The following is a 113,156-nucleotide window of genomic DNA, read 5'->3' on the forward strand; positions in this document are numbered from 1 at the left end:
GAGATTACAGGCGTGAGCCACTGTGCCGGGCCTGTAGGATTTTATGATTGAAATCAAGAGGGAGAAAGAAGGAACATCAATTGAGCTCCTACCACATGCATGGCACTGAATTATGGTGTTTTTTTCTTTCTATTTTTTTTTTTTTTGAGACAGAGCCTCACTTTGTTGTCTGGGCTGGAGTGCAGTGGCATGATCTCGGCTCACTGCAACCTCTGCCTCCTGGGTTCAAACGGTTCTCCTGCCTCAGCCTCCCAAGTAGCTGGGATTACAGGCACCCGCCACTATGCCCAGCTAATTTTTTTGTATTTTTAGTAGAGATGGGGTTTCATCATGTCGGCCAGGCTGGTCTCGAACTCCTGACCTCAGAATTCGCCCACCTCGGCCTCCCAAAGTGCTGGGATTACAGGCGTGAGCCACCGCACCCAGCCATGGCACTGAATTAAATGGTCAGCTTTTTTTTTATTGTTTGTTTTTGAGACAAGGTTGGTCTTGTTCTGTTGCTCAGACTAGAGTACAGTAGAACAATCATAGCTCACTGTAACTTCGAACTTCTTTCTAAGTTCAAGTGATCCTCCTGCCTCAGCCTCCAGAATAGCTGGGACTACAGGCATGCCACTACCACGCCTGGCTAATTTTTTGTAAAGTTGGTGTTTTGCCATGTTGCCCAGGCTGATCTTGAACTCCCGGCCTCAAATGATCCTCCTGCCTCAGTCTCCCAAAGCTTTAGGATTACAGGCATGAGCCACTGTGCCTGGCCAGCATTTTTAAAATTTAACTTGAATTGGCCGGACACGGTGGCTCCCAGCACTTTGGGAGGCTGAGGTGGGTGGATCACTTGAGGTCAGGAGTTCAAGACCAGCCTGGCCAACATAATAAAACCCCGTCTCTACTAAAAATGCAAAAATTAGCTGGGCATGGTGGTGGGCACCTGTAGTCCCAGCTACTTGGGAAGCTGAGGCAGGAGAATTGCTTGAACCTGGGAGGCAGAGGTTGCAGTGACCCGAGATCATACCATTGTATTCCAGCCTAGGTGACAAGAGGAAACTCTGTCTCAAAAAAAAAAAAAAAATTAACTTGGATTTTATCTTGCCAGTAATAGGGAACCATAGAGATTTTTAAGCCAACTGTGACATGATTGAATTTTCTTTTTTTTTTTCTTGAGCCAGAGTCTTGCTCTATCGCCTAGGCTGGAGTGCAGTGGAGGGATCTGGGCTCACTGCAACCTCCACCTCCTGGGTTCAAGCAATTCTCCTGCCTTAGCCTCCTGAGTATCTGGGACTACAGGCGCGTGCCACCATGGCTGGCTAATTTTTACTTTTGTTTTGAGGTGGAGTTTCACTCTTGTTGTCCAGGCTAGAATGCAATGGCGCGATCTTGGCTCACTGTAACCTTCACCTCCCGGGTTCAAGCGATTCTCTTGCCTCAGCCTCCCGAGTAGCAGGGATTACAGGTGCAAGCCACCACGACTGGCTGATTTTTGTACTTTTAGTAGAGACAGGGTTTCATCATATTGGTCAGGCTGGTCTTGAATTCCTGACCTCAGGTGATCTGCCCACCTCAGCCTCCTAAAGTGCTGGGATTACAGGTGTGAGCCACAGTGCCCAGCCTGATTTTTGTATTTTTAGTAGAGACGGAGTTTCACTGTGTTGGCCAGGCTGGTCTTGAACTCCTGACCTTGTGATCCACCCACCTTGGCCTGAATGTTTATTTATGTAATTTTTAGGATGATGTCCCTGGCAGCCAGTGGAAGAATAGGATAGAATAAGGAGAGAATAATCAGGTGGTTAAGGCAGTGGCCCAAGGGACAGAAACTGCAGCATTTAGCCAAGAGGAATTTGGCGAGGACGTGGAGTGGAGAAAGGCCAGTGTCTGGGCTGAAGAGAATTTTTGCAGGTCAAACCGATAGTCTCAGAGGTAGATTTTATGTGCTACTGGTGGGGAGGCCAATAAGAGAAACAGAGGCCAGCTCTGGAGAAGTCAGAAGCAGGGCAGGGTTTGAATGAATGGAACAAAGCTATGGGTCGTAAAGCCCCAAAACCTGACTCTGAACCTGGTATATTTCTGAGTATCTCTGTGATCTTGAAAATGTCATATTATGTTGTCTTTAGTTTTCTATCAGCGGATAATATGGCCTCTCCTATCTGCTACTCATGATTGTGAGAAAGAAATGAGGCAGGGAGTGTATAAGGTGTGTAAGTGCTTTGTAAGCAGTAAATCACTAAACAAATCCTAGACCCTATGTTATCAGGGAGGCAGGTCGCTGCATGGGATAGCACAGTTACAAGAGACTACAGGCGGAGATGGAGGATATCTGTCCTGCGGTGTAGATAAACAGTCTAATCAATACACACATACTCTACAGGTAAATACAGCAATTTCCACACTGAGCTGTGTCTACCAGAGGGCAATAGGAGGTTCTCAATTCCCACCACCAGTGACCCTATGAATTGCCCTGTAGATGCCTCTGTCCCTCATTGGATATGAGGTGGTACGAGCGGTCTGAATCTGTAGACTTTAGACAGGCTTCAGGTATCTGGAGAACCATGTGAGTAAAAGCTTGTATTGTTTCTGGGGCTAGAATCTAGTCTCCTTCAAACACTCAGAAGGATCTGTGGCTCCCTTCAAAGGTTAAGAGTCATTGATTTTTCTCACTAGAAATTAATAAGAACAGCTATCCTTGGGGAGAAGGAATGATGGGGGTAGGGAAAGATTTTCATTTAATATTTTTGACCTTTCTGTAAGGTCTGCATTTTCTAAACAGGAACATGTATTAGTTTCATTGAAAAAAAATATGTCAGGGGTTATCTGAGCAGTGAGATAATGGGTCCTTTTTAGATTTTTGTCTTTATAGCGGTTCGTATTAAACAAACACAAATATTAATAACATATTTTTAAAGACCCCCCCAAAAAATTAAAAACCCTGATAGTATCAGCACATACACAGAAATCACTCCAGTATGCAAAGTTCATCCATCCTCTATCATGAAAGGCAAAATGTCTACATTTCCTAGGAACCACTGGCTTCAATTCAGTAAAACTTGCATACCGAGTAGGCAAGGTGGAAAAGAAAAAGGCAGAACAGTTCATGTATTTCAGTTCAGACGCATAAAAATGTCAAGCCCTACACGTATCAGCTTTCGTATACACCGTCTTCTGCATTCGCCTGTACCGGCCAATGGGTAGCTGGTCGGCGTTTGATGCTTGAAGTGATGGAACGGAGTACGGGGTTAAATCCACTACCCTCTCCCCACGCACTCTAGTAATTACTCTATTTCCACGTCATGTTTCCGGGTGTGTGTGTCCCTGCTCACGCAGAAACTGAAGTTCAAAGCAGGCGGAGTCACCCATGTTCTTTTTGTTGTCCCCAGAACCCAATTCAGGAGTTGGGTCCCCAGAGGATCTGGAGATACCTGGGGACTGTCTAACTAGCTGATTCCCACGTGGTAAGAGGCTCTCGACCTCTTCACCACGTGGGGCCAAGGGCCGGGAAAAGGGAGAGCGGGCAGGAGGGAGCTCTATCAGGGGCATTTAAAGTGCCTTGACGTCACGCACTGCCAGGAACTCAGCTGAGTTTTCAGCAGGACATTCCGGTCATCTTCCCTCCCTCCCCCCGGGCTTCTGTGCCCAAGTCCTCGGCTCTTCCCTCGCTGTGGCGGAGGGAGGAGCACCGAACTGTCGGAACAGCCAGCACAGGGGCGTATCAGTCTCCTCTTGGCTCCGCCCTTTCTCCTAGCTGCTCTCCTCATTGGTCAGTGGGCGGGGCTTCGGCTGTACCGCACACGCACTGGGACCTCTGGGTGGCCGAGTGAGTGGGCCTTTCATGAATTATGCATGACGGCGTGCCTCGGCCAGGCTGGGGCTGGGCGAGGATTGGCTGAAGGGTCTGTAATTCAGCGGTTTCCGGAGCTGCGGCGGCGTAGACTGGGAGGGGGAGCCGGGGGTTCCGACGTCGCAGCCGAGGGAACAAGCCCCAACCGGATCCTGGGCAGGCACCCCGGCTCGGCGCTGTCTCTCCCCCTCGGCTCGGAGAGGCCCTTCGGCCTGAGGGAGCCCCGCCGCCCGTCCCCGGCGCACGCGCAGCCCCGGCCTCTCGGCCTCTGCCGGAGAAACAGGTGAAGGGGGTGCAGGGTGGGGCCGTCGGGGAGGCCTGGGAACCCGGGGGCTCCGCAGCGGCAGGGGGCCTCTGGAACCTTGGGGATGTTGTGATGGACGCTGCGGTGGGGCGGGGAGAGATGAAGAGACGCGGAGGGTCGCCCTGAGGGAAGACTCTTCGGGATGACAGGAGCGGGCCTCGGAAGGGACTTGGGGCACCGGAGGGAAGTTTCGTTATTCGGAGAAACAGTGAGAACGCGCTCGAGGGGGCACCATGGGGCGAGGGCGCACTCGGTTGCGGCGGCAGGAGTGAGGGACAGTCCCCCGATTTCCTGCTCCCTGGGGCCCTGGGGACGTTCCGGCCACCGGAGCGACTGTCACGCCGACGGGGATCACCGGCGCGAGTGGGGGGTCGGAAAGCGCCTCCTCCCCGCCCGGCCGGCGGCTCCCGCTGAGCCACTTCCTCCGCTTGCCCTGTTCCCGCTCCTTCAGGAGCCAGCTGTGCCCTTCTGGAGGCAGGAATAGGTGTGTCTGTCCCCTGCAGCCTTACGGGCTGGCTGGTCGTGGGTAGGCTTTATTGCATAAGAATCAAGTTTCCTGTAGGGAAATTGATAGACCGGTACTCTTTCTAAATTCCCTCCCATCTTTTTCTAGGTTAAACTCCCCCCACGTCCCCGCCTTGTAAAAAAGAGAGAGAAAAAAAGACAAAATAAAATCCCCATCAACCCGTCAAGCCAGCTCTAGAGAGAGAAATAAACCTCTTGACATTGTCCTTTTCCAAATACCTGGTAAAGTCGGCCAGAAGATAAATAATTGAGCCATTGCGTTTACTGGATTGTGGTGTTGCTTAATTGCATAGGACAGAATGAACCAATCGAGAGTGGGAGTTTTCTGTCTCAGAGCCAAGATCTTGGGTAAATGCAGAGGAGAGGGAAACAAAGGCTGGCCTTGAAAAAACCATGTGCAAACTTTACCTGCATTTGGGGGGTGTGGTTGCACTGAAGTTAACAAGATTCAAACCGTCGCCCAAGTTGGTATTTCCATGTTTGGTACACATCACTCTGTGCCATATCAGGTCATTGTTAAGTGTGGTGACAAAATCACTGGTTAGTCATTTTTTTTAATTAAAAATGTGTATAGTGTGTACCTGCTGGTCTTACTGTATGTGCAACTAAAGGTTTACGTAGTCTGTGTATGGGTTGTAAATTTTTGGCTGGCTGTGCTGATAAAGCATTGGGCTTGAATAAAGCAAAGCAGAAAATCATCTCAATCTTTTATATGTGGATTTATTTAGACTGCGTTATGACTTGGTTCAGCCAGTTTTCTATTTTATTTTATATTAAATATGTCTGTGTTCTCTGAGTCAGCACATTTATTTCCTTATTACATGTTCCAGACAGGAGTGCTAGCCCAGTTTTTGTTCAGTTTGCACAGCGGGATGGGGAAACAAGTCTGGAATTTAAAAAAAAAATGTTTTAGAGGTTGGAGCCTTGATTTTAGTCTCTATATTAGCACATCCATCACAAAGAACCATTAGTAAATTCATGAATCTTTTGTTTTTTATGTAGTTCATTTGGGAAGAATAATCACTTAGAAATATCCACAGCGCCAGGCATGGTGGTGCACACCTCTCATCCCAGCTACTTGAAGGCTGAGGCGGGAGGATTCCTTGAGTCCAGGAGTTGAGTCTGGTCTGGGCAACATGGTGAGAGGCCAGGAATTGGGTCTAGAGTCTAGTCTAAGCACCATAATGAGAACCCATCTTTAAGAAAGAAAGAAAGGAAAGGAGGAAGAAAGAAAAAAAAAGAAATACCCACAGCACAGTTATGAATTGACCCACAAAGGACTTGTGAGGTCGATAGTTCACGTAACAATTACCCTAATATCGTAGATAAGAAAATTGAAGCCAAAGGATCAAGACACTTGGCCAAGGCAGCAGAGTGCCATAGTGGTGGAATTTGTGCCTCCTTCTGTATATTTTGTGAAAAGTATCAGTAAAATTCTTTTTTTTTTTTTTTTTGAGTCGGAGTCTTGCTCTGTTGCCCAAGCTAGATAGAGTGCAGTGGCGCGAGCTTGGCTCACTGCAACCTCTGCCTCCTGGGTTCAAGCAATTCTTCTGCCTCAGCCTCCCAAGTAGCTGGGACTACAGGCACATGCCACCACGCCTGGCTAATTTTTGTATTTTTAGTAGAGACTGGGGTTTTACCATATTGGCCAGGCTGGTCTTGAACTCCTGACCTCATGATCTGCCCACCTCTATCTCCCAAAGTACTGGGATTACAGGTGTGAGCCACTGCGCCCAGTATCAGTGAAATTCTAACATATATCTGAACAGTAAAATACCACCAATAGGCTGAAAGACTTCATGGGAGGTAAATATTCAATAAACAGGTGAAAAAAGAAATACAAATGGAGCTTGCTTAGATTATTTTTCTATTTAATTGCTATGTCTAACTTGGGAAGTGAGGAACTGTTTTTGGTCAGCATAATTTACCATCAGAATTTAGCTATTTACTAATGAAATACTAATCTAGGTTTGTTTTAGATTAAGGACAGTCATGACCTAAATGTCATTTAAACTGGAGTGCATTGTGGCTTGATCAGTGGTCATTTCTGTCTCTAGAAAGTTGCTTTAACTTCCCTGCCTCTACGTGTCTCTTGACATTCAGATGTGAAATGGGGTAGAGGTGGTGACCAACTTTCCAGACACCTGAGTCCACACCTTTTTAGCTTATGGTTATCTTATGTGATGTGCAAATCAACAAATACATACTTTTTTCTTTTTGAGTTGGAGTTGCATTTTGTCACCCAGGCTGGAGTGCAGTGGCGCGATCTTGGCTCACTGCAACCTCCTCCTCCTGGGTTCAAGTGATTCTCGCACCGCAGCCTCATGAGTAGCTGGGATTACAGGTGCCCGCCACTACGCCCGGCTAATTTTTGTATTTTTAGTAGAGATGGGGTTTCTATGTTGACCAGGCTGGTCTCATTTCCTGACCTCAAGAGATCTGCCCACCTCAGCCTCCCAAAGTGCTGGGATTACAGGCGTGAGCCACCTTGCCTGGCCAACAAATATATACCTTTTGCAACTTTGTCAGAGTTGCTATGAAGAGTAAGTTGTATCTTGTTCACAGAAATTGCAGTCTACTGGGGAGGCTGATAAATGTTTTAACCATCCAGTGCAACATGCTGTCATCAAAGAGATGGTGAGACTTTACACTTGTGCTAACAAGGTAGCCGTTCTACATAAAAGAACATACAGTTCAGATGTAGAACATTTCTGTTATCATAGAACGTTCTATTGGACAGTGCTACGCTGAATGCTGCAGATCTTCAGAGAAAGGAGAGGTTATGAGGCCTGGAGTTGTCTAGAAAGTCTTTTTGCCAAAGAGGGATTTCACGATTTCACCTGTGTCCCAAATAATGGGTGGAATTTGATAGTGTAAAGAATTTGCGGTGGCTTATGCCTGTAATCCCAGCACTTTGGGAGGCTGAGGCAGGAGGATTGCTTGAGCCCAGGAATTTGCGACCAGCTTGGGCAACATGGTGAAACCCCCTCTCCCCTAAAAATAAAAAAAAAAATTAGCCAGGCCTGGTGGCATGGGCCTGTAGTTCCAGCTACCGGTGAGACTAAGGTGGGAGGATCACCCGAGCCCAGGGGGTTGAGGCTGCAGTGAGCCGTGATCCCACCACCGCACTCCAGCGTGGGTGAGAGAGTGAGAACTTGTCTCCCAAAAAAAAAAAATTCCTGGTAGCCCGGCAGACTAGGAGAGTAAGTAGGGGAGAAGTGATTACTTACACAAGACATTGAATACAAGACCAAGGAATTTCAGTTCTGTTATTTTGTAGGGGAAGCTTTTAAAACTTTGGGGGCGGCCGGGCACGGTGGCTCACGCCTGTAATCCCAGCACTTTGGGAGGCCCAGGCGGGCGGATCACGAGGTCAGGAGATCGAGACCATCCTGGCTAACACGGTGAAACCCCGTCTCTACTAAAAATACAAAAAAATTAGCCGGGCATTGTGGCGGGCGCCTGTAGTCCCAGCTACTCGGGAGGCTGAGGCAGGATAATAGCGGGAACCCCAGGAGGCGGAGCTTGCAGTGAGCCGAGATTGCACCACTGCACTCCAGCCTGGGCGACAGAGTGAGACTCTGTCTCAAAAAATAAATAAATAAATAAATAAATAAATAAAACTTGGGAGGCGAAGCACTTGTTTAATCATAGAGTGCCTACTGTGTGTTAGGCACACGCCTGATTGCCTGATGCTGGTTAATTTGTACAAAGTAAATCAGTGCATATGCCCTCTGCCCTAGTGGAGTTACTAACTGGAGTCTGACATTGTACAAAGGTAGGTATCCTGACTAATTTGATTTGGTACTTTGGGTGAAAAAAGCATAGTGTGCTTAAATGCAGAAGTGTTTTTTGAGGATTTTTGATTGAATACAAACCACCACTCATATTTTATGTCTTTCGCACTTAAAAATTTCACCATAACTTTTGAGTCATTTATAAAAACCACTGAAAGAGTACTTGAGGGACATCCCCGAATCCTGAAGAACTTCCGGTGTTCTGGAGCAGCCTCAGTGAGATCCAGGAGGATGACATTGCTGGGCTGGCCCAGTCCTTATTGATTATGGTGTAAAGAATTAATATGGTGGTTATATACTCTTTGTTAGACACCTTGGCTTACAAGATGTAAGCGTAAAGTGTAGTGCACTTTAGTCAGTATGGCCACATGGTCCTTTGGTGGTAAATTGTTTGAGATGCCTCCAGTTTTTAAAAGGAATGGCATATCGGGCCAGGAGCAGTGGCTCATGCCTATAATCCCAGCACTTTGGAAGGCCGAGGCAAGAGGATTGCTTGAGCCCAGGAGTTCAAGACCAGCCTGGGCAACATAGTGAGACCACTTTGTTTCTTAAAAAAAAAAAAAAAAGGCAAAAACAGGCTGGGCATGGTGGCTGATGCCTGTAATCCCAGCGCTTTGTGAGGCAGAGGTGAGCGGATGACTTGAGGTCAGGAGTTTGAGACCAGCCTGGCCAACATGGTGAAACCCCGTCTCTACTAAAAATACAAAAATTAGCCAGGTGTGGTGGCATACACCTGTAGTTCCAGCTACTCTGGAGGCTGAGCCAGGAGAATTGCTTGAACCTGGGAGGTGGAGGCTGCAGTGAGTCGAGATCCTGCCACTGCACTCCAGCCTGGGGGACAGAGTGAGACATTCTGACAGTGCTACCCTGAATGCTACATGTCTTCAGAGGAAGGAGAGGTTATGAGGCCTGGGAATAACATATGGAAGAATGAATTTCTATTATGGTCAGTTCTCATTTGTCATGTTAGGATTACTGCAACTCTTCCCCGGCTGGGTGCGGTGGCTCATGCCTGTAATTCCAGCACTTTGGGAGGCTGAGGTGGGCGGATCATGAGGTCAGGAGATCGAGACCATCCTGGCTAACACAGTGAAACCCCGCCTCTACTAAAAATACAAAAAATTAGCTGGGCGTGGTGGCAGGCGCCTGTAGTCCCAGCTACTCAGGAGGCTGAGGCAGGAGAATGGCATGAATCCGAGAGGCGGAGCTTGCAGTGAGCCAAGATCGCGCCACTGCACTCCAGCCTGGGCAACAGAGCGAGACTCCATCTCAAAAAAAAAAGAAAAAAAAAAAAGGATTACCGCAACTCTTTAATTCAAATCAGCAAACATATTGAGAGCCAGGTATTGCGTCAGGCAGGATCCAAGGATAATGAAATATTGTCCGTTTTCATGAAACTGGAGATGTTGTAGGGACCAAGGTGTGTGCCATGCCAGTATGGAAGTAGGACAGGGGAGACGACAGGGCAGTGAGTGATTCAAGACTCAGGCTCTGAAGTCAAACAGATCTGGGACTGAATCCTGAATCTGCCACTTCCTAGTCAGAATCTGAGCCTCTGTTTTCTTATCTGTAAAAGAAGATGATAACAGTACTTATCTTGTAGGTACCGTTGACAATTCAATAAGATAATGTGGATAAAATGCTTAGCATAGTGCCTGGCACATAGTAAGAGCTCTGTAAATCTAAGTTCTTATTAAATATCCAAGAAAAGAGAATAATTCTCTATAGGAGTGAGAGAAAGTCATCATTATTGAGGGGCTTTATCAGATGGGAACACCTGAATAGGGTTTTGTAGGATGAATAGGAATTCTTTCCACAAAGTTGCGTTATAAACAGTTGCATTCGAGGCTTAAGGAACATGAGTGTGCAAAGGCTTAAAACAGCCTTGTGTGTTCAGGGAGCTATAAGTAGAAGTTCTTAATTTAGGAGAACTAAACCAAGGGGAAAGGAGGCCAAGGAACCACAGTTCTTATCCTTTTCTGTTAATAATTGGGTTTAAATGTCATTAAAATAAGTTATTTTGTCCTTTTTAGAAGAGTAGTAACATGCTATTATAAAAAAATAAAGACTTGTAGAAATATAAAATGTGTGTTTTACATGTATCCTGTTAATTGACTTGGTTTTATTCTCCAGATTTTTTGCAGCCCTTTCTGTTTACCAGGTTATCTTGGACATATTTATTCCAATTCCTTTTTTTTTTTTGAGACGGAGTCTCGCTCTGTCACCCATGCTAGAGTGCAGTGGCGCGATCTCAGATCATTGCAAGCTCCGCCTCCCGGGTTCACGCCATTCTCCTGCCTCAGCCTCCCTAGTAGCTGGGACTACAGGCGCCTGCCACCACGCCCGGCTAATTTTTTTTTTTTTATATATTTTTAGTAGAGACAGGGTTTCACCGTGTTAGCCAGGACAGTCTCAATCTCTTGACTTTGTGATCTGCCTGCCTCAGCCTCCCAAAATGCTGGGATTGCAGGCGTGAGCCACCGCGCCCGGCCTTCCAAATTCCTTCTAACAGCCTAGCAAAAGAATAATAAGGAAGGTAAATCTGCTCCTACAAGAAAATAATGTTTGGACGATCCGGCTTTCCTTCCTGCTACCCCCAGCCATAAGAATAAATGACCTTGCTCATCACTGAAATTTTACCTGACCTTTGAATTTTTAACTGTGTCAGCCAAAGAACTTATATTTTGAGTCTTCCTAAGGTGATTGCTACTGTAGTTTTGAAACACTTGGTTGGTATGTTTGAGGGTTTCATGGTCCAAAGTTACTACAGCAGTTAAAAGAGTGGACTATCAGGTCAGACCTCTTGGGCTTTAATCCCACCCAGTTCTGCCTTCTCTTAGACCTTGGGCCTGTTGCTTTCACTTCTCTGGGTTTCAGTTTCTCTGTCCACAATTGTGGAAACGAGGTCCACTTATAGGTAGTTTAGAGGATGAAGCAAGATGATGCATATCAAGTACTTTGCATAGTGCTGGGCAGACAGGTAACATTCAAGTTCTAATAATTATTATTATTAGGGCAGGCGCGGTGGCTCACGCCTGTAATCCCAGCACTTTGGGAGGCCGAGGGCAGATCACGAGGTCAGGAGATCGAGACCATCCTGGCTAACATGGTGAAACCCCATCTCTACTAAAAATACAAAAATATTAGCCGGGCGTGGTGGCGGAGCTTGCAGTGAGCCGAGATCGCACCACTGCACTCCAGCCTGGGCGACAGAGCGAGACTCTGTCTCAAAAAAAAAAAAAAAAAAATTACTATTATTACTATTTATTTTTTGAGACAGGTTCTCACTCTGTCACCTTGGCTGGAGTGCAGCGGCGAGATCACAGCTCATGGCAGCCTTGACCTCCCAGGCTCAAGTGATCCTCCTTCCTCAGCCTTTGGGGTAGCTGGGGCTACAGGTGTGTGCTACCACCCTCAGCTAATTTTTTAATTTTTTTGAGTCAGGATCTCGTCATGTTGCCCAGGCTGAATTACTCTTATTAAAAACTGTAATATCAGGCCGGGTGCGGTGGCTCACGCCTGTAATCCCAGCACTTTGGGAGGCCTAGGTGGGTGGATCACCTGAGGTCAGGAGTTCAAGACCAGCCTGCCCAACAGAGTGAGACCCCCGTCTCTACTAAAAATATAAAAATTAGCCAGTTGTGGTGGTGGGCACGTGTAATCCCAGCTACTCGGGAGGCTGAGGCAGGATAATTGCTTGAACCTGGGAGGCAGAGGTTGCAGTGAGCCGAGATCGTGCCACTGCACTCCAGCCTGGGTGACAGGGTGAGACTCTGTCTCAAAAAAAATGAAAAACAAAAAGCATAATTAGGGTGGTAACGCTTATACATAGGGGCAGGTGGAATAAAACATAATTAGGAGGTCGGGCACGGTGGCTCACGCCTGTAATTTCAGCACTTTGGGAGGCCGAGGAGGGTGGATCACCTGAGGTCAGGAGTTCAAGACTAGCCTGCCCAACATAGTGAGACCCCGTCTCTACTAAAAATATAAAATTTAGCCGGTTGTGGTGGCGGGTGCCTGTAGTCCCAGCTACCAGGGAGGCTGAGGCAGGAGAATCGCTTTTGAACCCAGGAGGTGGGGGTTGCAGTGAGCTGAGATCGCGCCGCTGCACTCCAGCCTGGGAGACAGAGCAAGACTCCGTCTCAAAAACAAAAAACAAAAACCAAAAAACTGTCATATCAAAAACTAAACTAAAATGGTAATATCTGTTAGATTTTACAAAGTCAGGCAAATTATGATTCATGGCAGCCACTAATGACCCAAAGGAGAGAAAGAATAATTAGCAGATTCTAACCTAATGGGAAAAAAACTAAATGAATAGGGATGGGGGATTTACATTCTGTTAGAGGAAATTAAGGCTGTCATATAAAAGGAATAGGTAAGGCAAGCTGTAAATTCCTGTTTATACAAATGCCCTTCTGATAAATCTCTGCATTGCCCACAGTCCATGATTACCTCTCACTTATTTTAAGTAATATTTAACACATTAAAATTGGATTACCACCCAAGGAATTGCTTCTGACCCAGAAAGTGCAGGTAGTGTTGAAGGTTTGAGGGGAAGAGGAATGATTAGAGTTGGTTGTGTCTCAGGAAGAAGCCAACAGGAGGAATCTTATTTTGAGTCAGGTAAAGAAGGTGGGAGTGAGGAGGCATCCCAGTGGCCAGGTATGAAGCTGGGAGCTGATTGCTGCACATTACTCAGCTGAATTAAATGTGCCCTCACATCACTCAGCTGAATTAAATGTGCCCTCACATCTGTGTGTGTGCGTACATGCAAATGTACATGTGTATGAATTAGTTGGAGGGGTAGACCTTTATTTTCCTGTCCTGTAACTTTCCTTTGCAAAATAATCTGTATTCAGAATAGTGTTGCAGTTAAGAACCACCCAGCTTGTCCATGAAACAGGTTCTCTCACCCCATCTCCCCAGTTTTAGAGAAGGCAGGAAAGAAAAGGCAGTGCTTTTCTTTTTTCCTGGCCGTATGCAGGGCAGGAAGAAGCCAGCAGAGCTTGAAAGAGAAAGTAAACCTTCTGGGAAATAAACGGCTTGGCTTCCCTATTGTGGAGGAGGAGTGCAAATTATTAGGGGGATGTTTGGGTAGTTTTTGTAGAAGCCATTTCTGAAAACTGATTTGGATTAGTGAAGGTAAGCCCAATTTAGGAAAACCCTGCCCAGTCTGGTGTCAGCCACCTGTTTCCCGCTTTCTTTGATTGATTTGATTAGTTTGTGGTATTCTGACCTCTCATTCTTATTACGAGAGTTGGAAGATTTGAGTCTGAACTTGAGCACCTGCTACAGTGAAAGCTTCCTAAAATGCAAGTTTTTTTCACATTTTTTCTCATGTTCATTTTGTTTTGATTTTTAGCAAACACTTTTTCTGACAGAATCTAAAAGCATTAGACTTTTCTTGTTTTCCCCTTCTCTCCCCACAATGTAATCTTGAAAACCCAGATGTTAGCCGTGTAATTATCTCTCCCATAAACCAAACAAAGTGCAATATTGCATTGAGTTAGCATTAAAATAGTCGGCCTTTGGGTTTTTTTCTACTTGTGGTTTAGACATAATAAATATTTCATCTCAGACTGACTTTCTCTGACAAATCAGTTTTGCATTTGGGCCTCTTTTCATCAGTATGTTTAGGGAAAGCACATTTATTGAAACATTAACCAAAATGAAACATAATTAGGAGGCCGGGAGCGATGGCTCATGCCTGTAATCCCAGCACTTTGGGAGACCAAGGCATGTGGATCGCTTGAGGTCAGGAGTTCAAGACCAGCCCTGCCAACATGGCGAAATCCTGTCTCTACTGAAAATACAAAAAACTAGCTGGGCGTGGTAACGTGTGCCTGTAATCCCAGCTACTCTGGAGGCTAAAGCACAAGAATCGCTTGAACCTGGGAGGCAGAGGTTGCAGTGAGTCGAGATTGTGCCACTGTACTCCAGCCTGGGCAACAGAGACTCTGTCTCAAACAACCAAAAAACAAAAACAAGCATAATTAGGGTGGTAACGCTTATACATAGGGGCAGGTGGAATAATTGAAGCATTCTGGAGCCAGAAATAATCAATTGATTAAGAATAATCTGGCCGGGTGCGGTGGCTCATGCCTGTAATCCCAGTACTTTGGGAGGCCAAGGCGGGTCGATCACCTGGTCAGGAGTTCAAGACCAGCCTGACCAACCTAGTGAAACCCCATTTCTACTAAAAATACAAAAATTAGCCAGGTGTGGTGGCAGGTGCCTGTAATCCCAGCTACTTGGGAGGCCGAGGCAGGAGAATCACTTGAACCCGGGAGGCGGAGGTTGCAGTAAGCAGAGATCTTGTCATTGCACTCCGGCCTGGGAAATGAGTGAAACTCCATCTCAAAAAAAAAAAAAAAAAAGGAATAATTAATACTCATTCTTAATCCCATGTGTTATTTTCCATTTCTATTCCAATGAATAAATGAGTAGACTGCGTATAACTAAAAGCATATGAGACTCTTGAGAGTCCTAATTACTGTATTGAAGAGTCCTAGGTTTATAGAACCATCTAAAATTTCTGTTTCTCAAATGTGGTGCAGGATTTTGATAGTGGGGGAGGTTGTGTGTGTGATGGCTACAGGAGGTGTATGGGAATCTCTGTACTTTCTACTCAATTTTGCTGTGGACCTAAAACTGCTCTAAGAAGGAAAGTTTATTGTCCGGGCGTGGTGGCTCATGCCTGTAATCCCAGCACTTTGGGAGGCCAAGGCAGGCGGATCACGAGGTCAGGAGATGGAGGCCATCCAGCTAACACGGTGAAACCCCGTCTCTACTAAAAATATAAAAAATTAGCTGGGCGTTGTGGTGGGTACCTGTAGTCCCAGCTACTCGGGAGGCTGAGGCAGGAGAATGGTGTGAACCCGGGTGGCAGAGCTTGGCAGTGAACTGAGATCGTGCCACTGCACTCCAGCTTGGGAGACAGAGCGAGACTCCATCTCAGAAAAAAAAAAAGAAACTTTATTAATAAAAAAAAAACACATTTCTGGCTGGGCATGGTGGCTCACGCCTGTAATCCCAGCACTTTGGGAGGCCCGAGGCGGGCAGATCACCTGAGTGAGGTCAGGAGTTCGAAACCAGCCTGGCCGACATGGTGAAAACCCATCTCTACTAAAAATACAAAAATTAGCCGGGTGTGGTGGCACACGCCTGTAATCCCAGCTACTCGGGAGGCTGAGGCAGCAGAATTGCTTGAACCTGGGAGGTGGAGGTTGCAGTGAGCCGAGATCGCGCCACTGCACTCCAGCCTGGGCTATAGAGCAAGACTCCATCTCAAAAAAAAAAAAAAAATCCTGTTTCTGCAGAAATATCCCAGGTGTCCTGGGTCAGCAGTGCCCCATAGATTCCATGGACGTTTACCCTAAGTTTTCCAATGGGAGTACATACCTCTATACCCAGTGAGTATATTTTTTTTTTTTTTTTTTTGAACTGGTAATAGAATTTATTCAAATGTGCCTTAATATAGGCGCTGGGGCTTGCCCATGGTGCTCTTGATATATAAGGCCCGGACATTCTGCCAGTTTTTCTTGAGCAATGACACCAAGAAGTTGGCAGCCAGGTGAATGTTATACACAAGCTCATCGTCTGTCATCTTCACGTGACCAACAGCTACAGCCAGACATAACAGCTTCTTCATTTGGAACTTGATTGTGGACTTCACCTCATTCACTTTGGCCACCATGTTTTCGTTGTGTGTGAGCAGGGAAGGGAACTTTCCTGCCTTATTTAGACCTGGGCCGAGGATTTGTGGAATCTGCTTGATCAGAGACTCTGAGGCCAAAAACGCATCATACTTCTTGGCCAGCTTCTTGACCAGTTTTTCATTCTTGTTGAGTTTTTTCAGCGCCTCGATGTCCATGTGGGGGATATCCACGGCCTTAGCCTCGTCACAGTGCTGCTGGTCCCCCAGGACACACACAGAGAACTTGGGGCAGGGAGTGGACTTAAGCCTGACGGTGCCTGAGAAGCGCTTGTCCTTCTGGGGGTCATAGTTCTTCAAGCTGATCTGCAACTCCACCGTCTCCAGGAACTTGCGGCGCTTGCGCTGGTTCCCGTGCAGGACTTCCCGCACCGCCTCGTACGGGGTGTCGCGAGAGACTTTGCTGCTCATGGCTTCTCCCGCCGCACTAACCGCAAAAGAGCGAGAATATTTTCTGAGTAATGGGAATGAGACTGGAGACGGAGGGTAGAGAAGATCCATACAGTCTTTGGGTTAAACTTTTTCCCCTTTGCCTAGGAAAGATTAATGTTAATCTTAACCACAGATTTGTAGTAAGAATGTTATCAGTTTTGTCATTCAGTTCTAGACTCCAGTTTTCTTTATTGTAATACCAATATTTTAGAGTAAATTTTGAAATGAATCAGTACAAAAGATATGTAGTAAGTGGAAAGTTAGTCTGCCCCTTATCCTTGGGACTCTTTCCCAGGGACAGCTAGTTACCTACTATTTATCTCTCCTGAGTTACTTCATGTGTATGCATGCAAACATGTTATTCTCTGGGTGTTTTTCCTTCTATAGATCGCAGCAAATACACCAAACTCTGTATTTTGCTTTTTGTCACTTTATCTTAGAGAACACTTAATGCAAATACATGTGTATATGCCTCATGTTTAAAAAATCTACATAGTAAAATTAGCCAGGCATGGTAGTGTGTGCCTGTAATCCCAGCTACTCGAGAGGCTGTGGTGGGAGAATCACTTGAACCCTGAGATCACACCACTGCACTCCAGCCTGGGTGACAGAGCAAGATTCTGTCTCAAAAAAACAAAAAAACTACATAGTAGTATTGTAGGCTATGCATATCATAAATTTGATTTCCTAATGATAGGCATAGATGATTTGCCTGGGCAGCAAATTAGCATTGGCTGTGTCTCAGGAAGAAGCCAACAGGAGGAACCTTGAGTCAAGTTCCAAAGACAGAAACATTGCTGCAATGAATATTCTGACATTTGTTTTTGGGCTTCTGTGAATAAATCTGTACACGTATATTTTTAATGTTTTAATCATAATATGTATACTATTTGGAAATGTGGCTTTTTAGTTAACAGAGTGCATGTTAAACATTAACTTGGGGATAATTAAATGGGTCTGTCACTTGGACAGGCAGGAATTGTACCCCCTACAAATCCACAAACCCCCGATTTTTTTTTTTGAGATGGAGTCTCACTCTGTCGCCCAGGCTGGAGTGCAGTGGTGCGATCTGGGCTCACTGTAAGCTCAGCCTCCCAGGTTCACGCCATTCCCCTGCCTCAGCCTCCCAAGTAGCTGGGACTACAGGCACCCGTCACAACGCCCGGCTAATTTTTTGTATTTTTAGTAGAGGCAGGGCTTTACTGTGTTAGCCAGGATGGTTTCGATCTCCTGACCTTGTGATCCGCCCGACTTGGCCTCCCAAAGTGCTGGAATTATAGGTGTGAGCCACCACGCCCGGCCTGTTTTTTTTTTGTTTGTTTGTTTTTTTGTTTTTTGAGATGGAGTCTTGCTCTGTCGCCAGGCTGGAGTGCAATGGTGCGATCTCTGCTCACTGCAACCTCCGCCTCCCGGGTTCAAGTGATTCTCCTGCCTCAGCCTCCCGAGTAGCTGGGATGGCTACAGGTGTGCGCCACCATGCACAGCTAATTTTTGTAATTTTAGTAGAGATGGGGTTTCATTAATATTCATTAATATTAGAAAACTGTCAGACTCACAATGGTGGATACAAACTTTCTCAAATTCTGATTTATACTCTAAAGCTCAAATTTTATCATTGGCAACAAATATTGTCAGTTGCTTTCCCTGAACAGACAGCTTCCCTTCTTTCATTTTTGAGAAAATATCTGCCAATATCTCAGTTGGTTTTTCAGTCATTCTTTCTTTTTTTTTTTTTTTTGAGACAGAGTCTCACTCTGTCACCCAGGCTGGAGTGCAGTGGCATGATCTCGGCTCACTGTAACCTCCACCTCCCAGGTTCCAGCAATTCTCCTGCCTCAGCCTCCTGAGTAGCTGGGATTACAGGGGCTAGCCGCCACACCTGGCTAATTTTTGCATTTTTAGTAGAGACAGGGTTTTACCATGTTGGCCAGGCTGATCTTGAACTCCTGACCTCGTGATCTGCCAACCTCGGCCTCCCAAAGTGCTGGGATTACAGGTGTGAGCCATTGCACCCGGCTCTATTATTTCTTTTCTTTTCTTTTTGTTTGTTTGTTTCTTTCTTTCTTTCTTTTTGAGATGGAGTTTCGCTCTTGTTGCCCGGGCTGGAGTGCAATGGTGTGATCTCGGCTTGCCACAACCCCCGCCTCCCGAGTTCAAGTGATTCTCTTGCCTCAGCCTCCCGAGTAGCTAGGATTACAGGCATGTGCCACCACACCCATCTATTTTTGTATTTTTAGTAGAGACAGGGGTTTCTCCATGTTGGTCAGGCTGGTCTCGAACTCCCAACCTCAGGTGATCTGCCTGCCTCGGCCTCCCAAAGTGCTGGGATTACAGGTGTGAGCCACCTGACCCGGCTTGCTTATTATTTCTTCTAAACTTAAAAAAATAATAAATAAAGGGGCCATGAGAGCAAAGAGTTTGAGAAAGGTTGGTCCAAAGATTTTAACATAGGAATCCCTGGGTTATTTGCTTAAAAAGGAGAAAGAATCTATGGATCTGCCCAAGAGAGTCTGATTTAGTTTATCTGGGGTCATCCTCACAGGCATAGCAGATATTCTGATTCAGATGGTCCTTGGTCCTTAGTTTGAGAAACGTGGCTTTACAAGGACCATAGAATATAAAGTCTTCTTTGGATTAGTGAAGTCATATCCACAGGGTTTAGAAAATGTTTTTGTTTTAGAGATAAAGGTAAGTGGAAGAGTAGACATGTAGTGAATGAAAAATGCTTTAGAGTTTTTTTATTCTGTTTACTCTTCTTGGTATGCATGTACCTGAATATTAAGGATATTTTATGAAGTCATGACATTACCAGATTAATGTTGGTTTTGTTTTAAGGTACTTTCCGACTGCTTGTGTTAATTTCTACAGACGATTCTGGTAAAGAATAGCCTTTAAGTTTTATAAGTGTTGATTTATTTCAGATGTCTTAGTAAAGTTAACTTCCAGTTATTACATGTAATGTATATAAAGCTCTCATTTTCCTTTATTCTCGTAATTGTTTGCATAACAAATTCAAAGGGAAATTTGCTTGGCAGAGATCAGATAGCAGAGATGAGATTTAAAAACAGGTAATTTGGCTACTAGCCTGGGAGTTTGAAGACTCCAAGTTTGCATCCATGTGTAGTCACTTAACATTTCTGTCCTTATCTGTAAATGGGAATAACATCTACTTGATAGGGTTGTTAAATTATCTTGGCCACCTCAGGGTTCTCTTTGGCTGAGTGATTGACTGGAAAACATAATGTGAATTCATGCTTCAGACTGGGTTCTTTTTTTTTTTTTTTTTTTTTTGAGATGCAGTTTCACTCTTATTGCCCAGGCTGGAGTGCAATGGCACGATCTCAGCTCACTGCAACCTCTGCCTCCCAGGTTCAAGCAATTCTCCTGCCTCAGGCTCCCGAGTAGCTGGGATTACAGGCATGCACCGCCACGCCTGGCTAATTTTTTTGTATTTTTAGTAGAGACGGGGGTTTCACTATGTTGGTCAGGCTGGTTTCGAACTCCTGACCTCAGGTGATCCACCCGCCTCAGCCTCCCAAAGTGCTGGGATTACAGGCATGAGCCACCGTGCCCAGCCCAGACTAGTTTCTATATGGGTTTGCTTTTTAGAATTTAGATCATGAGCTATCCCCAACAAACTGGATATTGTTTCTTTCTAGATTCTCTCTAAGCGTGTTTTCTCTTTCTTTCCCAGGCATGGCCACCACTTCACTTACATTGTGGGACTATAGTTTCATGCCTAGTGGAATTTCCTTAACCTTCTCTTGTGTGGGAGCTAATGGACAAAATGAGATATTCTCTGAAGAGTGGTTACATCATGCAAAACTATGATGCGTAATGAGGTCACTTAGTTTTCTAAGTGCATTGTACATTTTGATAAGATTTTCATAGAAAAGCTTGTCTCCTTGGGGAGATCACTCATCTTCTATCTTGACTATTATTTAAACTTTATGGGTCAGATTTATCTTTTTAAAAACTTAACCATAAAGCTCAATTAATGTATTTTAAAAATTAATAGACTTTATTATTTTTATTTTATTTTACTTTTGAGGCAGAGTCTCGCTGTCACTCAGGCTGAGTGCAGTGGAGTGATCTTGGCTCACTGCAAACTCCACCTCCCGGGTTCAAGTGATTCTCCTGCCTCAGCCTCCCAAGTAGCTGGGATTACAGGCACCTGCCACCATACCCGGCTAGTTTTTGTGTTTTTAGTAGAGATGGGGTTTCTTTTCTTTTCCTTTTTTTTTTTTTGAGATGGAGTTTCACTCTTTTTGCCCAGGCTGGAGTGCAATGGCAGGATCTCGGCTCACTGCAACCTCTGCCTCCTGGGTTCAATGATTCTGCTGCCTCAGCCTCCCAAGTAGCTGAGATTACAGTTGCCTGCCACCAGGCCTGGCTAATTTTTTGTATTTTTAATAGAGACAGGGTTTCACTCTGTTAGCCAGGATGGTCTTGATCGCTTGACCTTGTGATCCGCCTCCCTCGGCCTCCCAAAGTGCTGGGATTACAGGCGTGAGCCACTACGCCCAGTCTAGACTTCATTTTTTAGGGCAGTGTTAGTTTTACAGAAAAATTATGTGGAAAGTACAGAGAGTTTCCATATATACCTTACTTTCTCTCAAAACTTCTATTATTAACATCTTGCATTAGTATAGTACGTCCCTTACAACTGATGAACCAACTTGATACATTATTACTAACCAAATTCCTGAGTTTATTTTATTTCTATTTTTATTTTATTATTATTATTTTTTAGAGGTAGGGTCTCACTGTGTTGCCCAGGCCGGGATGCAGTGGCATCATCGTAGCTTGCTATAGCCTGAAACTCCTGGGCTCAAGCAATCCTCCTGCCTCAGTCTCCCAAAGTGTTGCAATTACAGGTGTGAGCCACTCTGTCCGGCCTAAAGTCCGTAGTTTACATTACATTTCACTCTGTTGAGCATTCTATGGCTTTTGAAAAATGTGTGATGATGTATATTTGCCAGTATACAATTATATAAAATAGTTTCACTGCCCTAGAAACCCCCTGTGCTCCACCTGTTCATTCCTCTGCTGAACCACTGGCAACCACTGATCTTTTATACTATCTCCATAGTTTTGTCTTTTCCAGAATGTCATATAGTTGGATGTACAGTATGTAGCCTTTTCAGATTGGCTTCTTTCACTAAATGATATGCATTTCAGGTTTCTTCATGTCTTTTTGTGGCTTGATAGGTTGTTTCTTTTCATTAGTAATACTCTATTGTATGGATATACCACATGTTGTTTATCAAACATTCACCTGAAGGATAGACATCTTGGTTGCTTCCAAGTTTGAGCAGTTATGAATAAAGCTGCTATAAACATTCCAGTGCAGGACTTTTCACCTCCTCTGGATAAATATCAAGGAGTGCAATTGCTAGATCATATGGTAAGAGTATGTTTAGTTTTGTAAGAAACTATCAAACTATATTCAAAACAACTGTACCATTTTACATTCCCATCAGCAGTGAGTGAGAGTTCCTGTTACTCCACATCTTCACCAGCATTTAGTGGTGTCAGTGTTTTGGATTTTAGCCATCTTAATGGGTGTATAGTGGTATACCTATTAAAATTGTTTTTTTTTTTTGGAGACAGAGTTTCGCAGTTTCACTCTTGTTGCCCTGGCTGGAGTGCAATGGTGCGATCTCAGCTCACTGCAGCCTCCGCCTCCCAGGTTCAAGTGATTCTCCTGTCTCAGCCTCCCAAGTAGTTGGGATTACAGGCGCACGCTGCCATGTTCTGCTAATTTTTTTGTATTTTAGTAGAGATGGGGTTTCACCGTGTCACCCAGGCTGGTCTTGAACTCCTGAGCTCAGGCAATCCACCTGCCTCAGCCTCCCAAAGTGTTAGGATTACAGGCGTGAGCCACCATGCCTGGCCTCAATTTTTTTTTTTTTTTTTTTGAGACAGAGTTTTGCTCCTGTTGACCAGTCTGGAGTGCAGTGGCACGATCTCAGCTCACTGCAACCTCCACCTCCCGAGTTCAAGAGATTCTCCTGCCACAGCCTCCCAAGTAGCTGGGATTATAGCCACCACGCCCGGCTAATTTTTTTTTTTTTTTTTTTTTTTTTTTAATTAGAGACGGGGTTTCTCCATGTTGGTCAGGCTGGTCTCGAACTCCCTGTCCTCAGGTGATCCACCCGCCTCAGCCTCCCAGAGTGCTGGGATTGCAGGCGTGAGCCACCGTGCCTGGCCCAGCCTCAATTTAAAAAAAAAAATTTTTTTTTTCACATCAGATAGTAACGTTCCAATGTCATAACAAGGTTTGAAGGGGGGAGATCTCACATGTGAGTGTGGACGCTTATGAACTAGGTGTTTATGAACTACAAAAGGATCCTTGCCCAGTTTTTAAATTGGGTTGTTCTCTAATTGTTGAGAGTTTTAAGAGTTCTTTGTATATTTTGGATATATTTAATTTCTCCCCTTTAAAGCTTTTTAGCTAGCATAAAATTTTTCTTGTAGAATTCAAGCCCATGTGTAATGGAGACAAGGATATGAAGTACTTGCATTCCTCCTCCCAGTCCCCTCCTCTGTAATTTTAACCTTCGGATTCCCTAGTGTCTACATAAGACTGGCCATTGGGCCACAGTGTGGAAGACAGATACTGATCTTTCTTTTCTTTTTGGACAGGGTCTTGCTCTGTTGTCTAGGCTGGAGTGCAGTGATACGATCATGGCTCACTGCAGCCTTGATGTCCCAGGCTCAAGCAGTCCTCCTGCCCTCAGCCTCCTGAGTAGCTGGGACTACAAGCACGTGCCACCACGCTTGGCTAATTATTTCTGTTTTTTGTAGAGATGGGGTCTCACTATGTTGCCCAGGCTGGTTTCCAACTCTTGGGCTCACGGATACTGATACTGATCTTTATGTTTAGAGTAATCTCCCTGCCCTTATACATTATATTCTGGAGAGAGTAATATATACATTATGTTCTGATTCCTCCTTAAGATCTGAACATTTCTGAACCTAGGTGGAATTAAAACAGTGGAGAAATAATATTTTGAGGGAGGAGAATCACTGTTTGTAGAGGTCATTCTTCTTGGACTCTTTTCAATTACTTTTTTTGCGGCAGGGGAGGGGATCAGATTAAAGGACAAAATTGAGAAGATAATCTCCCAAGGGGGTACTGGGAGACATTAAGGCAGTCAGTCCTAAGAATAAAAGTAATGAGAGTGGCTTGAGTGCCATCCTGCACTTCTTGGTGGATTTGTCTTGGAGTTCAGAAGCATTAACCTAATTGAAGGAAGGGGTGGGATGTGTCAAGGGTGAACTCTGTATTACCAAATTGAATGGACACTGCTCTGTCGCTATGCTGCTCCGCCTTTCAGTGGTATTAGACATAGTTGAACTGTTTTTTTTTTCTCGAAACACAGTCCTTGGCTTCTGTGACAACAAATTCCCCAGGTTTTCCATCAGTCTTACTGGTCCTTCCAAGTTAACTTTCCTGGTCAAACTTCTCTACTTGAACTTGAACGTTGATGTGCTCTAGGCCTCTGTCTGGGGCTCTCTTTTCTTTCTGTATTCTCTCTATGGGTTATCTAATCCATTATTTTGGCTTTTTTTTTTTTTTTTTTTTTTTGAGACGGAATTTCACTCTTGTTGCCCAGAGTGGAGTGCAATGGCACAATCTCGGCTCACCACAACCTCCACCTCCCAGGTTCAAGTGATTCTCCTGCCTCAGCCTCCCGAGTAGCTGGGATTACAAGCATGCGCCACCATGCTTGGCTAATTGTGTGTTTTTAATAGAGAAGGGGTTTCTCCATGTTGGTCAGGTTGGTCTCGAACTCTCAGCCTCAGATGATCCGCCCGCCTCAGCCACCCAAAGTGCTGGGATTACAGGCGTGAGCCACTGGGCCCTGCCTATTTTGGCTTTTACTGTGAAGATGCATTAGCCACTGTGATGACTACCAAGTGTGGCCCTCCACCCAGTCACTGGGCTCCCAGCTCCTGCATCCTGCTGCAGACTTGACATCTTCCCTCAGGTAACTTGTAGTTGTCTCCTGTCTATCTTGCCCGAAATATAACTCTTAAACTTTTCTCTTCACAAGTTTGTGCCTCTCTCCCTGTCTGACTTCCCATCTAAATAAATGGTAGACCACCATCTACTCCTTTGTGCAAGCCAGAAATCTAGGAATCATTCTTAAATTCCCTGTTCTGTCTTATCTCTGCTTTCCTTCAAAGCATTAGCAAATCTTGTTGGTTCTACCTCTAAAGTTTTCTCAAATACTGTTACTTGACTCATCCTGACTTCTGTTTCTGCTCTATGTTAGGCTAGATGCCCTGAAAACTCTTTTGTGCAAAACACCTAGAAATACTGGATAAACTGGGCTTAACAGGGAGGCCTGGTGCGGTGGCTCACGCCTGTAATCCCAGGACTTTGGGAGGCTGAGGTGGGCAGATCACCTGAGGTCAAGAGTTCGAGACCAGCCTGGCCAATACACAGTGAAACCCTGCCTCTACTAAAAAATAAAAAATAAAAAAAATTAGCTGGGTGTGGTGGTGCACACCTGTAGGTGGTGCATGCTTGAACTTGGGAGGCGGAGGTTGCAGTAAGCTGAGATTGCGCCACTGCACTCCAGCCTGGGCGACAGAGCAAGATTCTGTCTCTCAAAAAAAACCAAAAAAAAGAAAAACAGGGAAATCTTCAGAAGCAAAAACCAAACATAATCTCACCAAAGAAATGAGAAGATGGCCGGGTGGGGTGGCTCACGCCTGTAATCCCAGCACTTTGGGAGGCCGAGGCGGGCAGGTCACCCGAGGTCAGGAATTCGAGACCAGCCTGGCCAATATGGTAAAACCCCGTCTCTGCTAGAAATACAAAAATTAGCTAGGTGTGGTGGCAGGCGCCTGTAATCCCAGCTACTCGGGAGGCTGAGGCAAGAGAATCGCTTGAACCTGGGAGGCGGAGGTTGCAGTGAGCCGAGATCATGCCACTGTACTCTAGCCTGGGCGACAGCAAGACTCCGTCTCAAAAAAAAAAAAAAAGGCCGGGTGTGGTGGCTCATGCCTGTAATCCCAGCACTTTGGGAGGCCAAGGTGGGCGGATCACTTGAGGCCAGGTGAACATGGCAAAACCCCATCTCTACTAAAAATACTAAAGTTAGCTGGGCATGGTGGTGGGCGCCTATAATCCCAGCTACTCAGGAGGCTGAGGCAGGAGAATCACTTGAACCAGGAGGTGGAGGTTACAGTGAGCTGAGATTGCACCACCGCACTCTAGTCTGGGAGACAGAGCAAGACTCGTTCTCAAAAAAAAGAAAAAAAACAACAACAACAAGTCAGTACATGGCCAAGGTGCAGTGACTTACATCTGTATAATCCCAGTGTTTTGGGAGGCTGAGGCAGGAGGATCGCTTGAGTCCAGGAATTTGAGACCAGCCTGGGCAACATAGACCTCATCACTAAAAAAAAGTTTTTTTTTAATTAGCTGGGTTTGGCGGCATGTACCTGTAGTCCTAGCTACTCAGGAGGCTGAGGTGGGAGGATCACTTAGGCCCAGGAGTTTGATCGTTCGAGGTTATAGTGAGCTATGATCCTGCCACTGCACTCCAGCCTGGGCCACAGAGTGAGACCTTGTCTCTTAGAAACAAAACAAAACAAAACTGAATTAAAAACAATAACAACAAAAATGCTGCTTTTTGTTATTGAGTTGTAGCCCAAGTTTCTTGAGGGTAAAGCATTGAAAAGCAGGCAGTAGATTTGCTAAAGAGATTTACTTGCAGCACTATTCACAATAGCAAAGACATGGAATCAACCTAAATTCCCATCAGTGACAAATTGGATAAAGAAAATGTGGTACATACACTGTGGAATATTATGCAGCTATAAAAAACAATGAGATCATGTTTTTGTTTGTTTGTTTTTGAGACAGAGTCTTGCTCTATTGCCCAGGCTGGAATGCAGGTGGCACGATTTCGGCTCACTGCAACCTCCGCCTCCCGGGTTCAAGCAGTTCTCTGCCTCCGCCTCCCAAGTAGCTGGGATTACAGGTGCCCTCCACCATGCCTGGCTAATTTTTGTATTTTTAGTAGAGACGGGGTTTCACCGTGTTGGGCAGGCTGTTCTTGAACTCCTGACCTTGTGATCCTCCCACCTCGGCCTCCCAAAGTGCTGGGATTACTGGTGTGAGCCACCACGCCCGGCTGAGATCATGTTTTTGCAGGAACATGGATAGAGCTGGAGGCTATTATCCTTAGCAAAGTAATGCAGGAACAGAAAACCGAAGACCACATGTTCTCACTTATAAGTGGGAGCTAAATGATAAGGACTTATGAACACAAAGAAGGAAACCACAGATACCGGGCTTTACTTGAGGGTGGAGAGTGGGAGGAGGGAGAGGAACAGAAAAGATAACTATTGGGTATTGGGCTTAATACTTAATATTTTATGAAAATAAGCTGTACAACAAACCCCTCTGACACGAGTTTACCTATATAACAAACCTGCACGTGTAACCCCAAACCTAAAATAAAAGTTTAAAAAAAAAAAAAAAAAGGCTGGTTGCAATGGGAGCCTGAGGCAGGCAGAGCACTTGAGGCCAGGAATTCGAGACAAGCTTGGCTAACGTGGAGAAACCCCGTCTCTACTAAAATTTCAAAAATTAGCCAGGTGTGGTGGTGCATGCCTGCAGTCCCAGCTACCAGGGAGGCTGAGGCAGGAGAATTGCTTGAACTCAGGAGGCAGAGGTTGCAGTGAGCTGAGATTGCACCACTGCATTCCAGCCTGGGTGATAGGGCGAGACCTTGTCTCAAAAAACAAAACAAAACAAAACAAAAACCTGTCACTTTGGGAATATCTCAAATCTAGTCATCCAAGTGGTTGTATGATTTTAGTGTCTGCATATCAATATTTAGTGTGATCTACTTTCTTAGATTCTCAAATACTACCAATGGGCACATGTCATGAAATAATGTCTTTTAGAGGACAAGAGAGTGCTAAAGTCTCATTATTGCAGTTTAAGAAAAACAATTCTGTAACAGTTTAACTTTATAGGAAATGCCTTTTGTTTATTTTTTTTTCTTTTGAGGCTTAGATTTTTATTTTTATGTTTTTAGATATAGGGTCTTCCTATGTCACCCAGGCTGGCCTCGAATTCCTGGGCTCAAGTGATCTTCCTGCTTCAGCCTCCTGAGTAGCTGGGACTACAGACGTCCACTACTGCTCCTGGCTGGAAGTTTAGATTTTAATTTAAACTCTTCTATTGGGAAACTTTGTATGTTTGCTTTACCACTTACATTTGCATGCATTATTGTACCTATTGTCTCCTACTTAAGGAAGGGCAGTTTATGCTGCTATATGAAGTGAATTAGCCTCCTATGGTACTTCAGTTTTCTCTATGCTAAAAGTGTGTTCCAGATTTTTGAAAAACTTATTTAATTTTCATTCATTTATTCAAATATTTGAGCATTCTGTAGTTGCTGGGGAAATAGCAGTGAACTGAAGAATGTCTTTGTTCTTATGGGGCTTAAGTTCCTAGTTGATCATATTGGAAGGAGATATATGAAAAAAATATATATGAACAATGGAGGGTGAAGAGTACTGTAAAGGAGAATTCAGCAGGGGAGATGTTGCTGTTTTAGATAGAGGGGTGTCAAGGGACATTGTGCAGAGACCTGAACGAAGTGAGGGAGCAAGCCATGGAGATATCTAGGGAAAGAGCCTATCAGGTGGAGAGAAGAGTCCTAGGGCAGAAATGGGCAAGGTGTGTTCCAGGAGCAGAGAGGGGACAGCTGTGAGCAAGGGGAGAGCTGTAGGGTAGGAGGCAAAGAGGGACATCTGGGCAAAATGGATTGACCCATGGGCCGTGGTAGGACTTTGGATTTTTTCCTGAGTGGGTTTTGAGCAGGGGAATGAAATGATCTGACTCTGGTTTTTTGTTTTTTTTTTGAGACAAAATCTTGCTCTGTCGCCGAGGCTGAAGTGCAGTGGTGCAATCTCGGCTCATTGCAACATCTACTTCCTGAGTTCAAGCTATGCTCCTGCTTCAGCCTCCCTAGTAGCTGGGATTACAGGCTTGGGCCACCGTGCCGGCGAATTTTTGTTTTTATTTTTATTTTATTTTTTATTTATTTTTATTTTTATGTTTTTTGAGACGGAGTCTCGCTGTGTCACCCAGGCTGGAGTGCAGTGGCGCGATCTCAGCTCACTGCAACCTCCACCTCCTCAGTTCAAGCGACTTCTCCTGCCTCAGCCTCCCGAGTAGCTGAGATTACAGGTGCCCGCCACTACGCCTGGCTAATTTTTATATTTTTAGTAGAAACGGGATTTCATCTTGTTGGCCAGGCTGGTCTCGAACCCCGACCTCAATTTATCTGCCCGCCTCAGCCTCCCAAAGTGCTGGGATGACAGGTTTGAGCCACCGTGCCAGCCAGGACTCTTATTTTGAAAGGATCTGTAATGTGGAGAATAGAAGGTAGAGGGACAAGGATGAAAGCATCCAGGCCAGTTAGCCTAGTCCAGCTGTCTAGGTAAGAGATGCTGGTGGCCTGGATTAAGGCTGCGTCAGTGGGAGGTTGTGAGAAGGGCTCACCTTCCTTTTTTTTTTTTTTTGAGACAGGATCTCACTCTGTCGCCCAGGCTGGAGTGCAGTGGTGCAATCTCAGCTTACTGCAAACTCCGCCTCCTGGGCTCAAGCAATACCCCCACCTCAGCCTCCCAAGTAGCTGGGATCACAGGCTTGCGCCACTATACACAGCTAATTTTTGTATATTTCGTAGAGACAGGGTTTTGCCATGTTGCCTAGGCTGGTCTCAAACTCCTGAGCTCAAGTGATCCACCCGCCTCAGCCTCCTAAAGTGCTGGGATTATAGGCCTGAGCCATTGTGCCTGGTCACCTCCAGATATATTTTGAAGATAGAGCCAACAGGATTTGTTAATGGAATAGGTGTGGCAGAAGGAAGGGAAGGAGGAGGGGGAGGAAGAGAGAGAGAGACTGGAGTTGAAGTTAAGGCTCATTTCAAGGTTTTTAGCCTAAGCATGTGCAGGAATGGAGATGTCACTTGCTAGAATGGGGGAGACTGGAGGAGAAGCCGGCTGCAAGAAGTTTTTAATGAAGGGGTTGGCTTTGGATACATTAAGTTTGACATGCATTTTAGACATCCAGGTGGAGATATTGAAGAAGCAGTTGGCTATAGGTGTCTGATGTTCATATTAGCGGATGGGGCTAGAGACATAAATTTGAGAATTGTCAGTGTATAAACGTTGTTTTGAAAGAAAGTGGGGCTGAATAATTTAGAAAGGAGTGCATGGAGAAAATAAATTTACTATTAAAATAGCTTTAACAGGCCGGGCGCAGTGGCTCATGCCTGTAATCCCAGCACTTTGGGAGGCTGAGGTGGGCAGATAAAAAGGTCAGGAGTTCGAGACCAGCCTGGCCAATATGGTGAAACCCTGTCTCTACTAAAAATACAAAAATTAGCCAGGTGTTGTAGCGGGTGCCTGTAGTCCCAGCTACTTGGGAGGTTGAGGCAGGAGAAACACTTCAACCCAGGAGGTGGAGTTTGCAGTGAGCCAAGATCATGCCACTGCACTCCAGCCTGGGCGACAGAGCAAGACTCCGTCTCAAAAAAAAAAAAAAAAAAAAAACTTTAACAGCAAAGCCTTTTCCTTTAAAATTATGAATTTTTTTCTTATGGAAGTTGGACTCTTTCATTATTAAGTCTACATTCAATCACTATGTTAGTAAAAATGTTGTTCTAGTCACCGAATGCAATAAACCAGCTCAGACTTAGTGGCCTAAAGCAGCAATCATTTGACTATGTTCAAAGATGGAATTTAGATAACAGCAGGGATGGCTTGTCTTTGCTCTGCGATGTCTGAGGTCTCCCTGAGAAGACTCAAGCGGCTGGGGGCAATAATCATCTGGAATTTTCGTTACTCCTGTATCTGATGTCTGGGCTGCGATGATTCAAAGGCTGATTTCAGCTGAGACTGTAGACCACGTGCCTACTTGTGGCCTCCCCTTCTGCGTTGGGTTTCTCACAGAATGTGGCTGGTTCTGGAGAACGAGCCTTCCAATGAAATCAGGTGGAAATGACATCTCGCCACTTTCAGCATACTCTGTTGGTTGGAGCAGTTATGGACTTAGCTAGATTCAAAGGAAGGGAACAAAGACCCCCTCCTCTCAGAGAGTGGAGCATAATGAGAGAATTTAGGGCCATGTTATCCAACCACCACAAATGCCTTCCGAATTTGAGGTTCTGCCTCAAAAGTTCATACTTTCTTTTACTGAAGGACTTCTATATATCCAAGCATCGTCAGCCCCAGGTATATTGTTCCATGTAAGTGACCAGGACTACCTTAGTATCTCTTATAGGGAAAGTGACCTGAATAAATTTGAGAAAAGAATCTTCCTTCTCTCCAGTAAGCACTGCGGTAAGCATTGAGCCATATTATAGGTTTATGACTTTGAGACTCAGAAATTTAAATTCTTGGCCAGGCACAGTGGCTCACGCCTTTAATCCCAACACTTTGGGAGGCCAAGGCAGGCAGATCACTTGAGGTCAGGAGTTTGAGACCAACCTGGCCAAAATGGTGAAACCCTATCTCTGCAAAAAATACAAAAATTAGCCAGGTGTGGTGGCGGGCATCTGTAATCCCAGCTACTTGGGAGGCTGAGGTAGGAGAATGGCTTAAGTTCTCTTTATCTGCTTTATTTCAGTTGCCTCTCTTAGATGAATATTAATGACTTACATAGCATTTTAGATCAGTGGATGTTTTTGTGATTCTTTTAGTTGAGCTTTGGCCAAAGATAACAGTACCCACAGGTTTTTTCCAGCTACTTGCCCTTCTGCCTTCAGTGGCCCTTGAGCCTGGAAAATCTGACATGACAATGTGCTTGCTCAACCTACCGTTTTTCTTTTGAAAAGTTTGGCAGCCTGTTTCTGACTCCTATGAAGGTGAATTCCTCAGCATTCACAGTTTATTAGAAAAATACTTTGCTTCTCTCCAAACTCGAAATTCAAGATAACCAAACCTATAGGCTAGAGCTGATCTTTCAGGATGCAGTTGTCATGTTGATGCCATGCTTTTCAGTATCGTGGCCATCATCTGTTCAGTAGGGGAGGTGTACTTCTGTAATGGGAGGTGGTGTTTACATGTGTGTGCAAGTGTTTATTTGGTGTCTTAAGTTAGCCTGTGGGAAGTTCTAAATCAGGATGGTACGTGGTTGCCAGCAGAGAGCTGCTCGTCAAGTGAAGGAGGTAGAATCAAAGCCAATAGGAAAGGGCCTCAGATGCTTATATATATACTGTGGGGATTCAGAGTGAAAGCAGTCATTGGACTAGGGGTGAGGTTAGGGAGAACCTGTCTGACAGACACACGAAAGGGACGGATAATGCCACCCAGAGAAAAAAGCATTTTAGGCAAGAACAAATGTGAAAAAGGAACAAAGTCTGTGGGTGGGGGGCAAGGAGGAGATAAGTTGACTTGAAGGAAGACAACACTTATGAAAGTCAACTGGAGGCTGGGTGCCATGGCTCATGCCTATAATCTCAGCACTTTGGGAGGCCGAGGTAGGAGGACAACTTGAACCCAGGAGTTTGAGACCATCCTGGGCAACATGGTGAGACTGAGTCTCTACCAAGAAAAAAAGAAAATTATCCAGACATGGTGGCATGTGCCTGTAATCCCAGTTACTCAGGAGGCTGAGGTGGGAGGATTGCTTGAGCCCAGGAGGTTGAGGCTGCAGTGAGCTGTGATGGTACTATTGCACTCCAGCCTGGGTAACAGAGCAAGACCCTGTCTCAAAAAAAGGAAGTCATCTGTAGGCCGGAGAGAGGAACTGGAAGGGGCTAAAGTTGGCTGAGTAGTTAGAGAGCCTAAGATAAGGGTAAAGATTTTGCACTGGACAATGAGATGTTAGTGTGTGTTTTTGAGCTGGGGAGTGCTGTGATTTTACTCTTATTGAAGAGTCACTGAAGGATTATTCTTGAATCAGTAATTCTTGATCATTCTTGAATTTTTCGAACAGCAAAACTGGAAGAGTTGGCCTATTCCTCAGAATATTTTCTAATTGGGCGCATTGTCCTCACTTGGGAGAACCTGGCTACACAGTTTAGTTGTAATTCACTCCAGTGGTTCATTCATTCAATACCTATTTTTTCAGCACCTATTATGAGCCAGACACTATGCTGGATGCCAGGGTTCAGGGTAGGACATGATAGTGAGCAAAAGCCAAGACTCTTCTTGTCTTCATGGGGCTTTCAGTCCGGCATAGTGGTTATGAGTCCAAGTTATGGAGTCACAGTACTTGGGTGCAAGTCATGGTGATGGTGATAGAAGGAAGGCATGTGTGAGGGCCAGTGGCAGGCAGGAGCCTGGTGTTTTTGAGGACCTGAAGAAGGAGCAGAGTGAGGGCCAGGAACTTAGCCACCAGCTGGTACCAGCCATATGAGAGGGGCAGAGCCAGCCAGGATGTCGGTCATGCTAGTAATGAGTACAAACACTTACATGCTGTACGCTATTGGGCTCCTGAGTGCTACGTGTTCATTAGCTCGATGAATTTGTACAGCAACCCTGTGAGGTAAGCACTGTTTTCTCCCCTTTCTATAGATGAGGAAATTAAGGCACAAAGAGGATAAATAACTGGCACTAGCTACACGCTAAGTGATCTAAGTGGTGGAACCAGGATTCAAATCCATGCTATTCTGCCTTAAGATAACAAATCTTGTTTTTTAGCCTAAGAACAGAGCAGTCATCAGGAGGGTTTTAAGTAGGGGAGTGGCAAGATCAAGTTTGTGTCTTGAAAAGGTCTCTCTACCCACAGTGTGGAAAATGGCCTGGAGGCGAGCACACAGATTTTGGGACAGTTAACAGCTCTTGCCATGGCCCCCTAGGCATTTTGGCTCTGATGTTTCTGCCTGATTTTTCTCTTGCCTCTCCCTCTTTTCCTGAGGGGATGGCAGGTTTTACCAGTCAGGAGTACAAACCCTGAACCCTTTTTGGTTAAATATCTGCTTTCTTTTCCTACAGCATTATTTTGAGTTGCTGCGGCTGTAATGTCTTGAGGGAATCAAGCCTGACAGTAATTTATAGAACAAACAGTGTTTAGAGACCGTGTGGCCCAATTGCCCTCTCAATGTTGGCACTCCTGCCATGACATTTACCATGCTGAGCATGTGACCTCCATCTGAACACCAAATGCCACGGGAACCTGGGAGGTTGTCACTTACTCCTCCCTTTCTCTGAGTCACCTTTGCCCTTCAATCAGCCACCAAGTCCCATCACATGTAGCTCTTTAATGTCACAGAAGATGGATGTCCGCCTCAAAACACTTATAATGCTGCTACCTAAATTGAGCCACCACCGCCTCCCACCAGGATTATTGCAGCCTGAGGGATCTTTTTGAAATGTAAATCAAACTATCACTTGTCTGTTTAAAGCTTTTCAAAGACTTACCCCATTGCCCTTGGAAGAAAGTTCAGATATCTTGACAGGAGAGCCTTCTCCAGCCTCCTCTTCTGCCGTGGTGTCCTTGTACAGACTACAGTGTACCGCTTCATTAGAACCCTGGAGATTACTATTTGCTAGTTCTGGGCTAAGAACTGGCATCTGGCTTTGTAGAGCTCCTCAGGTGATTCTGAGGCGTATTCAGAGTTGAGCCCAGATCTCTGCTCTGATTTCGAGGTTCTTGTTATATTTATTTATGATCATGAATAAATTTATTATTATTCTTTGGCCTCATATTAGCATCATCTGAGGAGTGTTTTTTTTTTTTTTTTTTGACAGAGTTTTGCTCTTGTTGCCCAGGCTGGAGTGCAATGGCGTGATCTCAGCTCACTGCAACCTCTGCTTCCCGGGTTCAAGAGATTCTCCTGCCTCAGCCTCCAAAGTAGCTGGAATTACAGGCATCCACCATCATGCCTGGCTAATTTTTTTTTTTTTTTTTTTTTTTTTTTTTTGAGAGTTGTTGTGCCAGGTGGAGTGGGGGCGATCTTGGCTCACCCGCTCGGTTCACGCCCCTGCCTCAGCCTCTCGAGTAGCTGGATACAGGCGCCCCCACCCCGGCTATTTTTTTTTTTTTAGTAGAGACAGGTTCACTGGTCTGATCTCCTGACCGTGATCCGCCGCCTCCAAGGCTGGATTCAGCTGACCACCCCGGCTTATTTTTTTTTTTTTTAGTGTTTCACGTTGGCCAGGGTCGACTCTGACGTCACTACCCCGCCTAGGCCTCCCAGAGTGCTGGGCGTGAGCCACAGTGCCCAGCCGTAGCTTTTGAAATTTGAAACCTGGTCCCAGTCTCAGAGGTTCCAATTTGGCACTGGTTTCGTTCCCAAGCATCTTTCTTGCTGTATATATTTTTTAGTATCAGCCAGGGTGGAGACCTCTGTATTACTTCATGGGGAAGAATTTGGGAGAAGATGTTATGAGGAGACAGGTTCTAGTCCTGGAGTGATTTATCCTTTCTTGTACAGATTTCCAGGTATTTGAGGGGCCACTCTTCTGTAATTCACGTTTTTCTCTCCTAACCTCACTCCTGTTGCCTGCATCTTCTTGCTGGGCAAAATGTTCAAGGTCTTCGACTCCTCACACCCTGGTTGTCCCTCCCTGGATGTGTTTGGTTTTTTTAGTGTTCCATTTCAATTTTGATACACAGAATTAGAATAGCATCCAGATGTGGGTCTGTTACAGCTAGACTACTAGATCCTTCAAAATCCAAGTACTAGTATGTCTATTAAAATACCGTAAGATCACATTGGCTAGTTACAATGGTTGGTTTGTGGGTTACTTAAAAATCAACTAAAATTCCTTTTTTTTTTTTTTTTGAGATGGAGTTTTGCTCTTGTTGCCTAGGCTGGAATGCAATGATGCAGTCTCGGCTCACTGCAACCTCTGCCTCCCAGGTTCAAGTGATTCTCCCGCCATAGCTTCCTGAGTAGCTGGGATTGCATGCATGTGCCACCATGGCTGGCTAATAATTTTGTATTTTTAGTAGAGATGGGGTTTTTCCATGTTGGTCAGGCTGGTCTCGAACCCCCGACCTCAGATGATCCGCCTGCCTCAGCCTCCCAAAGTGCTGGGATTACAGGCGTGAGCCACTGAGCCTGGCCAAAATTCCCACTTTCTAATACTCTTGTAGTAGCTGGGTATGGTGGCTCACATCCGTAATCCCAGCACTTTCGGAGGCTGAGGCTGGAGGATCGCTTGAGCCTCGGAGTTTGAGACCAGCCTGGGCAAGATGGCCAGACGCCATCTCTAGTTTAAAAAAAAGAAAAAACAAGACTACTATAGTGTGAAGAACAGACATTCTGAAAACAGACTGTGCATTATGATTCCAGTTCCATGCCTTTACTACCTGTGTTGTGACTGTGACTTTGGATAAATCACTTAAAAATCTTTTTTTTTTTTTTGAGACGGAGTCTTGTTTTGCCACCCAGGCTGGAGTGCAGTGGCGTGATCTTGGCTCACTGCAAGCTCTGCCTCCTGAGTTCACACCATTCTCCTGCCTCAGCCTCCCGAGTAGCTGGGACTACAGGCGCCCGCCACCATGCCCGGCTAATTTTTTGTATTTTTAGTAGAGACGGGGTTTCACCATGTTAGCTAGGATGGTCTGGATCTCCTGTCCTCGTGATCCACCCGCCTTGGCCTCTCAAAGTGTTGGGATTACAGGCATGAGCCACCGCGTCTGGCCAAATCACTTAAAATTCTGTGCCTCAGTTTCTCCTCTGTAAAGTGGGATAAAAATAGTACCTATCTGATAGGCTTGTTACAATTATGAAGTGAGCAAATAAATATATCAAGTGTTTAAAACAGCATCTGGCCTCTCATAAAAAGTGCTATATAAATTTTAGCTGTAATCATTACTTATTTCGACTGCTCTTTAACCAAGGTTCTTATTTTTCATCTTTTTCTTTTGTTTTGAATATCACCTAGTGTTTTCACCTTTTACTCCTTTTAGGACCTAGAGCCATCCTAGGTGAAATATGTATGGAGATATTTGATCAGGTCACCACCCAGCTCTCCTGACCTCCCTTCTCTCCTTAAATTAACATGCCAAATCACAGCATCACTAACTCTTTCCCTCCAGATATGATAAGAGTGTGCATTGAAATGCATGTATTTTACTTAGCAGGGAAAGCTGATTGGTGATTATCACACTTAACCCCTAGTGAATCTGACGGATTAACCTGCTTTCCAGGGCACTAAGGAAATGGGTTTAAGATAAGAAATGTCTGGCTGGGCGCGGTGGCTCACGCCTGTAATCCCAGCACGTTGGGAGGCTGAGGCGGGCAGATCACGAGGTCAGGTGATTGAGACCATCCTGGCTAACACGGTGAAACCCTGTCTCTACTAAAAATACAAAAAATTAGCCGGGCGTGGTGGCGGGCGCCTAGAGTCCCAGCTACTCGGGAGGCTGAGGCAGGAGAATGGCGTGAACCCGGAAGGCAGAGGGCAGAGCTTGCAGTGAGCTGAGATTGCGCCACTGCATTCCAGCCTGGGCAACAGAGCGAGACTCCATCTCAAAAAAAAAAAAAAAAAAAAAAAAAAAAGGTAAGAAATGTCCATGAAAGGGAGACCCTGGGGGAAAGGAACAATAACTGCAGCTCTGAGGATCTGGCACTAGCAGCACCAGCACGGAGCGATACTGTACAACCACTATTGATTTTAACTTTACAACAGTTCTTCAAAGGAGAGAGAGTTCCCTGTTTTACTAAAGAGAAAGCCCATTCGGTAGTCAAATACCATTCCCAAAGACAAATAGCTAATAAATGTCAGGCAGGGTTTTGCACCCAGGCCCATCCAGCTCCCGTCTCTACTGTCCTTTCCCTTACACCACACTGATACAGAGGAATGTGTCTGGTTGGGGAAGTGGAAGTGTTCCCAAGTGGGGAAGTCATCTGATGCACAAATTTGGTCTGTTTTGTGGGTTTTCTTGTTTTAGTTTTTGTAGGGCTCAGACCTGTTCTTAGGCAGCTTTAACAATCAACTGTGCACTCAGTAATTGACAAATCATGTTTGTTACTTTGAATTTAGAGGGAATTAGGTTTGTTAAGCTCTTGCTCCTTCTTTAGAGATGGGGTCTAGCTCTGTCACCCAGGCTGGAGTACAGTGGTATGATCACAGCTGACTGCAGCCTCAATCTGCTCAAGTGATCCTCCCGCCTCAGCATCCATGAAACTGCTGGGACTGCAAGCATGCGCCACCATGCCAGGCTAATTTTTAAAAAAATTTTTTGTAGAGGCAAGGTCTTACTGTGTTATCCAAGCCAGTCTTGAACTCCTGAGCTCAAGCGATCCCTCTTCCACCTTAGCCTCTCAAAGTGCTAGGATTATAGGCATGAGCCACCATGCCTGGCCTTTACTTCTTTCATATATTCAAATTTTGTTGTATTAGCAGGGAACTATAATTCAAGTTTTCTTATAGCTTGATGTTCATTTTTACAAGCTTGATCATTGGTTTTTAACTTTAAAGCAAATCCTGTTATATGTAATTGAACATTACAGTAATTATAGTAATTTGTTTCAGATTGGGCACGGAAGTGTTTTGTCTGTTTAGGAAATCAAAACTAGATTTATATATAGACTTCTTATTGCAAGTATCTAGTCTTAAATCTTATAAAGGTACTATTTGGACTTAAAACTATGAAATTGTGTGCTTACTATATAAGTGTACTTATTTTGAGTTATCTTTTAAACTTGAAATTACATTCTTAATGTCTAGAGTAATTATGAATGGTTAAATTATGAATGACTCTAATAGTTTAAAGCTACAGTATTTATTAATTTATTTAATTAATTTATTTTTTGAGATGGAGTTTCGCTCTTGTTGCCCAGGCTGGAGTGTAGTGGCACCATCTCGGTTCACCGCAACCTCTGCCTTGCGGGTTCAAGTGATTCTCCTGCCTCAGCCTCCCAAGTAGCTGGGATTACAGGTGTATTTCACCATGCCTGGCTAATTTTTGTATTTTTAGTAGAGACAGGCTTTCGCCATGTTGGCCTGGCTGGTCTCGAACTCCTGACCTACCCTCCTCAGCCTCCCAAGGATTACAATCGTGAGCCACCACACCTGGCCTACGGTATTTTAATGTGGACTCTCTGTCATCCATTATGCTGTTTATCCTATGGTGAAAATTTTATGAAGATTGAATGTTTTTCTCTAGCATGAATTGCTTTCTCTTACTTTTCTCATTTTTTTTCCTTCCTAATCTACTTGCAGATACTTCAGATTATTTTTAGAACGTGGTATGGTGAGAACAAATAAATTGGGGTTTGCAAATCTAAATAAATGATGTGGCCCTCAGTGGGATTAGCAGGGTTGTATTGAAAACACTAATAGAAACAAAATAGTTCTTTTGTGTGCTTTAAATAAAAGTTTCTTTTCAGGCCAGGTGCAGTGGCTCAAACCTGTAATCCCAGCACTTTGGGAGGCTGAGGCAGGCAGATCACCTGAGGTCAGGAGTTTGAGAGAAGCCTGGCCAACATGGTGAAGCGCCGTCTCTACTAAAAATACAAAAATTAGCCAGATATGGTGGTGCACGCCTCTAATCCCAGCTACTCCAGAGGCTGAGGCATGAGAATCACTTGAACTCAGGAGATGGAGGTTGCAGTGAGCTGAGATGGTGCCACTGCACTCTAGCCTGGGCAACAGAGTGAGATTCTGTCTCAAACAATGACAACAGCAACAACAAAATATCTCCTTTCAGGCTAGGTACTGTGGCTCACGCCTGTAATCCCAGCACTTTGGGAGGCCAAAACAGGAGGGTTGCTTGAGACCAGGAGTTTGAGACCAGCTTGGGCAGCATAACGAGACCTCCGCTCTATTTACAAACAAACAAACACACACAATACTCTTTTCATAGAAAAATGTTTACTACACAGTAAACTGTAAAAGAATATGCAGCTGTATTAATGCTATGACTCCAATGTAAAAAAAAAATATATATATATATATATATATATACACACACACACACACATTCTGAAATAGATTTAAAGGAATTACATCAACATGTCAATTTTTTTTTTTCAGAGACAGGATCTCGCTGTGTCACCCAAGCTGGAGTACAGTGGTGCAATCACAGCTCACTGCAGCCTTGACTTCCTGGCCTCAAGTAATCCTCCCCCCTCAGCCTCCCAAAGTGCTGGGGTCACAGGCCACTACACCTGGCAACATGTCAGTTTTTGTTCTGGATAGTGGGACGGTGGGATATGGATGTTTTTATCTTTTATTTTCTTTTTTATATTTTTCTAAATTTTCCACAGTGAACGTTATTTTATAATCTTTCAAACATCTCTCTTAAAAGGACTGGTTCCTATAGAATTCAGTGCAAGAAATCTTCTGTGTTACTTTGTACTTTGGTTGCCTTTATCACTGGGCCTTTCCTGACGGCAAAGAAGAGGTTAGTGTAGGCAGCAGATAAAACACAGGTATGCTCTATTTAAAATGCATGTATTTATAATAAAAGTATAGGTGGTACCCAAAGGAAAATGTCATGACACATTGCAAAGTGGAACAGAAATTATCTGTAGATCACTTTCTGTTCTGGATTATTGTATGAGCCAGATTTTCATCTCTCTTTCCACCTTCCCTCACCCTCGTTGTAAATCCGCTAGTGCATGGATGTGAAGTACAAGTCTTAATTTTAAAAAGTTTTATGAAGCTGTGTAGTAAATCCCTTTTGTAAGTGGTCTTGACTGCATTATCTTTTGGTTTCATTAGATTCAAGTATATAAATGAGAACCGTAACTTTGGACAGACTTTTTCAGTCATCTTTACAGTAATAAGTTCCCCATTAGACAATAGTTGTTTGTTTTATGACTTGCTGTTGGTAGGTTATCCCCAAGGGGCTGAGAAATTCCTGTTTTGAAAAGTCCAAAAAGTCTTTGATGACTTGCTGTTTCATTTTTTTCTTTTCTCTTCAGTTATAGAAAACAGGATTACACCCACCTTGCCTTTGTACAGTAGCATCTACTATCTGCTGACTTAACCCGAGTAAATCCTTTGAATTGAGCCCTATATAATGTCCTAAGGCAGCCTATATGGAGTAATGAATTGTCTTCTCTCTTGTGCACCCAGAATGGTACTTGGCACTCAAGTTGTTCCTCAGATAACTTTGTGTGTTCTGGGGCTCAGTGAAGTAGTTATTAAATCACAGGCTTGGGGGAGAACATTCACTCTATGGCATTGAATGAAGTGTTGCCCAATTCTAGAACATCTAATAAAATTTTTTTAAAAACCCACAGGCTTAGAATTATTCCGTAGATATGAAGTAATGTAGTTAGAACTTAGTGGAGTTCTTTAGATTAACTTGTAATTTGAAAAACCAAAATTGAAATTGTGAAATAACATGGGCTCTTTGAGGTCTTTTCCAGTAAAACAGTTACAGTAAAGCTGCTTGGCAGTGCTTTTCCTAGACACTTTGGCTAGTCATCTCCTGTGACTGCTGTTAATTAAATATGGTTTGTAGCTAAGCAGCCTATAAGGATAAGACTATGGAAGTATTTGCATATTATCTCCTTGAAAATACTACCTGGTCTTTGGCTTTAAGTTATACTTTTTTTTTCCCATGTAGAATAGCTATTAAAGTATTACCTATGGTGATTAGACTAAGAAGTAAAACATAAAATCAGTCATTCTTGGTGCCCTGGTGCCTTTTCTTTTTTTTTTTTTTGAGACAGAGTCTCACTCTGTTGCCCAGGCTGGAGTGCAATGGCACGATCTCGGTCCACTGCAACCTCTGCCTCCCGGGTTCAAGCAATTCTCCTGCCTCAGCCTCCTGAGTAGCTGGGACTACAGGCATGTGCCACCACACCCAGCTAATTTTTGTATTTTTAGTAGAGATGCAGCTTTGCCACGTTGGCCAGTCTGGTCTCAAACTCCTGACCTCGGGTGATCCACATGCCTCGGCCTCCCTAAGTGCTGGGATTATAGGCATGAGCCACCATGCCCTACCAGTGTTAAGTTTTCTAGTAGCCATATTAAAAGAAGTGAAAAGAAATGGGTGAAGTTAATTTTAATAATATATTTTATTTAACCCAATATATCTAAAATATTATCATTTCAACATGAACAAGATACTTTACATTCTTTTGTTTTTCACTAAGTCCTCAAAATCCAGTGTGTATTTTATATTGATAGCATATTTCAGTTTGTTTTTTTTTTTGTTTTTTTTTGAGACGGAGTCTTGCTCTGTCACCCAGGCTGGAGTGCAGTGGCGCGATCTCGGCTCACTGCAAGCTCCGCCTCCCGGGTTCACGCCATTCTCCTGCCTCAGCCTCCCGAGTAGCTGGGACTACAGGCGCCCGCCACCACGCCCGGCTAATTTTTTTTTGTATTTTTAGTAGAGACGGGGTTTCACCGTGGTCTCGATCTCCTGACCTCGTGATCCGCCCGCCTCGGCCTCCCAAAGTGCTGGGATTACAAGCGTGAGCCACCGCGCCCGGCCAGCATATTTCAGTTTGAAGCAGCCACATTTCAAGTGCTCAGTAGCCACATGTGGCTAGTGACTCCATAGTGGACTGTGTAGGTTTAGAGTTTCAGTAAATTTGTATGCAATAGAATCTACATAAATTGGCACATTATGCAGATTTCTTTGTATGCACGTCAGTTCTTGCAAAGCATAAGTCAAGTCATGATGCTTTTAGTCTATGAGGTAGATTTTTTTTTTTTTTTTTTGAGACGGAGTCTCACTCTGTCACCCAGGCTGGAGTGCAGAGGCACAATATTGGCTCACTGCAACCTCCATGTGAGGCAGATTTTAACTTGGCCCTAATGCAAATATTGTAAGAGAGATCTAATGGCCTTTGACTTCTTATGGAGGGCAATCAGTACATGCCATGGTTGCAATGCTTCAGCATATAGCATGCACGTCAGCCACGGCTTTTACTCCGGCTAGTTCTTAGTGTACCTGTACCACTGCCCAGGCAGCATCTGTCCTGTGGCAGGTGAATCTTAGGGTGGAAGGTGGCAAGTAATATTGCTTTTTTTTTTTTTTTTTGAGACGGAGTCTTGCTCTGTTGCCCAGGCTGGAGTGCAGTGGTGCGATCTCAGCCCACTACAACCTCTGCCTCCCAGGTTCAAGTAATTCTCCTGCCTCAGCCTCCCGAGTAGCTGGGATTACAGGTGGCCACCACCATGCCCGGCTAATTTTTGTATTTTTAGTAGAGACGTGGTTTCGCTATGTTGGCCAGGCTGGTCTTGAACTCCTGACCTCGTGATCCACCTGCCTCGGCTTCCCAAAGTTCTGGGATTACAGGTGTGCACCACCGTGTCCAGCCTACATTTTTAAATTAATTAATTATAAGCAGGATCTCACTGTGTTGGCCAGACTGGTCTTGAACTGATAAGAGTTCGAGACCAGCCTAGGCAACATGGTGAAACCCTGTCTCTACTAAAAATACAAAAAAAAAAATTAGCTGGGTGTGGTGGTGCATGCCTATAATCCCAGCTACTTGGGAGGCTGAGGCAGGAAAATCACTTGAACCCGGGAGACGGAGGTTGCAGTGAGTTGAGATTGCACCACTGCACTCCAGCCTAGGCAACTCCATCTCAAAAACAACAACAAAAAAGTAACATTGTTGGAATATTTAGTTAATTTATAGAAGCATATTGGCCTAATTGGGGCAAATACCTTATTCTGACATTCTCTCTATTTGCTTTACTGAGCTTTTTCACCAGTGGAATTTAAGCCCTTGATACATGAGGAGGGAAAATACCTTGGAGCTGTGCTGCATGTGTAAAGTACACAGGAGATTAGAAAACTTCGTAGCAAAAAAAACAGTGTAAAGTATCTCATTAATAATTTTTGTGGGCTGGACATGGTGGCTCAAGCCTATACTCTCAGCACATTGGGAGGCTGAGATGCATGAGTCTAGGAGTTCGAGACCAGCCTGGGCAACATAGTGGGACCCCGTCTCTACAAAAATAAGTAGCCAAATGTGGCGTGCATCTATAGATATGAAATAATGTAGTTAGAACTTAGTGGAGGCTGAGGTGAGAGGATCGTTTGAGCCGGGAAGTTGAGGCTACAGTGAGCTGTGATTGAGCCACTGCACTCCAGCCTGGGTGACAGAGTGCCTGTCTCCAAAAAATAAATAAATAAATAAATAATAATATGTTTTGTATGATCATATGTTGAAATAACGTTTTGGATATATTAAATAAAATACATTAAAATTAATTTCACCTGTTTCTTTTATTTTTTTTTTGAGACGGAATCTCGCTATGTCATCAGGCTGGAGTGCAGTGGCACGATCTTGGCTCATCGCAACCTCCACCTCCCGGGTTCAAGCGATTCTCCTGCCTCAGCCTCCCTAGTAGCTGGGATTAAAGGCATGCGCCACCACACCCGTCTGATTTTTGTATTTTTATTAGAGACGGGATTTCACCATATTGGCCAGGATGGTCTCGGTCTCCTGACCTCATGATCCGCCCGCCTTGGCCTCCCAAAGTGCTGGGATTACAGGCATGAACCACTACACCCAGCCTCTTTCAACTTTTTAAGTATGGCTACCAGAAAATTTAAAATGCATATGTGGCTTGTATTCTATTTCTGTTGGATGCTGCTACCTTAGATTATTAATTATTCAATGTAAAGACTGCTGGGAGGTACTACCTGCACTTCCCTGAATATATGCTTGAGAGCTCCACCAGCCGTCTTCACAGTAGCAAGAGGGGTATTCTGAGTCTGTCTCCCGAAGAGGAAGGGAGAAGTGCAGCCCTCTCAGGTTCTGTCAGAAAACCTGATCCCAGGCCAGGCGTGGTGGCTCACGCCTGTAATCCCAGCACTTTGGGAGGTTGAGGCAGGGGGATTGCTTAAGCCCAGGAGTTCGAGACCAGCCTGGGCAACACAGTGAGACCCTGTCTCTACAAAAAATTTTAAAAAAAAATTAGCCAGGTGCAGCAATGCTGCCTGTACTCCCAGCTGCTTGGGAGGCTGAGGTAGGAGGATTGCCTGAGCCCAGCAGTTAGAGGTTGCAGGAGTTAGAGGTTCCATGATCACACCTTTCATTCCATTACATTTGCTGCCTTGAGAACAGAAGACCTGCTGGTTTTATTGCCAGTTTGCTCAGTCATTTTTATGAAAGAGCCAGTGCTAACTAGGTGCTTCTTCGTGCCTTCTCTGAAAATCAAGAACTCTAGTATATTTGCGTGTTTTCAGTCTCTCATTAAATGTTCTCACTATCCCAGAGAACCATCTCATTAGACCTTGGTCTGTACATACCTTCATCTTTGGCTCTGACTTGTAATTATTTTTTAGAACTTCTCCTTATTATTATTATTTTTTTTTAATTTTTTGAGACAGAGTTTTGCTCTTGTTGCCCAGACTGGAATGCAGTGGCGCGATCTCAGCTCACCTCAACCTCCGCCTTCCGGGTTCAAGCAATTCTCCTGCCTCAACCTCTTGAGTATCTGTAATTACAGGCATGCGCCACCACGCCTGGCTAATTTTGTGTTTTTAGTAGAGACAGGGTTTCTCCAAGTTGGTCAGGCTGGTCTCGAACTCCCAACCTCAGGTGATCTGCCCGCCTTGGCCTCCCAAAGTGCTGGGATTACAGGCGTAAGCCACTGCACCCGGCCTAATTTTAGAACTTCTTAAAACGACTTGGCCTCTATTGGTATTTCCATGACCCATACTATTCAGAAAGAGGATTACAGGTAATTAGCTGGCTCGGTTTCTCATACCAGAGCATTTCACTGGGATATCCCTGAACCTGGGACAACTTTTATGCCTGGCATTTTTCTTTCCTTCTCTGTTGTCCCACACTAAGCAATTTTAAAAATAGTTACTATTTGTTGAGTAGGAGAATCTCAGGCAGATCTTCCTGGATCCTCATTTATAATTTTAAACCTGTAGTCTTGGAATTAGCTCTCTGTTCCCCCACCCCAAACATCCAATTTCTACATTTTGGTCACAGTACAGGTTTACTGTGTATAACTAAAAGGGCTGTGGAGTAGAAAGAAAGGAACTGACATTTGTTGGGCATCTGTCATGTGCCATGCACTGAGCTGGATGCTATAGGAATATCTCAATACCCCTGAGGAGTGGGAATTATTATCTCTATTTTATAGATAAGGGAATAGAAATCTGGGAGTTAAGTAATTTTTTAATTTCACACACCTCTGGTAGATAATGGATTCTAGAACCTGGCATAATAGCCACTTGTCATCCCAGTGTAAAAGAGATGTGTGGCCAGATGGGGTGGCTCACATATGTAATCCCAGCACTTTGGGTAGCTGAGGCAGGAGGATGACTTGAGCCCAGGAGTTCAAGACCAGCCTGGGCATGTTTTGTTTGTCTTACAAAACATTTTTTGAAAAATGAGTGTGCCTATAGTCCCAGCTCCTCAGGAGGCTGAGGTGGGAGGATCTCTTGAGCCCATGATCATGCCATTGCACTCTAGCCTGGGCCACAGAGCAAGACTCTGTCTTTAAAAAATAATAAAAATAAAAGAGCTGTGATTATCCCAAGGTGGGGATTGTGAATGTGTTTGTATTGTTCTAAACTGGGAGAAACAGGCTGGGTGTGTTGGCTTAATGCCTGTAATCTCAGCACTTTGGGAGGCCAAGGTGGGAGGATCACTTGAGTCCAGGAGTTCAAGGCCACCCTGGGCAACAGGCAAAAAATAGAGACCCCATCTCTATTTTTTAAAAATAAAATAAACTAGGAGAAAGAAGCAGGGTCCTCCCCAGAGCATCTTTATCCCTAGTCACAGACCTGACACCTGTGTTGGGCAATGGCTACTTCTAGATTGTTTACCCCTACTGGGACTTGTGGTGACCATATGCACACTTTGGTTTACAGTTGGGACCCCTGATTTTAGCAGGATGGCCCAATGGAATCAGCTACAGCAGCTTGACACACGGTACTTGGAGCAGCTCCATCAGCTCTACAGTGACAGCTTCCCAATGGAGCTGCGGCAGTTTCTGGCCCCTTGGATTGAGAGTCAAGATTGGTAAGTCCTTCTTAAGAGACTCTCCAAATTGTTAGGTTTCAATTTGAGTCAAGAGACACGAACTCTTAATGTCATGCTTTGCTGTTTCATTAAAAAATGTATGGGTACAGGTGATGGGGAAAATGAGATCAGGAGATAAAGTGGCACCCTTTGGTCTTGTAAAGCCTTTTTTATATTAGAAGGGCATGTGGGCAACTGTCTTTGACACATTGAAACCGCCTGTATGGTGGTGGATGTCTTGAAGGTTGATTTGGACCTCATTTACTTGGGCAGATCCTCTATATATTCTGATAATCCAGTGATGCGGTAGACATATTTTTTCTCTGAATATGAATTCTGTCTTAGCTAGAACTTTGGGTTGATACTTGTAATTCCCCTTTAGTTAAAGGAAGGAGACACAGGGGTGTATTAGTCTGTTCTCAATTTGCTATAAAGAAATACCTGAGACTGGGTAATTTATAAGAGGTTTAATCGGCTCATAGTTCTGCAGGCTGTATAGGAAGCATAGCAGCATCCGCTGCCAGGGAGGCCTCAGCAAGCTTCCAATCATGGCGGAAGGCAGAGGGGGAGCAGGCAGGTCACATGGCCAGAGCAAGAGCAAGAGAGTAAGAGGGAGGCGCCACACACTTTTAAACGGTCAGATCTGACAAGAACTCACTGTCTCGAGGACAGTATCAACAGGGATGGTGTTAAACCATTCATGAGAAACTCACCCCCATGATCCAGTCACCTTCCACCAGGACCCACCTCCAACAGTGGGGGTTACATTTCAGTATGAGATTTGGGCAGGGATGTAGATCCAAACTATCCAAACTAGATCACAGGATAAGGGAAATAGATTCCATTCATAGAGGAGATAATGGCACAGACGTCCAGCAACTATTTCCTTCACTTTAATATGCTCAGGCTCACCTACTGATTTTGGTTTAATTCAGGCCAGTGTTAATATGACCTGGTTTTTCCAGAATGCGTACTCTGATTTGGTGAAGGGCCAGAAGGTGATTCACAGATGTTGGAGATAGGCCATCCCAGCCTGGGATTACTTATTTGTACTAATAAATCTGACCAGAGTTAATTGAGAGTTTAAAGCAAAACAGTGTATCTGTCTACTTTGTTCAAATATTTTACAAATACAACAGATTATGAGAGTGGGTAATAATATGTGGAATAATTTGTTTTTGTTTTGTGGGTTTTGTTTTTTTTTGAAACGGAGTCTGGCTGTAGCTCAGGCTGGAGTGCAGTGGTGCGATCTCGGCTCACTGCACCTCTGCCTCTTGGGTTCAAGCGATTCTCCTGCCTCAGCCTCCTGAGTAGCTGGGATTACAGGTGCCCACCACCACACCCGGCTAATTTTTTGTTTTTAGTAGAGACAGAGTTTCACCACGTTGGCCAGTTTGGTTTGGAACTCCTGACCTCAGGTGATCCACCCGCCTCGGCCTCCCAAAGTGCTGGGATTACAGGCGTAAGCCACCGTGCCTGGCCTGGTATAATCGTTAATAATTATTAAATTGATGGCATTTTATTGCTGAGCAAGAAGAATCTAAAATGATGAATGGGTTATAGCAACAGGTTTGCTTTGTTTTTTTTTTTTCATCTTTCTTGATGGTGATTTCTGTGTTTGTGTGTATGCGTCGGCTTCAGAGTCATTCTTTATCATTCTTCCTTTTCCTAGGGCATATGCGGCCAGCAAAGAATCACATGCCACTTTGGTGTTTCATAATCTCCTGGGAGAGATTGACCAGCAGTATAGCCGCTTCCTGCAAGAGTCGAATGTTCTCTATCAGCACAATCTACGAAGAATCAAGCAGTTTCTTCAGGTATGATGAGAAACTGGGGACAAGGAGAAACAGGACCCATAGAGTCGGGTGTTAGCATTCTTTCCTGGAAGCATTTATTTTCTCATTTGGCTAAGTAATGAGAATCTATCTTGTATTTTCAATCACAGGAGAAGTAATTAGCCCTTTCTCAAAGCTCTGTATGCTTACCCGTGAGCATCATTACCTGAGAATCACTTCTCTCGTCATAGTTGAAGTAATAAAGTGATTGTATGTTAATCATACCTGTTAGCATGTTGACCCGGTCCACTGTTAGCATGTTGACCCGGTCCACTGATAGGAAGATGACTCTCACTGTTACATGTTAAAGGTTTGACCATAATGGGATACTGCTTGACTAAGTCAGTAGCTTCCCTGCAAGACCAGGATAGCATACTGTGTAAAGACTCAGACAAGGCCAGGCATGGTGGCTCACGCCTGTAATCCCAACACCTTAGGAGGTTGAGGTGGGAGGATTGCTTGAGCCCGGGAGTTTTGAGACCAGCTTGGGCAGCATAACAAGACACCATCTCTACAGAAATTTTTTAAAAAAACTAGCTGGCTGTGGTGGCATGCACCTGTAGTCCCAGCTACTCAGAAGGCTGAGGTGAGAAAATTGCTTGAGCCCGGGAGGTCGAAGCTGCAATAAGCCGTGATTGCGCCACTGCACTCCAGCCTAGCGGACAGAGCGAGAGCCAGTCTCCAAAAAAAAAGAGACTCAGGCTAATGTGCCTTCTGTTACAGAAATAGTAACGACCTCCCGTTCGACCCCACGACAGAGAGCCTTCACCCAGGTTCTGAAGCCTTTGTTCCGTTGTTTCCTAGAGTAAATGCTTTCCTTGATGAATACATTCGTTTTAAGGTGCCACAGTTCAATCCATATCTCCATGGTCTGCTGCTGATTTTCACTCTCTTTCTCTCCTACTTATAGAGCAGGTATCTTGAGAAGCCAATGGAGATTGCCCGGATTGTGGCCCGGTGCCTGTGGGAAGAATCACGCCTCCTACAGACTGCAGCCACTGCGGCCCAGGTGAGACCTGAGACAAAACAAATCCCTGGTCTGGGAGGAATGGAAAATCAAACAACTTTATAATAAGATAAATTATTAGATCTACTAAAAAAGAAGGAAAAGAAATTAAGTAGATCAATAATCATAAAAATACATTGAAAAACTCTAAAAAAAAGAAAGTTCCACCCCCCAAAATACATTGAAAAACTCTAATAAAAAGAAAGTTCCACCAAAAGAGTCCAACAGACGTAATGGTTTAAAAGTTTTGTTCTGACAAACTTTCTTTCTTTTTTTTTTTTTTTTGAGACAGAGTTTTGCTCTTGTTACCCAGGCTAGAGTGCAATGGCACGATCTTGGCTCACTGCAACCTCCACCTCCAGGGTTCAAGTGATTCTTCTGCCTCAGCCTCACGAGTAGCTGGGATTATAGGCGTGCGCCACCACTCCCAGCTAATTTTGTATTTTTAGTAGAGATGGGGTTTCTTCATGTTGCAGGCTGGTCTTGAACTCCTTGACCTCAGGTGATCTGCCTGCCTCGGCCTCCCAAAGTGCTGGGATTACAGGCGTGAGCCACCGTGCCCGGCCTGTTCTGACAAACTTTCATAGTACAGATTATTCCAATATCATTCAAACTTTTCCAAAGTATAGGAAAACAGGAGATGTTTTTAGCTTATTTTATGAGGCTGGAAAAATCCTCATATCAAAACCTAAGAAACAGCCAGGTGTAGTGGCTCACGCCTGTAATCCCAGTACCTTGGGAGGCTGAGACGGGCAGATTGTCTGAGCCTCAGGAGTTTGAGACCAGCTGGGGCAACATAGCGAGACCTCATCTCTTTTTTTTTTTGAGACAGAGTCTCTCTCTGTCGTCCAGGCTGGAGTGCAGTGGCGCCATCTTGGCTCACTGCAACCTCCGCCTCCCAGGTTCAAGTGATTCTCTTGCCTCAGCCTCCTGAGTAGCTGAGACTACAGGTGTGTGCCACCATGCCCGGCTAATTTTTGGCATTTTTTTTTAGTAGAGATGGGGTTTCACCTTGTTAGGCAGGATGGTCTTGATCTCCTGACCTCATGATCCACCCACCACAGCCTCCCAAAGTGCTGGGATTATAGGCGTGAGCCACCATGCCCGGCCTTTTTTTTTTTTTTTTTGAGACGGCGTCTTGCTCTGTTGCCAGGCTGGAGTGCAGTGGCATGATCTCGGCTCACTGCAACTTCTGCCTCCGAGGTTCAAGCGATTCCCCTGCCCCAGCCTCCCAAGTAGCTGGGACTACAGGCGCGCACCCCCACACCCAGCTAATTTTTTGTATTTTTAGTAGAGATGGGGTTTCACCGTGTTAGCCAGGATGGTCTCGATCTCTTGACCTCGTGATCTGCCCGCCTCGGCCTCCCAAAGTGCTGGGATTACAGGCGTGAGCAACCGCACCCGGCTTAATTAAGGATCTTTCTAAACAAAAGAAAGAATATTTATCAGAAACCAAAGGGAGCATGATGCACAGTGGTGAAACACTAAAGTATTCTCAGTAAAAACAGCAAAAGATAAGGATGTCTTTTACCATTGATACTTTTCTGAGGGATCCAGCCTATGCAAAAAGAAAAAGAAATGAGGGTACAAATATTGGAAAGCAAGGGACAGAACTCTTATTATTTACAGATAGATAGGTCTTCCTCGAAGATCCAAGAGAAACAAAACTAACAATAACAATTGGAACTAGCAAGGTTTAGAAAGGCCATTGTATACAAGATAAATATTTTTAGAATCTGCAGTTCCCCTATTCAGTAGCAGCAGTAACCTGTTAGAAGATGTAACAAAAGTAAAGATCTGGGCCAGGCACGATGTCTCAGGCCTGTAATCCCAGCACTTTGGGAGGCCGAGGTGGGCGGATCACGAGGTCAAGAGATTGAGACCATCCTGGCCAACGTGATGAAACCCCATCTCTACAAAAAATACAAAAATTAGCTGGGCATGGTGGTGCGCACCTGTAGTCCCAGTTACTTGGGAAGCTGAGGCAGGAGAATCGCTTGAACCTGGGAGGTGGAGGTTGCAGTGAACCAAGATTGCACCACTGCACTCCAGCCTGGGTGACCGAGTGAGACTCTGTCTGAAAAAAAAAAAAAAAAAAAAAAAAAAAGAAAGTAAAGATCTGATTCATAGTAGTAAAACTAAATGTATGCAATTTGCATATACTATTGGTATGTATGGGAAAATATCTGGAAACATATATACTAAATCATTAAAGTAGTTGGTCATAGGAGACTTTTTTACTTTCTGTGAGGGGTTTTACCTTCTTTAATATCCTATAATCAGGGACATTTTTTCTTTTTCTCCCTGACCCCCTGCTTTTTAAAAAATTGTGGTGAAATACACATAACATTTCAAATTTACCATTGTAACCTTTTTTTTTTTTTTTTGAGACAGTCTCACTCTGTCACCCAGGCTGGAGTGCAGTGGTGTGATCACAGCTCACTGCAGCTTCAACCACCTGGGCCCTAGTGATCCTCCTGCCTCAGCCTTATGAGTAGCTGGGACTATAGGCACTTGCCACCATGCCCAGCTAATTTTTTTTTTTTTGGTAGAGATGGGCTCTTGCCATGTTTCCCAGGCTGGTGTTGAACTCCTGGGCTCATCAACTGATGAGAAAGAGCTCTCCAGGCAGAAAGAAGATCACGTTCAAATACAGAAACAGAAACATGTGTCTTCTTGGGAGAAGTGTAGAAAGTTCAGCATCTGATTGGGTCGGGGAAGATGAGCTAGTCAAGGCCATATGATGTTTTAATTAGTCATGCCTAACAGTGGGGCCCTGGAAGAGCAGTTTACCACAAGGGGCCAACTGCTTCGATTTGAACCCACAGCCCTGCCACTTGCTCTGTAACCTTAAGTAAACAATTTTTACTCTCTGTTCCTCCAATGGGAGTGATAATAATACCTTCTTCATAGAATTAATTCATACATGTAAAATGCTTAGAACAGTATCTGACACATAAATGCGAAATAATTTAACTGCTTTCTGCTGCTGCTGACATCACTGTCATCACCCTCACCATTACTGTAGGAAATGGGGACCCAGTGAAGAATTTTTTTTTTCTTTTGAGACAGAGTCTCACTCTGTTATGCAGGCTGGAGTGCAGTGGCGCGATTTCGGCTCACTGCAACCTCTGCCTCCCAGGTTCAAGCGATTCTCATGTCTCAGCTTCCCAAGTAGCTGGGATTACAGGCATGAGCCATCATACTGGGCTAATTTTTTGTATTTTTAGTAGAGACAGGGTTTCACCATGTTGGCCAGGCTGGTCTCGAACTCCTGACCTCAGGTGATCCGGCCTCCTCGGCCTCCCAAAGTGCTGGGATTACAGGCATGAGCCACTGTGCCCGGCCCCAGTGAGGAATTTTAAGCAGAAAACTGATATGCTCAGGTGTGAGTGAGGTGGTAGATAACACTTACTGTGCATTGCCCTGCAGCCCAAGAGGTTAGCACACAGGCACTTGCCCAGGCAGCACTAGGATTTTCTGTTGCGAAAAAACTTTGTATTTTATCCTGCTCCACAAGATAAAAATAAGTGGTTTAAGTCAATTTGGATAGAGGCTCCAACTTACCATGGGAGGTAGGAAAGCCAAAGGTATCCCAAGGATGTTTTCAATCATATGGATTAGGGGTCTGCAAACTGTGAGCGTGGCCCAAATCCAGCCTGCTGCTTGTTTTTGTAAATGAGGTTTTTTCGGAACCCAGCCACACTCATTTATTTATGCATTATCTGTGGCTGCTTTTGTGCTGCAGTGGCAGGGCTATTTGTGGCAGGGACTGTATGACCCAGGAAGCCAAAAATATTTACCCTCTGTCCCTTAGAGAAAAAGTTTGCAACCCCTGATATAAAGCTATAAGTTGGATATTTGTGGCCTCAACCCAGGCCTCACTGCTATTTTTTTCTGTTTAAATTACCTGGCGTGCTCTTAAGTGTCTAGAATGGGTTAAAGATAGAAGAATGGATGTAATCCCTGCTACCAGGGGCTGTCAGGCTAGTTGGGATTATAAGTACACAAACACTCAAAGTGAGAAAAACACAGAAGAGGATGTGTGTCATTTTGTCTAAGGAAGTTGAATAAGATTTCGCAGGAAAAGAAACATTTGAACTGAATTTGAAGGTGAGTGAGTTCAGATGTGTTTGGGCTGAAGCCCAGGCCAGGCTGAGTGGATAGCGGGTGGGGAGGGAGTGTGGAAACACACTGCATGCAATGTTGTCACCTGTGTAGTGACAGCACCACTGCCTCTGTTTCCCTTCCTCTCGTGATGGCAGCAGCGTCGCAAGCCAAACAAGAAGGGTAGTTAGGGTGTAGGGTCTCACCACAACCTCCACCTCCCAGGGAAGAGTGGGGAGTTTGGGGCAACCGAGGCACAGGAAGGGAAAGTTTAAGTAATCAATTGTGTGAAAGCTTTCTGTGTTGGCCTGAGATGTTTATAGCTGGAAGCAGTGGGGAGCCAATAAAGTTTTTTACGAAGGTATTAGAGATGGGTTTCTGTGGGTGATCATTAATCACATGTTTTCCCCCTGTAAGTGTAGTCCTACTTGAGAAATAGACATGAGAGTGGAATGAAGGTTAAAACATCAGCTGTATTGTTGGTAAAACTAGAATGGAAAGTGTGGCTTGAGCTGGTAACCATAGGGGCTTTCCAATGCCTGTGCCCTGAGTTAGATCTTGGGGTGGGGAGACTGGGTGTGCAGAGCAGCACCCCCACCCCACCCCCGCCATCCATATGGAGCTTCAGCCACCATAGACCAACACTCACTGAAGGCAGAGGGATAGCCCTCTAGACCTGCTTCTAGAAACCAGGCTGCTGCTCTTGCTTGTGGTGGGCTCTAGGAAGGCAAGAGTGAGAAGAGGGAGGCACCAGCTTAGGTGCTGGGTTCTTTGAAGATCTATGTGTGCATAGAGTCTTTCTCTCCATCTTACCAATCAGATGAGTCACTGTCACTGTGGGAAGAAGAAGTAGGGGCATGGGTCACCTTCCCAAAACTTCTAAGAAGTTTGTATTCTGTGGGCTTGGATAGGGACCATGGGAAAGGAAGAGAATGGTTGCCCATAAAACTGGCTGTAGTATAGCCTCAAACTTCAGGACTTAAATGATCCTCCCACCTCAGCCTCCCAAGTAGCTAGAACTACAGGTATATGCCACCACGCCCAGCTGGTTAAAAAAAAATTTTTTTTTTTTTTTTGGTTGAGATGAGGTCTCTATGTTCCCTGGGCCGGTCTCAAACTCCCAGCCTCAAGTGATCCTCCTGCCTTGGTTTCCCAAAGTGCTAGGATTATAGGTGGGAGCTACCATGCCCAGCCCAAGCCTGTAATTTTTTTTTTTTTTTTTTTAGATGGAGTTTCACTCTTGTTGCTCAGGCTGGAGTGCAGTGGTGCAGTCTTGGCTCACCACAACCTCCGCCTCCCAGGTTCAGGTGATTCTCCTGCCTCAGCCTCCTGAGTAGCTGGGATTACAGGCATGCACCACCAAGCTCAGCTAACTTTGTATTTTTAGTAGAGGTGGGGTTTCTCCGTGTCGGTCAGGCTGGTCTCAAACTCCTGACCTCAGGTAATCTGCCCGCCTTAGCCTCCCAAAGTGCTGGGATTACAGGCATGAGCCACTGTGCCTGGCGCAAACCTGTAATTTTTATTTCATATGCTATTTATTTTTTGTTATTTCTTTGATTCATTCATTCACTTATTAATTCGAGATGGGGCCTCACTATGTTGACTAGGCTAGTTTTGAACTCCTGGCCTCAAGCAGTCCTCCCACTTCAGCCTTCCCAAGTGCTGAGATTATAGGTGTGAGCTGCTACATCCAGCCTTCTTTCTTCTTTTTCTTTTTCCATGTGCTATTTGACCTTTTCCAAGGTACCAGCCTCCCCTTCTCCCTGAGATAATATCTTTTGATATGGAATTTCATCCCTAGGGCAGGACCTTTTTTTATTATCCCTCAGAAATATACTGGACACCACGTTTAAGTAGACATCCAATATCTGCTGTCATAAATTGTTTTGAATTTTTTGACATACTTGCCCATGAGCTTTTCAAAGGCATATACCATGTCTTAGCTGAACATGTGGTCTCTTAGTGCCATAGAGGGGATTTATGGTATGACCTGTGTAGTGTCACCTGTGTAGTGACAGCACCACTGCCTCTGTTTCCCTTCCTCTCGTGATGGCAGCAGCTTCTCAAGCCAAACAAGAAGGGTAATTAGGGTGGGATGGAAGCTGGGTAGAGGTATTCCTCTCCCCATATTTCTGTGTTCACATGTGCATTGACCTCCTTTTTGGCAGCAAGGGGGCCAGGCCAACCACCCCACAGCAGCTGTGGTGACGGAGAAGCAGCAGATGCTGGAACAGCACCTTCAGGATGTCCGGAAGAGAGTGCAGGTGATGCAAGTTACAAGCCTCGGGCAGGGAGCTTTTATTAATTTTTTTTTTTTTTTTTTGAGACAGGGTCTTGCTTTGCCACTCATGCTGGGCTGCAGTGGCATGATCACAGCTCACTGCAGCCTCGACCTCTCAGGCCCAAGCCATCCTCCCACCTCATCCTCCCAAGTAGCCGGGACCACAGGCGTGCACCACCACGCCCAGCTAATTAAAAAAAAAAAAATTTGTAGAGATGGGGGTCTCCCTGTGTTGCCCAGGCCGATCTCGAACTCCTGGGCTCAAGTGATCCTCCCAACTCAGCCTCTCAAAGTGCTGGGATTACAGGTGTGAGCCACTGCGCCTGGCCACCAGGGAGCCTTCTCTTGGGGATACTGCCTGCAGGTCCTGCATGTATCTTTTTTGAGGTTTTGGCTTCATTTGAATTTTCCTCAGAAACTTTATTTTTTCTGTTCCCAAGGAAATCTTTTTTTACTTCTGTTTTTTTGTTTGCTTATTTTAAACAGGATCTAGAACAGAAAATGAAAGTGGTAGAGAATCTCCAGGATGACTTTGATTTCAACTATAAAACCCTCAAGAGTCAAGGAGGCAAGTGAATATTAGAGATGTTAAAATCTCTAGAAAGTGAGTTTGTGTTGTTGAGTTGAAAGACTCATTTGTCTTAACTCTGTTTAGATCTTAAGGCGGGCGGGGCACAAGGGAGTTACGGGTGCTCAAAGGAGCCTGGTCATTAAGGACAGGAGTATTCCCTCAGGTCAAGGAGTATTCCCGCAGGTCAAGGAGTTTTTTCTTCCTTCGCAGACATGCAAGATCTGAATGGAAACAACCAGTCAGTGACCAGGCAGAAGATGCAGCAGCTGGAACAGATGCTCACTGCACTGGACCAGATGCGGAGAGTAAGGGCATCGGTCGGACCACTTCCCCCATGTGTCTCACTCACTTGCGGGATTTCAGCGTCTTGTGGCAGAACTTGCCTGGTTTCTAAGAAGTTCCTGCTCTGGAGTTGACTAAAGAATGTGGTTAGAGACGGTCTGAGGAAATGTTTTCTGACTTTGTTTTGGTTTCCAACCAGAGCATCGTGAGTGAGCTGGCGGGGCTTTTGTCAGCGATGGAGTACGTGCAGAAAACTCTCACGGACGAGGAGCTGGCTGACTGGAAGAGGCGGCAACAGATTGCCTGCATTGGAGGCCCGCCCAACATCTGCCTAGATCGGCTAGAAAACTGGTAAAGGATGAAAGAAGCTTTTCCTTTCTTTCTCGAAAGCTAGATTGAATTCTGATCTTAACTGCAGGCCCACAGAATTGGTGCTGTATCTCCAACGTGGGGACTTTTCCATATTCAAATTTAGCCCAAGAATTAAAGTTTTTACTTTATTTTGGCCAAGCGCTGTGGCTCACACCTGTAATCCCAGAACTTTGGGAGGCCAAGATGGGCGGATCACTTGAGGTCAGGAGTTTGAGACCAGCCTGGCCAACATGGTGAAAACACATCTCTACTAAAAACATAAAAATTAGCCAGGCATGGTGGTGCGCACCTGTAGTCCCAGCTACTCTGGGCGGCTGAGGCAGGAGAATCACTTGAACCTGGGATACGGAGGTTGCAGTGAGCCAAGATCTTACTACCGCACACCAACCAGCCTGGGCGACAGAGTGAGACTCCATCTCAAAAAAATAAAAATAAAATAAAGTTTTTACTTTATTTGGAGAAACTTCGTTTTAAAAAATGTATTTTTATTATTGTATTTTAAGTATATTTTACTTAATAATTCAATTAAGGCTTTTGGTTTAACTATTTAACAGATAGACAAACCTTTCAATTTTAGTTATTTTAGTAATCTAAAACGACACATGCCCTTTTTAAGGGAAAAAATTCAAATACAGAAAATTAATCAAGAGAAGAAAACATTTTTAAATCAAATCATCAGCAGTACTAGTAGTTAAAATTTTAGTTGACGCTCAATCTAGACATCTGTCATTATGTATATACACATTATGTATATACACATAAAGATAGAAATTTATACAGTTTATATTAGCAAGATCATTTTTTTTTTCTTTTTTTGGAGTCAAGGTCTCACTGTGTTACCCAGTCTAGAGTACAGTTATGCAATCATGGCTCACTGGAGCCTTGACCTCCTGGGCTCAGGCAGTCTTCCCACCTTAGCCTTCTCAGTAGCTGGGACTACAGGCATGTACCACCACACCTGGCTAATTTTTAAATTTTTTATAGAGACAGGGTGTTACTTTGTTGCCTGGGCTGGTCTCAAACTCCTGGGCTCAAGGGATCATCCCACTTCGGCCTCTCAAAAGCTCTGGAATTATAGATGTGAGCTGCCGTGCCCAGCCCAGGATCTTTCTTTATATGCTTTTCTGTAATCTGCACTTTTACCGTCATCCAGCAAATCTTACTGCACACCCTTCATGTGCAAGGCCCTGTAGTGAGCATGTTGCACCAGCTTGCCTTAGGAGAAACTTGAGATACAGAGCCTACACTGGAAATTTAGGGTAACTCTACATGAGAATGCCTGTCTATTCATATCCTCACTAACCCCGAGTGTTGTTAATTTACTGAAAGCAGTTTTAAATGCTTCCTGAACAGGGAACGAAGAAGCTTAAGTTCTGGGAATGGGAGGATAGAAGTGCCAGAAAAGAGTTGGGGAGTTCAGAAATCCCTGCAGCAGTCCCCCTCCCTCTCCTTTCACTTTCTGTCTTTCTGGTCTTTTGGTCTTTGTTACACTAGTGATAAACCATCAAAGAATGATGGAATGATGCTAAACTTCTCTATTTTTTTTTTTTTTTTTGAGACAGAGTCTCACTCTGTCACCCAGTAGAGTGCAGTGGCATGATCTTGGCTTACTGCAACCTCCTCCTCCCAGGTTCAAGCAATTCTCAGTCACAACCTTCCAAGTAGCTGGGATTACAGGCCCATGCCACCATGCCTGGCTATTTTTTTGTATTTTAGTAGATCCACCTGCCTCGGCCTCTCAAATTTTTGGGATTACAGGTGTGAGCCACTGCACCTGGCCTAATATTCTCTATTCCTGGAGATAGATTTAATGAGCTTTTTCTCCCTTTCTATTCACTTATTCCTTGTGCATGTTATCAATATTTTGAAACATAATGTCATGTCCTCTGATCAGTTGAAGGCTGACATTGAAAAGGCTTATGGGGATTGGGTGTCGTGGCTCAGGCCTGTAAATCCCAATGCTTTGGGAGGCAGAGTCAGGAGGATCACTTGAACCCAGGAGTTTGAGACCAGCCTGGGCAACAAAGTGAGATCCCATCCCTACAAAAATTTAAAAAACTAGACATGTGCCATTACACTTCAGCCTGGGTAACAGAGTGAGACTCCATCTCAAAAAACTAAACTAAACTAAACAGGCATGGTGGCACACACCTGTAGTTCTAGCTACTCAGGAAGCTGAGATGGGAGGATCACTTGTGTCCAGGAGTTGGAGGAGGCAGTGAGCTATGATCATGCCGTTGCACTGCACTAGGCCACAGGGTGGGGACCCTGTCTCAAAAAAAAAAGAAAGAAAAGAAAGGGCTCATGTAGTTCAATCCCTTCTCTTCATGCAAGGGGATGCTAAGGCCCATGATGGTGAAGGGCCTGGCAAAGCTTGCACAGATAGTGTGTGACAGAGCTGGCTCAAACCCATCTTTGGGAGCTGTCTAATCTCTTTTTCTGAGTCTTTATATTCATAGACAAGTTAGGATGAGTAAAGTAAGTGCTAAATTCCATATTTCATGTTCTGCATATCTGGGCTCAGATGCTTGTCATTTTCCAGTGATAACTACATCAATGCCTCCTAGTGGTATAAATTTTAATACTTCTTGTATGCCCGGCTCCCTCTTAGAAATTTGAGATTTTAGGAAGGGACTAGTAATAAAAGGTAAAATAAATTATTTTCTGGCCAGGCACGGTGGCTCACACCTGTAATCCCAGTACTTCGGGAGGTCAAGGTGGATGGATCACCTGAGGTCAGGAGTTCAAGACCAGCCTGGCCAACAAGGCAAAATCCCATCTCTACTAAAAATACAAAAATTATCCAGGAGTGGTGGTGGGTGCCTGTAATCCCAGCTACTTGGGAGGCTGAGGCAGGAGAATCACTTGAACCTGGGAGGTGGAGGTTGCAGTGAGCTGAGATTGTGCCACTGCACTCCAGCCTGGGCAACAGAGTGTGACTCTATCTCAAAAATAAATAAATAAATAGGCCAGGTGCAGTGGCTTACACCTGTAATCCCTCAGGAGGCTCAGGCAGGAGAATCACTTGAACCCGGGAAATGGAGTTTGCAGTGAGCCGAGATTGCACCACTGCACTCCAGCTCAAAACGTAAATAAGTAAATAATAAATTATCTTCTTTTTTAATTTATTTTTTCAGCATCCACCGAACATGGTGAAAAATTCCTCTTTACTTAATGTCACTGAACTGTAAACTTAAGATGAAAAATTGTAAATTTCATGCTATGTATATTTCACCACAATAAAAAAATTCCTTGTTCTTATTGTAGTGGTCTCCATGTCTTCAGTATTTCCTTCCCCTTCTCCATCTCACCTGTATACATTCACTTTGGTAATTAGCACCTTTCTTAATTTATTGGCAGGATAACGTCATTAGCAGAATCTCAACTTCAGACCCGTCAACAAATTAAGAAACTGGAGGAGTTGCAGCAAAAAGTTTCCTACAAAGGGGACCCCATTGTACAGCACCGGCCGATGCTGGAGGAGAGAATCGTGGAGCTGTTTAGAAACTTAATGAAAAGGTAACTTAGCATCCTTGTCCCTTTCCCTCATCTAAAAAATACCTAAAGACTCATGTGGTAGAGTGAGAGGCAGGCTGACTTCTGGTCGCGGCCGTGGCGCGTGAGCCCATCTTCTCTTTCCTCAGTGCCTTTGTGGTGGAGCGGCAGCCCTGCATGCCCATGCATCCTGACCGGCCCCTCGTCATCAAAACTGGCGTTCAGTTCACTACCAAAGTCAGGTAGGCCACACCACTTCCGTTTTCAGTAGAGATTTTACTGAGGGACACTGTTAGGGCGAGGGTAGAGTTGGTGGCCAGGGTCGTTCTTTCCAGGTGTGGTGTCACAGGCAGTACACTGTTGCGGGGATGACATTTGTTGCCATACTATCTGCTTGCTTTCTGATTCTGATGTCAAAAGCAAAAGAGCAGTCATCTTTTTGAAGGTACCTGGGCATATTCCTATGATTGTAGACCTAGAGTCTCAGGCCACAGCTTCTCCTTCTGCCCAAGGGACAAAGTAATGTCGTCTATTTTCTGTTCTTTAAGGCTACTCTTCCCTGTGGATTTTAAGGGAGAGTAAGGCTTAGTGATGGGGAAGCTGAGAGGCCCCAGGGCAGGTGGGTGGTGGGCCTGTAGGGTGAGGTGTTACTTTCACACTCAAGTCAGAACAGGTGTGCTGGCGTTTTGACCTTCTGCAGTGAAATTTCCCTCAGAAACTTAGTATGGTGTTGGGTTTCAGGATTAATAGAACAAAATGCCAGCTGCACAGCATGTGTTCCTGTAATATTTTTCATTATATGGCTTTGATTATCCTTTTGTGAATCTCTCACAACTTCAAGTTGTTAGTTCTTAGATGTTTTCTCAGTACCTTTGGCTTGAAGGGGTGATACTCATCTTTTGTTTTTGTTTGAGACAGGGTCTCACTCTCACCCAGGCTGGTGTGCAGTGGCATGATCTCAGCTCACTGCAACCTCTGCCTCCCAGGTTCAAGTGATTCTTGTGCCTCAGCCTCCTGAGTAGCTGAGACTAGAGGTGCGCACCACCACACCCGGCTAATTTGTTTTTGTTTTTGTTTTTGTTTTTTTTTGAGACAGAGTCTCACTCTTTCGGCCAGGCCGGAGTGCAGTGGTGCGATCTCAACTCACTGCAACCTCCACCTCCTAGGTTCAAGCGATTCTTCTGCCTCAGCCTCCCTGAGTAGCTAGACCGGCACACTCCACCATGCCCGGCTAATTTTTGTATTTTTAGTAGAGACAGGGTTTCTCCATGTTGGCCAGGCTGGTCTCAAACTCCTGACCTCGGTGATCCACCCACCCTGGCCTCCAAAAGTGCTGGGATTACAGGTGTGAGCCACTGTGCTCAGCCTATTTTTTTTTTTTTTTTTTTTTTTTTGAGATGGAGTCTTTCTCGATCACCCAGGCTAGAGTGCTGAGATGTGATCTCGGATCACTGCAGCCTCCGCCTCCTGGGTTCAAGTGATTCTCCTGCCTCAGCCTCCCAAGTAGCTGGGATTACAGGCACCTGCCACCACGCCTGGCTGATTTTTGTATTTTTAGTAGAGATGGGGTTTCACCATCTTGGCCAGGCTGGTCTCGAACTCCTGACCTCGTGATCCACCTGCCTCGGCCTCCCAAAGTGCTGGGATTACAGGCGTGAGTCACTGCGCCTGGCCCTATTTTAATTTTTTTAAAGAGAGAGATAGGGGCCGGGCACAGTGGCTCTCGCCTGTAATCCCAGCACTTTGGGAGGCCAAGGTGGGTGGATCACCTGAGGTCGGGAGTTCGAGACCATCCTGACCAACATGGAGAAACTCCATCTCTACTAAAAATACAAAATTAGCTGGGCGTGGTGGCGCACGCCTGTAATCCCAGCTACTTGAGAGGCTGAGGCAGGAGAATCACTTGAACCCAGGAGGCGGAGGTTGCAGTGAACGGAGATCGCGCCATTGCACTCCAGCCCAGGTAACAAGAGCGAAACTCTGTCTCAAAAAAAAAAAGAGAGAAAGGGAGAGAGATAGGATCTCACTCTGTCACCTAGGCTAGAGTGCAGTGGCATGATCATAGGTCACTGTAGCCTTGAACTCCTGGGCACAAGTGATCCTCTTGCCTCAGCCTCCTGAGTAACTGCAACTACAGGTACATGCTACCACACCCCGCTAATTTTTAAATTTTTTATAGATGTGGGCTGTCACTTTGTTGCCCAGACTGTTATGGAACTCCTGGGCTCAAGTGATCCTCCCAGCTTGGCCTCCCACAATGCTGAGATTATAGATGTGAGCCTATAATTATAGACAGCTTGGCCTATTTACCTGTTGGAAATGAAGAATTATGAATTTTACATTTCTTCAAGAAAAGCTTATGGGAGAGTTTACTGACTTTTTTTCCTTGGATTTTTTCTTTTTAAATAGGTTGCTGGTCAAATTCCCTGAGTTGAATTATCAGCTTAAAATTAAAGTGTGCATTGACAAGTAAGTACTCCTATCTTAGTTCTTTTTTTCAAATGAGGAATAGAAAAATGAGAACTTTGACAGACATCATTTGAACTAGAGACTCTATCTTTATTCAGAGATCTTATTTTGTGGACAAAAGTTTTCAAAAGGCTTGGGGTGCGTTGTCATTTACATGTCTGAACAAAGCCACAAAGCTGGGGGCACAGATTTGATTTGTGGTTGCTATTGTGACAACCAGTCCCTCTTTTTCTTTGTTTAGTTTTTTACTTGTACGTGTCATTCATGCATATTATATATAAGACTGAGATCATGTGTTAATTAATGACTGGGATACATTCTGCAAAATGTATCATTAGGCAATTTTGTTGTGCAAACATTGTGGAGTATATAGTCCTTACACAAACCTGGGTGGCAGAACCTACCGCACACCTACGCTATGTGGCAGAGCCTACTGGTGGTAGGCTGTAAACCTGTAGAGTATGTTACTGTGCTGAATACCGTAGGCAATTGTAACACATCTCAATGAAGTAGGAATTTTTCAGCTCCATTATAATCTTATGGGACCACCTTCATATATGCAGTTTGTTGTTGACCGAAACGTTGTTATATATTCTTTCCATACATAGCATGTGGAAAGAATAGATCTCTTTTTTTTAATTGTTCCACACTTTACCATATAATGGAACACTCAAAATTTCATAATACCTTGCAGGATGTAAAATACATATACCCTTTGACGACATTAGAAAAGAGAAAATGTGGGCCGGGCGCGGTGGCTCACGCCTGTAATCCCAGCACTTTGGGAGGCCGAGGCGGGCGGATCACGAGGTCATGAGATCGAGACCATCCTGGCTAACACAGTGAAACCCCGTCTCTACTAAAAATACAAAAAAACTAGCTGGGCGTGGTGGCGGTCACCTGTAGTCCCAGCTACTCAGGAGAGGCAGGAGAATGGCATGAACCCGGGAGGTGGAGTTTGCAGTGAGCTGAGATCACACCACTGCACTCCAGCCTGGGCGACAGAGACTCCGTCTCAAAAAAGAAAAGAGAAAATGTGGCTGGGCGCAGTGGCTCACGCCTGTAATCTCAGCACTTTGGGAGGCTGAGGCGGGCAGATGACCTGAGGTCGAGAGTTTGAAACCAGCCTGACCAACATGGAGAAACCTCGTCTCTACTAAAAATACAAAATTAGTCAGGTGTGTTGGCGCATGCCTGTAATCCCAGCTACACGGGAAGCTGAGGCAGGAGAATCACTTGAACTCAGGAGGTGGAGGTTGTGGTGAGCCGAGATCGCACCATTGCACTCCAGCCTAAGCAACAAGAGTGAAACTCTGTCTCAAAAAAAAAAAAGAAAAGATAAAATGCATACTTATTTTTAGTTGATGTGATTATGTGGAAATGTCATGAGAATGCACTGGAAAATAATGAAATAAGGGAGTTGACAAAGGTGGTAGGCAATCAACTGTGCCTGCTACGCAAAGGTGTTATGTTGCGCTCATCACCTGTAACTGAATAGTTTAAAGAAATGCCCAGGAACACAGAGGTTTTTTCATGAGAGTAAATAGCAGGTGGTCAAAGTAGGCTTTTTGAAGAAACACAGAGCCTATTTTATTAACAACGGTCTGTGTTCTTACAGAGACTCTGGGGACGTTGCAGCTCTCAGAGGGTAAGTTCAGCCTAGAGGCTTCCTTTTGTTCTGTTTAACCTAACTTCATCCTCCGGCTACTCAGTCACCTACATAGTTGATTGTTCCCCTGTGATTCAGATCCCGGAAATTTAACATTCTGGGCACAAACACAAAAGTGATGAACATGGAAGAATCCAACAATGGCAGCCTCTCTGCAGAATTCAAACACTTGGTATGTGGGGGGAGCTCCCCTTCACAAAGGGCCTCTGGCTGAGGGAGAGGGCTGGGGAGAGCCTCACAGGACACCTGCCTTTTTCTTTTCTTACAGACCCTGAGGGAGCAGAGATGTGGGAATGGGGGCCGAGCCAATTGTGATGTAAGTTTTCTTGGGGATGAAAGACAACTGGGGTGTTTTCCTTGAGGGAGAGAGGGGGTAAAGATCCTTCTTAATCCCCAGAATTAGAAACATCAACCTGTTCTTTCAGCTGTAGTTATTCCAAAAAGTCACTTCAGGCCAAAGTGACATGAACAGAAGTTCCATGTGCCATGGAGCTCTCTGGCTTGGAATATTTCCGTGAATATCTGGGAGTTGGCTCCTACTTAAGGAGCAGTGGAAAGTCCCTTGGTGAGCGGTTCTCCACACCCATGTGGTACAAAGCAGCTTTCCACCTTGCCTGGGGCTTTCCAAATTGCCCATCCAGCTCCTGCGGCTGACGCTGCTTGGCTCCATTTTTAGTGCCCTGTTTTTCTCTCCCACTGAGGTGGGATCGAGGGTGTAAAAACAACAGATCTGAGTTAAACTTTAAAATAAATGACCACCTTGTGTTAGCTTGCTTAGGAAAAGAGTAAATAAAACGAACAAACAACAACCCATCTTGTTCTTTATCCCCCTTATTTTCTGCTTTTCATTGATTCAGATTATTGGATTCTTATTGTCAAGAATGAACTTTAAACAAACAAACAAAAAAAGGTACATGTGACCGAAAGCTAGTTTTTAGTCATTTTTAAAAATTGTGATGCCGTGTTCTTTTTCTCACGTTTGTCCCCCGAACAGTTCTTCCTCTTTAAAATGTAGCAGCCCTAGCTGGGCGTGCTGGCTCACACCCAGCACCTTGGGATGCCAAGGCAGGCTGGTCACTTGAGGTCAGGAGTTCAAGACCAGCCTGGCCAACATGGTGAAAGCTCGTCTCTACTAAAGATACAAAACTTAGCTGCGTATGGTGGTGCACGCCTGTAGTCCTAGCTACTGGGGAGGCTGAGGCATGAGAATCCCTTGAACCTGAGAGGTGGAGCTTGCAGTGAGCCGAGATTTTGCCACTGCACTCTAGCCTGGGCAACAGAGTGAAACTCTGTCTCAAAAAAATAAATAAAATAAAATAAAATGTAGCCGTCCTTTTAAAAAACGTGGAATTTTACTTGACAGTAGAGTGAAGTAGCTTGTATGCAATGATATGGGAAAATGTACATGACATATTTAGAAAAAGCAAAATGTAAAATAATTTGAATAGTATATTAGTATATGTGTTTTAAAAATACACTACACTCTTATGTGTATTCATATGTATATTAAGAAATTCTGGAGGAATATACCAGCAGTGCTATGTGTATTAGTGCTGCTGTTGGTATCCATGGCTATTCTAGACTGTCTCTGTGATATTTGCATTTTAAACTCTGAATATATTACTTTTATAATCAGAAAAAGAGTATTAAAAATGAATTAGAATTCAATTTCTTTTTTCTTTTTTTTTTTTGAGTCAGAGTCTCGTTCTATCAGAGTGCAGTGGTGCCATCTCAGCTCACTGCAACCTCTGCTCCTGGGTTCAGGCGATTCTCCTGCCTCAGCCTCCTGAGTAGCTGGGACTACAGGTGCCCACTACCATGCCCAGCTAATTTTTGTATTTTTAGTAGAAATGGGGTTTCACCAAATTATTGGCCAGGCTGGTCTCAAACTCCTGACCACGTGATCCATCTGCCTCGGCCTCCCAAAGTGCTGGGATTGTAGGTGTGAGCCATCACGTTCAGCCTTTTAATTTTTTTTTTAACACAGGGTCTCACTCTGTCACCCCAGCTAGAGTGCAGTGGCACAATCATAGCTCACTGCAGCCTCCATCTCCTAGGCTCAAGCCATCCCCCCACCTCAGCCTCTTGAGTAGCTGGGGCTATAGGTGTGCACCACCACACCCAGCTAATTTTTTGTATTTTTTGCAGAGACGGAATTTTGCTGTGCTGCTTAGGCTGGTCCCGAACTCCTGGGCTCAGGCAATCCTCCTGCCTTGGCCTCCCGAAGTGCTGGGATTACAGGCATGAGCCACCACACCTGGCCTAAGAGTGTCCTTCTCGTTACTGTAGGCTTCCCTGATTGTGACTGAGGAGCTGCACCTGATCACCTTTGAGACCGAGGTGTATCACCAAGGCCTCAAGATTGACCTAGAGGTAAGTTCTGCAGCAGAATTGGTGAGAGGCTACATGCAGGGGTGACTCAGGACAAAAACTTCCACTGGGATTTTTACAAGAGAAGGTGGAATGATTACTGTTTGCGTAACACTGTGTTTATTTTTGCTTAATTTTCTCCAAAAAAATCCTTGGCATCCCATCTGGCAATAAAGTCTTGCTTGAGTGCTTAGAAGATGTGTGTATATTCAGCTTTCAGCAAACTTGATATGAAAATCTCTATTTAGAAATTGATTGGCCGGGCACGGTGGCTCATGCCTGTAATCCCAGCACTTTGGGAGGCTGAGGCGGGTGGATCATGAGGTCAGGAGTTCCAGACCAGCCTGGCCAACATGACGAAACCCTGTCTCTACTAAAAATACAAAAATTAGCTGGGCGTGGTGGCGGGCGCCTATAATCCCAGCTACTTGGGAGGCTGAGGCAGGAGAATCACTTGAACCCAGGAGGCAGAGGTTGCAGTGAGCTGAGATTGTGCCATTGCATTCCAGCCTGGGTGACAGAGTGAGACTCCATCTCAAAAAAAAAAAAAAAAAAAAAAAGAAATTAGAACTGACTTTATAAAGTTTGGGCATAAGAGTCTTAGCAGCCAGTGTGTTTAGTATACAGAAAATCGTGGCAATGACATTCTCCTTTCCCAACTTTCTTGATTTTTAAATTAAGATACACCTAGAAAAGGCCGGGCGCGGTGGCTCACGCTTGTAATCCTAGCACTTTGGGAGGCCGAGGCGGGCGGATCATGAGGTCAGGAGATCGAGACCACGGTGAAACCCCGTCTCTACTAAAAATACAAAAAAATTAGCCGGGCGTGGTGGCGGGCGCCTGTAGTCCCAGCTACTCGGAGAGGCTGAGGCAGGAGAATGGCGTGAACCCGGGAGGCAGAGCTTGCAGTGAGCCGGGATCGCGCCACTGCACTCCAGCCTGGGCGACAGAGCGAGACTCCGTCTCAAAAAAAAAAAAAAAAAAAAAAAAAAAGATACACCTAGAAAAGCAGGAATGCTGGTCTTTGATTCCTGAGACCTCCCTGTTTCATGTGAAGATATAGCTTCAAGTCTTGGAGAATGCCTCCAAGGTCTTAAAAATGGGGAATCTGTGGACTGTGAGTCAAGCTCTGAGCAAAGTCAGGTTTTACAAGGGACCGGTGTGTTCCAACAGCAGCCCGAGTTGTGTGGTCACGCTGGGCATTCTTTCCACTCTGAGGGCCGACTGAGCTGACTCACACTCCTCGCCTAGAGTTGGCAGCGGGTGTGGTTTATGGCATGTCCTTTCATTCTGAGCCCCATGAGATGCGGGTGAAGAGGTTTCCGAGGCTGTGAGAGCCCCTCTGCCTCCCCAGCTCAGTCCCCACTTCCTCCGCAGACCCACTCCTTGCCAGTTGTGGTGATCTCCAACATCTGTCAGATGCCAAATGCCTGGGCGTCCATCCTGTGGTACAACATGCTGACCAACAATCCCAAGGTTAGTGCCGCCTCCTTTTAGTTGGTGCCCCGGGATCTCTTGCGACTTAGGGGTACCTAGTATAGACAATGAGCACCATCCCTCATCTAAACAAGCAAATGTGTTCTTTCCAATAGAACGTAAACTTTTTTACCAAGCCCCCAATTGGAACCTGGGATCAGGTGGCTGAGGTCCTGAGCTGGCAATTCTCCTCCACCACCAAGCGAGGACTGAGCATCGAGCAGCTGACTACACTGGCAGAGAAACTCTTGGGTCCGCATTTCACCCCTTCTCTCTCCCGCCCGCCCAGAAAAGGGATCCGGCCCATAGGGCTGTTCATCTGGGCCATGTCTACTGAGCATTAGGCCATGTTTCTTTCCTGAGCAAGGCGCTGTGCTGGTGCCAGGAAACAGGGGCTTCATCAAATTGGGGAGTTCGGGTGCACAGACAGTTTGAAGTTTTCAGTCGAGGTGATCATTTTTGAGGTGGGAGGTAGATTTCTTTTCTCCTGGTTGCTGTCTCATTCACCCACTCTATCTAACCTTAGAAGATCTTTTTTTTTTTTTTTGAGATGGAGTCTCGCTCCGTCACCAGGCTGGAGTGCAGTGGCGCGATCTCGGCTCACTGCAACCTCCGCTTCCTAGGTTCAAGCAATTCTCCTGCCTCAGCCTCCCGAGTAGCTGGGATTACAGGCTCGTGCCACCACGCCCAGCTAATTTTTCTATTTTTAGTAGAGACGGGGGTTTCACCATGTTGGTCAGGCTGGTCTCGATCTCGTGACCTCATGATGCACCCGCCTCGGCCTCCCAAAGTGCTGGGATTACAAGCATGAGCTACCGTGCCCGGCCAGAAGATCTTTTAAGTGTGTGTTGGAAGGTGGCGCTAAAGGCTTGACATTCCCTGTCCATTTTTTTTAATAAACTACAGGCTAGTTGTTTTTTTTGTTTGTGTATTTATTTATTTATTTTTTTGAGACGAGTCTTGCTCTGTTGCCCAGGCTGGAGTGCAGTAGTGTGATTTCGGCTTACTGAAACCTCCGCCTCCTGGGTTCAAGCAATTCTCCTGCCTCGGCCTCCAGAGTAGCTGAGACTACAGGTGCCCACCACCACGCCCAGCTAATTTTTGTATTTTTAGTAGAGACAGGGTTTTACCATGTTGGCCAGGATGGTCTCCGTCTCTTCACCTCGTGATCCGCCCACCTCGGCCTCCCAAAGTGCTGGGATTACACGCGTAAGCCACTGTGCCCAGCCTAGGCTAGTTTTTTAAAAAGAATTAGTGGAATATTTTATGTGCTACCTGGGCTAGAAGTAGCTTTGTCCTAATAAAGCTGTTGCCACCAAATACACTTGTCTGACACCCGATGTCAGCTTGTTAGTGAGTGCTGCTGTTGGTTCCCAGCCCGCCACCTGAGACTGGGAAGAGCAGGGGAACTTGTTACGTCACCCTCCATCCTTGCTGGGCTACCCGGCAACAAAAGTGGGTCAAATGATGGGGTGGTGTTTGTCCTCATGCACACACACACCCAACAGTGGCCACCTTCAAAGATGTGAAAGCCAATTATTTTGTGGCCCATTGTGGGACGAATGTGTGTGTGTTCTGTTTTAAGAAATAACCTCTTGATCCCAAGCTGAAAATGTACTACTTGACTCTTTTTCTTTTCCCTCAGGACCTGGTGTGAATTATTCAGGGTGTCAGATCACATGGGCTAAATTTTGCAAAGTAAGCAATCTTGTTAAATTCTCTTGGGAATGGGAATGCTCACCTGCACGGCTGCCGTTGAGGGCTCTGGCTTGAAGGCCCTGAACTCTTGGTCCAGTGGCCAGTTGGACCTGCCTGAGGGTAGACGGGCCTGAGGATTTGGGTGATGCACTGCACCCCTAGGAAGGGAAAGGCTGGGATGGCAGTAGACTTGGCTTTCCCATTGCTCTTTTCTCCAGGAAAACATGGCTGGCAAGGGCTTCTCCTTCTGGGTCTGGCTGGACAATATCATTGACCTTGTGAAAAAGTACATCCTGGCCCTTTGGAACGAAGGGTAGGTTGGACAGAGTGTGCACAGATGTAACCAAGTCCCCTGCTCTCAGCAAGCCAGTGGCAGGGGATGGATGCCCTGTTAGCAATAACAACACTGTTCCTCCTCCTTGGCTCCAGGTACATCATGGGCTTTATCAGTAAGGAGCGGGAGCGGGCCATCTTGAGCACTAAGCCTCCAGGCACCTTCCTGCTAAGATTCAGTGAAAGCAGCAAAGAAGGCGGCGTCACTTTCACTTGGGTGGAGAAGGACATCAGTGGTAAGCGAGGCTCCCACCCACCCCACCTCCTGGCAGCTGCTGAGGCCTCATCACCGCTTCTAGTTCCAAGCGCCTACTGCCCCCTGGTGGGTGGAGATGGCCTCGACTCCCTGTCTCACGCAGACTCGCAAAACACATTTGGGTGACTTCTAAATCCTTCCAGCAGAAGGATTGGTTTGCCTTTGTTTTGCTTGCTCCAGTGACTATTTGTTGAGAATTTTGCAACTTAAATTGTATTCTTCATCTCTTTTTCTACTTAACCCTGTTAGTAAATCTTACGCAAGTAGTTATATTCAAGTTTATTTTCTATGACCCAACTGGTGGCCTCTTCTTAATTAGAAGCCAGCCTGAATATTTCCACAGTGCCAGGCCACTGAACAGGGTGTTCAGGGTCTCAACACTAGGGTGGCTTAAGTCTTTTCCCCTTCGAGGAAAGAAAAAATGGGCAGTTTTCTCTGAGATGACCTAGCTGTAGGTTCCATGATCTTTCCTTCCCATGTCCTGTGACAGGTAAGACCCAGATCCAGTCCGTGGAACCATACACCAAGCAGCAGCTGAACAACATGTCATTTGCTGAAATCATCATGGGCTATAAGATCATGGATGCTACCAATATCCTGGTGTCTCCGCTGGTCTATCTCTACCCTGACATTCCCAAGGAGGAGGCATTCGGAAAGTATTGTCGGCCAGAGAGCCAGGAGCATCCTGAAGCTGACCCAGGTAGTTGTTGATTTTCCATGTTCCTGGCATTTAATTTTTGGGAAAAGTTGGAAATTTTGGGATCCTTGGAGGATAGATAGGCAAATGCCTGAATAACCTGGGGGATCATTATTTCTCCTTATGGGAAAGAATTGTAGTGAGTGCTTTTGTTGGGGTGACCGATGGGATCTGTGAGGAGAATCAGAATCACTTAGAGTAGTGCAGTTCCTGCTCCATGCATGAGTCTAAAGAGGGGATACAGCCTGGGCAACATGGTGAAACCTCATCTCTACAAAAAATATAAAAAAATTACCCGATGTGGTGGCGCGCATTTGTAGTCGTAGCTACTTGGGATGCTGAGGTGGGAGGATCACCTGAGCCAAGGAATTCAAGGCTGTAGTGAGCGGTGATCGTACCACTGCACTCCAGCCTGGCTGATAAGAGTGAGACACTGTGTCAAAAAATAAAAATAAAGAGGGGATTAATACACATACGTCCACCAAAACATGCCTAAAACACAAGAAGGGAAAGTGAGGGCAGTTAACAGGATGCCCTGCTGGCACAGTGCTTCTTAGTAGATGCTAGAAGGTTTGAGGCCCAGATTTCAGCCCAGCATATGGCTTTTTGCCTGTAACTGAACCATGTCAGCGTGCTAGATGGTCTGAAGAAAGGGTTTCTGGTGGAAATTAGTATTAGCTGCATGGGAGTATGGTTTACACCAGAGTAGAAGAGCTGGGAGCATCATGTTTGAAGGGGAAGACAGTGACTGGGTGGAGGGGCAAGGGATTGGTATTTAGAATGTGCAACTATTGAAAATAAGGTATATTTTAATGTGTAAGAGGATATGTACTTATATGTTATGTATAAATTATTTTAGCTGGGCGCAGTGGCTCATGCCTGTAGTCCTAGCACTTTGGGAGGCCCAGGCGGGAGGATCACTTGAGCCTGGGAGTTTGAGACCAGCCTAGACAACATAGTGAGACCCTATTTATACAAAAAAAATTTTTTTTAAATTAGCCAGGTGTGGTGGTTTGTGCCTGTCGTCCTAGCTACTTGGGAGGCTGAGGTGGGAGGATTGCTTGAGCCCAGGAGGTTGAGGCTGCAGTGAGCCGTGATTGTACCACTGCGCTCCAGCCTGGGTGACAGAGCAAGACCTTGTCTCACAAAAAAAAAAAAAGAGAAATTAAAAATACTGTAATCTCAGCTGGGCATGGGGATTCACACCTGCAGTCCTAGCACTTTGGGAGGCTGAAGCAGGAGGATCACTTGAGGCCAGGAGCTCAAGACCAGCCTGGCAACATAGCAAGACCCCACTACACACACACACACACACACACACACACAAGAAAAGAAAGAAAAAAACGAAACAAAACTGTAGTCTCTGAAGCTGTCCTCAGTGTGGAGGGGCGGCCCTGTCTGTTCCCATTCAGCACTTGCTGTTCTGGCTCTCTGGGTTCTCTGTGCAGGCCTTGATGGGGAGTCTCTGATTTGTCATTCTTTGTTTTATTTAACTTTCTGTAATCATTAAGCCAATGATGGGCTTTTTTTTTTTTTTTTTTTTTTTTTTTTTTTTTTTGAGACTGAGTCTTGCTCTATCACCCAAGCTGGAGTGCAGTGGCGCCATCTTGGCTCACTGCAACCTCCACCTCCCGGTTCAAGCAATTCTCCTGCCTCAGCCTCCCAAGTAGCTGGGATTATAGGCTTGCGCCACCATCCCAGCTGATTTTTGTATTTTTTGTAGAGAAAGGGTTTCTCCATGTTGGCCAAGCTGGCCTCGAACTCCTGACCTCGGGTGATCCGCCCACTTCAGCCTCCCAAAGTGCTGGGATTACAGGCGTGAACCACTGTGCCTGGCCTAATGATGGGCTCTTTAATGTGATCCTTTAGGGTTGGCGCCTTGCCCCAGTTGCTGTTGAAAAAACTGTTTTTGTCCAAATAGCACACACACAGAAACCTACCAACTTCCCTCCCACTTTTTCCTAGGAATTCCTTTTGAGGGATTTCTTGGGATGGGGCAGAATGGGGCTTGGAAGAGGGAGCTGGAGCTAATTGACTGTTGCCTTTCTCCTTTGTTGGGGTCCTGAGTCTTGTTCCCGCTGTAAGAGTTACTCACTTCCTGTCTGCCACCTATCTCTCTTTGCACGTGTGCTTCAGTTGGGAGATCTGTTTATCAGCCCCTGCCACACGGCTCTTTGTTCCTTCTGCAGAGGACGTTGGGGTCCCACGGCTGGTCCTTTTGACTCATTTTGCTTTCAAGGTCCCACCTCCCAGTCTGAGGCTGCATCCTCCATTACCATCACCCTTCCTGTGGGCTGGGAGGCCAGGTCTTTTCCTGCCCAGCGATGTCAGCGTTTCCTCAGGGGCCAGGCACTCATCAGGATAAAGGAACTAATTACTTGAGTAGTTTGCCTTGCCTTGCTGAGAGGAGTGTGCCCTAAGGGACTCCATGTAATGAAGGGTATGGGGGTGTCCCTATGTTATTATAAAATTGGTGCCTTAAGGATGATGAGCATGTGACCATTTCCTCTCTATTTCCATCACAACAGTATTATGGTATGAGGCTCTAAGGGTTAGATTATCCTCCCAAGACTCTTCTCTCTTCCTTCTCTACTGGAAGCCCACATAGCATTTCCTTATGGCTTGAGGGAGAGGTTCGGAGCTACTTACAAATTAGATAAAGTACGTTTACAATCTTGTACAAAGCCACACATTTTTTTTTTTTTTTTTTTTTGAGACTGAGTCTCATTCTATCGCCCAGGTTGGAGTGCAGCGGCGCGATCTTGCTTCACTGAAACCTCTGCCTGCCGGGTTCAAGAGATTCTCATACCTCAGCCTCCTGTGTAGCTGGGATTACAGACATGTGCCACTATGCCCGGCTAATTTTTGGATTTTTAGTAGAGACCGGGTTTCACCCTGTTGGCCAGGCTGTTCTCGAACTCCTGACCTCAAGTGATCTTCCCGCCTGGGCCTCCCAAAGTGCTGGGATTATAGGCGTGAGCCACAGTGCTCGGCCTTGTTTCTGTTTTGTTTTGACAGTCTGTCACTCTGTTGCCCAGGCTAGAGTGCAGTGGTGCGATCTCACCTCACTGCAGCCTCTGCCTCCCAGGTTCAAGTGATTCTCCTGCCTCAGCCTCCTGAGTAGCTGGGATTACAGGCGTGCCACCATGCCCAGCTATTTTTGTATTTTCATTAAAGACAGGGTTTCCCCATGTTGGTGAGGCTGGTCTTGATTGAACTCCTGGCCTCAAGTGATCCACCTGCTTCAGCCTCCCAAAGTGCAGGGATTACAGGCATGAGCCACTGTGCCTGCCCTCAGCTATCTTGATTGCTGGAGAATTAAATCCTTTTCTGTCTAGGGTGTCAGCTCCCTAAGGGCTGGGCCAAAATGGTTGGATTTATAAGACACTGGAGCCCTGCCTCAGTAGCTCCTTTGAATTCTGCACTGAATTGATCAGTTTCTTGGCCCAAAGTAAACTCAGATGGCGGGCCAAGAGCCACTCTGCAGTGCCTTCTTTCACATGGTCATCATGCTCTCTGATCCCTCAGGTTCTGTCTAAGCCTCATGTTTTATGACCGTGCTGTTCTCAGCCCACCCCACCCCACCCCATGCCTTCTCAATGGTTTGTTCACCTGAATTCCCCAGATTTCATGCCAGTATCCCCAAGGTTCCTTGACCTCTTGGTGTAAGCATTCAGCATCTAAAATTCATTTTATTCCCGTCATCGCATTTCTAACTGTAGAACAAGAATTATAAATGACAAAGCTCATAGAAAATTGGCACCTTGTCTTCCCCCTCCCTCTTATTTTATACATAAATGAGAACATGGGCTGGGCATTGTGGCCAAGGCTGGGCATGATAGCTCATACTTGTAATCCTAGCACTTTGGGAGGGTGAGGCAGACGGATCACCTGAGGTCAGGAGTTCAAGACCAGCCTGGCCAACATGGTGAAACCTCGTCTCTACTAAAATTACAAAAAAAAAAAAAAATTAGCTAGGCACGGTGGCGGATGCCTGTAATTCCAGCTACTCAGGAGGCTGATGAAGGAGAATCACTTGAACCCTGGAGGCAGAGGTTGTAGAGAGCCAAGATGGCGCTACTGCACTCTAGCCTCAGCATGAGAGCAAGACTCCATCTCAAAAGAAAAAAAAAGACAAAAATTAGCCAGGCATGGTGGTGCCACCTGTAGTCCCAGCTGCTTGGGAGCCTAAGGCAGGAGAATCGTTTTGACCCGGGAGCAGGAGGTTGTGGTAAGCCGAGATTGTGCCACTGCACTTGAGCCTGGGCAACAGAGTGAGACTCTGTCTCAAGACGACAACAACAACAATAGCAACAGAAGAGAGAGACCATGCCTTGCTCCAGGTCTCTTAGCTATTGAAGATGTACCTGGACCCAGGTCTCCGGTCCTCTAGTTGAAGCAATTGTACTGCCTTACAAAGTCACATTCTCTTTGGTGCTTTTTGATTGATGTATTTATCCAACTAGAAAGTTACTCATGCCCTCATCCAAAAATGTGGTAGAGGCCAGATTAGTGCTGGTAGGAATAAGAGATATAGCCTTTGGCTTTGGAACCACAAGCATTAGCAGTCTCCATGTTCTTTAAAGACTCGGTGATGTTGGTATTTAGGCTGGACACCATGCAAAGACTACACAGGCTCGGTTCCTGCACGCAGAGAAGTTATCTAAGAGATATGACCAGGCCGGAATAGAATCCTCAGACCACGTGGAGGCTGTTAAACTTTTACATAATCTAGGGAAAGAAGGGACACAAGGTTGGCATTAGTCTAGGCTCAGGTGGGAAAAGGTTATGCTGAAAAGTCTCTCTGCAGCTCAGGACAGCTTTGTGCGAAGAACTGAAGTTCAAAGCTGCTAGTGCCTAGGAGATCAAATAGTATAGATGAGGGCGGACAACGCTGAGGGGCAGATGGAGCTTTCCAGACAATCTTGGCATGAGGATGGAGTGAGTTTCAAATCAGTCCTGCCGAGGCAGATGGCTTCCTCCGGCTCTGCTTACTGAAAGCGAAGTCACAGTCAGTGAGAAAACTGGTTTTCTTCTTCCCAGGCGCTGCCCCATACCTGAAGACCAAGTTTATCTGTGTGACACCGTAAGTGGCTTCCTTTCCCGATTTTGCCTTCATTTCTAATACCCTGAGTTATCCCTGGGAATAGGACACTGGGTGAGAGTTAATCTGCCAAGGGTTGGAAGCCCCTGGGCTATGTTTAGTACTCAAAGTGACCTTGTGTGTTTCAAAAGCTTGAGCTTTTATTTTTCTGTTGGAAACCAGAGTTTGATGGCTTGTGTGTGTGTGTTTTGTTCTTTTTTTTTTTCCATTGTGTCTTGTCAACCCCCCGTTTCCCCTCCTGCTGCCCCCCATTTCCTACAGAACGACCTGCAGCAATACCATTGACCTGCCGATGTCCCCCCGCACTTTAGATTCATTGATGCAGTTTGGAAATAATGGTGAAGGTGCTGAACCCTCAGCAGGAGGGCAGTTTGGTGAGTATTTGGTTGACAGACTTTGTCCCTATAAGGGAAGTTGGTCCTCTTTGTGTGATGCTCTCACATGTACACACCGAGAGCTGGTCACTCGGAATGGTAGGAGGTTCTAGAGGTTTGCTCTCCAAAAGAAATGGTATGAATGCCACATGTATGAGTATAAATCTAGCGGCCACACTGGAAATAGACGAAGTTAATTTTTACAATATATTTTATTTAACCCACTAAATCCAACATCCTCTCAATTTAACATTTCAGAAAAAGTTGAGGCTGGGTGGGTGGCTCATGCCTGTAATCCCAGCACTTTGGGAGGCCGAGGTGGGTGGATCACTTGAGGTCAGGAGTTCGAGACCAGCCTGACCAAAATCTCTAAAATATAAAAATTAGCTGGGCATGGTGGTGCATGCCTGTAATCCCAGCTGCTCAGGAAGCTGAGGTGGGAGGGTCGCTTGAGCCTGGGAGGTGGAGGTTGCAGTGAGCAGAGATCGTGCCACTGCACTCCAGCCTGGGCGACAGAGTGAGACTCCATCTCAAATAAACAAAACTAAACTAAAAGAAAATAAAAAGTTGAGACCTTTTTTTATTCTTTTTTTTTCATACTAAGCCTTTAAAATCCAGTGGGCTTTTGACAGCCACAGCACAGCTCAGTTTGGACAAACCAAATCCCAAATGCTTGGTGGCCACGTGTGTCTTGGGGCTCCTGAATTAAACAGTAGATCAAGGGCAGAAGATCGAAGGACAGCCTTAGATCTTCTGTAAACATGGAGATCTGGGAATCAGTTAAGGTGGGAAGGAGAAAGGACCCTTCCAGAGGCAGGGTCCTCTAGGGAGGAGAGTAAATCTGGCTTTTCTGACCATCCCTGGGCCTTAAGGGGCAGGAGATTGGATAGCAGTGGTAGCCTGGGCCCTGTCCTCTGAAGGGCTGGGGGCGTGGCCTGCCAGTTGCAGAGCGTGGACAACTGAACTAGTTTTCCCTGTCTGTCCCTCCAGAGTCCCTCACCTTTGACATGGAGTTGACCTCGGAGTGCGCTACCTCCCCCATGTGAGGAGCTGAGAACGGAAGCTGCAGAAAGATACGACTGAGGCGCCTACCTGCGTTCCGCCACCCCTCACACAGCCAAACCCCAGATCATCTGAAACTACTAACTTTGTGGTTCCAGATTTTTTTTTTAATCTCCTACTTCTGGTATCTTTGAGCAATCTGGGCACTTTTAAAAATAGAGAAATGAGTGAATGTGGGTGATCTGCTTTTATCTAAATGCAAATAAGGATGTGTTCTCTGAGACCCATGATCAGGGGATGTGGCGGGGGGGTGGCTAGAGGGAGAAAAAGGAAATGTCTTGTGTTGTTTTGTTCCCCTGCCCTCCTTTCTCAGCAGCTTTTTGTTATTGTTGTTGTTGTTCTTAGACAAGTGCCTCCTGGTGCCTGCGGCATCCTTCTGCCTGTTTCTGCAAGCAAATGCCACAGGCCACCTGTAGCTACATACTCCTGGCATTGCACTTTTTAACCTTGCTGACATCCAGATAGAAGATAGGACTATCTAAGCCCTAGGTTTCTTTTTAAATTAAGAAATAATAACAATTAAAGGGCAAAAAACACTGTATCAGCATAGCCTTTCTGTATTTGAGAAACTTCAGCAGCCAGGCGCGGTGGCTCACGCCTGTAATCCCAGCACTTTGGGAGGCCGAGGCAGGTGGATCATGAGGTCAGGAGATCGAGACCAGCCTGGCTAACACGGTGAAACCCCGTCTCTACTAAAAGTACAAAAAATTAGCTGGGTGTGGTGGCGGGCGCCTGTAGTCCCAGCTACTCGGGAGGCTGAGGCAGGAGAATCGCTTGAACCCGAGAGGCGGAGGTTGCAGTGAGCCAAAATTGCACCACTGCACTCTAGCCCAGGTGACGGTGTGAGACTCTCTGTCTCAAAAACAAACAAACAAAAAACCAAAACAAAACAAAAAAAGAAACTTCAGTTAACAGCCTCCTTGGTGCTTTAAGCATTCAGCTTCCTTCAGGCTGGTAATTTATATAATCCCTGAAACGGGCTTCAGGTCAAACCCTTAAGACATCTGAAGCTGCAGCCTGGCCTTTGGTGTTGAAATAGGAAGGTTTAAGGAGAATCTAAGCATTTTAGACTTTTTTTTATAAATAGACTTATTTTCCTTTGCAATGTATTGGCCTTTTAGTGGGTGAGGCTGGGCAGAGGGTGCCTGCAACCTTGACTCCCTTTCTGCCTGGACTTGATCTGCTGTTTCAGAGGCTAGGTTGTTTCTGTGGGTGCCTTATCAGGGCTGGGATACTTCTGATTCTGGCTTCCTTCCTGCCCCGCCTTCCCGACCCCAGTCCCCCTGACAATGCTAGTGGCATGTCTCCTCGCATGTCTAAAGGTCCCTCGTCCTGTTTGTTTTAGGAATCCTGGTCTCAGGACCTCACAGAAGAAGAGGGGGAGAGACACAGGTTGGACATGATGCAGACTATGGGGCCCCAGCGACGTGTCTGGTTGAGCTCAGGGAATATGGTTCTTAGCCAGTTTCTTGGTGATATCCAGCGGCACTTGTAATGGAGTCTCCATTCAGTTCATGCAGGGCAAAGGCTTACTGATAAACTTGAGTCTGCCCTCGTATGAGGGTGTATACCTGGCCTCCGAGGCTGGTGACTCCTCCCTGCTGGGGCCCCACAGGTGAGGCAGAACAGCTAGAGGGCCTCCCCACCTGCCCGCCTTGGCCAGCTAGCTCGCCTCTCCTGTGTGTATGGGAACACCTAGCACGTGCTGGGTGGGCTGCCTCTGACCCAGAGGCATGGCCGGATTTGGCGACTGAAAACCACCTTGCCTCAGCTGATCAGAGTTTCTGTAGAATTCTGTTTGTTAGATCAAATTAGCTGGTCTCTGAATTAAGGGGGAGAGGACCTTCTCTAAGATGAACAGGTTCGCCCCAGTCCTCCTGCCTGGAGACAGTTGATGTGTCATGCAGAGCTCTTGCTTCTCCAGCAATACTCTTCAGTACATAATAAGCTTAACTGATAAACAGAGAGAATATTTAGAAAGGTGAGACTTGGGCTTACCATTGGGTTTAAATCATAGGGACCTAGGGCGAGGGTTCGGGCTTCTCTGGAGCAGATATTGTCAAGTTCATGGCCTTAGGTAGCATGTATATCTGGTCTTAACTCTGATTGTAGCAAAAGTTCTGAGAGGAGCTGAGCCTTATTCTGGCCCCTTAAAGAACAGGGTCCTCAGGCCCTGCCTGCTTCCTGTCCACTGCCCCTTCCCCGTCCCCAGCCCAGCCGAGGGAATCCCGTGGGTTGCTTACCTACCTATAAGGTGGTTTATAAGCTGCTGTCCTGGCCACTGCATTCAAATTCCAATGTGTACTTCATAGTGTAAAAATTTATATTATTGTGAGGTTTTTTGTCTTTTTTTTTTTTTGGTATATTGCTGTATCTACTTTAACTTCCAGAAATAAACGTTATATAGGAACCGTCTGATAGCATGGCAGCTCTGTTTGGCTGGTGGAGGCTTCCTTTTCCCCTGTATAAGTTCTGAGGGGGCCTCACACACGGGTGGGGCCTGGGATAGGGGCCGGAAAGGGTCTTGAGAGGAGGTGGTTGCCTTAGTCCCCCCAACCAACCCCCTTATGTTAGCCACCAGCCCGGAGGTAAGGGGTGCCTGGAGGAGCAGGAGGTCAATAGTCCAACGGCAGAAAGTTGTCAGAGTGGAGGCCTCCCTCCCCGGCCCCCTCCTACCCCCCCGAGTGGCCTCGTCCTGCCTGGGGTCAGATAAGCCACCTAAGCGGGGTGGGGGGTAGATATTCCCACCGCACCAAGGCCTCCCCTTCCACAGTTGGCTCCTTTATCACTTTCCCTTCAGTTCACCCAGCGGGGACAACACGCAGACACCCGGTGGTGGCTGCAGGGCCCCCGGCAGCCAGTGGTGATAATTCAGGGAAAGGCGCCCCGACCTCAGCTACACAGGCGCCCACAGGGCTTCTCTCCACCCCTGCACGTGCCCCAGCGCCCTGGAGACCGCGCCTGGGAGCTACCAGCCAGCACCTTCCCTCGCAGAGATGGAGCAGATTAGCCCCGTGGGGCGGTGGCACCTGCCCGTCCCCTTCCCTCCTCTCTTCTCCCACCCCCGCCTGCCCCCTGCTCTGGGCCCCCTGCGCCTCCCTCCTGGGGCCCACGAGCCGCCCCTCTCCCTCGCTTGAGCTCTGAGCTCAGAAGGAACCTGCCCGCAAACCTGGCTCCCAGCCCCGCCCAGGGAGCGCGCGTTCCTGAGCCCAAGGGCCCCAGCGACAGCAGGGACTGGCTGCAGCCGGCGGTGCGGGGGTCCAGCCGGGGCGAGCCGGTCCCCCTTGCTGCACCTCCGCCTCGCACAGTCGCCGGCAGCCAGCTGAAAACAGCGCAGCCGCGTGGTGCCACCTGCTGGTCTCTGGGAAGGAGGAGGATGGGACGGCTGTTGTGGCTCTGGGACTGCCCCTGGCCCCGAGGGTTGAGAAGCATCTTGGCGCCGGGCCCTCAGCCGCCAGCTTCGAGGCTGCTGGGAGCAGCAGCTGCTAAGGAGAAGCCTGGGTCAGAGTTCTGCCCACCCGCGCCCATCTCCATCTTTTCCCCAAACCTCGTGTCCCCTGCTTTTTAGGGAATCTGTGCCCCCTAGACTGGCTCCTTAGCCTTCTGAGAAGCATTGACAGTATTCCAGGGGTGGCCAGCACCCTGAAAACCATAGCAAAGCGGGCAGTTAAAATTTAAGACTAAAAGTGACAGCATCAGGCATGCACGGGGGAAGGAACAGAACAACCGGCTCCAGGGGTTCCCATCACCCAGGGAGGCCACCAACGCCCCAATCAGGAGCCATAGCAGCAACTTTACGAAAAAAAATATTTTATTCCAAAACACTGTTTACACAAATGTGTGGTCTTTGTACAAAGTACAAAAAAATCCCTCTTCTCATCCCCACCTCCCTTCAGAGATGTTTAAACCTTGGGCTCCCAATCTTCCATGGTCAGCTGCACCTGACTGCGAGTCCTACAGCCTCAGAGGGAGGAGCGTGTGGGGTTGGGAGCAAGGCCTTCTCAGACCACAGCCAGTTACGCAACAGCGCAAGGCCTGCTCCAGGCCCCACCTCGCAGCGGAGCCAAACCAGATCAGCTTTTACCCCTGACTCCAGATTCCACAGGCACGCAGCACATGGCTGATTTGCAGCTTGTCTTTCACTGCAGTTTTTTTTTTTTTTTTTTCCAGGAGATAAGAGGACCAACCCTCCAAGTCCTGGGGCCCCTGTCCACCCACCATATCCTAGACCCAATCTTTTCTTCCTCTTTGTCGACAAGGTTACAAACAGAGAGGCAAGGAAAGAAGGCTGGGGCCCGACGGAGGGGAGAGAATATATATCCCGGGGAATGTGGGCAACAGCATCATAGACTTGAATGAAGCCCAAGGCCAAGCAGCCAAGCAAGGACTAATTCAGAGCAGCTCAGAAACCCTCACTCAAACCGGTGGCCCCGCTGTGCTAACGACATGGCCAGGCCCAGACACGCTCTCAGAGGGTTCAGTCTGGAGTCCACATTCACTAAAGTATAAAATACTACTCGAAAATGAACCTCAGCCTCCCTTCTGAGAGATGAATCGGTTACATCAACACATGAGGACAGATGCATTTACATAGACCCACACACGTACTTTCTCTCTCTCTCTGTCTGTCTCTGTCTCTGTCTCTCTCTTAGGACGGCAAAGCTTCTCACTCCAGAGTGAAACTTCAGCTTAGAGATGTTACCCGTCTCCCCTCCCCTTCTCAATTATCTCATTCAAATAGCTGCTGAGCAGATGAAGGGCACAGGAGGAATAGGTCTGGCTGCATTGAGTGCCTGCAGTGACAGAGGCTCGGTCTCTACCACGACAGAGATAGACTCGGCGCACTCTTGGATGCCATGATCTGAAAAGAGGCCACCGCTGCTGCAGCCACATCCCAGGACTGCACAGGGGAGGCAGGCGTAGCTCATGCACAAGGACACACACACACACACGAACATTCATGCCTGCAAAGGTGTCAGTGTACACAGCCTTACTAAACTCACAACACGAAGGCTTCACATTGAATATTGTTTCCAAAGAGAAGTGTGGGATTCAAACATTCATGAGAGGGAGCCTCTGGCAGAGGTGAAAAGACCGGCAGGGGGCGAGAGGCGGGAGTCAAGACTGTCCATTGGTCGGCGTAAGAGTTCCTCCACGTGCCTGGCCACATCCATGGTCTCATCCAGGTCGAATTCTCCATCCTGATCGAGGACATGGTCAGGGCTGGTGAAGACAGGGAGATGTCAGAGGGAGCTGGCATGTCTCACAGCCTCAGGCCCCCTGGGGACAGCCTCCAGCCTGCTCTCCACTCAAACCCCCGTCTCATGAGAACAGGACCAGTTCTGGCTGGATGCCCCCACCCCACCCCAAGCTGGGTAGCAGTCAGCCCACTGGCTTCTGCAGACCCCCACTCTATTCACATCTCTTGCTAACTCACTGGATAATCTTAGGGAATTCATTTCCCCTCTACTATCCTCTTCTTAAAACCAGGTGGCTGACACAGTGGGCTCTGCCCACCTGCAATGATGCTCAGCTGCATGGTAGGCACCGCCCTGTTCACTGAGCACCTAGAACGGCTGAATCTTTTCACTGACCACCTAGAACAGCTGAGCCTATTGAGCACATGACTCCAATTTTTACAGCCACCTGGAGAGTGGGTATTGACCCCGTTTTATAGACGAGAAAACCAAGGCCATGTCAGGAAGCTTGCTCTGGGCCACCTGGCTGGGAGGTGGCGGAGTCCGGATTGGAACCTGGGATCTTCAGTGGTCCCACTGGAAGGTGGTACCTCCCAGACATCCAGCCCTGGCTATCCAGTGAGGAAGGGAATTAATTCTCTACCTTGTTCCCACCAGACTCAAGAACAACCACCCCATTCATAGCTACCCTGTAACAAGCCCTTCCAAGCCCCTCTCTGTGGAAATGCTTCACCCACACTGTCTCATTTTAATGCTCATCCCGTTATGAGGCAAGCATTCTTGCCTCTGTTTTACACGTAAGGCAACTTGAGCATCAGAGAGGCTCAATCATTTTCCCAAGATTGCACAGTTAGTACTGGAGTGAGGACTGGACCCTGCTATGTCTAGCTTCAAAACGCTCTGTTTTTCTGGCTGATCTCACTCCTCCTGGACCTGGGCCTAACCAGAGCTCTGGATTCCTTTGCCCACCAGCCCTCCGGGGGTCCAGCCTGGGGCCAAGTCCCCAGTCCTTCCCCTGCGGACCCCCATGAGAACACCACCTACTTCTGTGGGTACATGTTATAGTGAGCCTGGGGGCACACAGCTGGGGAGGGGGCCTGGTCCATGTACGTGGCGCTGCCACCCCCAGCATCTGCAGACGCATTCACAAACCTGCAGAAAGAAGAAAACAGAGCTTCAGCTGCCAGGGAGGCTGGGGCAGCTGACTTGGGGAGGGGACCAAAGGGCATGTTTGTCTTTCTCGGGGTGTAGAAGGACAAAGTGCCCCACTCGGCCCTGGGGCTCCAGCTATAGGAGTGGGGACTCCCTCCCCAGGGCTGAGACAGGTTTCCTGGGGGAGCGGAAAGCTGGGCCAGGATAAGGATGGGAGGCAGGGTCTGGGGGAGGAGGAAAGAGGCAGAAGGAGAGCCAGAGCCACCTGGACACTTACTCAGGGACCACTTGCTTGATCTGTGGCTTCACGTATCCATCAACGGCTTTAGCTGCCAAGGGAGAACAGTGGTGAGAACCAAAGTCTCTGGGAATTCCCAAGTGGGGTGGAAGCCCACGCCCCATGCAGTCTCCCTCCTGCTCACATCACCTTGTGATCTCAGCTGGGATGAGATTTCCCAAGGACCCCCAATAAACACCAGCTGATGAATCCTGCCTGAGGGTCACTGAGACCCCTGGCTTGAATTCCATTCCTTCTCCTGGTTCTTTTTCTGGCCATTTGCTTTCCCTCTCCCTGCTCCCACCCCTGTCAAAGAATGAGAATCAACAAGCAAACCCAACCAATGGATTGGGAAGAAGAGAGACTTCTCCCTTTTGCTGCCTGCACTCCACTCGGGGGAAGGTTTGTGAGCAGGGTGTGGAGAGAGCAGCTGGTGAGGTGGGGAGCGGAGCACTATCTGTGGGCTCGAATGATCCCGGCCACTCCCTACAGTGCTGCCACCCCTTCCTCCAAGGGTGCAGAAGTGAGAATCCATGCAGCTTTCACTTTGCAGAGAAGAGAGCTGGGACGGGTTTCTCGTTCCCTCTCCTCATTCGTGAGCCCCTGAAATCCTCTCCATCACCCCATGGGCCAAAACCCACAGGGGACATGGCCCCTGGGCTCCTCCTGGGGAAGTCCCCACGGCGCAGCCCAAGGCTTTGTCTATGGGCTGGGGAAGAGCCTGGGGGAGTCAGCCGGCAGGGTCCTGGGGCAGTACCCACCCAGCACAGGAGTGTAGTACTTGGAGAAGACCTCATCTTTGGGGCGGTCAGGAAACACATAGATGAGATAGCTCAGGTCCCCCAGCCGGTCAGCCAGGGACCTGATGGAGAAGTCCCGCGTGGTGAATGGTTTCAGGTTCCACAGGTTGCGTTCCGCTGTGAAAAGAACAGCCTCATTCCCATAATCCACCGGCAGCAGGAGGATCAAGGTTTTGGGGCTTTAGGGCAGGCTTGCAAGAGAAATCTGGGCTTTTATAGAGTAGCTTGTGCTGCAACCCCAGCCTGTAGGGAAGAAAGCCGACGCGGGATGTTCTACTCAGCAAACCAGGTGAGCAGATACCAACAAGGCTGGGTCGTGGCAGAGAGGGGAGAGCGTGAAACTGCAGGAGGACTCGCCCAGCCGTCCTGGAGTCTATGGGGCTGGGGACTTCAGGTTCTCCAAAATGGAAAATGATAGAAAGAGAATGCATTTCCAAGCCACAGCCCTCTCATACTAAGCTTCCCGCTGGGTACCTTCTAAGGACACAGGCCCGATGGAGGGTGGGGGAAGGGGGGCAAGGGAACAGGAGACCGGGCTTGGGGCTGGAGTGTGGGCAAAATGGGCACTCACGGGAGTCAAACTTCCAGGCAATGGTGATGCCCCCAATTTCTGAGTCACTAAAGCGCAACAAGAAGGTCCCGTCAGGCTTGTTGATGAGCAGGTCGTGGGCCTGTTGCTTATTCACAAAACCTAGGATGGCCCTGGGTGCATGGAGCATTGAGCGTCACCACTGGGCCACAGCCACAGTCCCTCTGCGCCCACAGCTGGCCCCTGACCCTGCGGCCCCCGTTCCTTACCCATCATTCCAGTGGGGCTTGTGGTGCTTCTTCAACACCTCCATCACCCCATCAAACCACTGCCAGAAGGTGTAGTTCCAGCCCGGCAAGTTCTCCTGAGGACCCAGGAACCCCCAAGTCAGGGCTGCTGCCCCAGGTCACAGGTGGCCCAGGAAAGTCAGGGCCCTCCTGCCCCCACCCAGTCTTCTCCCAGTTCTTCACCCCTGCTTGCCACCACAGTCCAGCAGACCATAAAGTGACACAGCCCCCAACTTGTACCCTAGGGATCCAGAGAGGAAACTTACTTCTAAGACACAGGGGTCCAAGACCAGCCCGTGGGTGGGAATAAAAGGTGTAGAGAATAATCCAGGCTGGATGGGGCCTCCAAAGTCATCCCCTCATTTTACAGGTGGGGAAACTGAAGCACAGAGAATGGATGGGTCTTCAAAAATTATCGAGGAGACAGGCAGAAGGAGAGCCACAGCCACAGGTGTGGTGGCTCATGCCTATAATCCCAGCACTTTGGGAGGCCGAGGTGGGCGGATCACCTGAGGTCAGGAGTTCGAGACCAGCCTGACCAACATGGTGAAACCCCATCTCTACTAAAAATACAAAAATTAGCCCAGCATGGTGGCGGGCACTTATAATTCCAGCTACTCAGGAGGCTGAGGCACGATAATCACTTGAACCCGGGAGGCAGAGGTTACAGTAAGCTGAAATCACGCCACTGCACTCCAGCCTGGGTGACAGAGTGAGACTCTGTCTTTAAAAAAAAAAGAAAGAAAGAAAGAAAGAAAATTAGCAAACACATCTAGGCCCAGAACCCAAGGATCCTGACTCCCAGCCCTGGGGCCCTCCATCATCTTGCTCTTGGCTTCACAACTGAGCACAACTCCTACAGCCCCTGCCTGCATTTCTTGAGGCTAGGGGCCCCCATCTCTCCTGGTTGTAGGAGAGGGTGGCTGGGGGTGGAGAGTGGGGTGCTAGCCCCAGGCAGTAACCTGTCTGTGAGGCGGAGGAGCGACAGACCCCGGTGGGCCCTGGTGGGTGGCTGGCAGCCGGGCCCCTCACCCTGTTGAACTGGGACCAGGACACAGACAGGCCGCTGTAATCCTCCAGGTGGCTGCTGCTGTTGTTGAACAGTTTCTGCGCCAGGAACACGAGGTTCTCCTTGGTCAGGCCCCGATTGCTCTGCACTTCGGCCTTGAATTTCGTGTTGAGCGCCTCACACAGCTGCGGCCACAGCACTTTGTCAGGTACAGCAAATGGCACCCTGCCCTGAGAGGGAGACAAGAGAGGGGAAAAGGTAGATTGAGGGAGTTGGAAATATTCACACACACACAAGATACACGACACCCAGAGACAGGGGAGGCTGAGACAGATCCAGAAAGGTGACACAAATGCAAGGGCAGGAAATGTGGCAGCTTTTATATACTAGCTTGCGCTTTTTTTCCCAGCCTGCAGGGAAGAAAACCGATGCAGGGGGTGGGGGCATGCAGGGACAGAGACGCAGACCAGGGAACAGAAAACAGAGAGCAAGGACCCAAGCCATCTGCCAAAGGAGGATCCCAGACCAAGATCCAAAGACCAAGCTCACAGACCTCACAGACCCCAGTCCAGGAACCTGGAACCCAGACAGAGTGCCAAGGCCATGGCAGAAGGCAGGCGCCCAGCACCCCAGCCCTTCTGGCCTCACCTCACCTCTGGGCTGGCCCTGGGGTGAGGAAGGACCACTCAGCAGGGGCCCAAGGGGTGGGGCTGACCCCAGGTGAGTCCTAGCGCCTGGGGATGCTGGGGTAGGGCTCCCACGGGGACTCACCGGCTCAGCAAAGGCGTTGTCCCACAGCACGGTGGCCGTGGCATTGTGGTCCTGGCTGCCGTGGACGATGACAACCACAGGTAGGGACAGAGTCTACAGGAGTCAAAGGAACCCAAGTTGATGGGGCGTGACCACCACGTGCCCTCTGCTTAGGCAACGTGCCCAATCTGCCTTTTTTTTTTTTTTTAATGTATTTTTTTTTTGTATATGGAGTTTCACTCTTGTTGCCCAGGCTGGAGTGCAATGGTGCAATCTCGGCTCACCACGACCTCTGCCTCCTGGGTTCAAGCGATTCTCCTGCCTCAGCTTCCCAAGTAGCTGGGATTACAGGCATGTGTCACCACACCTGGCTAATTTTGTATTTTTAGTAGAGATGGGGTTTATCCATGTTGGTCAGGCTGCTCTCGAACCCCCGACCTCAGGTGATCCACCCTCCTTGGCCTCCCAAAGTGCTGGGATTACAGGCATGAGCCACCACGCATGGCCGCAATCTGCTTTATTTTTTTCGAGACAGGGTCTCGTTCTGTCGCCCAGACTGGAGGGCAGTGGTGCAATCACAGCTCACTGCAGCCTTGACCTCCTGGGCTCAAGTGATCCTCCTGCCTCAGCCTCCAGAATAGCTGGGACTACATGTGTGTGCCACCATGCCCAACTCTTTTTTTTTTTTTTTTTTGTAGACACAGGTTCTCACTATGCTGCCCAGGCTAGTCTTGAACTCCTGGACTCAAGCAATCCTCCCTCTTCTGCCTCCCAAAATGCTGGAATTACAGGTGAGAGGCACCACACCTGGTTCCAACCCACTTTCCTCACTCACCCACAGCTCCAAACACAAGCCCCTCCCAACAAAACATAGGCACAAGCAAACAAACAAAAACTACAACCAATTTTTTCTTAGCCCATTGCCTAAATTGTCTGGGTTAGTCCCAGATTATAACCTACAAAACAGGTACCTACAGAGTCAAAGCAGGCTGTCTGATGGCATTGCTGCCAGGAGTCCCGAGGCAGGCTCCTCCACCTCTTGGGTGACCTGAAGCAGTGGGGGCAGGAGGGCTAGGGGCCTCACCTTCACCTGGAACACAAGCTCATTGCTGCCAACACTGAACTGGGACTCAAACAGGACAGTGAACTTCTCCTCTGTCACGGACTCTGCACCCCGCCGGTCAGCACGCTTGATCCTCTTCAGTGACTGCAGGGTGGGAGGTGACAGGGGAACAGGGAGACGGCGGCTGCTTACAAGGACTCGGCTCTGGGCAGACCTGCCTTCCAAGGGTGGGCCCTGTCCTCACCATGTTCCTGAAGTGGGCACTGAGGGTGCCTGTGGCTTGGTGGTACTCCATCACGCAGCAGTTGTTCAGGATCTCACCACTACACTCGCTGCAAAGAAGAGGGGGGTCCCAGCTCCACACGGGCCCCAGGCCAGGAGTATGGTCCTGTCCACACCTTGGGCTGGGGTCTTCGCTCAGGTCAGCCCTGCCAGCAGCCCCTGCCCCCCATCCCCTAAGAGTGTTTCTTGGCGTCTTTCTGGGTTACTGACTTCTCCGTCAACCTGGTGCCCAGCACCCAAGGCAAGGTCTCCAATGGTGAGGTCTGGATCTATCATTAGAAATTCCTCGATACCAAGATTGATGTGAGGGGCTTTGGGGACTTCTAGTAGCTTCTAATGCACTTAAGATAAAAACCACAACCACAGTTTCTGAGGATCCCTATGGTCAACACCTACCCACCTCCCTGGCCTCACTGAATTCCTCTCCCCTCACTCAGGACAGGCAAGCCCCACTGGCCCTGGCTGTCTGCTGAACACGCCAGGCTTGGACATTGGCCCTTGCTCTTCCTGTCACCCCAAACACTCTTAGCCTTCTCCTCCTTCAGGTGTCAGCCCAGATAGCTCCCCAGAAAGGCCTTCCTGGACCACTTATCTGGTGAAGCTTACCAGGCTGACCTTTCCTCACCCCCGCCTTAAACACATCTGCAACACTAGCAGATTGCTCTTTTTTCTTTTTTTTGAGACAGAACTTTGCTCTTTTTGCCCAGGCTGGAGTGCAATAGTGCAATCTCGGCTCACTGCAACCTCCACCTCCCGGGTTCAAGTGATTCCACTGCCTCAGCCTCCCAAGTAGCTGGGACTACAGACGCACGCAACCATACCTGGCTAATTTTTGTATTTTTAGTAGATATTGGATTTTGCCATGTTACCCAGGCTGGTTTCGAACTCCTGATCTCAAACGACTCTCCCACCTCAGCCTCCCAAAGTGCTGGGATTACAGGTGTGAGCCACCGCGCCCAGCCTAGATTGCTCTGTCTTAACTTCTTTTCCAGTGTCTATCACCGCTTGGCCCTGCCTGATCTTTTAAAGTGTATTATCATCAGTCTCCCCAGCTGCAATGCAAGCTCAAAGGCAGTGAGAAGATCATTTGTTTTCATCTTCACCCCAGATCACATGGTAGGAAATCAGTAAACTTTTTTTTTTTTTTTTTGGAGACAGAGTCTTGCTCTTGTTGCCCAGGCTGGAGTGCAATGGCACGATCTCGGCTCACTGCAACCTCCACCTCCTGGGTTCGAGCAATTCTCCTGCCTCAGCCTCCCGAGTAGCTGGGATTACAGGAGTCCGCCACCACGCCCGGCTAATTTTTGTATTTTTAGTAGAGATGGGGTTTCACCATGTTGGCCAGGCTGGTCTCGAACTCCTGACCTCATGATCCACCCGCTTCGGCCTCCCAAAGTGCTGGAATTACAGGCGTGAGCCACTGCGCCTGGCCTTTTTTTTTTTTGAAACAGTCTTGCTCTGTCACTCAGGCTGGAGTGCAGTGGCACAATCTTGGCTCACTCCCACGTCCACCTCCCAGGTTCAAGTGATTTTCTTGCCTCAGAGTAGTTGGTAGTTGGGACTAGAGGTCCAAGTAGCTGGAGCTACAGGTGTACGTCACCAAGCCCGGCTAATTTTTGTATTTTTAGTAGAGACAGGGTTTCACCATGTTAGCCACGCTGGTCTCGAACTCCTGGCCTCAAATGATCTGCCCGCCTCTACCTCCCAAAGTGCTGGGATTACAGGCGTGAGCCACCTCGCCCAGCCTCAGTAAACATTTTTTATTGGATGACAAGGGATGGGGCCATGTCTTCCACATCACTCATTCACTCATTCATTCAGCCCCTGCGTACGCTGTGGGTGGTCTGCCCTGACACTGGACACTACCTCTCCACTCTCTGCCACACAGTCTCTGTACTCTTCCCTCAGGATGTGGCACATAGGTTCTGCCTGAAAGTCCTCCCTCTCTGCTACTTCCCTCCCTATCACTAGCTACCTCCAATTCCACCAGGAACCCAAGACTGTCATTTTTTTGCATCAAGACCCCCTTTCTCCGTGCCCTACACGTCCCCCTGCCACATGGCTACACCATCTCAGGCATTTCCCAGCATCTGCTGCCTGCTCTGCTGGTCAAGGGGCTGGGCGAGGAGACAGCCCAGTTCTGCTGGGATCACAGTTTCATCGTCAGTGTGTAGCACAGGTTCTAGAACACAGCTGCAACACCATACTTTGTGTGATTTTTTTGGAAACAGGGTCTCACTCTGTTGCCCAGGGTAGAGTGCCATGGCGCAATCATACCTCACTGTAGTATCAAACTCCTAGGCTCAAACAATCCTACCACGTCAGCTTCCCGAGTAGCTGGGACTACAGGTGCGTGCACCACCATGCCCAGCTAATTTTAAAATTTTCTGTAGAGATGAGGGTCTCCCTATATTGTCCAACTCAAACTGTTGGGCTCATGTGATCTTCCCACCGTGGCCTCCCAAAGTGCTGGGGTTACAGGGGTAAGCCACCGCACCTAGCCTAGCACCATGCTTGTTGCAGGGACAGGGAAGGCCTCTGAGTAGGGGGAGGGCAGTGCACCATCTGTCCCAGATTTAATGATGGTTTGACATGATTGTTCGAATTTACAATGGTGTGAAGCAATACACTTTCAGGAGAAAGTGGTGTGATAGTCTCTCACAATGCTGGGCAGTGGCAGTGAGCCTCAGCTCTCCGCAGCCACACCATCCCCAGGGTAAAGAATGGATACTCAGCTGGGTGTGGTGGCTCACGCCTGTCAACTTAGCACTTTGGGAAGCTGAGGTGGGAAGACTGCATGAGTCCAGGAGTTCGAGACCAGCCTGGGCAACACGGTGAACTAGGGGACAAGACATAGCTGGATGCAAGGACAAAGAGAGGGGGTGCAGGTCCCCCATACCTAAGCATGGGCAGGGGAAGGGAGAGGCACAATTACTTGCGGGTGTTCTCGTTCTTGAGCAGAGACTTGGCCTGCTGCTCACTGATGATGGTGGCCTTCACCTGGGGGGGGTTCATGTGCACGTTCAGCTTCCCGCCCACCAGCAGGCGCACGGTGGCTGCAAACTTGGTCTGGGTCTTCAGGACCTGAGGAGGCTGCTTCTCAATGATGAATGTGCTGCAGGGAACACAGGGACAGACGCACGATGAGGGGCTGGCGCAGGGGAAAGGGCTCTCAGTCCCTCTGTGGTGGGGGTGGGGCGCCTCCCGAGGGGCTCAGGAGGTGAAGAGCTCGGGCACAGCCTCTGTTCCTGGGGAAGCCGTGAGAGTCCAGGGAGAGGATGGAGAGGGGAGTGAGATAACACAGCAGGTGGCATGGGCTGCGGCCCAAGGGCATCTCTTGCAGTGTCCACAGGAGAAACTGGGCAAGGGCGGCACCCAGCAGCCACAGCAACTGGAGATGGAGTGGGGAGGGATGAGAGGCAGGAAGCGGATCTGCTGGTCTGGAAGGCACCTGTGGCCCCCCACACGCAGGTAGGAGCTGCTCCAAGCTCCTGGGCATGGCCAACAGGCAGCAGTCACCTGGTCACCAGGGCTGAGATGATGTCCGTGATGGTGGCGTTGACCTCGGCCAGCATCTCCTCCACTGGGCCGGGGATGGGCAGCTGCTGGCAGAGGTGCTCGGCCCTGCGGATCTGCTGCCGGTTCTGCCAGATGATCTCGGCCAACTTCTCACACCTGCACGAGAGCCCCAAGGCCGACAGGAGGACAATGGCTTCTCTGCACAGACGCCAGGCCCCAAGACACAGCTCCCGCTCCCCCAGGAAGGCTCTGTGCTTTTGCCACACTTCCCACCCATGGGAAGAGCAGAGCTCCCTGCCTCCCAGAATTAGAGACGTACACAGGAGGGGCGACCCTGACTAGGCCCAAACAGCCCGAGCATCACCCCACACACCCCAGCCCTGTCCCATCCCCAGGACAGCAGCCCCCTTCCTGAGGGAGGTGCACAGGATGGGGGACCAAAGTCTGATTCAGGAACCAGGCCGCCTGGAGAAACAAGAGCTGTCCCAGGATGGAGGGGGCCTGCTGCAGGAGCCAGCACAGGAGGTAGAAGCAGCCGGGTCCCCACCAGCCCCTCCTGCCCTGCCTGCTGGCCCCCCCACACCATTACCAGGACTGTAGCACGTCCAGGCTGCCCTCAGGGGGCCCCCCGTTCCCGGCCAGCTGCTGCCGCCGCTTCCACTGGATCAGCTCGTCATCCAGGATGATGGTCTGCTGCTTCCGCAGCAGCTGCAGGGTCTTCTGGTGCTTCTCGGCCAGCTCCTGAGGGAAGGGAGGAGAGCAGCCCCTTCTGGGCTCCCAGAGAATGCCGCAGGGCCTCGCTGGGAAATGGCAGGGCAGGGCCCAGGCCGCTCCCTCTCCCCGAGCTGCTCTGCCTCGCAAGGCCCCCAGGAAAAAAGGCCTCCTGCCCTCCCAGGTTCTGCTCTCATCCTGGTCCCAGCCCTCCCTCAGGTCCCCAAAGACTGACTTCATGGCACCTATGCCCAGGAGAGGCCCAGGACCCCACTCACCACGCGGTACTGCTGCAGTGTCTGTGCCTCACGCTGCAACCAGGCCTCCAGAGACACCTGCTTCTGCTGGAGGGCCGTCTCCCGGCTCAGACGCTCCTGGGGGCTCAGCTGGGCCAGCTGGGCAAACTGAGCTACAAGAAGGGATAGGAAACCATGACCATCACCTCCCAGTGTCCAACAGGAGGCCCAGAGAAGCCCACTCACCTGTTCTGGAGCGAGACCCTCCCAGGCTCAGATACTGCATCAAGAGCAAGTCGGGGTTCCTGACAGCCAGGGGGGCCAAGATGAATGGGCGCCTCAGGAGGTGCCTCTGGGCCCTGCTCACCAGCCTCCTGACGCTGAGCATCCCCTCTGGGGGCACACGGGTGCTGGGGCAGCTGGGGAGGAGGCCTGCCTGTCTCCTGCCCGCCTGCCCCACAGGGCTGCTAGCCCTTTTCTCTAGGCCTGGCGTGGGTCCAGGCTGTCTGGGGTACAAGTGTGCCCATGCCCTTGACTGCAGGTGAACCTGGGCAAATCGCTTTCCTTTCCTGTGCCTTGGCTTCCCCACGTGTAAAACGGAAGATTCTCGGCACCTCAGTGGGGTTCTTGAAGATTAAATACATGAAGACATGGAAGATGCCAGAAAGCTGCCTGGCATGGGTGCGCTCTGTGTGAGGTTTGTCCTTCTTGGTTAACGGGAAACAGGACAGAGAGAAGAGGTGACAGAGACAAGCAGCTGCTCGGCCCCATCCCTCCCGCAGCAATGCCTCCCTCAGAGACCCCCGGCCCCAGTGGCTCTGTCTCGTCCCTGAGCACAGCAGTCCCTCCTCAGGGGAGGATGAGATTCTTGAGGGGCTGGAAGGGGCCCAGCATGTTTGTCCAGGTGAGCTCACTGTGAGCCCAGCCGACCAACCAGGGGAGACAGACAGACAGACAGACAGCAGAGGGAGAGCATGTCCAGGACCACTGGGGATGCAGAGCCACCAAGATTCTCTCAGGAAAGGGAGGCCGGAGGGAGGCGGCTTCCCTCCACACCACCTGTGAGGAGTCTCACTGATGGCAGAACAGGGAGTAAGTCAGGCCTCACTACCTTTTAAGAAGTATCCATCATGGGGCTGGGCGCAGTGGCTCACACCTGTAATCCCAGCACTTTGGGAGACCATCCTGGCTAAAGCGGTGAAACCCCGTCTCTACTAAAAATACAAAAAATTAGCCGGGCATGGTGGCGGGCGCCTATAGTCCCAGCTACTAGGGAGGCTGAGGCAGGAGAATGGCATGAACCCAGGAGGTGGAGCTTGCAGTGAGCCGAGATCGGGCCACTGTACTCCAGCCTGGGCGACAGGGCTAGACTCTGTCTCAAAAAAAAAAAAAAAAAAAAAGTATCCATCATGTGCCAGGCGCGGTGGCTTACGCCTGTAATCCCAGCACTTCGGGAGGCTGAGACAGGCAGATCACTTGAGGTCAAGAGTTCAAGACCAGCCTGGCCAACGTGGCGAGACCCTGTCTCTACTAAAAACACAAAAATTAGCTGGGCATGGTGGTGCATGCCTGTAATCCCAGCTATTTAGGAGGCTGAGGCAGGAGAATTGCTTGAATCCAGGGGGTGAAGGTTACAGTGAGCCGAGAGCACCACTGCACTCCAGCCAAGGCTACAAGCAAGACTCCACCTCAAAAAAAAAAAAAAAAAAAGTACCCATTATGAAATACGTAAGACATAGGGAACATGGAACACAAGGGCGCCTGTGTATCAATAACCCAGCCTGAGAAACTAAATATGTCCACTGTTACAGCCACCACCGCAGGCCCACCCCACCCTCCCAACGACAGCCCCTCTCCACCACGCTGGGACTATTAATCCCTTCCCGTCACCTTCTCAACAGCCCAGCGTCCTTGCTTGAGCTGAGTCAGAAGATGCGCGCATCAGCATGTCTCGGTCGAGCTCCTGGCTGGCCCCTGAGGGCCATGTCACCCTGACCCCAGCACTGCCCCATGGAATGCACAAGCTGGGACAGACGAAAGGAACTCTATGTAGCCAGGAACAGCCCACAGCTAGAACTCAGAAATATGGCTCCAATCTCACTGCAGGTATGGAGCAGGAAGAGGATCATCCAGGCACGGACAGATCCGAGGCATCTGCACGGCTACCTCGGGAATCCTGCCCAGCCACAGGGAGGGTGGTGGTGATCCCTACACCTGGGTCCAGCCTTCCTATGCAAGGGACCCACTTAGGGCTCTCCTGAAAATTTGCAGAAGCTTTTGGGAAGGAGGCCAGAGAGACGGGAAGCAATTTCCCTACTCCACTGGAGGCAGCTGAGCATTCCCTGGCAAAAGCAGATCGATAGTCTGTGTTTCTGCTGAGTGAACTTGACAAATGGGACTGAGAAGACACTGCATGATAGATCCAAACCCGACCTGAATCCAAACCTAATCCGCCACCATGCACAGCAAACAGAAAAGCCAGGCACGGGATCAGAAATACTGTCGACAGTCTAAGGACTTGGGTAGGAATAACAGCCTGAAATCTTCCATTTCCATTCTCAGAAGGAGCTGCCCTTCTTCTAGGGCCAGTCTGGGACAGATTCAGATGAGGGGAAGTTCTCTTAGAATTATCCTGTCAGTATTGGCTGGGCGCAGTGGCTCACGCCTATAATCCTAGCACTTTGGGAGGCCAAGGCAGGCAGATCACTCGAGGCCAGAGGTTGCAACCAGCCTGGCCAACATGGCAAAACCCTGTATCTACTAAAACTACAAAAAAAAAAAAAAATTAGCCAGGCGTGGTGGTGCATGTCTGTAGTCCCAGCTACTCAGGAGGCTGAGGCATGAGAATAGTTTGAACCTGAGAGGCAGAGGTCGCAGTGAGCCGAGATCGTGCCATTGCACTCCAGCCTGGGCAATAAAAAATAAATAAATAAATAAGCAAACAAACAAACATTTAGAATTATCCTGCAAGTATTTACATAATAGCTGCAATATTCAGGCATTGTGTTGGTCTCAGTGTACACAAAGCACTGACAGTGCAGGGTTAGGAAGAGAGCTTACACGGCTACAATAGAATTCTAAAAAAATTAGCCGGGCGTGGTGGCCTGCACCTGTAGTCCCAGCTACGCGGGAGACTGAGGCACGAGAATTTCTTGAAGCTGGGAAGCAGAGGCTGCAGTGAGCCGAAATCATGCCACTGTGCTCCAGCCTGGGCGACAGAGCAAGATTGTCTCAAAAAAAAAAAAAAAAAAAAAAAGAAAGAAAAAGAAAGAAAAGAAAAGAAGAAAGGTTTAAAATCAATGACCTAAGGTCTACCTTAAGAAACCAGATTAGAAAGAGTAAAGGAAAAAGTATTTTGATACCCCTTGTTCTCACTAAGATGGGATGTTACATTTCTGGGGTCAGTCTGGAATGGGACATATTAATAGATGGGCCATGTCCCATGACTCCTCAAATTGTACCTGGGGTTAATTCCTTTCAAGCTAATTTGATTTTTTTATTTCCCCACATCTTTATCATGGGAACCATTGGTGAACTACAGACCTAGGATACAGGAGAATTTTCTACTGTCACCCCTTCCCCCAGGCCCACGTCCTATCTGTGAGGCTCAAGAAGGCCCACTTTGGAAGTTCCACCTTTCCCAGCCTGGTTCAACCAGAAGACTTCCAATCCAAGTCCTCCCTCTGGTTAGGGAGCACTGTTCATATTTATCTATTTGTGTAGATATTTACAGAATATACACCATTAAGGAGAGAATACTGGTTAATAAAGTACAGGAATTTTATGATATATCTCTAGTTGAGATCCAGTTCTGTAACTTACAGGCAACCTAGGCCAAGCTACTTTGAACCTCACTTTTACCATCTGCAAAAGAGGGGATAACACAACTGTTCACTTCATAGGCTTGTTGAGAGGGTTGAATTAAATAATATGTGCCAAGTGTGACCTACAGCAGGGACTCAATCATCGGGAGCCATTGCTTCTACCAGGCTTCGGGCAAAGTGCTGAGGAGATGGACACTGACCCAGCTCTACCCTCTAGGAGTCCATAGAATGTTCCTCACTCCCACCCTCAGGATGCACACTGTGCCTCCACCGCGCCTCACCTTGGATCCTCAGGCTCTCCTGGTACTGGATGATGAAGTACTCCTGAGTCTGCTGCAGCTTCTTCAGCTCATTCTCTGTGTCCTGCGTGACCAGTCGCAGCTCCTCAAATGTCTGGTTGATCTGAAGGTGTTTCTGGGACATGGCGTCAACCAGGATCCCAGCCGGAGAGCTGCACTGGAGACAGATGGAGTGGAAATAACTCGGGGAAGAGAGGATGGGAGAAGACCACAGGCATTAGGAAACACCAATACTACAGACTCCAAATCCCAAACCCCAAACTAGGGTAAGAAGGGAAACTAGGGCAAGAAGGGAGGGTCATTTGCCTCAGAAGGAGTCATTTGCCAGAATTGGGATAGAAAAGGGAAAGAGAAAGGAGAAACAGGTGACCCGGCAGATAATGGCAGATAATGGCACCTTCAAAGTGCAAATGTCTATGTCAGAGCTGACCTCCACTAGAGTATTCCAAACAGGGTCCATCTAATTTCCCTCCCAGGGACTACAACTCAACATGTCCCAGGTGTCACCTGGGTTTTCCCACAAATGATGATGACCCCTCGCTCTACATTTATTTGCTGACTCAATGCCGTGGACTGCAGTAGATCCTAGGGACATAGGGAGGAACAGGGCTGTGTGAACACACATCATCTCACTTAAGACCCCCTTGTGATTGAAGGAAGAGGGAAGAGGCTGAACCTCTCACAGGCATCCTGGAGACCCCGAAATGAAGTTAGGGGGGAGGCATCCACAAGCTCTCCTGGGATCCAGCCATTCCTTCAGCACATTCAGGCGAATCGCTTGAACCCAGGAGGGAGATGTTGCAGTGAGCCGAGATTGCACCACTGCACTCCAGCCTCGGCAACACAGCGAGACTCCATTTCAAAAAAAAAAAAAGAGAGAGAGGGGGTAGAAACCAGGTCACAAAGGGAGGGAGCACATGGCTGAAGGAGAGCAAGTCCTCAGAGCCTTTCCAATGAACTGTTCTCAGAATAAAATCCAAACCCCTTCCCATGGTGTCTGCTGGCCATAGCCCTGCCTACCTCCAGCCCCAGCTCACTGGGAATGTGTGCTTTCTGTTTCTGTTCCTTGAACACACAGGCATGTTCCTGCCCTGGGGCCCTTGCACTTATTGTTCCAACAGTCTGGAACATTCTGGCATCAGATCCTCCTGAGGCAAAGCACTTTAACTGGTACCGTTGCAGAGGGGTCATCTCTGACAAGCCAATTCACAGTAGTGCTGCTTCTGTCTAAAAGTGTGTTGTTCTTGTATTTGCTTACACGTTTCTGTCTGTCTCCCTGCACAAGGATGTGAGGTTCCCAAGGGCTAGGACCTTGCCTTTCCTGTGTACTACAGAATCCCCAAGACCTAGAATGCCAGCGGTGTTCAGGAACGGCTTTATGGTTGGAGGAAGGAATGAGCTCCCAGACCATGACAGCACCAGCACCATGGACATGGATTTGTCAATGAGGCTGAAGTCATTTTTAGGTTTGCAGATACCTCTGTGATGGCAACAAGTCAGGGACACAGGGGCTGTGCTGGAAGACCCTTTGTGACCTGGTTTCTAACCCCTCTTTTTTTTTTTTTTTTTATATACAGAGTCTCATTCTGTTGCCCAGGCTAGAGTGCAGTGGTGCAATCTCGGCTCACTGCAACGTCCCCCTCCTGGGTTCAAGCGATTCTCCTACCTCAGCCTCCCAAGTAGCTGGGATTACAGGCGCCCGCCACCATGCCTAGCTAATTTTTGTATTTTTTAGTAGAGACCGGGTTTCACCATGTTGGCCAGGCTGGTCTCGAACTTCTGACCTCAGGTGATCCACCCACCTTGGCCTCCCAAAGTGTTGGGATTACAGGCGTGAGCCACCGTGCCCGGCCTGTTCCTACTCTTGTAAAATGGAGATAGCAATCATACCTATCTGCGTCAGAAGAACTAACACAGGCAGGCTCAGAGAAGTAAGGCCCAGGGAGGGGTAACGGTGACACATCTCCCCAGTTCTGAAATAATAAAGGCACTGGGTATCTGCATGGACAATGACACAGTGCTCTACTATCTGCAATAGAGCAAAATGAATTTCACAACATGACATAACAGTTAGAAATCTTAGAACAGTGACCGGAGCACAGGTCATATTTATTATTTATTTGTTTATTTATTTATTTATTTTTGAGACTGAGTCTCACTCTGTCATTCAGGCTGGAGTGCAGTGGCGTGATCTTGGCTCACTGCAACCTCCGCCCCTTGGGTTCAAGAGATTCTCCTGCCTCAGCCTTCCGAGTAGCTAGGATTACAGGGGCCCACCACCATGCCCAGCTAATTTTTGTATTGTTAGTAGAGACAGGGTTTCACCCTGTTGGCCAGGCTGCTCTCGAATTCCTGACTTCAAGTGATCCACCTGCCTCGGCCTCCCGAAGTGCTGGGATTACAGGCATGAGCCACCACGCTCAGCCTATTATTTATTTATTGTTGTGGACACGGATTTCAGGATTTACTCAGCAGACATTTATTGAAGTCTCACTGTGTGTCTGATGCTGAGCTATCATCAGAGAAACACATAAAGGCCTGGTGTTTTTTATCCATGGCAACTCCCCACTTGGTTCCTTCTCCCCAGTTACACTGACCACTTACAAGTCTTCCAACATGATAAGAAGATTCATGCTCTCCTGCTCTCGCAGCTGCTGTCTTTTCACTAGAAAATTCATCCCTCCTCTCCTGCCTTTCTCCACTGTAGTTCAGACATGCCTGTCCTCAGGATGATCCCCTGCCAGCCAGCCCCAATCTGAGCTACTCGGGAGGCTGAGGCAAGAGAATTGCTTGAACCTAGGAGGCAGAGGTTGCAGTGAGCAGAGATCGCGTCACTGCACTCCAGCCTGGGCAACAGAGCAAGACTGCGTCTCAGGGGAAAAAAAAACAGTAGGGGCCGGGCGAGGTGGCTCATGCCTGTAATCCCAGCACTTTGGGAGGCTGAGGCGGGCGGATCACGAGGTCAGGTCGAGACCATCCTGGCTAACACGGTGAAACCCCGTCTCTGCTAAAAATACAAAAAATTAACCGGGCATGGTGGTGGCGCCTGTAGCCCTAGCTACTCGGGAGGCTGAGGCAGGAGAATGGTGTGAACCTGGAAGGCGGAGCTTGCAGTGAGCCGAGATCGTGCCACTGCACTCCAGCCTGGGTGACAGAGCAAGACTCTGTCTCAAAAAAAAAAGAAAAAAGAAAAAGAAAAACAGTAGGAACAGAGGCTCAGAGAGATTAAGCAACTTGCTCAAGTCACAGCTAGTAAGTGGTAGAGCCAGGGACTGGACCCAGGGGGTCACTCCATCCCGGCGTGCAATGCTGCCACCTCTTACACTTGCCCACCTCCCTCATCTTCTTGTTGCTCTCCTCGTGCTGCTGTTTTATATAAACACAGTTGTTTCTGGAGAGAAAGGCATATGGAAGGACTTCTCAACAACCCTCCCCATCCCCAAGGGACACTCACATTGTTGGCTTCTCTGACCAGCCTCTGTTCATTGTACAGAATGTGCCGGATGCAGCGGACCAGCTCCATGGGGCAGCGGTCATACGTTTTCTGAAAGAATCCAACAGCAGCCTCCAGCGCCACCCTCTGCTCCAGCCACGCCAGCCCCATGCCATGCCCAGCCCTTCCTCTCCTTCAGCCTCTGCCTCAGCTTTTCCCAGGGAGCCTCGGGAACTATCCCCAGACACCTCTATATCTCTGTTCCTCATCCTCATCTTCCCCTCCAAGATCTTCATATCTGGTTTGGAGCGAATTAAAAACCCACAGTTTATGAAGCACTTTCTCTTTTTTTTTTTTTTTTGAGATGGAGTTTTGCTCTTGTTGCCTAGGCTAAAGGTGCAATGGCATGATCTCAGCTCACTGCAACCTCCGCCTCCCGGGTTCAAGTGATTCTCCTGCCTCAGCCTCCCGAGTAGCTGGGATTACAGGCATGTGCCATCATGCCCAGCTAATTTTGTATTTTTAGTAGAGGTGGGGTTTCTCCATGTTGGTCAGGCTGGTCTCGAACTCCCGACCTCAGGTGATCCACCCGCCTCAGCCTCCCAAAGTGCTGTGATTACAGGTGTGAGCCACCATGCCCAGTCTTATGAAGCACTTTCAATCTACCATATCTTTTGACTCTAACACAGGGGTCCCCAACCCCTGGGCCATGGAATGGTACAGGTCCATGGCCTGTTAGGAACTGGACCACACAGCAGGAGGTGCGCAGCGGTGAGCAAGCAAGTGACGCTTCATCTGTATTTACAGCTGCTGTCTATTGCTCGCATTACAGCCTGAACTCTGCTTCCTGTCAGATCAGCAGTGGCACTGGATTCCCATAGGAATGCTAACCCTATTGTGAACTGCACATGTGAGGGATCTAGGTTATGCACTTCTTAAAAGAATCTAATGCCTGATGATCTGTCACTGTCTCCCATTACCCCCAGATGGGACTGTCTAGTTGCAGGAAAACAAGCTCAGGGCTCCCACTGATCCTACATTGTGGTGAGTTGTATAATCATTTCATTACATAGTACAATGTAATAATAATAGAAATAAAGTGCACAATAAATGTGATGCTCTTGAATCATCCAGAAACCACCTCCCTGCCCAATCCCGGTCCGTGGAAAAATTGTCTTCCATGAAACCAGTCCCTGGTGCCAAAAAGTGGTGGGGGACCACTGCACTAACAGCATGGAAACCCTAGGACATAAGCAGAAACTATAATCCCCATTTCACAGATGAGAAAACTGATGCTCAGAGACACTATGTATTTGTCCCGATGCAACCAAGTGAGAGAGCAGATGACTCCAGACTCAGGGCATCTGACGCCAGGGTCAAGGTACTTCCCACCATCCCGCCCCTGGCCTCCTATATTGCTTCCCCTCAGGCTTCTCCTGTTTTCCCCCTCTTCTGGGATGGACTTGTATTTCCCAGGCACCCTGCTGTCTGTATTGAAGGGCTCTCTGGGAAACATAAGTGAGTTCCAATAAGTGCTTGACTGTAATCACTACCCACACCCCTTTCCTGCTTCCACAAAAACTCCCTCTCTTCCTCCATACCCCCTCCTCTCAAGTAAAGAAGAAGCTACATCTTATTTCTAAACCCTCAATTCAAAGCCCTTGTGTCCAGCTCTTGTCTCTGGGATGGCTCCTCTCTCACCTTTAAAAGACCCCAGGAGGGAGGTCTGGTGGCCTAATTTCTAGAGTCTGCTGGTCTTCCCTTCTCCAACATAGGAATCCTGACTCAGTCTCCCTCCATCCCTTCTGCTGCTTCCATAAGGCCAGTTCACCCATCTCCCTCTGTTGGCAACAAACACCTCCCACCCTTGCTTTGCAATATGCTAAAGAAATCCGACAGGTCGAATTTAGAAAGAGGGGGTGGGGGAAATCGAAGAAAAGTTCCCAATAAGTTCGTGGTCACATGGTGAGTCAGTGGCCAGGCCAGGAAAAAACCCAGGGGTTCTGATGCTGGAACAAGATGATGCTGCCTCCCCGTAGGTGGCCCAGAGCCTACACCCACCTGGAGCTGCGTGGCGTAGTGCCCCAGCTTGATCTTCAGTAAAAACCCATCTTCCCCCACCTGGTGCTCCGCCTTCTTCTGTAGCTCCTGCACCAGGCCCTCCAGGAGCTGGGTGGCTTGGGCTCTGTCCTGGGGATTGTCCAAGTCAATGGCATCCCTTGGGGCGGGGCAGGAGAGAAAAACCTACTGTGGCACCTCCTTGGGCAAGGAGGTCAGGGACCCGGAATAAAGTGGAAACCCCAGGCTCATGACCGAGGGCACTCCAGGGCCCACAAGACTTGTTCCTAGCAGCTCCACAGACATCCGAGTCTAAAAACATTCTCTGTCCTCCCAGGCTTCCCCTTTCCCAGGGACACCACCCCTTCCGCACAGAGAAGGACAGGCAGGACCAGAGTCACACCAAACCACCATGAGTAGAACTAGAGGCCAAAGGGCCTGGATGGTAGGGACCCTCTGAGGAGGGGCAGGGCGGGACGTGCCTACCATGGCTGGCTCTCAATCCACTGGGCCAAGTAGTGCCGGACCTCGATGGGGAAGTGCTGGCCGTACAGCACCTGCATCTGGCGCAGCGCATCTCCCTGCAGCTGCTGGGCCTGGATCCAGCCCGCCATGGCCGTTCACCTAGGGCGAGCCAAGCGCTGAAGCGCTCTCCTCTGCAGAGGCCAAGGAACCGGGCCTGCCCCTGGCCCTGCCATGCCTACCTATCCCTGGACCGCGGTCAGGCCAGGCCCCTCCCCTCCCACAGATAGCTTTCCTGGGCAGGAACAGAGATGGTGAGGAGTGGAGGGTGGCCCATCCCCTGCAACAAGGAACCCGCTGAAGGGGAGGGGAAGGTGCTCTGTAGAGGCAGGTGCCCTCCCCGTCTTCCTCTCCCCTTGCCCCACCGGAGCTTCTCCAGTGGGGGGGACGGCTAGAAACTGAAAGAGAAACTTGACGGCAGGAGGCCCACAGGCCCTCTGGAGAGGGCTGCAAAGATCCCCCCAGCCCGCCTCGGGCCGGGTTTCTGGGAAGGGGAGATATTCCAACCCGAAGTTAGGCCAGCGCCGCGACGGCTCCCACTCGACGGCTAGGGCTTTTCGGGCACATGGCTGGGGCTGTTCAGGAGACAGGGCTGAGGACTTGGGCGCTCCCCTCTTCGGCTGCTCCCCTCTTCGGCTGCTCCCTCAGCTGTGCACTAGTGTCTCCCCGGGTCCAGCCCGACAGTGCTTCCTCTCCAAGGTGTGCCAGGACGGCGCCCTCCCTGGCCTCTGCCTTTCATCCCCGACCCCTGTCCCCACGTCCCCCCGTCCCTCGTCCCTTGTCTGCGCTGCGCCAACTCCCTCGCAGTGCCGGGGACTGAACCCCGCGCTGCGCCCGGCCGTCGAGCTCCGGGTGCCGGAGGTGCTGGGGCGACAGTAGAGTGTCCCCTCTCCGCGCGCCGCCGAGGACGCGCCACCGGGCCACCCACCTGGTGGGGCCGCGCCGTCCGGCAGCCGGGCCGGCTCTGCGCCCCGCAGCTCTCGCTCCCGGCCGAGGCTCCTGGCGGCGGCGGCAGCGGCGGCTGTTACTACAGGAAGGAGCGGAGAGCAGCGATTTCCTCCTCAAAGGTCAGCTGCCTGCGATAGACCATACACAGCGCGCGAGCCCGCGCCAGCACCCCTCCCAGCCCCGCTTGCTCCCTCCCTGCCTCCGCCCTCAGTCGCCGGCTCCCCTGCGAGTGCGCAACAGCGGCGGCCGTTCCCGGCGGGCGGCAAGGCGGGGCGGCGCCGGGCGTGGGGGCTGCCCCGACGGCGGGGTCCCCCCGGGAGTCCCAGCCGGCCCTCGGCTGCGGCTCCGAGGGAGCGTCCCGGAACCAGGGCGGGTCAGAATAGCCGGGGGAATGTGGTTGTCGGGGGGTGCCGGGAAATCCCGGGCTCTGGAAATCCCAAACCTGGGCCTCAGTTTTCTCATCCGCAAAAAGGGAGGAGGGAAGGGTGGATCAATTGGCAACGCCTTCCAGCTCTGGAGCCTGTCATCTTTTGAGCCCCTAGATTAAAAAATAAATGTGTGGGGTGTGTGTGTGCACGCGCGTGTGTGCGCATGTGTGTCTTGGGGGCCACAGGTTTTGTGACCTCAGAGGCAAAACTGTAGGGAGGGGAAGGACTGGGGAGTCTAGTGAAGCCAAGGTCACCCCCACCACCGCAGCACCTCCCTCCTTCTTTTACTCCCGCCATCTAAACTCAACCCTGACGGAGGAACTGGAAAGAACCTTGGCAGTCATGTGTTTCAGCCCTCCCCCTCTCCACAATTTTGCAGGTAAGAAATGGAAGTCCTGAGAGGGAAAGGGGCTTGCCCGGGGCCACCCAGGGCCACACAGTGGGCACGTGGCCTCACCCCGACTGTGATCCATAAACTAGCCAGCGCCCCCGTTCACCCAGCCTAGTTACTTATGAGGCTTCAGAAAAGTCCAGGGAGGGACCGTCTTGAGTCCTCCCAACTTCGAAACTGCCTACAGGCCTTGCCACAGCAGTGAACATCCTGTCTAGAGCCTCAGTCCCCCTCTCCAAGAGGCCCCTTCCCACGAGGCCCAAGGGGTTTGGTAAGGTCGGGCTGGACGCCTTCCATCCCCTTTGCCCAGCTTCCCTCTCCTCTGGGCCTCCCCTCTGCCTGGCAGCGGGTTGGCAGCACCAGAGGAGGGGCCAGCCCAGCTGCCCACTCACAGCACAGCTGGGCCAAGACTGCATGTCCTGGTGGGGGGCGGTGTGCATTCTCATCTGCCTCCCTCCCCAGCTGCTTCTCAGAGCTGCCCTTTTCTCTCCATTCCCACTCTCCCTTCTTGCCCCTTACTACCTCTCCCAGTTTCATTCTTTTAACTTCAGAGGAAAAAAAAAAAAGAACTTCAAAGCTACAGAAGCCAAAATGTCTGGGTTCTCCCCACCTTCCCTGTGTGGTCACAGTGTCTTAGTTGGCAGGATCACAAGGGAAGGAATTGAAAACTCTAAGGGGGTGCATGGAGGATGTAGGGAAGCCTTGCTTCCCAGATGCTCTGTAGGGGGCCCCAGGGAGGAGGAAGTATAGCCCCTCTCCTCTCCTTTCCCACTCTGAGCAATGGATTTGGCAGGGGAGGGTCAGGCATAGAGCTAGGGGGTCACCTGGAATGAAAGCCAAGTGCCACAGCTGGAAGTGACCATAAAGATGATTTTACAAGTGGAAAAACAAAGGCCAGAGAGGGGAAGTGACTTTGCCACTGTCATGCAGCCTGTCGGTGGCTGGATACAAACCCATTGCCACATTTGGGTGGGTCCCACTTGGCACCTGTGCCCTCCAGCAGTTCCCTTCAGGCAGGTGTGGAAGTCAGTTGATGGGAGCAGATTCCTCAGGTTTTCAAGTCCTCTCACCCAGGTCTGGAGGGGAGAGGGCCACCCTTGCCATGCACTGACATCTGGACACCTGATGGAGAGGGGGTCCTGCCTGCTCTCTTCCAGGCAGCCACCTCTCTAGACTCCTCCTCCAGGGCCAGCAGAGGCCTGTTGTTCCAGCAGGCAGCCCCACCCACCAAACATCTTTCTTGGTTGAGCTGGGCTTGGCTTTAGTGTGGGTAGTCCTAAGTCCTAAAAAGCTAGCACTGAGGTGCTAGAGAACAGAATGGGAAGGATAGGCCTAAAAGGGTGTCTGTGTGGCTGTGTTTTCAGAGCCCTCCCGTGCCTCCCACCCTGACCCTGTGCCGGGTCTGTGCCAAGTGGCTATGCCCTTGGTTGACCATCTCCTCATTTGGTCTCTGACTGTAAGGCCCCGAATATCTGTGTCTTTCATTGCACATTTCCCCTTCTGGGTTTTTTGTTTTTTGTTTTGTTTTGTTTTGTTTTTGAGATGGAGTTTCGCTCTTGTTGCCCAGGCTGGAGCAATGAGATAGCTCAATGGCGCGATCTTGGCTCACAGCAACCTCCACCTCCAAGGTTCAAGCGATTCTCCTGCCTCAGCCTCCTGAGTAGCTGGGATTACAGGCATGTGCCACCACTCCTGGCTAATTTTGTATTTTTAGTAGAGGCGGGGTTTCTTCATGTTGGTCAGGCTGGTCTCGAACTCCTGACCTCAGGTGATCCACCCGCCTCGGCCTCCCAAAGTGCTGGGATTACAGGCATCAGCTACCGTGCCCGGCCCCCACTCTGGTTTTTATTCTCTCTGTGTCTCTCCCTTGTCTCATTAGGTCTCCATCTGGTTCTCTGATTCTGTGTGGGTTTCTCTCCATTTCTTTGTGCCTGTTCTCCCTTTGAGATGCAGTGGGGAGGAGGAGGAGCTATGGAACTTTCCCAGGATGGGCAAAGGGCACCCAAGGGAGTAGAGGGAAGGGTGTCTGTGTTGGGTTGGGAAGAGGTGACTGTAGTCATGGCTCCAGATAACACAACTACCTGGAAATGTCAAATTTGGGGTTTCTTTTTGCTTTCAGTCCCCTGGTTTGGCCTCTGCGATTTCCCACCACAAAGCACCCTGGTGATTTTGGGGAACCAGTCTGTGGGGGAGAAAACTGAGGCCACAGGATGGGGGTTCAGGAAGATCAGAAACTGTCAAGGTTCTGACTGAGCTGTGGTCCGAGGCTGGCCTCCTTGCCCCTAACTGCTCTTCACCCCCAAATCCAAGTCACAACATTAGACGGGGAATGAGGAAGGATTTTAGAAATCTTACAGAAATACATTCCCTAGGCTAGGTGCAGTGGCTCACACCTGTAATCCCAGCACTTTGGGAGGCTGAGGTGGGAGGATCACTTGAGGCCAGGAGTTTGAGACCAGTCTGATCAACATGGTGAAACCTCGTCTCTACTAAAAATACAAAACAGTTAGCCGGGCATGCTGTCACGTACCTGTAATCCCAGCTACTCAGGATGCTGAGGCACAAGAATCTCTTGAACACAGGAGGCAGAGGTTGCAGTGAGCCGAGATCATACCACTGCACTCCAGCCTGGGCAACAGAGTGAGACTGTCTCAAAAAAAAAGAAAAGAAAAAAAATATATATTCTCCAAAAGAAGACCTCCTATATTTTATTAGGAATAATAATAGTCTGCAGCCTAGGCTTCAGTTGGCACACTATATTCGTATCCTGAACTACATCAAGGCACATTTGTGTACAAACACGGTTGTGCTCTTCAACTCAACGGATCCTTTCAATAACCTTGAAGGCAGTCAGGGCCAGAATCACACCCTTTGATTAGTCCATGAAAGAAACCTGCACAAAGCTGTCTGGCCAGTAAGTACACAGACGGCACCAGGATCCACGTTGCTGGGCCTTGTGGGCAAGGTCTCAGTATAACCTTTCTAAGGTTCCCCAAGCCCAGCACACACCAGCAGAGTGAAGAGGCCTCCCTGGGCTGGGCTAGCTCACCATTTTTCTGCAGTGCAGAGCATGGCACCTCTATTCTCACCCAGCCTACACCCCTGCTCTATTGAATGGGACAGTGTGCTCTGTGCACACTTACATGAAGGTGGGTTTGAGTTTATGGATTAAGAGAATTATCCCAAAGGGCCAGGCACGGTGGCTCACACCTGTAGTCCCAGCACTTTGGGAGGCCGAGGCGGGTGCATCACCTGAGGTCAAGAGTTCAAGACCAGCCTGGCCAACATAGTGAAACCCCGTCTCTACTAGAAATCCAAAAATTAGCTGGGCGTGGTGGCGCATGCCTGTAATCCCAGCTACTCAGGAGGCTGAGGCAGGAGAATCGCTTGAACCAGGGAGGTGGAGGTTGCAGTTAGCTGAAATCACGCCATTGCACTCCAGCCTGGGCAACAAAAGCAAAACTCCATCTCAAAAAGATAAAAAAAAAAAAAAAAAAAAAAGAGAGAGAGAAAGAATTATCCTAGGTCCCCTTTCTGCCTTGCCCTTGGCGATCAGATCTGCCCATGCCCCTACCCTGGGGAGAACAGATTGAGGTCACCTTGACCTGACCTTCCTTGGGGGGTGGAGGGAGATGGTACAGAGATGCCTTTGTTTCCTGTGCTCCAAGTCCCTTCTTCAAGGAGAGTTCCTGTTACATGGGAGCCAGAGGGGAGGTGGGGTAGGGGTGAAGAGCCTTCCCAAGAAAGCTGGAGGCTTTCTAGGAAGTATCTTTTCGCCCTGTGGCAAAGGGGAGAAGCCCTGGAGCACTTAAACATCCTGTTTCACCCCCGCCTTGCCTCTGCTTGGACAGTCTACCTGCACTCCAGCCCCCACCAGAGAAGGCTTCTAGAAGTGGGGCCATGGGGCCATGCTCAGAGTACATCCCGCCTCTGAGGCCAGGCCCTGGTACCTCCCTGTAGAAATGCCACCCCCATTCTTGTCCAAGAAGACAGAGCAGGACCTAGGGAGGGTGTGTGTTTATATGCACAGGGTGCGGAATTCTGTGCAAATCTGGGGGAAGGGAAGGAGCTGCTGGAGCTTGGGTGAAGCCCATTCCTGCCGCTGTCCCTTATCCACCACTCTTCAGGGAAGTCACTTTACAGTGAAGTCACCAAGAGAACACAAGGCCATCCTGCCTGAGGCATAGTGACTGTCCTCTGTTTCTGGGAATAGCGTGAGGGGAAGGGTGTGGGGCTGGACAGGGTGGGTAGGAGGGGAGTCCTGCCTCCTCTGCCCAGCTGCCCAGCCTGCCTGCCCTGGGGGAGAGGCTTGTAGGCCTGTTTCTTTCTGGACGAAGAGAAGAGGATGCAGAATCTGTGCCAGGTTCACATTTCCCAGCCAGTCAGGTGGGCAGGAGGAGCCCACCCTTTGCAGCCCCCTCATTGCAGGGCCAGGCCCAGGAGGCTGGAGAGAGGAGAGAGGGCACACAGAGCCAGGCAGCTGAGTGGAATTGGCACTGTCCTGGGCGGCCCTGGGTCAAGCCTGGCTTCTCATCCTCATCCATGATGACTATCAGGCCTCTCTTCCCGCTGAGCTAGTTTCTCCTCCTTCCAGCCCAACAAGAAATCTTTTGTGCTTTGGCCTAGCCCAGTACCCGACCTCAAGCCTTCTGGGGGTTGTGTGCGAGGGGGCTGAGCATCTTCCACGACACCTCCCAGTACTCTGCCACTTTCCTTTGTTATGACTGGAGGGGGTTCCTTTCTGTAGAATCTGTTTCTCATTGTTTCTTCGTATCTTAAGTCTCAGATCTACCCACATCTTCCTTGCTCCAAGCCTCAAAAAAGTGCTTCGGCCAGGCCTTTCCCCTTGCACTGGCCTCTTAACTCCAAGCATGAGCCCCTTTCATTCCATCTACCTGGAATGTCATTCCTCCCTTGGCCACCTGGTGAAATTGGCCTCATCTTTCCTAGGGTTAGTGTGGCCTAGAGGAAAACACAAAGGCTTTGGAGTCATAAGGTCCTGGTGCAGACCCTGGCTCTGCTGTAGGATCTTGAGTGAGTGAGTCTGCCTCTTGGATCTAAGCGTCCTCACTTGTAAAGAAATAGCAAGACCCACTGCTGGGATTTCTGTTAAGACCCAGTCACAGGCCTGGTGCCGTGGCTCACGCCTGTAATCCTAGCACTTTGGGAGGCTGAGGCGGGTGGATCACCTGAGGTCAGGAGTTTGAGGCCAGCCTGAACAAGCCAGCACAGACTCTGCATGGTGAAACCTTGCCTCTATTAAAAATAAAAAAAAATTAGCCAGGTGTGGTGGCAGATGCCTGTAATCCCAGCTATTTGGGAGGCTGAGGCAGGAGAATCACTTGAACGTGGGAGGTGGAGGTGGCAGTGAGCTGAGATCGCACCACTGCACTCCAGCCTGGGTGACAGAGTGAGACTCTGTCTAAAAAAAAAGACTCAGTCACAGTGACTGGTGCATTGTAGGTGCTCAGAAGCCTTGGCCAGTAGAGTTGGGTGTTTTTTCCTCTACCCTTCAATCCCATCTGTATTACAGGCCCCTTCTTATGGCCCTAACACATTGCCTAAAGGGCTACGTCCCACTGCTTGTCCACAATAGAGGCTTCATAAATATTTGTTGGATTAATGAAGGCCCCTAAAACAGCATAGAACTTCCGGAGCTTTGACACTTCAGGGCAGACCCCTGTTCACTGACCACCCCCACCATGGTTCCCAGAAGGCTCTCCCCCTGCTGCCCTGGCCTCTGCCTGCTCTGGTCCCACTGAGCTGCTTTTCCACGCACAGTGGCGGCAGCAGCCTCATCTTTGCCTGGTGCTGGGCTGAATTTTGAGTTCTTAACCTGCCCGGCAAGCCAGCAAGATACTGGCTGCAGTGGCACTCTGCTCCCTCCTCTGCGTCCGCCCCACCCTCCCTGGATAATGCTGCATCCCCCAGGACTCTGGGTAGAGAGAGCCCAGTGACCCTGTCCCAAGAGGCGGGGTCGGGGGATACTTGGCCTTTCCAGAGAGCCCACCCTTTAGCCTTTAGCTCTGGCTGGAAGGGAGTCCAGATTGGTGAGGCACACAGGAGCAAGACTGAGAGCGGGTGTGTGAGACTCTCCAGGTGCTGAGTCCTCCATGCACATGCACATCCATCGCTCCCGTCCTCTCCCCTCCCCTCCATGTGACAAAGCACCAGTTCTCTCCTGGCCAGCACACTGGCTGGGATGGGGCTGAGGGAAAGAAAGAGAGAAAATGCTTTTTTATCAAGTGCCAGGCACAGTGCTTAGTTGCCTTCACAAATACTCTCTTTTTTCCTTTAAAAAAACTGTCCCTAATGTTTTAATAGGGAGCACCTGCACATGGTATACGTATTTTGCAACAAAAGATTCAAAAGGGTATGTGGTGAAAAGTTAGTCTCTGCCCTTTCCTGTCTTCCTGTCCCCCAGGGCCCTTCTGGAGGGGCAACAACAGTTGCTAGGGTCTTTTGTGCATTTAAATGCACAGAAGGATTCTGTGGATTTAAAACATATATTACACTTTACCTCCTAACTGTGACTTACACATGATGGGAAATTGAGGTCCTCAGAGACATTAAGTACCCAGACCAAAGTCACACAGCTAGTTTTTTTTTTTTTTTTTTTGAGACGGAGTCTCGCTCTGTCGCCCAGGCTGAAGTGCAGTGGTGCGATTTCAGCTCACTGCAACCTCAGCCTCCCAGGTTCACACCATTCTCCTGCCTCAGCCTCCCGAGTAGCTGGGACTACAGGTGCCTGCCACCATTCCCGGCTAATTTTTAGTATTTTTAGTAGAGTCAGGGTTTTGCCGTGTTAGCCAGGATGGTCTCAATCTCCTGACCTCCTGATCAGCCCACCTCGGCCTCCCAAAGTGCTGGGAATACACGCATGAGCCACCGTGCCTGGCCAACAGCTAGTAAGTTGGCAGAGCTGGGATTTAGAACCATATCTAACTTTTCACCACCAATGATCTGGCAGAAGTAAGCAGGGGCCCTGACAGAGCCCTCCGAAACTGCAGAGCCCATTCCAAACCGAGGCCACGCCATTCTGAGGCCTTGGAGATCTGGGGTCCCCACCTTCTTTTCTGTTGAGCATCCTATACCTTCTCCACATGGCTCCAGGGTCCTGTACTGACCTATCCCCCTACGGAAGGATTCATCCCCACAGGGAAAAAGGGACATTCCCACAGTGCCTTTTCTTAGCAAATATGTGGCCGGTGGTCGCCCAGGATCAGCCTGACTCCTGGGATGCAGGAGGGAAGCCACAATAACGAAGGTCTCTGGTTTCTGGCCAGAGGGGATCGTGGTTGTGGCTTCAATGACGTTCCCAGAAAATGGCCTCATGATCTCTGGGGCAGGAGTGAGGGAGGATGTGAAGCAGGGAAGCTGCCCCCTCTGAGAGCCATGTGTTCATCTATGAGAGAGAGAGGGGAGGAGGCTGTAGGATGGGAGCAGGGGCATGCATGGACAAGGGCTGTG

At 48.0% G+C, this 113,156-nt stretch overlaps 2 protein-coding genes, 1 non-coding gene and 1 pseudogene across 9 annotated transcripts; 1 reads left to right on the forward strand and 3 right to left on the reverse strand.

Moving 5' to 3' along the window:
• The first annotated feature begins 3,822 nt into the window (after positions 1 to 3,822).
• STAT3 (signal transducer and activator of transcription 3) lies at positions 3,823 to 80,385 on the forward strand. 5 transcript variants are annotated; one of them, XM_003279462.3, is made up of 24 exons: positions 3,823 to 4,112; positions 46,363 to 46,513; positions 48,186 to 48,330; positions 49,259 to 49,357; positions 55,630 to 55,725; positions 56,229 to 56,310; positions 56,524 to 56,618; positions 56,795 to 56,946; positions 60,328 to 60,486; positions 60,612 to 60,704; positions 62,872 to 62,931; positions 64,550 to 64,579; positions 64,679 to 64,772; positions 64,869 to 64,916; positions 66,890 to 66,973; positions 68,348 to 68,446; positions 68,563 to 68,698; positions 70,092 to 70,144; positions 70,363 to 70,457; positions 70,574 to 70,713; positions 71,224 to 71,436; positions 76,474 to 76,516; positions 76,796 to 76,908; positions 77,899 to 80,385. In XM_003279462.3, exons 2-24 carry the CDS (start codon positions 46,386 to 46,388, stop codon positions 77,952 to 77,954), a joined length of 2,313 nt encoding a protein of 770 aa, XP_003279510.1. In that variant the 5' UTR covers positions 3,823 to 4,112; positions 46,363 to 46,385; the 3' UTR covers positions 77,955 to 80,385. The 5 variants fall into 5 exon arrangements, with proteins under 5 accessions (XP_003279510.1, XP_030663975.1, XP_030663974.1 ...); XM_030808115.1 differs by having other exon boundaries at positions 71,224 to 71,433; positions 76,846 to 76,908; positions 77,899 to 80,375; XM_030808114.1 differs by having other exon boundaries at positions 76,846 to 76,908; positions 77,899 to 80,368.
• On the reverse strand, positions 15,896 to 16,618 carry LOC105739112 (annotated as a pseudogene). Its single transcript, XR_004028978.1, has one exon. The product of XR_004028978.1 is annotated as a 60S ribosomal protein L10a pseudogene (transcript).
• On the reverse strand, positions 22,853 to 22,957 carry LOC115833613. Its single transcript, XR_004029004.1, has one exon. It is a non-coding gene; the product is annotated as a small nucleolar RNA U13 (small nucleolar RNA).
• A 1,385-nt stretch (positions 80,386 to 81,770) lies between the features above and the next one.
• On the reverse strand, positions 81,771 to 105,594 carry LOC100602815 (signal transducer and activator of transcription 5A). 2 transcript variants are annotated; one of them, XM_030808116.1, is made up of 19 exons: positions 104,848 to 105,594; positions 103,884 to 104,021; positions 103,401 to 103,557; positions 101,361 to 101,450; positions 97,889 to 98,063; positions 93,826 to 93,956; positions 93,426 to 93,577; positions 92,837 to 92,992; positions 92,253 to 92,432; positions 89,280 to 89,367; positions 89,057 to 89,179; positions 87,994 to 88,086; positions 87,246 to 87,452; positions 86,196 to 86,290; positions 85,969 to 86,099; positions 85,359 to 85,514; positions 84,598 to 84,649; positions 84,213 to 84,320; positions 81,771 to 83,193 (listed from the first exon to the last, which is right to left on the reverse strand). In XM_030808116.1, the coding sequence occupies exons 2-19, from the start codon at positions 104,009 to 104,011 to the stop codon at positions 83,031 to 83,033; spliced, it is 2,385 nt and encodes a 794-aa protein (XP_030663976.1). In that variant the 5' UTR covers positions 104,012 to 104,021; positions 104,848 to 105,594; the 3' UTR covers positions 81,771 to 83,030. The 2 variants fall into 2 exon arrangements, with proteins under 2 accessions (XP_030663976.1, XP_030663977.1); XM_030808117.1 differs by having other exon boundaries at positions 97,889 to 98,058; positions 104,848 to 104,979.
• Positions 105,595 to 113,156: the final 7,562 nt, after the last annotated feature.

Source organism: Nomascus leucogenys, unplaced genomic scaffold (genome assembly GCF_006542625.1).
Source record: "Nomascus leucogenys isolate Asia unplaced genomic scaffold, Asia_NLE_v1 Super-Scaffold_285, whole genome shotgun sequence".
NCBI classification, from domain to species: Eukaryota; Metazoa; Chordata; class Mammalia; order Primates; family Hylobatidae; genus Nomascus; species Nomascus leucogenys.

Bases quoted from the DNA above. Each gene is read 5' to 3' on its own strand.
- STAT3 (XM_003279462.3), top strand. From the start codon at position 46,386: ATGGCCCAATGGAATCAGCTACAGCAGCTTGACACACGGTACTTGGAG. The intron at 49,358-55,629 runs GTGAGACCTGAG...CCTTTTTGGCAG, and splicing joins CTGCAGCCACTGCGGCCCAG to CAAGGGGGCCAGGCCAACCA. The intron at 56,311-56,523 runs GCAAGTGAATAT...CTTCCTTCGCAG, and splicing joins AACCCTCAAGAGTCAAGGAG to ACATGCAAGATCTGAATGGA.
- LOC100602815 (XM_030808116.1), bottom strand. From the start codon at position 104,011: ATGGCGGGCTGGATCCAGGCCCAGCAGCTGCAGGGAGATGCGCTGCGC. The intron at 93,578-93,825 runs GTGAGTGGGGTC...CCCTTCCCTCAG, and splicing joins CACTGCAGCAGTACCGCGTG to GAGCTGGCCGAGAAGCACCA. The intron at 86,100-86,195 runs GTAAGGAACGGG...CCATGCACCCAG, and splicing joins AAGCCCCACTGGAATGATGG to GGCCATCCTAGGTTTTGTGA.